The sequence below is a fragment of the Sorex fumeus genome, unplaced genomic scaffold (assembly GCF_029834395.1).
Source record: "Sorex fumeus unplaced genomic scaffold, SorFum_2.1 ptg000171l, whole genome shotgun sequence".
NCBI lineage: Eukaryota > Metazoa > Chordata > Mammalia > Eulipotyphla > Soricidae > Sorex > Sorex fumeus.
The window spans coordinates 7289761-7431270 of NW_026606228.1; the positions used below are offsets into that span (position 1 = coordinate 7289761).

Below are 141510 nucleotides of genomic sequence, written 5' to 3' on the forward strand. Positions count from 1 at the left end.
TTGCTCTCGCTCGCTCGCCTCGGTTCACGTGATCGCATGCTCGCAAGGGCTGCGATCACCTCTTCCTGAGGCAGCACCTTTGGGCTGGTAACTGGAGCCGCTTGGGTGCTGGGGGCAGGATGGGTTTCCTTCCTCCGCTTTTTCCTCCTCTGCGTGGCGTCTCGGGGCCGCTCCGGCCCGCCGCACCTCGCCGCTCCGCCGCGGGCCCTGCGCCGCTCCCCGAGAGTGCTCGCCCCGCTCCCCCTCCTCCCACGCCCCTCCTTCGGGCCTTGCTCCCGTCCCGCCTCCCACCCCCCAGCCTTTTTTTTGGGGGGGGAGGGAAGGAAGGGGCTTCGGTGCGGGGGACAGACAAAAGGCCGACTGGGGGGGCGCCCGTCTGCAGCGCCCCACCACGTGGCCCCTCCCTCCGCGGGGTTCGCGCGGCTCCTGGCTCGTCTCCCTAGCTAGGGATCTGGGGAGTTCGCTGCCTCGCACCCACCTCCTCCCCCCACCCCACCCAGGCGTCGTCCTTCCTTCCCTAGCGCTCCCGCTAGATGCGGAGCCTCCGGGCGCCTCCAATCCCAAGAATGCACGGACTGCTTGCTGCCGGGGGAGCAGAGGGAGTCCCGGGGCTGCTGTCTGGGTTCCAGGCTCCAAAACAGTCCCGGTAAGGCGGGGTTGAAAGGGAAATCTGGGAGACTTGCCTCACCCGTGTCGGAAGGGTTTAGGGCTGCTGCGGAGCTCCAGGTCTCTAACCTCTGAGAGCCGCGGTCTCCAGCTCCCTTTGTAGTACAAACTCAATTCGGAAGGAGGAAGCCGAGGGGGTTAATAAGTGCCCCGCAAACGCAGCGGGAGACCCCTCGGATTCCCAACCCCCCTCAGCGCCGCAGACTGAGCGACCCTGCCTAGCTTGCACAGCACTGGGTGACTGAAAGAGTTTCTGCTCCCCATCCTCCCGACCCCCCCCCCACCCCCACCTTCTACCAACATTTGGATTGAAAAGTGAACCGTCTCCATTCCGCAGCGGGGCACGATTGGAAAGGGGGGGGAGGGGCGTCAAAACGATCAAGTCCATCATCAAGCCAAAACGATTCAAAACTGCCAATTGACCTACTGACTAAATTGGTGGTGGGGGGCCTTGCCTGGCCCTGAGTATCATGGGTATACATTTAAGACCCCAAGAAGGGACAGTATCCCTGAGTGTCCCCCTTCCCACTCCCAACTGATTGCTTTGAGCCATTTTTTCCCATAAAAGCTCAATTCCCTCAGGATATTGACTGACCAGAGCCACACTCACCACACCTAGGGCATATCCCAGGCCAATCCAATAACAAATTACCCAAAATGCTGGGAGGGTGGGGTGCCAGAAAGCATTCCATCTCTCTAGAATGACAAATGACAGCTGAGAAATGTCCCTGGCTTGACAGGTATCGGGCACAAGAGTAACTGGTCGGCAATCAAACTTAAAAAAAAAAGTTAGCCACACTACAATTTATTGGACACTTGGAACATGTCAAATACTTACCACATTTATCCCAATAATAGTCTGGGGGTAGGTACTGTTATTATCCTCCATTTAGCAGATAAGGCAAGTATGGCTCAGAGAAGGTGACTTGAAGAGGTCACACAGCTGGTTAAGGGCCCGGTTAGGTTTGGATTCCTGGTCTGGCCAACGCCCAAGTCCAGGCCTTCAACCTCTAGACAATTCCTCCTCATTCCCACCAAGAGTGATTCTGAAAATCTTTAAGGGATAAGGACCACTATGGGCCAAGACACAATCTTGCTGGGGCTTGGCTATTTAGTAACGTGTGGAGGAGGCCATAGGAACCCCAAAAGTCATACTGCTGGCTTGGTAAATGCCACTGACTCTCCACCAAACTCCCAGACTCCTAGATTCCTAAGGGAGAATCTGAAGGACATTTCTATTGGTCCAAACTCACAGAAGACATCCCACTTCCGGTTTGTCTTGACTGGATATCAGCAAGATGTGCAGGATGCCAAGCCCTGTGTGAGTTTCTTGGAGGCAGTGCTGTGTGAGGTGGGGGTGGGCTTGATAATGGACCCCCACTGCCCTACCCCCAGTCCTCCCTGGAGGGAGGACAAATAGGCCCATTGATTCGAAACTCTCCCAGAGGGCATTAGAGTAATGACTCTGGACTGTGTGATGCCTACACCCCCTTTGACCTCCTGACTGACCCCTGCCCTGGGAGGTTCCAAAGGCCACAAATCTCTGTTGCTTGTGGGCCATGTGGTTTGTGGCTGTTTGTAGTTTGGGGAGGGAGGGGGAAATGATGGAGTTAGGGGACATTGCTGCTCACTGTGCTGGGCTTCCCAACACAACTGGGGGGGGGGGGAGTGTTCCAAGCCCTGCCAAGACACACTGCAGCTAGTGATGCAAGCTCCATCATTTTCTTTTGAAAGCAGCAAGGCTCTTGGTTCATTTGCATCAATGTTTGCACTGCCTGCTATATTTCTGTCCGAAAGACGGGCACCAGGGCATAGAACATGCACAACACATTTATTAGTGGGCAGCTTGAGCCTGCCCCTGGCTAGCTAAACTAACCAACCAAGATGACCCCTCACTTTCTTAATCTAAATCTACTTTTGAAATTCCCTGTAAGTGCAGAGTCCAGCACCAGGGACTTGTGGTGATAGAAAAAGATCTTGCCCCTAATGGGGGTACTTCTAAGCTAAGTAGGGTAGTGAATAAGGAGATTAAGTTTAAGAAGCTCTTTGACTTGAAAAGAGATCTAGACTCCAGGTTTCTATTCTTTAGTAAAGAAACGTGTGTTGGGGGCCCAGAGAAAGAGTACAGGGGGTGAAACACTGCACAGGACCCACCACCAGTGTTCGATCCTGGGACCCCAGAGCATGGCCAAGAATCATCCCAGAGTGCAGAGCCAAGAGTAAGCCCTGAGAATAGCTGGGTGTGGCCCCAAACGCCCCCCTCCAAAAAAAAGGAGAGAAACTTTTTTAAAAAAATGTAAGTTGAAAAGTTGTTAGTGATTGGGTTACAGTTATACATTATTTCAACATTCATCCCTTCACTCCCCCCACCAATGGCTCGGTTCCCTCCCCCCCAGGTGGCCCCTTCCACTATAGCAGGTGCTTTTCTTCTCCCTCACGAGAGAAATACTTATTGAGTGTCTTCTACGTGCCAGGCTCTGAGATAACACAATAAATACCAAGACCCTTTCTCTGTCATCAAGGCACTCGTGTGCCCTTACCTGGATGAGGGTACAGAATCAACCCTAGTTGGTCCTGTCACCAAAGAGACTCTGAGAAATTTGCTAAGGGAGTACTCAGCTAGTGTGGGGGTGGAAAGGTTCTGGAAAGCGTGGTAGGGGGTGTGATTGCTTAATTGAGTCTTAGGTTTGGAGTCCTCCCATCTCCAATCTGTGTTTTAACCTCTTCAGACTCAACTCCTCACGTGAGCTCAACAAATACTTCTGCTGTCTGGGCAAGCCTCCATTCCTTTCGAAACAAAATGGGGGTGAAAGTCTGCGAAGGGGCCCCTCTGTGTCCTGTGTGCCCTACTTTCCACCCTACCTGGTCCTATATCCAATATCGATGTCAGAGGAAGAGCATAATTACCTGTTTCCTCGGGATGCCGAGAAGGCTCGCGGCAGAGCCCGCAGCAGGGACTCTTGAGAGGTGGTCCATGCTGAAAGGGGGGAGATGCGGCTTTGCACTGGGGGTGGGGTGTAGCCCCAAATGAAGGTCCGGGAAGAGATGGGGTTAACTGTCGCTTTGGCGGTAACCGTCTTTCTCCATTTAGCCTGCTGTTCTCCAGTCTCTGCTCTCCACCCTCAAGAAGGGGAGTTAGGCTGCTGCACTGAGGGCGGGGGGGAGGGGGGAATGTTGGGGAGGGGTTGCCGGGGAGCAGGCGTCTCGGGAAGAACAATCAAGAGGTCCCTAATTTTACGTGCACCCCGCCTCCATGCAGAGTAGCTGCAGATCGGAGGCACGGGGCGGCGGCGGGTGTGGGGTGTGTAGGGGGAGTGACACCGACGCTGACGGCTTGTCCTTTCCGACCTGACCTCCACCCCTCAACGATCCGGGTCGCCTTCAGTTTCTCCCGGAATGGAGCGTTCGCCTGCACTTTTTCTTAAAACGTGTTTCCTTTAATCCTCAATCTGGCCCACCTCCGGTGGGGGGGAGTGGGGGGAAGTGGGGGGGGGGGGCGTTGAGTTCCGTTAAATTTTCTGCCGGGCCGAATAAAGGACTTCCTTTTACGTGTCTCCCCACGTGCCCCCTGGGGGCTACGCGGGGGGCGCGGGCGATCGCAGTCTGGGGGCGGGGATGGGGGGGTGGGCGCCCGATGCGGCCGCGCAGCCCCTCCAGGATTTCCTGCGCTCGGGCGCTGCAGCGAGGCCGACTCGAACTTCGGCCTCCGACGAAGGCAGCCCGGCCGCCCCGGGAAAGGCAGGAGCCAAAGCCGCACCCCCCCCCCCCCGCCCCCTGTGGCCGCCTCCGCCCCTTCCCCCCCTCCGCCCCGGGCCCGGCTCCTCCCAGTGCCCTCCGCGTGGGGGCCTCGCTGCCACCTGCCCGCTGCCCATCCCACATGCAAAGCGTGACCGCTGGGGAAGGAAGCCGAGCGCGCGCCCACACCGGCCCTGCGCCGCCGCGCTTGCCGGCTCCGGCCGTCTGCGCTTACCCAGCATGCACTTCCAGGCTCCGAGCTATCTCCGAGCTGCAGCCCCGGGGTCAGAGAGGCCGGAAGAAACAGGAAGTTTGGGACGGTCCTAGTCGTGAGGCCGGGAGCCCTCCACGGCAGGCCCTTCACTCGGCCCTGCCGTTCCCTTCCCCCTTCCTCCCGCTGGCCGACTTCCCTGGGGTCCCTTTCAGGGGCTGGCCTGAACTCCAAAACTCCAGATGTGTTTGGGGGTCATTCAAGGCACACTCCCAGGGTTCTCTTCGCCTTAGCATCTCTTTGCTTTATGGAACCAGGGATGGGAGAACTTACTCCCGCCCCCCCCCCCCCCCGGGGTCTGGGAGTGGGGTGTGGGGTGGGGGGGATGGGCTCAGAGGGTAGCTGGTCTTTGGCACACACCAACCCCCCCTTGTCCAGAAGGAGACTCGAGATGATGTGGAGGTGCTGGAGAAGGCAGTGGTTGACTTACCCCCCCCCCACCTCAAGTCATCTCTGAAGCAGATAGGAGGTTTGAACCTGCTGCTAGTTCGGGGTTGTCATTCTCCCTGCCTCCACTTAGCCAGGTTCTAAGCACACAGGCAGTCCCAGTATTATTCCCGGCAACCTTCTCACTAAGTCTCATTGCTCTGCAGCCACAGGAGCAAGGGAGAGGGGAAACTAAGGCACAAAAGGCCAAGGGCATATACAGTTGAACATGAGCGCCCACCCCTGTACAACTTTGGTCAAACACGAAGGACCTACGGGAGTCTCTGTTCCCTTGAGCATCCCTCTCAGCTACCCTCACGCCCAGCGGGGCAACCCAACGACAGCAACTTGATCCTCTAGCTGGCCTCTTGCTGAGAGAGGTTCAGGCCACTGGTGGAACACAGTGTGTTGTGTGGATCCTAGCATGTCACTTGGCCAACTCTTTTCTGGCGAGAGGCATACTCTCTGTGCACGACTCTGTGCGTGGAAGCGCTTCGCCTCTCTAACTCTTCGCCTGGCCTTCCGACTCCTGTCAGTGATTTCTTCCCAGCTCATTAGCGGTTTCTAAGTTCTCCTGGTTGCCCTAACATAAGGCACCTCTTCCCTGATTTCTTGGGAGGAGGAGGAGGAGGAGGAGGAGGAGGAGGAGGAGGAGGAGGAGGAGGAGGAGGAGGGTGCAGAATGAGAGGAGAAAAGATTTTAGAAGTAGGCAAGTGAAGGTAATCACTCATGGGCAGTAGACAGGACTGTGAGACTGTCACAGAGTTGCTGTCCCAGGCACCTCCAGGCAGAATTAATTGGTCTTTCCTCTATTATCACATTGGACTGTAATTATTTGTTTACATGTTCCTCCCCCCTGCTAGCCGGTGAGCTCCTGGAGGGCAGAAACTATGCCTTATTTATCTCTGTAGCTCTCTGCACAGACCCTAGCTCACAAAAAAGGGCTGTTGAACTGGAAATGGAAGGGATTCAATTAGATGACCTCCCGGATCTCCTGCCGCTCCAGTGTGCTATGATGCGATTTACACAGACTCCGAGAGCTGCACGCCTACTCATCCAAACACACGCAAGCGTGCAAATAGCCACACACCATCAGATCACAGGATCATACCACAGTCTGAGTACCCACTCCCCCCCAACTCCCCGCACACCCCCCCAAAGGAACAGATGTTACATGATGCCAAGGAACTGTCCTTTTGAAAGTTGAATCTCCAAACCCAAACATCTGAAGTGTCCACAGTCAACACCACAACCGTTTGGGCTGATTTTTTCCCCACCCTCTTCACTTTTGTAGCAGCCGCAGCACCTACTTGTGAAGACAGTGAACATTTGAGGTGCAAGGACCCTCGGAGATGTCCGGGCACAAGTTTCATTTTCTGTCTTAGTCGTTGAAGGGGGCCACTGCTCGCCCACTTTTATTTCAATGAGTTCCAGCGGGGGTGAGGGGGGGGTGGGGGTCGGCATTCTTGGTGGTGCTGGGGGCCGGTCCCTCCTGATTGAATTGGGAGGGGAAGCCAGGCTGTTCCCTGGATGGAACCCGGGACCTAAATGTCAGTTCTCCTGAAACTTGGAGCAAGCACATGCAGGATGCATGTCTGAGAGGCAGACACCTGCCTGGTCCACCCAGCACACGTGTCTGCTGACGTGCTCAGGCCCACGTGTGCCTCGCGGACCAGGCGGGTGATCGGCCCCAACTTACGCGTCCCTGCTACCCACTATCCCCAGACACAGCCTCGCCACAACCAAGGAGCGTGGCCCCTCCCCCTCCCACGGTGAGGGCAGGTCCGGGAAGGGAGGAGGGGGTGGGCAGATGGGGGGGGGGGGCGCTTGGGCAGCTTTTGTCCGCGAGTGAGGGGGATTTTAAAAAAAGGGTAAGGGGTTGCTGCTGTCATTGAACATGCTCACCCAGCTCCCCGCGGCTCTCCTCCTCCCCGCTGCAGAGGGCAAGGAGAGGAGACATTCCGGGCTCATTCCAGCGAGCCGTGTGCATGCTGCAGGCGTGGTATGTGAGTAAGCGGCGCGTTTCCAGCTGCTGCCTTACACTTCGAGGGCTGACAGGCGGTCCCCTCCCCCCCTTCCGACCAAACTCCTTACCCACCGCTGGCCTCACTTCACATGGGCATGATTAAAGCTACCCGGACCTTTGCAAACCCTTCTCCGAGGAACGAAATGATGCCTTTGCCCCCACCTCGCCTGCCCGCCTTTTCCCTAAGGGAATCACTCCTCTCTGCAGACCCAAGTGGAACTGGAAGCCCTGGCAAACTTAACGCCCCCACCGGCCTCTGGCAGCCCCACTCCGACGTGCTCCTTTGACACTCCCCTGGAGAGCTCACATCCTAGTTGTTAGAGCCCGCTCATTGTTCCCCACCAGCATTCTCTCCCCCATCCCCATGCTAGTTCGAGGCGCCTCCTAGCCTGCCGCGGAGGAACGCTTTACAGCTCTCAACGCGCTATCCCACACGTGTCTTACTTTCCCTTTACCACAACTCGTCAGGCAAGTATTAGGAACTTCCTATTACATGTTCGGGAATGAAGCTCAGAGAAGCCAAGCAAGCTGCCCAAGGTCACACAGCTAATACCTGCGGATGGGGAAAGGTCACAAGTCCATCTTGTTTTAATTTCTTTTGCTTATGGAGCCATACTCCACCACGCACGGGTTTCCCCCACCCCCGACCCCCCGCAGTAAGGAACAGGAGGTTCTGCTGCTTGGAGTCGAACCCGGACCTTCTGCAGGCAAAGCAAGAGCATTCCAGTTCTTTGGGCCCCACACTCCATCTCTGGCTACAAAACCCGCGCTTTGCGTCCTCTGCACCACTTCTCGCAACCGCCCACGCCCACCCCCATTACAAGGTGGTTGTCCGGCTTCCCGGCTTCCGGCTTCTTTTTTACCTCCCAGGGTATCTTATAGCCCACTGGCTCTGGAAACAATGGACGTGTGGAAGAGAAAGAGACAGACAGACAGACAGACAGATCTATCGGAAGCCCAGCCAGCGAATCGCACCCGCTCCAGGAAGGGAGAAAGTACTTGCGAGCTGAGCTCCGGGTGCCAGGTAGCCTCGGACACGCACTCTTGTAGCTGCCTCCACCCCTACTGTCCCAGGACCGAGGGAAGGTAGGGGTGGGGGGAGCAAAATGCAGCTGACAGCAGCCTCATACCCCAGATCCTGTGGGGTATCCTGGAGTGTACTGGCCTCCTGAATAAAGCTAATACTGAAACACGGGGCATACGAGTCAGAGGACTTTTTTAATTTTTTTTTTTTTGGGTCATGGCCAGCGGTGCTCCGGGCTTACTCCTGGCTCTGCACTCACGGGTCACTCCTGGCCATGCTCAGGGGGCATACGGGATGTCGGGGATCGAACCCGAGTCCGCTGCGTGCCAGGCAAACGTCCTACCCGCTGTCCTATGCCTCGGCTTCTGGAGAAGGACTTTTGTCAGGGTCTTTTTTTCAACGGGGACCAATTCTGCCGTAGACTGCCCCGAGATCCCAGCCTTTTCACTTCGGCGGGCTTGAACGAAGGGCGGGGCAGCCCCTCACCCCCACCCCTTTAGGAGTCTCAGCTGATTTCCAAGGAGGATGGCCCCCGCCATCGGACTCCCTCACTGTACCTGGGACCCGCCCAGACTCTCCTCAGGGGCGGAGCCAGCCCCAGGGCGAGCTGAAGCAGGAAGTGGTTGCAATTACACACTCCCGCTCCGCACTGGCTGCCACTGCCGGAGCGACAATGCTCACTCGGCCAGCCCTAAACGTCAGGGGAGAGGCTGGAAGCCGGCTGGCCAGAGGCTCCTGGGTTGCAGTGGCGCTCCTTTCCTGAAGGAAGGGGGTTTCCCAAGCTGGGCGAGGCCGGACGCCTCAACTGGCTGCTGGTCACATTCAGGGATGAAGGGAGGAGGTCGTGGGTCTCCGTCTCCAAGCCAGCCTTGCCGCCACTCGGCACCATCAGCCCTTTTTAGCTTGGTCGCTATCTAAAAGCAGCTTTTCCCTGCTGCTAGGGCCCCCTGCTCGCAACTGCCAGGACAGCCGGCCCTCACTCCTCCCTCCAGGAGAGGACAAGCTTTGATCCTCTGCTACTGCAAATCACCAGAGCACGGTGGCGTTATTCCCCCCCCCCCCAACTCCCCCCTCCCCCGCCCCATTCCTCCTGAGTTTCTGGGCCATTCTCCTCTGGGGCGGGCTCTGGGCCAGGTGGAGGGTGTGACTGGTGTGGTCACAACGCTGCGGAGAGAGGCGTGGGAGAATCAGAGCGCTGGACTAGAATGCCTTCTGAATTCTCTTGGGTGGGTTCTCGCCCAAAGCATCGCTAGCTTAGAAAATGTGGGCTAGAGAGGAGCAGAACGTTCTAGTTCTCAGTGAAGATACTAGAAGAGCGAACGAAGATATGGGTCTGCTAGAGGGTATCGGAATGAATGAAGTCGTTCATTGGGGGAGTGGGGTTGGGGGTAGTACCCTGCAGTGCTCAGGGCTTACTTCTGGCTCTCTGCTCAGGGTTTACTTCTGGAGATGTCCAGGAGACTCTATGCAGTGGCAGGGATCCAACCTAGTTCAGCCTTACTGCCCTGTACTATCTCTCTGGTCCCAAAAGTAGATAGGCTTTTTAAAAAAAGACTTCCAGGCCAGATGGGGCTGGAGAGATAGTACATGTGACTGACCTGAGTTTGATCCCCAGCATCCAATATGGTCCCCCAAGCACCACCAGGAGTTAATTCCTGAGTGCAGAGCCAGGAGTAACTCCTGAGCAACCCCGGGTGTGCCCCACCCATAAAAAAAGACCTAAGGGCCGGAGACCAAATATTGGAGAATAGAGAGAAAGCACTAGAGTTGCAGCTGAGTCAGAGAGGTCAGTTCAAAACCCTGGCACCATATATGGTCCCCTGAGCACTCCCAGGGGTCACTCCTGAGTACAGAGCCAGGAATTGCCTCTAAACGCTACTGGTTATGCCCCCCAAACCCACAAAACAAATGAACCAAAAACACCTTGAATCATGGGACCAGGGGCTGGGATGATAGTACAGCAGGAAGGGTGTTTGCCTTGCATGCAGCTGACCCGGGTTCGATCCTTGGCATTCCATATCATCCCCCGAGAACCACCAGGAGTAATTCCTGAGTACAGAGCCAGGAGTAAGCCCTGAGCATTGTTGGGTGTGACCCAAAAAGAAAAAAAAAGAAACATGGGGCTAGAGAGACAGTACAGCAGGTAGGGTGCCTGTCTTGCACGTAGCCAACCTGGGTTTAATCCTCGGCAACACATATGGTCCCCTGAAGCCCACCAGGAGATAACACTGAGTGCAGAGCCAAGAGTAGTTCCTGAGCAAAGCCATGTGTTACCCCCAAACCAAAATAAATGAACAAATGATTTAAAACAAAACTAGAAACAAACCAGTTGGAGACAGTGGGAGCTCCTCTTTGCCCTTGACCAGGCTCTTTTCCTATAAGGCCCAGCTTCCTTGTTTATGCGTGCAGCCTGAGAGCTGCACTCAGGGGGTATGTCCCCAGCTAGAGTCCCATTTCATAGCTGTTAAAAACTCCACAGCACCCTCTTTTCCCTGTTCATTGGAAATTGCCACTTTCTTCCTGAAGTGGTCTGGGCTCCTCATTGTGAAGTTGCCCAAAGAAGGGACTCTCCACTCTCCCTTCCCCACTGGAGCCAAAGGTTTTGCTGTCCAACTTGGTGGAGAGTGGCTATTGATTGGAACCTATTTTCTTTGGGGTTCTAGGTTCTCCAGAGACTATGAGACTGCATCATAAGCAACTCAGACTCCATGGGGGGTATAGTCAGGGAAATAAAGGGAAAAAACAGCAAGAAAAAGTGCAAAAAGAACAACTCTCAATGTTGGGCAGGGTGCAGGAGGGACTCTGGGCCCCACCTAAGTCTTAGTTTTGCTTCCCTCACAGCTGGAGATCACAATCAGAAGATTGTCTTTGAATATGAATGATGATGACAGGCGCCAGGATGAAATAAAGGAATAGGGCTGGAAGTATTTTGTAAACTCTGAAGCTCTATACAGATGTGAGGGATTACTATTATTATTACTATGCATTACACATTTTGATTTTGCTCCTATGGATATGGTTTATTCAATATTCTCCTTAATAGTGGAAAATGATACAGCCAGGTTAGTCCTGGGGCTTCTGATACCACGCAAATCATGTGCGTTTGGGGGGCTAGCAAGCGCTTGCAAGAGTGAGAGGAATGGTGAGAATAGGGCTCTTAATAGGGCTTCTGTAACATGGCAAAATAGGGTTACAATGGGAGCTGAAGAAATAATATAGCTGGTAGGGCACTTTCCTGGCATGCGGCTAATCCGGGTTCAATCCAGCACCCCATATGGTCCCCTGAGTCCTTCCAGGAACAATTCCCGAGTGCAGAGCCAGCAATAAGCCCTGATCACTGAGGAGTGTGGCCCCCAAACCAAAAGGACAAAAATAAAATAAGGTTACAATTAACTTGGAAAGACAACATTTAACAACCTATCACAAACCACCCCTCACAAGTTGTGTGGTCAGAGAGCTTCTGACCACAAATTTAGGTATTTTTAACACCCCAAACAATTGGGGAAAGAACTTGAGTACCCCATCCCTGCTGGATTCATGACTGATGGGATGAGTGATGGAACAGAATGAGGGAGTCTAACCCCCTCCTCCGCTGCCACGGCTACAGTGCTACATCTCAGCTCCTTTCCATTGTACTGACCCGGCCCTACCAGGCACCCTCAATTGCAGACGTGTCTCTCTACATCCATGGCAGAAAGTCACAGTGCCCTGCCTGTCTCTGCCATGACAAGAAGCCTGGTCTTCAGAAACTCAGCACCAACCCAAGGTCATTCACATCACAGAGGTCATTTCTGTTTGATGCTTCACAGCGCCCTCCAGAATCTTGCAAAACCTTGGTCCCAATTCGAAATATCCATCGACAAACAAACGAGGTCATGGATGGGAAACACTCTGTGACCTGCAAAGCCCCATACAAACGTCAGGGATTATTGGATCATGGTGCAAAAAAAGAGCATTTCCATTCTTTGAGGGTAGTGGAGATTTGGATTTGGGCAAACAGGAGTTTACTGCATTTTACAATGTGGATTTGTGTGGGAAGTGTCTACACATGTGCATATTCTGTGTTAAGACCCATAGATAGCAACCCACCTGGCCAAATGGCTTAGACAAAGCATCCTTTAGATGGAGCAGAGCCACTATTGGTACATTAACAGGAATTGGTTGGTCCTCTATCTTTTTCACTATGCTTTTTACATAGGTGCTCTCATCAGATTCTCCCAACAACACTATGCCACTGTTAAGTCCCTCGGACTTGAGTTCAGTCCAATAAAGCACACAGTGAGCTTAGAGGAATCGACTTTTTGAGACTTGCAGGCTCTGAAAACTTCGCCTGGGAGAAATTTTCAGGCAGGGAAAAAAAACATGGTCTGTGTAGGTCCTGGCAAGGCACTCCAGACCCATGCCAGCTTCTCTCCATTCTCTATCCTCACTCTACAATGCCTCCAGCCCAAGAAGAAGGCTCCTTTTCAGTCAGACATTCAATCAACAAACATAGTTGGAGTGCTTTCCCCTCCCCCACTCCTGCGCCAGACTTTATGCGGGGCCTTGGGCATGCAAATACAAAGAAGCTTTACTGCTCACATTCACTTTGCACCTCACAAAGTGACATGTTTTATGGCATCAGCCCTCTTCGAGACTTTCCTCAGTGTCCATTTTCTTCTTCTGAACAAAACCAGGGTAAATGTTTTCTCTTTCATTTTTTGTGGTGGCGGGGATTGAACCCAGGACCTTCTACTTGTAAAGCATACTGTTTACTACTGAGCTACACCCCTGACTATGCCCTGACTTTAGATCCAGCCAGGTTGTTTAATCTCTGACGAGACAACTTGGAACCCCTTGAGAGAGGGTAGAAATGGAGTTCTCAGAATTGGAATGCAGGTAGCGTGAACCTCTAGAGGAGATGCAAACCTAATTTTTTTGTCTTTTTGGGTCACACTTGATGATGCTCAGGCTCAGGTGATGCTCATCACTCAGGTGATGCTCAGTAACTCCTGGCTCTACACTCAGGAATTACTTTTGACAGTGCTCCAGGTACCATATGGGATGCTGGGGATCAAACTCAGTTTGGCCACATGCAAGGCAAACACCCTACCTGTTGCACTATCACTCTGGCTCCAAACCTAACTCTTTCTTTTTTTTGTCCACACCATTGAAGTCAGGAGAAAAATCATGCGATCTGTGTTGTGTTGGAATAGCATTCTCACCTCTCGGGTTCCGTCAGAGTAAATGCTTTGGTCTGGGAGGACTCTTAAGTAAGTTAAGCCTAGAGAGTGACCTTTCAGGAGGACAGCAAAAATACTGGTACTGGTCCCCCAGCACATGAGCCTGCACAGCCTTGGCTGGAAAACTAATTTGTGAATTGGAATATTCAAGTGAAATGTCTCCCTGGATTCTGGAATTTTCTAATGTATCTTCACTTTCAACCCTTCACTTTCAATGTTTTTCTTGTCTAGAAGCATGGTGTGGAAAATCTTCATAACATGCATGAGCCCACTTTCTAGATTGTCAGGAGAGAATACTGAGATTGGCAGAACCTCTCTTTGTTGCCTTGGTTTTTATTCTCCCCTGGGGATACCAAACTGGAATCCCTGGACTCGTAACACTCTGGAAAGGAGTCTAAGAATTACCTCTGCATTTTATAGGCTTTAGTGAGACATATTTGTTTGAGGCTAACAAGGTTAATACAATGTGAAGTAGGGTTTTTAAAAAATTTTTGGGTCACACCCGGGATGCACAGGGGTTACTCCTGGTTCGTGCACTCAGGAATTACTTCTGGCAGTGCCCGGGGGGAACATATGGGATGTTGGGAATCGAACTCAGGTCGGCCCTGTGCAAGGCAACACCCTACTCGTTGTACTATTGCTCCAGCCCCTGTCAAGTGTCTTTGAACTTTGGCTAGAGTTAAATGACTGTTGTGTGGTTATCTGGAAATGATCACAGTGTTCTGGTGCTTTTTCATATGGAACAGACATCTTTTCATCATTTTTTTGTTTGTTCTGGGGCTATACACAGCAGTACTCAGGGCTTAGGCCTGCTCTGTGCTCAGGGGTCACTCCGACGAGGCTTAGGGGACAATGTGAGGTACTGGGTATCAAACCTGGGTAAGATGCATGAAGGCCAGCACCTACCAGCTGTACTATCACTCCAGCCCTGGATTAGATGTATTTTCAAATAGTTAATTATTGCTTGAAAATATATTCTGTAGACAACCATTTTGAACACAGAAGGTTAAGAGTACAGATTTTGAAACCAGAATTCCTGGATTAACCAGATGATAAACAGATTGTGGTGTGTGTGTGTGTGTGTGTGTGTGTATACATATATATATATATATATATATATATATATATATAATGGATAGGATGGAATATTACGTGGACATTAAAAGGAATGAAGTGAACCAGGGTGACAGTACAGGGGTTAAGGAAAATGCTTTTCATATAGCAGATTCTGGCTCAATCCCCAGCAGTGCATATGGTCCCCCAAGCACTAATACATGCTGCAGTGTAAATATACCTTCAAAAATATCACCTGAAGTGAGCCACCTATTATAATTTCACTTCAAAGAAATACTGTGAATGGGTAAATCCATAGAAACAGAGTTAAGATAGGAGGTCACCAAAGGCAAGGGGAGGGAGAAAGGGGAAACAGATCCTTAACGGGTTCAGAATTTCATTTGAGGATGATAAAATCATTTTAGAATTAAAAATGGGGGCTGGAGAGATAGTACAGTGGGTAAGGAGTTTTGCCTTGCAAATGACCAACCCAGGTTTGATCCCTGGCATCTTATATGGTCCTTCAAGCATGGCCAGGAGGAATTTCTGACCACAGAGCCAGGAGTAACCCTTGAGCATCGCTGGGTGTGATCCCCCCAAGATAGAATTAGAAATGATGGTTACACCGTTGTGTTTGTATTAGATGCCATTGGATTAGTCACCGTTTAAAAATTTATTATTGTTATTGCTTTGGTTTGGGGACCAAACCCAGTGGTGGGTGCCCAGGCCTTACTCCTGGTGGTGCTCAGGGGATCATACAGGATGTTGGGGATCAAACCCCGGTCAGCCGCATACAAGGCAAATGCCCTACTGTTGTACTATCTCTCTGGTCAAAAGATTTAGTCACTTTTTTGTAAACAGTGTTATAAGGCTGGGTAGATAGTGTTGGGTGCTTGCCTTGCATGCAGCCAACCCAGGTTCGATCTGCGACATCCCGTATCATCCCCTGAACACTTCCAGGAGTGATCCCAGAGCATAGAGTCAGGAGTAAGACCTGAACACCACCGGGTATGGCCTCAAAGTCAAAAAACCCCATTATTGCCTATCATCCATCAATACAGACTTCTTTATCGATCTGTTTGTTGGGAGGGGCTGTCCACATTTGGTGATGCTCAGAAATTATTCCCAACACAGTGCTCAGAAGTTGATCCCAGTAGTACTCAGAGAACCATCTGGTGCCTGAGCCTCTTTCATGCAAATCATGTGCACTAGACCTTGGAGCTATTTCCCTTCCCCCATTAATTTTTTGTTGTTTTTTGGTTTGGGGGCCACACCTAGGTGTGCTCGGGTCTTTCTCCTGCCTCTGTGCTCAGGGGAACCCTATGTGTTGCTGGGGGTAGAACTAGGTCAGCCACGTGCCAGGCAGACTCCTTAACTTCCTTGCTGCCCTCCCTTCACATTTTTTTTTTGCTTTTTGGGTCACACCCAGCTATGCTCAGGGGTTACTCCTGGCTCTGCACTCAGGAATTACTCCTGGGAGTGCTCAGGGGACCATATGGGATGCTGGGGATTGAACCTGGGTCAGCCTCATGCAAGGCAAAGGCCCTCCTTGCTGTGCTATCGCCCCAGCCTCTCCCTTCACATTTTAAAATTTGTTAATAAATGGACGAATGAACTCCCTCACCCCCTTCTTTTAGGTATAGTTATTAATGTTCTGATGCCCAGGACTGGCACACATGCTTGGTTGTGGTACACACCAGGGGTGACACATCAGATATTGGTGCTTGCACGTACTCATCCATGGTGCTGACTTTTGCACTCCTTTAGTTGCAATGTTTGGCCATGTGCCTGCCAAGGGCTGCCCTACTGAGCCATGGAACTCACATGTCTGTCTATTTGTGGCACTCACCAGTACTCACCCTGCTTTTGGTGATGGATACATACACCTGGCTATGGTACAGCCTGAAGTCACTGGCAGAAATGCCAAAGATGGGAGACCACAGAGATGCTAGGCTCCAACAGCAGAACTTCCAGGCCAGCCCTCAAGGCACTTCAAACACTGGGGATTTAAATTTGTGTCCATATACTTGCAAGGCAGGTGCTCTAAGCCTCTGTTGTACTTAGATTCCTTGGAGCCATTGAATTGTTCACTTTAAAATGATTCCAGGGATTGGAGGAATCCAGTCATTTAGCACAGCGAGTAGTGTGCTTGCCTTGCATCAAACTGACCCCAATTCGATTCCTGGAACCCCATATGTGGTCCCAGAGTCCTCCAGGAGTAACCCCTGAATGCAGAGCCAGGACTAAGCCCCGAGTACCAGCTCCTTCCCCCGCCAAAAATAATCCCAAAATTATTCCATATGCTTTCTTGGATTTTGTTTTGTTTTGTTTGGAGGCCACACTCATTAGTTCTCAAAGATCAGGGATCACTTCTGGTTGAACTCAAGGAACATTATGGGATGCTGGGGATTGATTGAGCCCAGGTTGGCTGCATGGAAGGTGAGCATCTTATCCACAGTACCATCTCTCTGGCCCCTAAAATGATTTATTTTGAAATTTGTTTTTGTTTGTTTGTTTTAGTATCAGACCCAGTGATACTCAAGGCTTACTCCTGACTCTGTGCTCAAGGATGATTCCTGAGGGTACTTGGGTGGACTAAATGTGATACTGGGATCTGAACTAAGGTTGGCCTTCCTTGCATGTAAAGCAAGCACCTTCTTTGTACTATATCTCTGGCCCTAAAAAATTTCATTGTATGTGTTTGATCTCAAATTTTAAAAAAAAAAATGCTAGCAGGCTGTGGTGTGGCTCCGTGGTAGAGAGCATGCCTTGCATATATGAGGCCCTGAGTTTGATCCCTGATGCTGCCAAACAAAATAAAGTTAAAATGGAACAGTTACCACCTTTCTCTAGCCCTCAATTTTTTCATAAGATCCAGCCTCTGCCAAGAGCATGCTTGGGTAGGAGAGAGGTTGGTTTACACTTGTGGCAACTGTCCAAATCCTCTGAGGTCTCAGATCTGAACTTCAGTGGTCCATCCATTGTCAGTGTACCTCACTTGGACACTTCCCACCTCAGAAGCCAGTCACCATGTTACTAGGAAGCCTGGACTAGTAGAGAGACCACATCTGACTGGTCGATATAAAGACAAACTGAGGCCTTTGAAGGAGTACATCAAATCAACCATCAGACATCCAGTGAACAAGACTTTACATCAGTTTCTCAACTTTGAAACTACTGACTTTTAAAAAAACATTTAAAATTGGAGCCGGAGCGATAGTACGGTGGTTAGGGTACTTGCTTTGCAAGCAGCCAACTCGGGTTTGATCCCTGGTATCCCACATGGTTTCCTGAGCCTGCAAGGAGTTATTCCTGAGTGCAGAGCCAGGAATAACCCCTGAGCACCATCAGATGTGCTCCCCCCAATTTTTTAAAAAAATATATTTTAATTAGAAAATGTTAGGTACTGTGATTTACCATACCTTTAAAAATCAAAGATCACTGACATTTCAAGTAGGATAACTTTGGGAGGGGGGCTGGAGCGATAGCACAGCAGCGAGGGTGTTTACCTTGCACGTGGCCGACCTGGGTTTGATTCCCAGCATCCCATATGGTCCCCTGAGCACCGCCAGGAGTAATTCCTGAGTCCAGAGCCAGGAGTAACCCCTGTGCATTGAGTATTCACATATTCACATTTGGGTGTGACCCAAAAAGCAAACAAAACAAAAAAACAAAAAAAAACCCCAAAACCCAAATCAAATAGGATAACTTTTTGGTGGGTGAGGGGAGGGGCGAAGTGAGGATCCTGTGCACTGAAGAATGTTTAGCAGCATCTAGGATCTCGACCTACTAGACACCATCGAAACTTCCCTTGCACCAAGTTATGACAATCAAAAATGATTCTACAGTGTGAGAGATATCGTATAGTGGGGAAGGCACTTGCCTTATATGTGGCTGACCTGGGTTTGATCCCTGGCTCTGCATAGGGTCTGGTGAACCCCTCCAGTAGTGATCCCTGAGCACAGAGCCAGGAGAAAGCCTTGCCCTGAGCACTGTTGTGTGTAGCTCAAAAACAACAACTATTCTATTTCTTTATTTTTTGGTTTTTGGGGTCACACTCAGCAATGCTCAGGGGTGACTTGTGGCTCTGCACTCAGGAATAACTCCTGGCGGTGCTTGGGGGACCATATGGGATGCTGGGGATCGAACCCGGGTCGGCTGCGTGCAAGGCAAGCGCATTACCCCCTGTACTATCGCTCCAGCCCCACAACAACTATTCTAAAGACCAAAGAGATGGTTCAAAGGGCTGGAGAGCATGCTTAGCATTCACAAGCCCCAGGTTTGATCCTGGCTCTGCAGCGCCCCCTCCCCCTAAGCACTGCCAGGAATGACCCCTGAGAATTATTGGACGAGGTTCCCTAAAAAAAGCCTTAAACATTTTTGGGGTCACACCTGGCTATGCTCAGGGCTTACTCCTGTCTCTGCGCTTAGAAATGGTCCTTGGAATTAAACCTAGGCCAAACGTGCAAATTGAGCGTCTTAACCTCTGAACTATCTCTATGTACCCCCCCTCACACTTTTTATTGTAAAAAATTCTAAGGGGGACAGGATGTGGCTGAGCAGTAGAAAACATCCCTCACACGTGTGAGGCCCTGGAAAAGAAGTTTACAGACATTGCCAAAAGTGGGAGAGGGCAAAATCATCCCTAACTAAAGAAATAATGATTTAGGTGATGTCAGTCAGGAGTCTGAACTGCCCAGCTAACTTGAAATAGAGAAGTGATGATTTTTCCTTGCCCCGCCCAAATTGGAGATTTGTATCCAGAACATTGTTTATATTCAAAGTCAACTAAGTTTGGGATATTTTTTGTAAAACATTAAATCGTGGGAAGTAGTCCCTCCAAAAAAAGTCTTCACTGTTAAAGAGGAAAATAATATTATTTACTGGGGCTGGAGCAATAGCACAGCGGGTAGGGCCTTGCACGAAGCTGACCTGGGTTTGATTCCCAGCATCTCATATGGTCCCCTGAGCACTGCCAGGAGTAATTCCTGAGTGCATGAGCCAGGAGTAACCCCTGTGCATTGCCGAGTGTGACCCCCCAAAAATATTATTTACTGAATGGACGTGTTCTCAGTACTAAATGAGCTAATATTTACAAAATCCATAGAATAGTGTCAGCTCATAGTGAGGTGACAAAGAACTGTGTGTTAAACAGGATCCATGAAGGGAAAAAATTATCAAACCCTTGGTAGTGTAATATGTGAAGTTCTCAGGTGAAGAGGAAAATGACAAAGATCTGGGACCAGGGAGCTGGTTCAAATAGCTGGAGTGTAGGCCTCACACAACCCCCTGAACACTACCGGGACTGACACCAAGCACTTCTGGGTGTGACTCCAAGCAAAGAAATTTTAAAAAGTTTTTCAAGGTATTGTTCAAGAATTTTAAAAAGGTTTTCAAGGTATTGTTCAAGAATCCCTGGGTTCAGAATTCCTAGTTGAGATTATTAGAAACTCAGAGCGTAATACACCACCTCAAACTACACACAGTCAGCCAAGGTTGGGTGAAAAAGGGATTCTCAGATATATTAATGTTTGGAAGAATTTGGCCCAAGCATTTAGACAGAATTTGTGCAGAAGGAAGAACATTGGCTCCCTGTGTTTAAAAACAAATCTGAACCTCAGGTCTCAACTTGTTTTCTAATCATCTGGTGACTTTCTTCCCCTAATGGACAAATCTTCCTCTGGAGTCCGTTACAATTTAGCGAGCAAAAGAAGACAAACAAGAACGCACAGAAACAGCCTGCAGAAAACAGAAAAGAATGGTATCTTATAATAGGTTACCAATAGCAGCAAAACTATGTGCTAAGCTGTTCTGTTACTGTTGCAAGTACAATGCTCGGCTATATGGAAGATATAGTCAAAAAGGTGGTTCTTGACATGAAGATAGTTCCAAATCTAAGAGAAAGAGAGTTCTTTGCGGATATTTTGTGAGTGTGGGATTGCAATAGGGTGTGTGTGTGGGGGGGGGGGGGGGAAATGAAGAGTTGGGCCATGTAGGGTGGGTAGAATTTGAGTGAACCCAGACCTCCATTTCTCCTGAGCTCCTTAGCCAAGCTGTCAAACAGTCCCCAACTATTCCTGGAGAGCTGTTGCCAGCCAATGCATTTGAAACAAGTAGCCACAGATAGACAGGAGAGAGCAGCAAGGCATGTAGCACAGAAAAGCACTGGGTGCTGAGCTCTGCAGCACTGCACCTAGAGGATCAGGATTTCAGAGGCAAACAACAGCGATAGAAATCTTGAAGGATTTGGCCAGATACAAGGGGAGTTCAAAACAGGCAACTGAGAGGATCAAAATTGGTGCTTGTGGGTTCAATAGGGCACCCGAGCCCCATGGTAACATCGCAGTGGCTCCAAGAATCACCACCATACCCAGGAGAATGCAGTTGCTCTAGGAACTGGAACTGGGTAAGTATCCACAAAACTCTCTGGCACTCAGTAGTATTTAGCTTCTTCGGTGGAAGAAGTAAGGGTTTTACTGGAAGGTTGTGCTGGGCCTTCTTCCATTCTCCTTGCTAGAAATACAACTCTAGGAACTGGAGAGCTAGTACAGGGGCTACGGCACACTTGCCTTAAACATGGTTTATCAGGGTTTGATCCCCGACACTGCTTAGGATTCTCCGATTCCTATCAGGTGTGATCTCTGAGTCAGGAGTAAGTACTGACCCCAAAAATATGACCCCAAAACAAAATTTAAAAATCCTCAAGTTTGGGGTTGGAGCAATAGCACAGAGGGTAGGGCATTTGCCTTGCACGCGGCCGACCCGGGTTCGATTCCCAGCATCCCATATGGTCCCCCCAGCACTGCCAGGAGTGATTCCTGAGTGCAAAGCCAGAAGTCACCCCTGAGTATCGCTGGGTGTGACCCAAAAAGCAAAAAAAAAAAAATCCTCGAGTTAAAAAAAATCTACAAAGCATCTACTCAGAGCCTGATACTGCTTTTAGATACTACAAACAAAAACTCATTTGATCCTGGAAGCTTTTTTATTATTGGTTTTTGGGCCATACCTGGAAATGCTCAGAGGACCATATGGAATGCGGGCATTGAGCCCAGGTCAGATGCATGCAAGCAAATGCTCTATCCGCTGCACTCTTGCTCCAGCCTGAGCCCCCTTATTTTATTTATTTATTTATTTTTGCTTTTTGGGTCACACCGGCGATGCTCAGGTGTTACCTCTGGCTCTGCACTCAGGAGTTACTCCTGGCGGTGCTCGGGGACCGTATGGGATGCTGGGAATAGAACCCGGGTTGGCCGCATGCAAGTCAAACACCCTACTTGCTGTATTATCACTCCAGCCCCAGGCCCCTTATTTTAGAGTAGGGAAACTGAGGCTGAATCCTGGCTTCCTCTCTTGCTATTTAAAGACATAATTTTTAAGCATTGGTTGGTCTCTGTTTCCTGGGTCCTTTGATCATTGAATGGTTACATAGTCTCTGAAGTCAGGCAGGCTTAATTTGCCATTTCTTAAGGATAACACCTTGGGCACTTCATTTCCTCATCCCACCCTTGACTTTTCAGCTTCAATTATAAAATGGGGCCTAGGGAAGATCTGAAAAGGCTTCCACGATCTAGACCAGGAGTAAATCTTGAGTACAGAGCCAGGAGTAAGCCCTGAGCATCACCAGGTGTGACTCCAAAACAGAAACAAATTATATTAAATAAGGAGGCTGGACTTGAACATCCATCAATTCATCTAGCAAACAGTAACAGAAGGTTGACTCCATGGGGGGTGGGGGGTGGGGGGTGGAAGTGGTAAAGGCAAGAGACCAGAGATACAGTATAGCAGGTAGGGCTCCTTTTGCCTTGCATGCAGCTGACCCAAGTTCTATCCTCTGAGCCCTGCCAGGAGCGATCCCTGAGCAGAGAGTCAGGAAGTAAGTCCTGAGCACAGACAGGTGTGGGCCCCAAAATAAAAAATAGAAAGGGGAAAAGGTTGCAGTACAGAGATGAGAAATACTGGGAGCTGTCATCCAAAGAATTTAGTAAAAACCTTGTTAGAATGCTTGCCAGGCAGCATGGCTGAAGCGCTAAATAAACGGACAGGGGGGCTCTGAAAAGCAGTTAAATTCCAAGGGAAAGGGGGGGGGGTCAGAAAAAGTGGCCTGAAGAACTGGCTGAGTAATTGTTGAGTGGGATTTGGAGAAACTGAAAAGGGCCTAGAAGAAAGCTGACGGGGTCATCAAGGAAGTGAGGGGCTCATTTGGTAAGAATTGGTAAGAATAGGGAGCGTGTGAGAAATAGGGAAGAGAAGGAGGTTGGAATTAGATCAGGGGAGAGTTCTGGAAGCTAGGTGGACATGATTTTGGGACTGCAGAGGATTTCCCAGAGTCCCTTCCTCGGCTAACACTGTCTGTTTGATTAAGGACCTTGTAAAGTGCCTAACCGGCTGAAGGAAGGGGGAAAGGCTTGACCTCGAGAGAGGCCTCCGGGGGGTGATTTTAACCCCCTGCCTCATCTCCTCCACCCCCTTTGACTATAAAATCTGCAGAGTTGTTGGCTGTTTACAGAGCTAAGTTTAACCAGACACACTGTCTCCCCAGCTGGACCCCAGGCTCAGCAGGCTGGGGGACCCTGGGATGTATTGCCCGCCACCCCCCACATTGCAGTAACCTGCAGGGGTAGCTTTGTGCACAAGAGATTTTGAAATAGGGTAACATTTAGGCCCAAAGGGGGCAGTGAATTCCCTGCCCCTCCCTCAGGCTCCTGGTTGAACATAAAAAGCAACATTGGAGCAGAGAAACCAGGGAGAAAACAGCTAAGTTGCAACATTGAAATATTGTCAGGAGGTGAGCATGCACTCACTCTCATCTCAGGTCTACCTCAGCTAAGTGCTCAGCAGCACGTGTACCCAACGCTCTTTCTGTACTTCTATTGCCCCTGTGCCCTTCAACTATTGAGGATGACTTGCAAGAAGATCCCGAGTTCCAAGCCTGACCACCTTTAGCTGACTGCAGTGCGGGAGGAATTAAGAGATGACCGGAAGCTTCACCTTCTTTTCATTCTCACACTCGAAAGCTCTGAACTACTGGGACTGGAGTGTTTTCATAGGATTGGGTTGTTTTTACAAAGGAGACAAGGCCTCTGAGGCAGAACCAGAGGATTGAAGCAATTATCCTATGAATTTAGTCAAAGGGTAGTTTGGGGCCTAAATTACACAATTACACTCTCCATGCTTTTTTTTTCTTTCTGTTTGGTTTTGGGGCCAAACCCCGCGATGCTCAGAGGTTACTCCTGGTTCTGCACTCAGGAATCACTCCTGGTGGTGCTCAGGGGACCATATGGGATACTAGGGATCAAATCCAATTCATGGGCCTTGTGTAACGCAAACACCCTATCCACTGTACTATGGCTCCGGCCCCACGTATGTCTTGTTCTGTAATGCCAGAAAGTCAGGTCCCAGGCTGATGGAACTCCTCCATCTCTGCGCTACACCTCTGGTGGCTGGAGATGTCCATACTGATGGCTGGTGGGTGAGTTCAGTATTTTTTTTCCTTTTTGGGTCACACCTGGCGATGCTCAGGGGTTACTCCTGGCTCTGCACTCAGGAACCACTCCTGGCGGTGCTCAGGGGACCATATGGGATGCTGGGACTCGAACCTGGATTGGCTGCGTGCAAGGCAAACGCCCTACCTGCTGTGCTATCGCTCTAGCCCCGAGTTCAGTAATTTACAGTATACAAAACTCATGTCCCGGGCTGGAGAGATAGTATAGGGGTTAAGGCACTTACCTTGCATGTGGCTGACCCTGGTTTGACCCCTGGTGCCATATGGTTCCCCGCCCCCCCCCCCAGCACCACAGGGAATGACCTGGAGCACAGAGCTGGGAGTGGCACCTGAGCATTGTTGTGTGAATCCTATTGTCCCCATTCCCAAGTAATGATGGTTCTAAAGTTTGTTTTGGGGTCACATCCAGCGGTACTAAGGGCTTCCTCCTGGTTCTGCTCTCAAAGATCATTCCTAGTAAGGCTCAGGGGATCCTATGGGTGTCAGGAATTGAACCGAGGTCGGCTGCGTGCCTTCAGTACCACCATCCCCTGTCCTGTCTTTCAAATAAATATTTTTTAAGAAAATTCTTTCCCCTGTAAGATCTCATTTGATGTTTAAGAGCACTCTTGTGAGGAGGTAGGGCAATAATCAATGCATTGATTATTGATTTTCATATTTTGGAGGTGACGGAAGTCCTAAAACACAGGATCGGGCATCAGGCTGCAGTACTCAAATTTAAGGCTTGTGTGGGGTCCCACAGCTAATTATAGATAAGAGAGGATTAGGATTCGGTTCTTGGAACTCCCTAAACAATTCTCTTTCTGATAGTCCAGGACCTCAGCTAATGGCTCTTATAGATGGGAGGATAATTGAATGGAGGCAATACTGGGGGGTCACACCTGGCTCTTTGCTCAGCGATCACTCCTGGTGGTGTTTGGGAGACCATATGTGATGAGTGTCTATGAATTAAGGTCAGTTGCCTGCAAGGAGGATGCTTCAGCCCCTGTACTACCTCTCCGGCCCTGGACCATATTTTCCAATAACTCCAGATGTGAAGTCAGAACGACTGGTGTAATCGAGGCTCAGGAACTCCTTGATTATGTTACCTTGAGCAAGGCACTCATAGACATCCAGACTCAGTTTCCTGGAGGGTGTTAGGGATGCACAGGGGCTCAGTCTCCTCAATTACAAAACCCAGCATTGTAGAGAGAAACAAATTAACTAACACAAATGAAAGGGCTGTGTCAACACTCTGAGGCTGTTAAAAGGCAAGCCATTGTGGTTCTGTTGGGCTTTAGCATCAAATAAAACAATCCTATTTACCTCTATTCTTCATAAGGCTCCTCACAGTTCTTCCCACTCTGCTCCTTGGTTTCCCATCATCTCCTGTAGGACAGGAAGTGTGGCCCCCAACAGGAAAAGGGCTCAGAGAAGCTAGAGCTGCAGCCAGGAAATAGCCATCTTGCCCCAACCTTCATTTCACCAGATAAATGATGCAGCCAAATGGTGAAACACAGGACACTGGAGACAAGGTGCCCAGAACCCAGTCTAGCCTCACACCAAAGAACAGAGCTGCCCTAAGGCCCTTTTTGAAAAGTCCTAAGGATCTTAAGGGCAGTGGAGATTTAACAGTTAGCAAATAAATTAAGATCAATATCCTCAGCCAGGTTAAATCAAAGCCCAATCATGGGGCCTGCATTTTCAGGCCCATCATAGAAGCGAGGATTCGGGTCACCGCCCTTCATTTGGTGTTCATATGTTGCTTAGTTTAAGCAAATCACTCCCAAATCTCCACTTTCCCTTTTAGTGGAACTTAGGCTAAGCACACATTTAAAAATATTTGGAGATGTTTGTGTGGGGAGGGGGGGTGGGGATGGCTATACATGACTACTAGTGAAAAGGTTCCCAAAGCAAAGCACAATGGTCCACGGTGCTGCCAATAGATTTTGAGGTTGCTGAAGAAGGAAAGACGGGTTACCAGGCCTCAGGTGACTGCAAATCCACTTGCAGCCATAGTGCTTGCCCTTCTCCCCACAACTCACACACATCCTTCAAATCAGGTGAGGGACACATACCAGGCAAGTCTCAACTGCCATCTCTAAAGTCCTTTCAAGGGAGAGAAGACACCTCATAGCTTAGAGATGGTCCCTCTGGGCCCAGGACAAAAGTGGAGGATGGGAAAGGAGGAGGAAGACATTAATTCTTCCTTCTATTTCGAATGTCTCTTTGGCTTTCTCAGGATACACATATATCTCAACAAACTTTATCAATGTGTTCACACATCGGGCCCCCTCCTCACCTCCAAATTCCTGCTATTCATTTCACATTCCGTTCAAAAAGCCCCGAACACTCCCGAAACTGCTGGGTACGTCCCCTAATACCCTCTAGGCTGGAGCGCTGTCTTTGAAGTCCCTACCACCGGTTCAGGGTTGGAGCTGCGAAGACGAAGACACCCTGGGACCTGAGCAAGCCTGCCGTCAGTTTGAGCTCGCATGGCAAATTGCTTTCCTCCTTGCCTTTAAGATAAAGGCTTCGGAGTTCTACTGCGGACCGCGGGCTGCTCAGCCTTCAGTCTAGGGGATGGTCTGGGATGTAAACACGTACAAGGATTTATGCCTATGGCCAGGCGGGGAGTCGTTAGGGAAAGGGTTAAGGGTCAAGGGGCTTGGTTTGGTGACCGAGGAGCCTGGGCCAAGCACGCAGAAGCCAAGTCCTCTTCGAGCCAAGTTTGCGGGCCCCACTAAAGCAGGCTTCCCCCTTTACAGTCCCCTTCCTCCTCCTTCCTCCCTCCGGCCTCTCCCTCCCGCCCCCCCCACCCCCACCCCCGTTCAGACGTCTCCCTGCCCAGGCCAGGGATTGCCCTTTCAGGGCGGCCCTCGGGGCTTGCAGCCCCCGATGGGTGCCACGAAGGTTGGGCCGTGTGGAGACGCGAGGCGGAGCCCCGAGCCCCGGCATTTTTCCTTCCCCAGCACCTGTCCCACTTCGCTGGGGTTGCGCCCGCGGGCGGCCTCGGTGCCTGAACGCCAGTGCCGCGCACCGAGGTCGCCCCGCGTAGGGAAGTGGGGGGCCGGCGGAGGGGCGGGGCGTCCGCCGGGGACGCCCCCTCGCGTGCGCAAGCCCCTACGCCCCCCGATCCCATACACTAAGGCTCAACGCCCAGAGAGTCACACAGAAAGCACGAGCGAAAACGCTCTCCGACCCCGAGCGGCGTTGCAAGAGGCCCCCCCCGCGGCCCCCCCTCCCGCTTCCTGGAGCCGGGGACTGGCCCTGGAAGGTGGGTCCGTTCTTCCCCCGTGGCCAGTGCGGGGTCTGCGGCTGCCCGGCGAGGTTCCGGCTTCCCCGGGGCTGGCAGGGGGAGCCCCGAGAACTGCAGGCCCGCCCCCCCTTCCTCCTCCTCCTCCCTCCCCTCCTCCCCCACGTGTCCTCCGGGAGCCCAGCGGCCTGATCCCAGCACCCCCCCCCCCCCCCCGCCACCTCCCTCCTCCTCCCGCTCTGCCCGCTTCCCCGGCTGCTTGGAGAAGAGCAAAGTTGCGACAGCGGCCGGGGGGCTCTGCCCAGGTAAAGGGGGACGCCGGGTATGTGGTGGTGGCGGAGGGGGTGGGGGGGGGGGAGGACGGCGCGGCCCTGCGGCGGGGGCGGAGGGAAGATAAAGAAACTTGCTTGCCGCGGCCCCCACCCCGCACGGGTTCGGATCTTGCGTGGACCGAGCCCTCGTGGCGAGACGCGCCAACGCCGCCGGGACCGAGGCCGGCACCGAGACCCGGACCCGGACCGCGCGCCTGGGCCGGCTGGGCGGACACAGGCAGCGGGCCAGGCCGGCACCCAGGCAAGGGCGGGGTGGGTGGCGGTACACCGGACCGAACCGGGGACTCCGGTGGCCTGGGCGCGGGCCGAACCCGGACCGGGCCGAGTTGGGTGGCGAAGTAGGACGTGGATTCGGGGGCGGGGCGGGGCGAGAGGGGGAGCAGGCCCGGCCGGACTGGCCTGGGCGTGGGGGCGGGGGGCGAGTTCGGGGCACTTGCTCGGCTCGGGACCGAGCGGTAGGGCGGGGCGGCGCTAGGGGCTGGGCCGGACCCGCGGGGAGAGGGCGAGGGGAGGGGGAGCCGGGGGTGGAGTAGGGGCGTGGAGTTGCGAGCGGGGTCTGGCCTCGGCCGGGGGCGAAGGTAGATCAGCGGGGCCGCCAGCGGAGGGAGAGAGGCCCGCGGCCGCGCGGCGGCGGCGACGGAGGCCAGCTTCCGCGGAGTTTGTGCCCGCCCGGGCTGCCCGAATGCGGCGAGGGGACCGAGACTGGTGAGCAACTCGGAGTGTTAGACGGGGTTCGGCAGCGATTCCGGGAAAAACGGGCAAAGACACCGTTGGCGGTTCTGCCGCACCCCCTGCCCACCTCTGGAGCATCTGGATTGGGCTTGGGGGGCGGGGGGCGCGGACCCTCCCAGCTTCTGCCCTTTCGCTCGCCAGCTCTCCCACCGCTGCTCCCCCGCGCCTCCCTCGGCTCGCAAACTCTCCTAGGGGGTCTGTGTTTGGGGGTGGACGACTGCAGCGGGGTGTGTGTGGGGGGGAGGTTGGACTTTCTCTCGCGCAGCGGCAGCCTACTTCGGATCTTATTCCTACATGGGGCTTCGTTGCGTGTAGCGTAGACGTTGGGGGTTAGATGATCGTCGCCCCCGCCCCTGTTCGGCCCCCAGCAGTTTGCATGGCTTTGGAGACTAGGGGCGAATCCCTGGATTTCCACGTCTGGGGTGAGGTTTGAGGATTGGGACTCACCCTTGAAGCTCACTTCCACGACTGAGCCCTCCGCTCTTTTTTCCTGTGTAACATTTCCAGGGGGTCTGAACTTGGGTTGGTTGTGTGTGTGTGTGTGTGTGTGTGTGTAAAGAACAGAGTATTCATGCGCTCCTCTCTCTTTTCACAGGGTCGTCGTGGTCGAGGGCGGCTAGTCTCGGAGGGAAAGTCGCCAGCAGTCCGACTCGGGTCGCACCCCCCCCCCCCACTATTACTTAGGTGAGGAGGCAACGCTGAACAAGGGGGTCCTGGTGGACAGGGCCCAGTCCGGGAAGGGGCTGGGGAATCGCTCCAGGAGCGAGTCCGTTTCTTGGCTGGGAGAGAGACAGGAGCCCCGCTTCAGGGGAGGGGTTCCGGGGAGGGAGATGGGGGGGTGGTGAAGACTGGGGGGGCAGGAAGAAGGGGGAGTCACGCCCTGCCAGCTAAGGGGAGCCTCCCTCAGGCCCCTGGGAGAAGGGGGCTGAGTGCATTTGTTCTGTGCCTCCCTGCAGGGGAGATCTGGGGTCTCGGGCTTTGCTCACTGGGACCGGGCACCAGTGGCCGGAGAAAGTCAGGTCGGGGCATTACGGGAGAGCGCTGGAAGAAAGAGCCGCGGCGCACCGATCTGCTCCTTTCCTCAACCTCCCTCTTCTAGGGGCGTCGAGGTGGGGGGCGTGGGGCTCTCGAAACCCCTCGGATCCAGCGCCTCCGCCTCTCCCGGGAGTCTAGCTTTTTGCCCGGCTTGCTGCAGCCACCGCTGCCTCCCTCCCCGGAATCCGCTCGGTCCTTGCAGCGATCCCCTCCTCCTCCCCTACCCTCCCAGTGTCACCGGGGCTGCTTGGCTCTGCCCCCTTCGCCGCCGCTTGCTTGCTCCCTGCTTTCGTCCCTCCCTCTCTCGCTCGCTCCCCCCCCTTTGCCGCCTCCTCCCCATTCCTCCCCCCGGACGGGCAGCACTCTGGGAGTTGTAGTCTTGCGGCGTGGGGGCTGGCGCCGCCCGCGGACGCGGCCGGACTCCACTTCCCGTCGAGCCCTGCGACCGGCACCCACTCTACCAGGCTTCGCTCGCACACACAGACACACACACACCGCTCTCCCCCTCACTCTTTCGCTCGCCGCGGCTGCTGCCAGTGTGTGGCTCTGTCTCTCCTCCGCTTTGCTGAGCCCTCCCTTCTTCCTCTCAGTTCCTAGAGTCCGACCGCCGCCGCCGCGGAGAGAGAGAGGAGAAGGAGGTCGGTGGCGAGAAGGGGTGGAGGGGGGCGTCGGATCGGGGCAATATTCAGCGGGTGGCGCTTCGGTGGGGCTAGGAGGGAGCCGGGGTGGCGGCCTGAGCCTCCCCGCGGAGCCGACCCGGGAACAGGTGCGTCTTTTTTCTCTCTCCCCCAGCCCTCCACCCCTTTAGACTCCCCGGCTTTCTCGTATCCCCCCACCCGCTTCTTTCTGTCTTAAACCTTTGCTCAGCCCTGTCCCTTCTGCGCCCGGCGTCTGTTCGGCTTGCCCCCCGGGGGCGCCGTCCTCAGCGTCCCCGGACGTCGCGCTCCCTGGAGCTCGCTCCGTCCTCGCCCCTCCCTTCGGGACAGCTCCCCTCCACTTCCCACCTTCGTACCCCATCCCTGCCCTACCCTACCCCCTCGATGCCCCCTTCTCCTGCAGCCAGGTGAGACTTGTTCACCGCGATCTCAGAGACTTGTCGGCTGGGCGGGGGTCTCCATGGAAACTGGGGGTCGGGTTGATTCGGAGGTGGGGGGTAACCATTGGTATTACCCCACTTCTGGAAAAGGGAGGTGGAGGCTAGGTTCTTGTTAACTACCTGCTCCCCCCACCCCTTTCCAGCCAGCCAAGGATCCGACGATCCGAACGGAGACTGGCCAGCAGGGCAGGGCGAGAAGAAGGGGCTTGTTTTTTTCTTTTTTTTTTTTTAATTTGGGGGGGGGGTTACTGTCCGCGAGGAAGTCTTGAAGAGACCGGGAGAAAATATCACCCAACCTCCGAGGGGAGGTGCAGCGGGTGCTCTTCAGGGCTGTTTTCTCCCCGGTGTTGGGGTGCGGGAACCGTAGGGTAAGGGGTACCCCTAGGTGGCGACGGGGCCTGGGTTCGGGAGTGGGAGTGCTGTGATGGGGGCAGGGGCAATTATCCGAGTCCCTGGAAAAAAGGCGGGGGACGACTTCGGAGCGCCCTGGCTCCGCTGCCCTCGCTGTTGGGGCGGGGGCTGCCGGGCCGGGCACGGCGGGGAGGGGAGGGGGCTTAAATTGCCGGAGGATGAGATGGGGGCAATTCTCACTCGCCCCGGCAAGCCGAGCGGGGTGGGGTGGAGGGGGGGGAGATCCGGCTAGCAAGCTCTCCACCCGCTTCGCGCCAGGCCTGGAGGCAAGGGGTCTGAGAGCGAAGCCGAGGGCTGGAAGGAGGGAAGCTCCGGTTACGGGGCCGGGTTTCGGGATCAGGGGCAATCCCCCCAGCCCCGGGAGGAGGAGGGCGAGGGATGGCCGCGAACCCCAGGGCGCCCCCACCCCGGGTCCTTAAGGGGCGTGCGGAACGGACAGCAGGCCCGGCGGAGCTGGATTCGAGCGGATCGCGGCTGGGGTATGCGGAGGGGGGGCTCCGCGGTGGGCTTCTGGGGGAGTAGTCCGGCGGCGGGGCGGGCCGGCGGGGCGTGGGGCTCCGGCGGGCGGCGGGGCGGGGCCGGGGCGGCGCTGCCGCCGCCGCCGCCGCTGCCGCCGCCGCTGCTGCTCCTGCTGGGGCCGGCGCAGCCGTTGCCGCCGCCGCCGCCGCTTCTGGGCGGGGAACGGAGGCCAAAGGGAGTCCCGTGCCGGGGCAGAGGGCGCGGGCGGCGCACTGTGGGGAGGGGGCCGTCCTGGGGGCGGGGGCAGGCGGGGGGTGGAGCCCCGACGGGGGCGGTGCGAACCGGGACGACGACGACGACGAGCCCCGGGGGCCGGGTGCATGGAGGACGAGGTGCTGGGAGAAGGAAGGGGTGGGGGGGGTCCCACGACGAGCCTCGTGGGCTCATCTCCTCGAGGTTCTGCTTCGGGACAGAGCCGCGCAGGAGCGCCCGAAGGGTCGGAGCAGGAACTGGGAGGCGAACCGGACTCTGGCGGGGGCGCCCTTTGCCGGGGTCCCGCTGAGAGGAAGGCTGGGCCGGAGGGACGTCCGGGGCAAGACTGGGAGGAGTCGGCCGCACCTAGGCTGGGGTTCTGGGGTTACGGAGGGTGCAGGAGATCGTTGCAAGGAAAAGATGTGAAGTCCCGGGCAAAAGCGGGAGGGGAGCACGGATCACGCCCGGGAGGCCAGCGGCTCAGGTGGGGGTGCCCTGCTTTTCCGCCCGCACCTCCCCCCCCCCAGTAAAAGCGCTGTTTTTGTTACATTGTTCAGAAATGTCCGGTGTTGACTGGTGAGAGCTGTCGGATATGATACTTCTTCATTCTTGGTGTCTTCCCAGAGTAGACAGTGAGGACCAGCGTCCTTTGGCGAGGACACGTCGAACCCAGAGTTGAAGGTTTCTTTCCCTGCGAGTGGGAAGGGGGCCCCGTAACTTCTTGCCACCCATCTCATGTCCAGCAAGGCAGTTTGGAGGCAGTTCTCCGTGGTACAGAGGTCGGAGTGCTATGTCCAGAATCTTTGCTGGGATTTCTGGGGGTGCGACTGTGAGCAGGAGCATTACCCATTTAACCCCGTGGTTCTTTTTAACTTCAAAAGCTGTTTTTCACACTCGTGCTTCGGAAACTGGGAAATTGAATGGAGGATGTGTTTGGTGTGGGTAGTGAGTTTAGGTTGCTAATAAAGTTCCAAGGTTGGAAGAGACCTTAAAGGTCATCTGGTTCTCAGTTTATCTGACCTGTTCTTGCATGCTGGACTAATAGGAGCTTTATTATGGGGACAATGGTAAGCAGCACAGTAGGAGCAGAGTTTAGGGTGACTTGGGTCAGATAGGGATAGCACCACCCAGTGCTCAAGTGGACTGTCGGTTGGCAGAAAGTTTGGGGCATTCTGCTGAGGGTACATGGGGTCACCTAGTTCAAAGAATCACCCATGGTCTCCGGATAGAAGCAAAATATTGGGGTCAACCTGTAAAATTTGCATGAATATGCAAGGTTAGGGAATTGGAGAGAGTACAGGGCACTTGATTTGCACACTGCCAACCCAGGTTCGGTCTTAGGCACCCCAGATGGTCCCTGGAGTCCTGCTAGCAGTGATTCCTCAGTGGAGAACCAGGAGCAAGCCCTGGGCAATGCTGGGTGTGGCTCAAAAAAACAAAACAAAGCAAAGTTAGTAGGCTAGTCTGGGGGTGGTGGAGGGGGCTAGGAGAAGTTATGTTCTAGGTGATGGGAGGATTCAAAGGTAGGTGGACTTGCAGGGCATGACCCTTTTGACTAAGCATTTGTGGCCGGTGGTTGGCACACTCACCTTCTGTTTTGAGGCTGCAGCCCTGGGTTGGATGGGAAGAGGAGACTCGGGCCTTAGATTACAGAGCCATGCTCAAAGTGACTTGTAAGAGGTCAGCTGACTCTGCTACCAGATTGTCAGTGAGGGTAGGTAGGTTTCTTTCCCTTCTGTTTCTAAGAAGTCAGTAGAGAAGGAGGAAGATGTGCAGGACTCTGGTATCTTTGGTTAAGGGGGTAGTTGTTTAGAGTGGACTGATAAGGAAAGGGTGGTTAGGGTAGGACAGAGGGAAAGCTAAGTCCATGGCAGACTCTGTTGTCAGTCTGGATTGGAGCAGGGGAGAAGGGAGTTCAGAAGAAATGGTGGCTGTACCAAGAGCACTCCTACAGATCTAGCTGTTTTGTACTGGAGAGGAGGGAGAGAGACAAGAACCCTTTCTTAATGGTTCAGACTTTCTTGGGAGGTGACGGGGCTTCCTCCAAGGTTCTCTATGTTTGGTGGATGATGCAGTTCACTACCGAGGGGGGAAATGCGGTACAGATGACAGAGGGCTCAGGATGTAATTAATCGGATTACGGGTTCTAAAGTGGGGCTTCTTTTAGAGGAACAGGAGGATGAGAGGAAATCCTGAATTTGAATGCCAGGAAGAAGAAAGGCAAGAAGAAAAGTTGGCAAGAGGGTTGGTTGAGCAGTGAAGGGGTCAGGAAGGTTCCGTCTTAGAACCTAGGCAATCTCTAGAATGTTTTCCAAAGTGAAGTTTCAGGAATCTTTCAGATTTTTTTTCAACTTTTTGCTTTGTTTTGTTTTGGGGGCCCACAGCTGGAGATCCGTGGGTTACCCCAGGCTCAGGAATCATTCCTGGCGGAGCTCAGGGATGCCTGGGATGAAACCCGGGTTGGCTGCATACAAGGCATGTGCCTTACCACTGTACTATTGCCCCGCCCCACTTTTCTCGACTTTAATGCTAAAATCCCTAAGTTTGAGGCCGTAAGGTAAGAGACCAGTGATCTTGGGGTGATCTTAAGTTGAAGAGAAAGTGGTATTTAGGCAGACATACAAATATTTGTGCCAGTAAAGGAAATAGAGAACAGAGATGTAGTAGACAGGTGGAAAATGCAGAATGTAAAAAGAGGGAAGGGGAAATAATGAGCCAAAAGAGGAAGACGGTCTGTCTGGAGCTGGTGTAGGAAAGGTTAAAAATTGCCTTTGATTGATAGCCTTTAGCCAGGGAGAGTCCAGGAAGTGGGAGGTTAGTTTGGATGTGGGTCTGACAAGTCCAAGCATTAATGAGAAAATCTTGATGAAAGTGAGGATTCTGGGTGGAGGAAGAAATTCAGGGTCCTAGGTAGAAGGGCCTTGAAAGGAGGAAGTGGATACACACGAGTTTTCTGTCTGCAGTTGGTAGGGCCGCCTAGGTAGGGGGAAGTAAGGGATAGAAATTGTGGAATGATAGGATAAAGAACAGTAGCTGAGAGTCTTGGGCCAAAATTGAAAGAAGGAGCTGGGAACTATGGAGAGTTTTTTTTTTGTGGAGAGGTTCTTAAGTGGGGTTTGGGGATGTTTCATTGATTCTAGGCTGAGCTGAGTTTGGGGTGACATAGAGCATCTGATGCAGTGAGCTAGGAGAGCTGTTTTCCAGCTCAACCAGCACCTGGAGTTGAGAGAGCAGTTTGTGGCTGAATTGGGTGGGAAAGCAAACAATAGAGTGGCACAGAGGAGTGCTGGGGAAAAAGTAGAAATTTGGGGGAATAAAATAGACAGGAAAGGAGAGAAGCTACTGATGATTGAGGGGAGGAGACCGGGGCCTTTTTGGGTTTTCAAAAACCCAAGGACATTTCTCAAAGTTCCAATTAGGTGTGAGTGTATGCTTGCCAGAATGTTCAGCATCAGGATAGCTAAAAGAGGGAGGTAATAAGAGGTAATCTGCCTCTCAGCCACTAGGATGCTAGTACAGTATTTTATATAATCTCACATGCAAGCTAGGCTTTATTAATGTCAGGTTTTTGAATGGTCATCCTTAAAATGATGTAGAAACTGTTCTTTTTCTAAATTGCACCCTTTCTCACTATCCATAACTTAAAAGCGGTCTTTTATGATGAAAATTTGCTTTGGTGAGGTGAAGTTGAATTCTGGTCAAGAGTAAAATTTAACTCTGCTTCTATCATGATTCAAATAAGCTGTTCTATGTCCTTTTATTTTCTCCCAAAGCAGAAAACGCCCTTTACCCCTAAAACATTCAAAATAGATAATTGCTTAAAACATGGCTGCCGGGCCAGAGCGGTAGTACAGCGGGTAGGGCACTTGCCTTGCATGCCACTGACCCTGGTTCGAACCCCGACATCCCATATGGTTCCCCAAGTACCGCCAGGATTGATCCCAGAGCACAGAGCAGCGAGGCGTAAGTCCTGAGCACTGCCGAGTCTGACCCCAAAACGAAAACCAAAAAAAGTGCCATCTGTCAAGGGCACATTTTCCCTCCTGGGTGAATTCTGATGAATTGGAAGAGAGTTGATTTATTATTTGTAAAATGTGGCAATTTTCAGTGAGTGTATATGTGGCAGGACCTGTCTGCGTTTCGATTTCAAAAAGACTTTAAGCTAAGCATCCATGAAGAATTGAGAGGATCATGGGACAGGTGAAACAGCTTTATATTTGGGGCTTTTTCAGAACAAAATGTGGTGACCTCGCTGCGAAGCTATGCCTAGAAATGTTACTGTTTGTGCCATTTAAGGGTCCAGTTGGGTTTCATTAGATTGGTGGCGAACAAACTCATTTTCATTCTCCCAAGTTCTGTAGGGAAATGTATAGGAGTGGCGATTCTGATGCCCAAGCTGAATCACTGTGCTCTGTCCTTGGGCCCTGGAGATGAATAGGGACCTTTATGCCATGTAACTTTGTGGCATCATGAACTTAGGTGAGTGTCCTGGTGGGTCTCAGACTGCAACATGCGTCTCAGTTAACTGGAAGGCTTTGGAGGCCTAGAGCCTTGGGTTAGAGTTCTTTCTCTTGTACTTCCTGTGTGGCAGGTAGCAAGTCACTTAAAAATCATAAGTCAGAGGGCAGGAGAGATTGTATAGCGGGTCGGACATTTGCCTTGCACACGCCTAAACTGAGATTGATCCCCGACACCATATAGGGTCCCCTGAATCCCACCAGGGGTGATTCCTGAGTAGAGAACCAGGAGTAAACCCTGAGCACTTCCAGGTGCCCCCCCAAAAACAATGCTGAAAAAAAGGCAGAGATGTAGTACAGCAGGTAATAAAGGTACTTGTAAGAGTTCAATCTCTGGCACTGCAGGACTCTCAAGCACTGAGTCAGGAGTATCACCTGAACACTTTCGGGTATGACCCATTCCCCAAAACAAACCTTCTTGAATCTCACTTTTCTCAGCTATTAGATGGAGGTGACAGCCAAAGTCTCACAGGGCTGTGATAATTATTATGAGAGGAGTTATATATATATATATATATATATAGAGAGAGAGAGAGAGAGAGTGTATCTAAATTCAAGGTATATCTATCACTGTATCTTGTTTTTATTAGTTGTATACTAGGACTTTATTTTTGGCAGGGAGGGTGGGTGTATCTGTTGAAACTCAGGGACTAGTCTAATTCTCTGTCTATCACTGTATCTTGTTTTTATTAGTTGTATACTAGGACTTTATTTTTGGCAGGGAGGGTGGCTGTATCTGTTGAAACTCAGGGACTAGTCTAATTCTCTGTCTAGCAGTTGGGATGGAGAAGGGACCACTAAGTCAGTGGTGGTTGGAGGGATATCTCAGGATGGGAGATGTGTGCTGAAAGTAGACTAAGGACCAAATATAATGACCCCAATATCTGTATTGAAAACCATGATGCCCAAAAGTAGAGAGAGTGTAAGAAGGAAATTTTCTACCATAGAGGCAAGGAGGGGGAGTTGGTGAGATGCGGTGGGGATGGCAGGAGAGATACTGGGGACATTGGTGGTGGAAAATGTACACTGGTGGAGGGTGTTTGATCATTGTGTGACTGAAACTCAATCATGAAAGCTTTGTAACTATCTTACAGTGATTATATTGAAAAATTAAAAGAAATTAAAAAATAATTCTGTGCCCAGGGATCACTCCTAGAGAAGCTCAGGAAACCATATATGGTGATGAAGATTGAACTAGGGTTAGTCACATGGAAGGTAAGTGCCTTAATCCCTGTAATATCTCTCTGGTCGTCAACATCATATTTTGTATTATACTGTGGCAACTATGGTGGCAGGAGAACTGTGGCTCCCCTCGCCTCTTCTCGGTGCTCTTTCTTCATGTTTCTGTTGATATTAGTACATATTTAGCATTTACAAGGTAGTTGGAAGAAATAACTTGGCTCATCACTGCACTGTCGCATCCAACTTTTTTAACTTCATTTTTTAAAACTTTTTAACAGATCTTAAATTTTATTTATTTTGGTTTGGAGGCCACACCCACCTTTGCTAAGGTCTTACTCCTGGGTTTGCCTTCAGGACTCACTCTACCATATGGGATGCTAGGCATCGGACCTGGGTCAGCATGTGCAAGGCAAATACCCTACCTGCTGTACTATCTGGTCTCACTTAAATTTTTTTTATTAAATCACTGTAAATTGCAAAGTTGCAAAGATAGTCATGATTGAGTTTCAGGTGTATAATGTTCCAACACCCGTCCTTTCACCAGTTGTCCACTACTTTCCACCAGTGTTCCCAGTTTCCCACCTCCCCCCCACACACACATCCTGCCTCTGTTGCAGGTACTTTTTCCCCTCCCCAATTGTCCTAGTGTTGATTCTCTGTGCTTCCGTGACTTATATACCCTTTCCTTCCCTGACTTAAACCCTGGTTCCCCACCTCTGCAGCTGTTCTGTAACATCACTCAGTATTTCAGGGCAGAAACTTTAAGGGACATTAAGAAAAAAGTTCTTTTTTTTTCTTTTTGGGTCACACCTGGCGATGCACAGGCCTTACTCCTGGCTTTGCACTCAGGAATTCCTCCTGGTGGTGCTCAGGGGACCATATGGGATACTGGGAATCGAACCCGGGTTGGCCACATGCAAGGCAAACACCCTACCCGCTGTACTATCACTGCAGCCCCAGAAAAAAATTCATTTTATTTTATTTTTAGTTTTGGTGCTCAGGGCTTACTCATGGCAGTGCTCAGGGGTGCTGGGGATAGAGAACCCTGGTTGGCTGGGTGCAAGGTAAACGTCTGATCAGCTGTACTATCTTTCTGGACCCTCGGGACATTTGGTGCCATGCTTAGAGCACAACTGAAGCCTAATTCACCAGGGTGACATTAAAAAAAAAAACTACTGCTTTCTGGACAGAGCTGCTGGGTCTGATTATGACTAGTTGGGCTTTCCAGTGCTCTCTGACTTTTGGAAGATCTATGAAAGTGGGTTAGATAGACCTGGGGTCTGGTATGGTTCCATCAGACTGTTTGTTGCGTATGGGAGAGAATGAAGTCTCAAAGAACTCAAATTTGAGGCTCAGCCAAACTTCTGAGCGGCGGGGAAAAACGGGCTATAACATATTGTCCCTCTTTGCAACAAGAGTGAACTTTGATGCCAGCAGTCAGCTATGCCCAATACAGGGAGAGTGTGCTAGCAGGGCCAGTTTCAAACAGTTGATACGTTGACAAATTAATTTCAGTTTGACTTTTGGAATGCATTATTCTTCTCTGCCTGCCCCCCTCCCCAGCAGATTTGCCTTCTTATTTATATTCTATTTAGACAAATATTAAAGTGAGTTGTTCCCCAAGCACACATCAACGGTAAGTGGCAAAGGGCCATCCGTAAATCAGCTGGGTTTAAAAATTAGCTGTGGCTCAAGTGCACACAGATAATTGGAACTTGATTTGGGGGGTTTTGTTGTTTTGCCCTGGCCCAATTTCATTTCATTTCTGTGATTGTCTGTATTGTGTCAGTAAGAATAAAAGAAAAGAATTATGAGAGCGAGGGAAGTCAAAGGGAATCCATCGACACAATGCTTTTGACCAGTGTTTCTTGGTTTCTGTATGATGTAGAAAGGATTTCAGCTTCCACCAGTAGTTTAGCAATTCTTTATTGAGTGCATATTGTGTGCTTTGTAGCCTATTAGATGTTACCAGGAAGGGACTCTTTAAGAGAAAGAAAAAAAAATGAGAGAAGGAATATGAGACCGAGCGAGCGGGACAGAAGGGACTGGAGAGGGAAAGGGACATAACAAATAGCAAAGCTAACCCATCAATGGGCTCTCTAATTTTGGAGGTTCTGAAGACTTAGAGAAAAAGTATGGTGGCTAGAGAGATAGTACAGTGTGTAGGGCACTTGCCTTGCATGCAGCCAACCTGGGTTTGATCTCCAGTATCCCATATGTCCCCTGAGCACCAGCAGGAACAATTCCTGAGCATAGAGCCAGGAGTAACCCCAAGCATGCTGGATGTTCCCCTCACCCCCCCCCCAAAAAAAAACAAGGGTACAAGTTAGATGAGGAGATATCCTTGTTGGATGGAAAAGCCCATCTCATGAGTTGAGTATATGGAACTGGAGACACCTAGGGGCCAATGTCAAGGGCCATGGCAGGCATCACAGCAAGGATTCACCAGGTATTTATGTAGTCCCCTGAAGATCAATGTTTAGGAAAGCCAATTCTTGTTTATGTTCCCGTAGGAAGGAGCAGTGCTCCCAAAATGGTCCTAGGTGACTAGGGTGGTATTTTGAGGTAGCTTTGTATTTTGGAAAGGACGGATTCATTTCCTGATGATCACTTAGGATTTCTAGGTATCTGTGACCTTTAGAAGTTGTACAGAATCTTGTAGTTAGAGTCTGGGTGTAGTATAAAGCAATGATGAGGTCTTTTTTCCTGAATTGAAATAAAATAATTTCCTTCCTGCAGAAAATGGAAGTGAACATAGCATTTGAATAACGGGGAAAGAGTATGATGACAGTGCATAGAGGAGTGCAGACAAGCTGGTGGTATGAAAATGGGAGGGGGTCAACTCCTATTTTTCCCCTCCTTCGTTACTGGAATACAGTAGATTTTTGTCTTGTAGACTTTAATTTTTTCCCCATTTCGCACACAAATCTGTGATGTAGGAAATGGGCATAGTGAGATGGTCAGGATGGCCAATGGGGACAAAGCGATTGCACAGTGGGTAGGGCACTTGCCTTGTACTCAGCCAACTTGGGTTCGATCCCCAGCATCCCATATGGTCCCCCAGCACTACTAGGACTGATCCTTGAGCACAGCGCCAGGAATATCCTCTGAGTATTGCCAGGTGTGCCCCCACCATAAAAAAGATAGCTGAGACCTGGGGGGCTGAAATTGCTGTCCCAGTCCTCCACACACCTTAAATATATGGATACTAGACTACCACTCTTCAAAGGTGCTGCTGCTGTTTAATTAGATAGATTTAGAATGATTTAAATAGGTTTTGGGGATACCATACCCTGCTGTGCTCAGTGGCTACTCCTGGCTTTGTGCTCTAGGGTCTGTCTTGGCGGTGCTAAGTGGGGTGGGTCATAATGTAGTGCAGGGAATCAGATTAGGGTCTTAACCCTTGTGCTATCTTTTTGCTTCTGATTTGGACAACTTTTAATCATCACAAGGATGGGGATTTAGCACCGGCGAGGGGGTGGCTAAGGAGGTGGTTTGGATGGAAAAAGATGGCCATGCCATTGCAATGAATGTCTAGCCTCTCGAGATGACTACTTTGGAAGTGACCCTGTTCATTCTGGTGGGGGAGGGAGGCAGAGTTGGGCCAGGCCTGACTGTGCTCAGGGCATATCTCTGGTTCTGTGCTCAGGGATTCCCTCCTGGTGTGGCTCAGGGGATCCTGTGTGGTGACAAGTATCAAGTGAGAGTCGGCGACATGCGGGGCAAGTGCCTTTACCCTCTTTACTATATCGCCAGCCCCTATTCTTTTTCACGAGTAAGCTCTTATGGGTTTAACAGATAGCTAACATTCCTTTGTATTCAGTCTCATAAATGTTTATAGACTAGGTTTTTAAACACGAATGGAGCCAAGAGTGTATGGAGGTGTTTGTGCTAGAGCCACATGCAGGCAACTATTACAATCTTTTGGGTAAAGCTAAGAATGAATATATCTAATGTATCTGAGGACAGGACGCTTTGCCTCTCATAACACTGACACTTCATGTCAGACCCACGGAAACATTTTAATAGTAAACCAAACCAAACAACAAGCCTTGGCCTGAGAGAGAATATAGCAGATAAGGCACTTCCCTTGCACCTGACCTACTCAGGTTCAATTCCCATATGGTCCAAAAAAAAAAAAAACCAGCAACAACAAAAAAAGAAGAAATCTTGAGGAACTAGAAAGGGTTAGAATACATTTAGTCAGGCAGAAGGATTGGGGTAAATGGCACAATGGGCCTTCCTTCTTTGATTTGCTTGGCAGAGTATTTCCAGTTGATTGCGTGTGTATATGTAGTGGTAGATGTACTTTTTTCGCATGAAGGGGAGCAAAGTAAAGCAGTTGAGGCATGTCTATGAGACTCTTGGGTATCAAGGAATGATATTTGGTTAATGATAAGAAAAGGTGAGGGAATCATACATATTGGCGGGGGGAGCCTGAGGAGAATATTAGGATCCCCTTATAAAAGAAATCATTCAATTAGGACAAGCCTAGTTAGGCAGTAAGGTTTGGAGGTGGGGGTATAATTAGGTAAGGGAAATCAGAATCTTAGTCTCCTGTTGAGTCCATATGAAAGAAGAAAGATGCATGTTAGGGGTTGGATAGCCTGAGCCAGGTCAAGCTCTCGTTCAGTATGAATCTAGTTTTCCTATCAAAACTATGGGATTTTTGAGACATTTTGACCTCTAAAGGTGGCGATCCAGTAACAGGTTGGAAATCATGGACTTTGCACTTTAAGCCATAGAATCTCAGTGTCACTGGTCTCTTGGATCTCCTGGGGATGTCCTAGATCTTGTTTTTTTTTTCCTAATGTGGAGGAGAGTAGGGGTGGGGTGGTCTCCCACTGACTTCTGTGATATTCAAACAGGAATGCTTCTGTCTCACGGGAGCTTTACCCAGAGCTCAGGGTTTCTATTGGAGAAATAGGTCCCTAAGTCGGTTTCCCTGACTCACTAGTCATCACTGACCCAACCCTCCTCCTTGTCTACTAGCCACGCCTGTCCTCTTGAGTCCAGATTGAGGGCTAGACTTCAAGATGAATATTTTCTGGCACTTTCATTTTTCTTTTCCAAGCTGTAATTGCTTCCAGGTCACCCAGCAGTGTGAACCCAAAGAAGCCTGCCAGAGTACTACCAGATTGAGGTTTCTCACAGAATCTCTTGAACCTTGAGTTTCTAACATCCTGTTGTCCCTCTGCAGCTTTGGCACTGTCCCTGTGGAGCGGTGCAAAAGATAAGCTGTGGCAGGCCCTTGACCCTGGAGTTACATATCTGGGCCCTCGAACTCACTTTAAAAAGTTTTTGGGTCACACCTGGTGATGCTCGGGGCTTACTTCTAGCTCTGCATTCAGGAATTAGCCCTTGAGGTGTACGGGGGATTATATGGGATGCCATATAATGCCATTATATGGGATGCTGAAGACTGAACGCTGGTGAGCTTTGTGCAAAGCAAGCACCCTACCTGCTGTCCTATCTCTCAAGCCCTCAGATGGATTGTCTTGTTGTCACAAATAAACAGGCAGGTTGGATGCTCTCGGTGGAGGGCCAAGTTGTGTTCTATATGTGCTAAAGGTTTTGCGCATAAAGGATCATCAGCTGCAAAGAGAACTACATGATCCCAGGGATTGCTGGGCTAGATGAGCACCCTCCCCTATCCGGCTCTTATCAAGGTTAAAAAGTGGAGTAGTCTGCGGCCGTAGCTCATTGAGCCATAACACATTACTCTGTATGCAGATGCCCCAGGTTTGGACTCTGGAACCCCACAGTCTTGTGAGCACCGCCAAGAGTGACCCCTGAGCACTGTGAGTAACCCCCAAGTAACTCCACATGTGTCGCCCCCCCAAAACCAGGCAGACAAAGCAAGCAAGCCACCCCACACTCCAGAACCTAGTGTCTCAAGTCATGCTTAACCTTGGTCAAAACAAATGTGTCAGAGCAAAGACTCTGGTATCTCCTCTGATGGTCTTCTCTTCCTCAAACGCTTGACGGCTAGGCTTTGGCCTCTGTTGTGAAATCTGCTGGTTCGGGTCCCTTCATTTCAAACCGGAAAGTCTCCTCAACCTGCAAAACCTCATTTGGAGATTTTACTGCTAGTCTGACTACCAGCTCCCCCTGACCCCTCTGAGGACTCTCATGTGCTGTTCTTCCCCCATTTGATGCCCTGTTCTCTCTCAGCTTTTCTAAGATGTCTGTGTTCTCTGCTTCCCCACAGCGTTGCAGTTGGGCTCAGGATGGTGAAATACTTCAGGTTCCCCTATTTCATATTTTCCTTTTTGGTCGCTGTACTTCGCGAGCTTCTCTTTTATGCCTTTCACACCTGCCCTTCTCTTGTAGCATGTGCTGTGGCTTTTCTTTTCCCTTTGGCATATTTTTTTTTTTGCTTTTTGAGTCACACCCGGCCATGATCAGGGGTCACTCCTGGCCCTGCACTCAGGAATAACTCCTGGCAGTGCTCGGGGGACCATATGGGATGCTGGGAATTGAACCCAGGTTGCCCGCATGCAAGGCAAACACCCTACCCACTGTGCTATCACTCCAGCCCCATCCCTTTGGCATTTTTTGAGCGGGATGTGGGAGGGATATCTGTTTCCATTTGGTTTCTCTCCTTGCTTACTACCCTCAGTGTAGCTGCGATTTTGAAAATTACTGCTTTGCTGTTATTTCATTTTCTTTCATTTTTTTAAAAATAGTTTTTGGGCCATGCCCGGCGATGTGTGGGCCACTCCTAGTTCTACGCTCAGAAAGTACTTTCAGGGGGGGCCATATGAGACTCTGGGGATCAAACCCAACTCTAGTGTGTGCAAGGCAAGCACCCTCCCTGCTGGACTATTGCTCTGGGATCCTTAGTTCATATTTGCTTTCTGACTGCCCCTATTTTGTGATGTGGTGATGGCTAGCTCCCTACTCCCCATCACCAGTTTACTGGATTCATTCCTTTCAGTCCTTTTTGGTTTGGTTTGGTTTGGTTTGGTTTGGTTTGGTTTGGTTTGAGGCCACACCAGGTGATACTCAGAGGCTACTCCTAGTTTTTTGCTCCAGGGACCATGAGGGTCTCATACCCGGGCCTCCTGCATGCAAAGCATGCACCCCGCCTATTAAGCTCTCTCTCTCTCTGTTCTCTTTTTTTTTATTTTTAATTCCCTCCAGTGTTGGTCTATTCTTCTACTTAGGTGTATGTGTGCCTTTTTAATCCGAAAGTTTCCTTCACTTTTTTAGCCCCACTCAGACCATTCTGGGCCTGTGAAATGTGCTTTTCTTTGTTCTCCCCATGGGCTGGATTTGTCTCTTGAGTGCTTAACCCCACCCCCAAAGTGGGGCTAGCTCACAGTGGTCCCATTGCCTTCCAGGCAGTGATTAGCACTTGATTCTGGGGCCATGCAGCTGTTCATTTCTTAACAATTACATGCTCGTGACATCTGGGGAAAATCCTTTGAGGTATATCATATCCTTGTGCCTGTGTTTCCTGGGTCACGTGGGATTACCACGTTTCTTCCAAAGTTCCTTTTGGGGACTTGGCCTGTTGCCTGTGATGTGATGGCTCCCATCAGAGAGAATGAAAGACTGAGAAAGCACACCCCACCCTTGAGTGCAGGCACTGCAAGCAAAAAGCAAGTGGGCACGCAGTGACTCCACCTCCAAGTGTGTGAAGGAGTTTTCATTTTGCTTACCTTTTCCTGAGAAGCTGTTTACAGTTTGCATGATCACAGATTTGGTTTGCCAGGATATCAGTGGAACGAAAACCCAAAATCCCTAGGTCTGCTGGATCAGAATCTCCAGAGTGGGACCTATCAATCTTGGTTGTTTTTTTTTGTGCTTTTATTTGGGGGTGGGTGGGAGGATTTAAGCCATGCCTGGCAGTACTTAAGGAGCTACTCTCAGATCTGCACTTAGGAATTCCCCGCCCCCCCTCCCCCAGTGCTTGAGCTCCTGGTGTCAGGAATTCAACCGGGATGGACTCTAGGCAAGGCAGTCTTAGCCCCTTACTAGCTTAACCCTTTACTACCTTAACCTTAACCCCTGTACTAGCTCTGGGGTCCCTGGAATTTAACCATCTAGAATCCAGATAAGCTCCATTTGTGCTTGGGACGTGTTGATATATGTCCTGTAGGCACTGATGCCACCACAGGTGGCCCCTTTGAAGTTCGCTTTCAGACTTGGGAGGACCCATCTGGCCCTCTTAGGTAGACCCACTAGCTGGGTCCTCCTGGTCTGTGCTATCTACGTCTACCTGCTTTTGTTGGAGCTACTGCTAACAAGCAGTGGATTTAAGACCCGGAGGCTGCTGCTCTCACCAAGTGGTGATTGTGTGTGTGTGTGTGTGTGGGTGGGTGGGGGGTGCAAGATCTAAGTGGGTGCTACGTTTTCTAGTCAAGTGAAAAGCAGGGGAGACCCTCAACATTTTTGCTTTCTAGGAAGTCATAAACAGTGTATTGTTCAATTATTGTTCTAGTTTCTATTTCATTCAAGTTTTTACTTGGTTATCTTTCCATTGTCATTATTTTGTGAGTGGTTTTTTTTTTGGTGGGGGGTGGGGGAGCTCAAAAGTCCCTTGATTTGGGTGTATTTTATGTTTCTCTATTTTGTAATGTTAGAACACCTCTCTCCAGTCACTGTACTAGACCCTACGGACTAATTTCTTGTCAGCAGTACTAGAGTTAACATAGTGACAAAGCCATGAGGACTGGCTTATATCTTCTGTCTCTGTTGTTCATGTAGCAAACTAAAACTACTGTGCTTTCCTCTTTTGCTACTGGCAAGAATGACCATTTTCTCTTGCTGGATCTTCCATCGCTTCATCAGGAGAAAAGATTGAAAGAGAAAAAAAAAACCCTAGTCTATGCACCAATAAAGCAAGCTATTATTTTTCTTTTTATTTAATTTTTGTTTTGGGACCATACCTGGTGATACTCAGGGCTTACTCCTGGCAAGGCTCAGGGAACCATATGTGGTGCTGGGAATTCAACCCAGGTTGGCCATGTACAAGGCAAGTGCACTACCCACTGTACAACCTCTCTGGCCCTGAGCTGTCGTCTTCAATGGGGATATCATGAGATAGCACTGTAGCACTGTCCTCTCATTGTTCATTGATTTGCTCGAGCAGGCACCAGTAATGTCGCTATTGTGAGACTTGTTGTTACTGTTTTTGGCATATTGAATATGCCACAGGGAGCTTGTCAGGCTCTGCCATGTGGGCGGGATACTCTCGGTAGCTTGCTGGACTCTCTCAGAGGGATGGAGGAATCGAACCCAGGTCGGCCTCATGTAAGGCATACGCCCTACCTGCTGTGCTATCGCTCCAGCCCATCATAAGATCACTGTATTACTGTATCACTGTCATCCCGTTGTTCATCAGTTTGCTTGAGTGGGTGCCAGTAACGTCTCCATTCGTCCCTGTCACGTGCTAGTGTAGCCTGATGGCACTCTGGGGACTCATAATAAGGTACTCTCAGAAAAAGTCAAAACTGGAGTAGCCAAGATTTCAGGGATTGGGGTGTCCTGAATGGAGGTGAAGGTCAATCTAGTTGTCTTACCCTATGTTGAAACCTGTCGAAAATTATGTTTATCCTCATCGCTGTCCTAGTACTACTGACAAGTAATTTTCAGGGAAAAGCAAACTCACGAATCTCATGCAGATAGAAAAATGAGCATGTGTTAGAGCTTTTATTTTACATGTTAAGTAACAAGGGAATGAGACCAATGAAAATAGAAGTAGAGCTGGCTTTTTCCACAGGGGTGGTGGGGGATTCAGTTCAAACTCTCAGGGACGAGGAAGGTCGCAACATCGCTCCATCACTTACAACTTACAGAGGTGCAGAATAGCTTAAAGATAACAAATTGGGCTAGAATCAGGTTGTCCTCATAATATGTGTCACAGGGATTACATGGTTTACTTTTTGTTGCTGAACTACAGCAGTTATTTCTCTGGTAAGCATGGTGGAGGCATACTTACTTTGTTTTTGGGGCCACACGCAACAGTGCCTGGGACACCATGCAGTGCAGGTGTTCAAACCTGGGGCTCCCAGGGCTGGAGTGATAGCACAGCAGGTAGGGCATTTGCCTTGCATGCAGCCACCTGGGTTCGATTCCCAGCATCCCATATGGTCCCCTGAGCACTGCCAGGGGTAATTCTTGAGTGCAGAGCCAGGAATGACCCCTGTGCATCACCGGGTGTGACCCAAAAAGCAAAAAAAAAAAAAAAAAAAACAGCAACCAAAAAACCCGGGGCTCCCAGTTGCTAAGCATCCACTTCAGTCCTTTGAGCCAGTCATTTCTTTGATCCTATTTTTTCATTTTTATTTTTCTGTTTTTTTTTTTGAGGGGAGCACACCTGGTGATGCTCAGAGCCTTTTTTTGGCTCTGTGCTCAGGGATCACTCCGGACAGGGCTCAAGTCATTATGGGATGCTGGGGATTGAATCTGAGTTGGCCACGTGGAAGGGCAAGTGCCATACCCACTATACTATGTCTCCATCCCCACTTTTTTGTTTCTTTGGCCACACCCACTGATATTCAGGGCTTACTCCTGTCTCATGTGCTAAGATATCACTCTCGGTAGGTTCCAGGGACCCTATGCGATGCCAGGGATCAAGCTTGGATGAGCCACATGCAAGACAGTCCCCTTAACCCCTGTACTATCTCTTTGGTCCCCGAATTTTTTTCAAGTTGATTTTGTTGCTTTTTCTTGGGTCACACTCGGCAATGCTCAGGGGTTACTTCTGGCTCTGCACTCAGGAATTGCCCCTGGCGGTGCTCAGGGTACCATATGGGATGCTGGGAATTGAACCTGGGTCAGCTGTGTGCAAGGCAAATGCCCTACCCACTGTGCTATCACTCCAGCCCCTGATTTTGCTGCTTTTTAATTTCTGTGGGTCATCCTCTCAGTTCTCTTCAGACATGCAGTTCCCTACAACATGCATGTAATTACTGAGTACATTATGTAAGTCATTGTAGAGGACTCGCAAGGAAAAATGACATTTCTTTTTCATGGGTATCTCCCTGGCAGTGCTTGGGAACTTCAGGGTTCTTTCCAGTGATATTCAACCTGGCCTTACAATTAGGTGTTGGGGTCTACTAAGGCTGCCTTGCTGGTGCTCAGAGCCATATCTTAAGCTCAGTCGCCAATTGATGGGGAAGACAGCCATGCTGCACGCCTAGACAGTCCTAGAGAACCAGGCTTGGCGCTGTGGTAGAGGCAGGGATGAACTGTTGGGGGGAAACCAGAGAGGCTGGAGAGAAGTCCTGCAGACATTTCAGCTCTGAAAAGTCATTGAGTAAGGAAGAGGGGAGACAGAAGGGCCCCTTTGGGACAGGGAAACAGCCAAATCCAGAAACTGGCTGATCTGTTGAGGGAAGGGTCAGGAGCCGGTTTGGCGAGGGGTGGCAGGTCAGTGGCATGAGCTGGCAGGAGAGGACCTCAGAGAGGTCATTCAAGCCTGTTCCTGGAGGGCCTGGGTTGTGCTACTAAGAAATGTGGGCTTGATTCTGAAGCCGGAGGCAAGCTATTGAAGGCGGTTGAGGGGAAAAAGGAGGGGTGGGCTTGACATGATCGAACCAGTGCTTTAGAAGAGGAATTGATTGTGGAATCAAGAGATGGGAGGCAGAGGGACCAGTTAAGAGGCTATTGTAATATTCTGGGAGAGAGATGATGAGGGCCTGCATCAGATCCTGGCAAAGGGGGGTGGGTGGGAGAAGAGAGGACGGAGATGGCATTATTAAGGCGCAGCTCCTGATTGGATGTGGGTGGTAGGGGGAGAGAAGGAGTTGAAGACACTGAAATTTCCAGGCTTGGGGATATGGTGCTGTTCAGTAAGATTGGAAACCCCGCTGGTGGAGGGGAGTGGGGTGGGAATGGAGCATCGGTTTATGGGAACAGATAATGAGTTCGGTTTGAGACAGGGAATTTGAGGGGCTTGGTGGACATCCAATTAACGGCAAGTCGCTGGCAGCTGGAAAATTCAGGTCCGGGTCGAAGGAGAGAGGTCAGGGCTAGAGATAACAGTTCGGGGAGACACCAGAGGTGGAGTGTTGAAGCTGGGATCTCAGAGCTGAACGGAGGGTGGGGGAGGGGGTGGTATTTACACAGGGGGAGAAGTGGGGGTGCAAGAGAGCTAGACTGCACTCGACAGAGAAGGGGGGCATGGACAGAAAGACAGGAGAAGGGAGCCTGAAGATAGAAGCTTGGATGAAGCGGAAGGGCACAGAGGGGAGGGGCAACAAGGAAGGGGGGAGAAGGGAAGGCGAGGGACTCAGAAGGTGTGAGAAAGGGAGGCAGTGGAGGAAGCTAGCACTGTGCAGATGCAAAGGTGGGATGGAAGGAAGAGGGGAAGAGAGTGACAAGAGTTGGGGTGAAGGGGGAGGTGATAGGAATTGAAGTTGGGAGGGTAGGAAGGGAAAGGGAGAGTGATGGTAGGAAGGGAAAGAAGGAGATGGAGAGAAGGAGATGAGATGGCAGAAGGGTGGCAGCGGGGAAGAGATACTGAGTAAAGGGGGGGCAGGTTTCCTGCAGGAAGGGTGTAGGGAGAGACCCTCCAAGTGACTTATGGGCAGTGTGGCAGGAAAGGCAGTAGGTACAAATGGGCTGGGTCAGCAGCAGTATCTAGAAAGATAATAGTCTGCAGAGAGGGGACTAAGACTGCACCCCTCTCACTGCTTTACCCCTTTACTTATGCTGGACCAGTCTTGAGCTTTTGTGTGTGTGTGTGTGTGTGTGTGTGTGTGTGTGTGTGTGTGTGTTTGGTGGAGGTGTGTTTGCAGCACTCCTGGCAGGGCTTGGTGAACCATAAGCAGGGACCACTGTGCATGTGCTCTCTGTCTCTCTGTCTCTGTCTCTCTATCTGACTGTCTATCTATCTATCTATCTATCTATCTATCTATCTATCTATCTAAGTGAGCACACCCAGCAATGCTCAGGGCTTACTCCTGGTTCTGCAGACAGGAATTAACTCCTAGTGGTGCCTCGGGGACCATATGGCAAGCTGGGGATTGAACCCGGGTCAGTCACACGTAAAGGCAAATGCCCTGCCTGCTGTACTAGCTCCCCAGCCCCTCTCTTCTTTGTTTTTGGTGTTTTTTTTTTAATTTTTTTGGTTTCTGGGCCAAACCCAGCGATACGCCAGTGCTCAGGGATCATATGGGATGCCAAGGCTCAAACCCCAGCCAGCCCTGTGCAAGGTGCATGCCTTGCCCACTGTACTAGTTCCCTAGCCCCACCCTGTATTTTTGTTTGTTTGTTTTTTGGGCCATACCCAGTGATTCACAGGAGTCACTCTTGGCTCCGCATTCAGAAATCACTCCTGGGGGCTGAAGCGATAGCACAGCGGGTAGGGCATTTGCCTTGCATGTGGCCGACCCGGGTTTGAGTCCCCCAAGCACCGCCAGGAGTAATTCCTGAGTGCAAAGCCAGTAGTAACCCCTGTACATTGCCAAGTGTCACCCAAAAACCAAAAAAAAAAAGAAGAAGAAAAGAAAAGAAATCACTCATGATGGGGCTCAGAAAACCATTTAGGATGTTGGGGATCAAACCCAGGCCAGCCATATGCAAAATAAGCCCCCCAATCTATTTTACTAACTCAGCCCCCCTCCCTTTCTCCCTCTTCTCTCTCCCTCCCTTCCTCTCTTTCTCTCTCCCATCTCTCCCTGGCCCTCCTCTCCCTCTCCTTCTCTCTCCCTCTCTCACCCTCTTCCCCCCCCCCCCGGCCCTTTCTCGTGACTCCTTGATCTTATTAGGAAGCTTCCAGCCTTAGGTCCATTGCATCAGTTTTTCCTTCCTCCTGGCATGCTCACCCCAGCCACCAAGCTAACCCCTTTTCTTTCTACGGGTGGTAGCTCCTCTCTAACTAGATCAGTCTCAAATTTGAGCCCATTCCACTTTATGTGCCTTCAGCAGCCTGTGCTATATCTGTGTTATACCACCTAACACATTAGAACATTGAAAACTGGGGGGGGGGGGATTAGGGAATACCTGGTGGTGCTCAGGACTCCGCCCGGCTCTGTGCCTAGGAATCAGTTCTGCCTGGGCTAGGAGGATCACATGTGGTTCTGGGGATTGAACCCGGGTTGGCTGCAGGCAAGGAAAGTGCCCTAGCCTCTGTATTACTCTCTGGTCCAACGTTGAATTTTTCACATATTTATTATCTGTCTTATACCATTAGAATATAAGGTCAGTGAAGGCAGGGATTTGGGGCGGACCTTGTTAGTTATTAAATTCTCAGTACCTAGGGTCGTAATATAATTGGAGCTCAAGATATATTGGTTTAACTTTTCTGGGGGCGAGGGAGGTGTAAGGATTCAATCAAGCCCATAGCCTTATTACAGGCATGCACTTTACCATTGAGGTACGTTTTGGACTCAATATATATTTGTTGAGTGAGTAAGTGACCCTGTGTTGACTGTAGACAGTTTCTGAAAATTGCGTAAAGGATAACTAAAACAAATCCCTCATGTGACAACCTCTCACGGTGATTTACTTTGGGAAGTTGATCACCGTACGGTTCTGTTAGTTGAGCTTTGAGGGGAATTTTCACTTTTTTTATTTTCTGGTTTGGGGGCCATTACCCAGCTGAGCTCAGAGCCCTTCTCCTGGCTCTGTGCTCAGAGATCACTCCTTGCAGGGCTCGGAGAACCATATTCAGTGCCAGGGTCCAACCGGGGTCAGTCATGTACAAGGCAAGCACCTGAACCCCTGTGCTATACCTCTATGGCTCTTTTCACTATTTATTCTTTTAAATTGGGGAATATTCCTGCTTGGTGGTGCTCCACCAGCAGGATTTTAGCTAATAAATTAACCCAAGCCTATTGAATAAGCCACTGGGTGTGTGTGTCTCTCTGTGTGTGTATTTGGGCCACTCTCAGCTGTGCTCAGGTCTTACTTCTAGCTTTGCTCTCATGGATCACTCCTGTGGGCTCGGGACTATATGGGGTCCTGGAGATAATAGAATCCACATCAGCCACATGCAAGGCAGGTGCCCTACCTGACATAGTATCGCTTTGGCTCCTAAACCTCTTTTTCTTTTCTTTCTTTTCTTTCTTTCTTTCTTTCTTTCTTTCTTTCTTTCTTTCTTTCTTTCTTTCTTTCTTTTTCTTTTTGGGTCACACCCAGCGATGCTCAGGGGCTATTCCTGGCTCTGCACTCAGGAATTACTCCTGACGGTGCTGGGGGACCATATGGGATGCTGGGAATCAAACCCGGGTCGGCCATGTGTGAGGCAAACGCCCTACCTGCTGTGTTATAGCTCCAGCCCCCAAAACCTCTTTTTTGTGATGCCTCCTTTGTTCTAGAAAGTGGATCTTTTGTGCGTTGGTTGGCAATTGTGAGAACTGAATGCTGGATGGAGACAGGGGTAGTGGATCACGGGGATGACAGACTGATTGGAAGGGACAAAGACAGAGATGAGGTTCTTGATGGAACATGACTTGATGTCTGTGTGCGTGTGGCCAGGGCACTCGGAGTATTGCATCTGACTTAGACGGAGCTTTAAACCAGTTTAGATGCACGTGTGATAAGCAGTATCTCCCAATTTGAAATGGGAACGAGAGTGTTTTTTTTTTCCCCCGACGGCCTATAAAGCATGTGCTTCCTCTGGAGAGCTTCAGTTGGCTGTGTCACTCAAAGACTTCCATATGAGCAGAAGATCCCCTGCCGTCTTTCACTGCGCTGTTCATTCAGGGGATCAACCGTCTCATTGCAGTTGCTTAAGCTAATGTGGGGAGCAAAATATACTGTCATCTCATTTGTCTGAAATAGATGGAATTCCCTCAAACGTGCAAGCCCATCTGTCTTTAAGATCTTTTTCAAAATCACGCTAGGTGATTAACAGCATCTTCCTTATCATCCAGAAACCTGTGGATTCCTGGAAAGCTGGTGCTCTCCCATCCCCATTTGGACCTTAATTTTCCCCAGCAGGCCGACTTGTGAAAGAGACTGCTAGGTACCTATAGGCACCCTAATTCCCTTGATTGAAATGTTTCTGGGCCCAAAGGTGACTCGAGCAGATGTCCCTGTTATGAGTTCTGATTTTTGGTTTTTGTTTTTGCGGGGGGGTTCTTTTTCCTCAGGGGGAGTGGCCACAGCAGATCCTATCAGGTGCTGAGTGGCTGTCATGATCTCTACAGCCCCGCTCTACGGCAGCGGCGTGCACAACTGGACCAGCTCTGACCGGATTCGCATGTGTGGCATCAACGAGGAGAGGTAAGGCAGTGGCACCCACTAAGCAGGAGTATCCCAGTAGCGCCTGGGGGGTGGGTGGAGAGACTCATGGTGGCTTGTCGCTTTTCAGGGGGCTAGGGTGGGGTGACAGGAAACCAGGTGAATGGTCCACTCAGCTACAGTGTCCCTGTTCAAATGGTCCAACTAAGATTTGTCCTGTCATTCATAGGGAGTCACGATGGGCTCAGGCATTTGCAGTTGGTATTTGTTGCCTGCAAGTTGGTTATTCAGGAGCCTGGATAAGAGAAGTTTGGTTATCATTCGTTCAGCTTTGTGGGAATAGTTAGTGGGTATTCCGGTGATCAGTGCTTTACTGCCTCATGAGGCTAATGATGTGCAGCGAATTCTCTTAAGAAGTACCGAAGAGGGGCCAGCGCGAGTCAGGTGCTTGCCTTGCACGTGGCCAACCGGGTTCAATCCCTGACATCCCATATGGTCCTCCAAGCATTGCCAGGAGTAATTCCTGAGTGCAGAGCCAAGAGTAACCCCTGAGCACTGCCAGGTGTTCAGTACCAAAGTACTGAGGATAAAAGGAAAAAAAACCCACACACATACCAAAGTGAGATCCACACTGCTTCATGCTGTCATTATCAGGACAGTTGGTGAGACCTGTATGTTCTGTTCTTAATTTTCTGCTTTCTGAAGCATGTGGCTTCTCAAGCTTAGACCCTTTCTTGATCATACCCTATCCTAAGGGCACACAAAGTGTCCTTCAGATTTTATATTTGCCGCTCATAACCCTTGGCAAAAGAGCTATGTGTTTAAATGTTGCAAAACCGCTTCAATTTTGAGGGAAGGTCTGAGTCCCCCCTACTTGCTGGGTGGGGGTAGCTGCTTTTCAGTCCATGGACTGTTTAAATCCAGACATATCTGATCAATCCCCTACAACACAGAACAGTGGGGTTTTCCCTTGGACTTGGGATCTGGTGTTTCCTTGGGTAAATTTTGCAAGGGACGGGCAGATACGCAGGTTGAGTTGAATTGGTAATTGTGATTATTTTGAAAGGGAGATGAATAGGATAGCTGTTTATCTGCTTTGTCTCTCGCTGGAGAACTCTGTTGGCCTAAGTTCCTTTCATGGTGTTAGAACAGACCTTTTTATTTTTTTTTTTAAACCATTAGGGTAATAGCTTAATGTTCTCTATGCTGGGGAATGAGTTGAAGAAGGACTTAAAAGGAATTTAATTTCGGAATATAAAAGTCAGGACCAAGGAAAATAAAGTTCCATTCAGAAGCTGCTGAAGAAAGGTGTCTCCCTTTGCATTTGTGCTATTAGGTAATTATTGAGCAATGAGCTGGAGAAGGCAGGCTGGTGGTATTGATCGATGTAAGAAGAATTCACTAGCAACTAGTTATAAGTAGTTGAGGCTTTCATAGAGGTGGGTTAGAGCCCCCCCCCCCCCCCACCTAAAAATCAATGGTTGAAGTTATCTTGGTTCACTGTCCATTGTAAATGCCTGCTGAGAAAGGAACAGGAAATGGGTCTGGAACATGATTTTCCCTCTTTATGGGCCTTTCTTGGGATGTTAAATTACCAAATATGCCGAGCGGTCAGGATGACCTTTTAAGCACTGTCACTTCGGATCTGATCTGTTCTTTATTGTTGCCTTTCTTCTATACTCTGTGCTACTGTTGATTTCCAAAAAGTAATCTCACCTTATTTAAAACCATCTTCTTGGCTCTTTTGTAATTGGTAGAATTTAGAAATTGTGGATCAAAAGCTGCACAAACCAGGCAGGAATCTAACTCTTAAAGTTAACTTTTTTTTAGTTTTGGGGCTACACCTGGCTACTCCTGGCTCTGCACTCAGGAATTATTCCTAGCGGTTCTTGGAGGACTATATGGGATGCTGGGGATCTAACCCAGGTCAGCTGCAAGTAAGGCAAGAACCCTACCTGCTGTTCTATTGCTCTGGCCCCTCTGAAGTTACTTTTGAGCAGCCAACTTGAATTATCAGTTTATTGAGGATAGTAGGAGAAGGGGCAAAAGCTTTCTGCTGGCCCCAAGAGGCTTTCTTTCACCCATTCATTCATTTATTCATTCAGAATAAATTTAATAGGGGACTTGGGAATTTTGAAGAGAGTCGCATTCACACGTCTTTGGGAATTAACTGCGAAGAACAAACTTTCCCAAAGAAGACTTCCCAAAGGTAGTGACATTTTGGCTGGGACTTTGAGGGATTTGTAGGAGTTTGAGGTGGGAGTTGAAATTTCCCCTATGGTGTTTGGGGAAGACAGTCTTAGATTAGAGTGGGAATCAAAGCAGGGCAAGTCTTATAAGGAGCCTGGGGCATGTCATACAGTCAGGACCCAGTAAGATCTGAAAAAGCTCCCTTTTCAAGTTCTTACTTACTTATGCCTCTGCATTCAGGGATCATTTCTGGTGGTCTTTGGGGGCCTTATGGGATGCAGGAGGCATCAATTCTGGCTGACCGTGTTTAAGGCAAGCACCTAAACCCCTGTCCTGTGTCTCCAGTCCTTAGCCCTTGCCTTCTTTAGCCATTATTTGCCATTTCTAAGACTGGAACACTCACACTTCTGCTTTGGGGAACCCCGTATTGCTGGGCTAGAACCCAGGGCTCCCACATGCAGATCATGTATTCCTTTCAGCCATCTTCCCCTGTCACCACCCCAGCTCTCGTTCATAGGCTATCAGCCTTTCCGTCTCAGTGAAGCTCCTTCCAGAGCCCTGAGAACATGGACAGAAACCCATGATACTCTCCTTGATCTTATTTTTGGCTTCTCTTGACTCCCATACAGTTGCTTGTCCACCGAGAGGAGGGAGATAGTAGGGCCTTTCCCTGCTTGTGTTGGGACACAGCTCCAGGTCCTCTGATCGCTCTTTGGTTGCGATGATTGCTGAGGGAGGAGCAGGCTGTTTCTAGGGCTCTCACTGTGCTCAGGGCGATGCTGCAGAGCAGGGGAGCAAACCTGAAGGTGGTCCACCTCCCCTAATTATACAGACCATGGTATGGCTCTGCTTTGTCTTGACACCACCACCCCCCATAAAAAACCCTGTATGACTGTTCTGCTTTATTTTATTTTTGGTGGGTGCATACCTGACTATGCTCAGCGCTTATTCCTGGCTCTGTACTCAGGTATTACTCCTGACAGTGCTTGGGGGAATCCTAGGGGATACTGGAGATCAGTCCCAGGTTGACCGCATGCAAGGCAAGCACCTTATGCACTATACTATTGCTATACTATTGCTTCAGCCCCTGAAGCTTATGTGCTTATTTATTTTGGGGTTGGGGCCGCACCTGATGGTACTAAGGGCTTACTCTGTGCTCAAGGAACCTATGCAATGCTGGGTTGAATTGCAAACACCCTAACTCCTATGTTTTATCTCCAGCCCAAGTTCTGATGGGTTTGTCTTCTTGGAACTTCACTCTCCTGGTCTGACTTATTTTGACTGGGAGTGGGGGGAGGTGGTCAGGATATATTATTTTTTGTTTGTTTCGTGGCTACACCCAGCAGTATTCAGGGCTTGCTTCCTGCTCTGAGCTCAGGGATCACTCCTGGTGGGACCCTTGGGGGACCCTAGGTGAGTCGGGGGGTACATGCACGGCAAATGCCTGACCCGCTGTACTATTACTGTGATCCCAAGATAAGTCTATTTTTTTCTTTGCTTTTTGGGTCACACTCAGCAATGCAGAGGTTACTCCTGGCTCATGCACTCAGAAATTATCCTGGCAGGGCTTGGGAGACCATATGGGATGCCCGGGTCGGCCGCGTGCAAGGCAAACGCCCTACCCACTGTGCTATTGCTCCAGCCCCGATAAGTCCGTTTTAAAATTTGCTCTCCCCAAATCTCCAGACAATTTTTCAAGCAAGTGGCAGGGGTGCTGTAAGTTGAGTTTTCTTTTGAGTATACCCAGGTCTCTCACCTTGAGCCCGCCTCTCTGTAAATCTATGTAACTTGAATTTACTTCTGACTTCAGGGGTCGCCCCCTTGGGAATGTGGTGCTGGCAGGTCCATGGGGAGAGTGGGGACCTTCCAATGGTGGAGTGCACAGATGAATGTGAAAAGGAGAGAGATGCTGGCTGGGGCACACTGGAACTTAGGAATGGGGGAAAGATAATCTAGTGGCATTCAATCTTTGCAAATGCTAAGAGGCATGGACTGTTCTAGGTAAGCCCATCCAGTGTATGGGGCGGGGGCGGGGGGGTTCAGAGTTAGAGCACAGTGCAGGTTGCTATTTATTTTTATAAAGGATTGTCTTTGGAGTCCCTGCAGCCAGCTTTCATTAGTGACTGAAAATCAGATGGCCTGTCAGAGGAAAATAGTTGGCATGCCTTTTGAGGTCTCCAGTGATTTACTTCTCCCCTTCTGGCCACGCCTGGCACCTCTGTTGGGTCACCTTGAAACACTGGGGTGTATCAGCCTATGTGCCCGAGGAAAAGAATATAGGACTCAGAGTGGGGAGTCTAGTCTGCACTGTCTTCTTTGCAGAGATTTGCAAAGGTGGCCGTACAGGCTTCAGCTTGCAGCCTGACCTCCCTCCTCCCTTCTGCTGTGCTGCCCAGCCTATGTAGATTTGCCCGCCCAAGCCAAGCAAGACAGGAAGGTTTTATGGGTAACCAGGCAGGCAGAAGGCCCTCTCGGGGGGGGAGGGGATGTGCTGGTGGTCCCAAGACTAGGCCTCACGTCCCTTTCTGGTCCTGTCATCCCATGGCAGAAGAGCGCCTCTTTCTGATGAGGAGTCCACGACAGGTGACTGCCAGCACTTTGGATCTCAGGAGTTTTGTGTCAGCAACAGTTTTTCCAAGGTAAGGGGCCAGGGCCCACATACTATACCCTCCCCGCAACCCCACTCTGCCGAAGGTGGAGCTGAGCCATACTGTCTGACACCCCACGGGCAGGGGTATAGCTGTTGCTGTTCTTTGTTATTGCTGATCCCCCCCCCACCTCCGCTTCCCTCCCCCAGTTGTGGCACACTGCTCTGTCGTTGCAGGTGGAGCTCACAGCCGTTGGGAGTGGCAGCAATGCCCGGGGGGCGGACCCAGATGGCAGTGCGACGGAAAAACTTGGGCCCAAGCCTGAAGACAAGCCTGCCGACCCCCAGCCCCAAATGGACTATGCTGGGAATACAGGGGAGGCTGAGGGCCTCATGGTGCCGCTGAGCAGCCTGGACGACGGGCTCACGCTTCCCTCGCCTAACGGGGCGGACGGCTCCTGGACTCCGCACAGCAGCCAAATGAGCACGCAGGCGGATGGCTCGGCAGCCGGGGTAAAGGCCTTGGACCCGCGGCACAGTGTGGGGGAGAAGAATACTTTCATTTTGGCAACTCTGGGAACTGGAGTGCCTGTGGAAGGCACTCTGCCTCTGGTTACCACTAACTTCAGTTCGCTGCCGCCTCCCATCTGCCCCCCTACTCCCGGCTCGGCCTCTGCTCCCCCGTCTGCTCCGGAACCATTCCAAGTCCCCCTTTCTGTCCCTGGCCCCGTGCCGCATTCGGGGCTCGTTCCTGTCCAGGTTGCCCCTTCCGTCACGGCTCCTTCCCCACCTTCGGCGCCCGTGCCGGCTCTGGCTTCGGCACCACCCTCAGTGCCCACTCTCATCTCTGACTCGACCCCCCTCTCTGTGTCGGCCTCGGTCCTGGTGTCTGTGCCAGCTTCAGCCTCGCCCTCAGGCCCAGTCACCCTGTCAGCTCCTGCCCCGACACCCCTCTCCGTCCCTGTTTCAGCTCCGCCCTTGGCTGTGATCCAAGCTCCAGTGCCTCCTTCAGCTCCGACCCTGGTCCTTGCGCCTGTCCCCACTCCAGTTCTGGCTCCCATTGCCGCGTCCACACCACCGGCAGCTCCTGCTCCGCCTCCGTCTGTGCCGATGGCCACCCCAGCCCCGTCCTCTGGCCCCCCCTCTACCCCCACCCTCATCCCAGCCTTCGCTCCTACGCCTGTTCCGGCCCCGACTCCAGCTCCAATCTTTACTCCTGCACCTACGCCCATGCCGGCTGCCACCCCGACGGCCATTGCCACCTCTGCACCTATCCCGGCCTCCTTTAGTTTGAGTCGAGTGTGTTTTCCTGCAGCTCAGACACCAGCTATGCAAAAAGTCCCCCTGTCCTTTCAGCCCGGGACGGTCCTGACCCCAAGCCAGCCGCTGGTCTATATCCCACCTCCGAGCTGTGGACAGCCGCTTAGTGTGGCCACACTGCCAACCACCTTGGAGGTCTCGTCCACTCTTACACTCCCTGTCCTGCCATCCTACCTGCAGGACAGGTGTCTTCCTGGCGTGCTGGCCTCCCCGGAGCTACGGTCTTACCCATATGCATTTTCTGTGGCCCGGCCTCTGACTTCCGATTCTAAGCTGGTCTCTCTGGAGGTGAACAGGCTTCCTTGTGCATCTCCGTCCAGCAGTACCAGCACCCAGCCTGCCCCTGATGGGGTCCCCGGGCCTTTGGCAAACACAGCCCTCACCACTGCTTCCGCCAAGGTGCTTCCAACTCCACAGCCATTGCTGCCCGCGCCCAGCGTGACCTCGGCCCCGTCGCATCCCACCAAGATGCCAGGCGCAACCGAGCAGCAGACAGAAGTGACCTCCGTCACCTTTTCTCCCCTCAAGTCGCCCCCGCAGCTGGAGCGCGAGATGGCCTCCCCACTGGAGTGCAACGAGCTGCCCCTCGACCTCTCCTCCAAGTCTAACCGGCAGAAGCTGCCGTTGCCCAACCAGCGCAAGACGCCCCCCATGCCCGTGCTGACCCCTGTGCACACCAGCAGCAAGGCCCTCCTCTCCACCGTTCTGTCCAGGTCTCAGCGCACGGCCCAGGCTGCCGGCAGCAACGTCACCTCTTGCCTGGGGCCCACCTCCTCGCCCTTCGTCATCTTCCCTGAGATTGTAAGAAATGGGGACCCAAGCACCTGGGTGAAGAACTCCACGGCACTCATCAGCACCATTCCGGGCACCTATGTGGGAGTGGCCAACCCAGTGCCTGCGTCCTTGCTGCTGAACAAAGATCCCAACTTGGGCCTCCCCCGAGATCCCCGCCATCTCCCCAAGCAGGAGCCCATCTCCATCATCGATCAAGGTGAGCCGAAGAACCCGGGGACGCCATGTGGCAAGAAGGGCGGCCAGGCTGGGACTGAGGGACAGCCAAGCACAGTCAAACGTTACACCCCAGCCCGCATTGCCCCGGTGCTGCCAGGCTGCCAAACCAAGGACGTTTCCCCGTGGAAGCCCCCGGGGCCAGCGAATATTTACCCACGGTGTTCAGTCAATGGCAAAGCCACCAGCAGCCAGGTCCTACCCGTTGGCTGGTCCCCGTACCATCAGGCATCTCTGCTTTCCATTGGCATCTCCAGTTCTGGGCAGCTGACCCCCACCCAGGGGGTGCCCATCAGGCCCACGGGCATTGTCTCTGAGCTGTCAGGTGTGGCGGCTCTTGGCCCCAATGAAACTGTGCATGGACTTCCCGATGGGCAGCCACGACCCGGAGGCCCCTTTGCTCCAGAGCAGGATGCTGGCACGAAGAACAAAACTTGCCGGATTGCTGCCAAGCCTTACGAAGAACAAGTGAACCCTGTCCTCCTGACTCTCAGCCCTCAGACAGGCACACTGGCGCTGTCCGTCCAGCCTAGCAGTGGGGACAGGCGAGTCAATCCAGGGCCCGAGGAACCCAACAGCAGTCCAAAAGCGGACGGCCCCCAGGGTTCCTGTGGCGCAAAGCTGGCTGGAGACACAAAACCTAAGAACCAAGTGCTGGCCACCTACATGTCCCATGAACTGGTCCTGGCCACCCCTCAAAACCTCCGCGCCATGCCCGAGCTGCCTTTGCTACCTCACGACGGCCGCCCCAAGGAGCTCCTCTTGGACGTGGTCCCCGGCAGCAGGAGGGCCTCCAGCACAGAGCTGCCACCACTGGGAGGCCAGGTGGACCTGGGACGGGTGAAAATGGAGAAGGTGGATGGTGACGTTGTCTTCAACTTAACCACCTGCTGCCGGGCTGACGGGCTCCCAGCAGCTGCCCAGCGGGGTCCGTCTGAAGTTCGGAGTAAGCCCGGACAGGCGCGAGTGAAGCAGGAAAGTGTCAACACCTTTGCTTGCAAGACCAAGTGGCAGCCAGATTCGGTGGTGTCCGAGGGGGGAGCCGAATCTCTGCCTCCCAAGAAACTGAAGTCTGGGAAAGAGAAGGATGGCGAGGAGCAGCAGCAGCGGCCGCTGCAGATCAAGGTGGTTGGCCGGTCTTCCCTGGCAGCCAAGGTGAGTTGCTGGGCTTCGGTTGAGGGGGGTGGCCGAGTGCCTTGCCCTGCAGGCAGTAACACCATTTTTCCCTTTGCTATGCGGCTCCCAAGTTGCTTCATGCCAGAAACTGCCATTTTCTGATGAGACCCTTTGGGAATCGTATGCTTAGGTCATTCCCTGCAGAGCCCCTCTGCCTTCTCCACTGTTCTCAGGGGAACCTAGGAACCTGGGAGAGGGTTCTGAGGAAACCGAGGAACCTGTTCGAGGTTTGCACATAGTTGTCTCGTGCCTGAGCTGGTTTTGGGAGTGTCCTGCAAGGGTTCGGATAGTAACTTGGGTGTCAGTCTATTGGAGACGTTGGTGTACAGGGCCGCTCAGATGTCTGAGTCTAGGCTAGTGGTGCATGTTCTAGGCTAAAAGGGTCACCCCACACACACCAATGACTTGAAAGGATGCCTTCCAGAAGGGAATCTAAGGCCATGGACAGTCCAAGGAAATTTGTGAAGTTGAAGGGTAAGGCTTATTCTGAAGGCTGGATGATTGGCAGTTAAATTCACAAACCTTGGGGCTGGAGTGATAGTAGAGTGGGTAGGTTGTTTATGTTGCACACGGGCAATCTGGGTTTGATTGCTGGCATCCCATATGGTCCCCTGGCCATCGCCAGGAGTAATTCTGGAGTGCAGAGCCTAGAGTAACCCCTGAGCATCACTGGGTGTGACCCAAAAAGCAAAAACAAAAAAATTCACAAGCCTTGACATTGGGTCTTGGGTGTGTGTGTGTGTGTGTGTGTGTGTGTGTGTGTGTATACACACACACACATCCGTACACATATATAGTATATGTATATACTATATACATATATATACACTCTAAGAAACCGAGTTTTCTAGCCAGAGTAATGTGGATTTTTTGAGGGGGCCAGAAACTCTTCAGCTCTTTTGGATCCTAGTGTGATTTGAGAAATGCATGAGGGCTATAGACCTGAGCTCTGGAATCTGACGTCAGAAGTGTTCCTGTCATTTTATGCCGGTTATGGCCACCCCCGCACTCCCCTCCCCAAAGCTCACCCCTGCGCTCTGGGTCAAAAATCCTGAGCTAGGGCTGGGGTGGTCATGCATGGGGTAGAGTGTAGGATTGTTGCTGTGAACCCTGGGTTTGATTCCGGAACTGCCCCCCCACCCCACCCCCAGCAGTACTGGATGTGGCCCCCCATAACAATGAAAACAAAGCAAAGAACCCCAGGGATAGAGTTTCTGGTGGGTTTTCTCCGTGACCTCAGCACTACCTCTGGATGGCAGGCATGCCAAGTTGGAACAAAGGTAGAGCCTGGTAAAGCCCAAACAGCGCCTGCTCACAGAACTGCCAGCCGGCCCTGGCTGGTAATAATGAACGTTCTCACCAGCCGTTTCATCCCAGTGACTGCCCATAGTCGTCAGTCCCCTACCAAGTGATTTTAAAATGCATTACCCAGTCCAGGTCCTCCCATTGCCCTCCAAGGTGAATACTGCACCTTGAGTTTTTATTTATTTATTTATTTATTTATTTATTTTGCTTTTTGGGTCACACCCTGTGATAAACAGGGGCTACTCCTGGCTCTGCACTCAGGAATTACTCCTGGCGGTGCTCGGGGGACCATATGGGATGCTGGGGATCCAACCCAGGTCGGCCGCGTGCAAAGTAAATGCCCTACCTGCTGTACTATGGCTCCAGACCGAGTTTTATTTTTTTGAACAAAGGCACTGAGTAACACGCCCACAGGCACCGGAGCTGGTAAATAGAGCCTGGTCCCCTTAGCACCACGGTCTATGTTCTTCAGCTGTGCCCCACTGATTTCCCATGCTGATGTGGAGCTGTTTCACCACACACATTCAGCAAATGTTTGCCGCTGAGCTGCCACTGCTGGGCCAGCCCTGCCCCAGCAGTGGGGAAAACATCTGCAGGAGGGCGTGTGCAGTGGTGGTAATGGTGGTGGCGTGGCCCTGAGGCCTCTGCTCCCTGGAGCCAGGCTTGGGGGTCTGGGTTTGCCTTCTGGCCCCTACCTGCAGCTGTGTGGTGTTGTCACGGGACTCTAGTCCTCTGGCCCTCCGTTTCCTCCTTTGGATGGTGAGATAGTAAGAGGACCTACTTTTGGGCTTGTCGTCAAGATTCAGTGAGATAATGCTGGGACATGTCCAGAACGGGCAAACTGAAAATGTAGCTGAGTCGTTGCTAAAGCTTGCTGAGGGTGGGGGGTGGGGGAGGTAGTGGAGGGGAGTAGAGGGGGAGACACTGCTTCATGGCTGTACAACACTTGGGGTATTGCAAAAGTTCAGGAACTAGATGGTGTGGTGATGCTTTTCATAGCTTGGTGACTATTACTATATATATATATATATATATATATATATATATATATATATCTTTGCTTTTTGGGTCACACCCGGCGGTGCCTAGGGGTTACTCCTGGCTTTGCATATGGTATTTGCATGTGGCTTTGCATAATATGGGATGCTGGGAATAGAACCCGGGTTGGCTGCTTGCAAGGCAAACGCCCTACCTGTTGTATTATCGCTCCAGCCCTAAACATACTTTCATTGCGGGGGTGGGAGATAGTGTAGCAGGTTCCATCCCTGGAATCAGATGGTCCCCTGAGCCTGCCAAGAGTGTTCGCTGAGCACAAAACTAGGAGTAAGGCCTGAGCACCACCAGGTGTGGCCCCCAAACCAAGAAAAGGTTTTTATTGAGATTCTCTGGTTTCCAATATTATTGATAATGGTTCTCTCTCTCTATTTTGAAGACTATACTTGATGGTGCTCAGGCTTTACTCCTGGCTCTGTGCTCAGAGATCACTCCTAGTGGTGCTCAGGGGACCACATGCATTGCCTGAGGGAAGATCAAACCTGAGTTAGCTGGGTGCAAGGCTTTATTCGCTGTGCTATGTCTCCAGTCTCAATCATGGTTTTTGATAACATAATTCCACACCACACCATCACCAGTGTGCCCCCTCCCTGTCCCAGGACCCCCCTCTTCAATGTGACTGTTCTAAAAGCAAGGGAGCATTGAAAGAAGGATATTGCATAGTTGATCTCAGTAAAGAGACATAAACAGGGCTGTTTTTTTTAAGCAAGCAGGTAATATCCGTAGATGTTTAAAACAGTGCCCTGGCATACATAAGTGCTCAGTATTAATTATTTGTGTCATTGTTTCTTTTTCTTTTTTGGGGGGGGTCACACCCAGCAATGTGACAGGGCTTACTCCTGGCTCATGCACTCAGGAATTACTCCTGGTGGTGCTCAGGGGACCATATGGGATGCTGGGAATCGAACCCTGGTCTGCTGCATTCAAGGCAAACACCCTACCCGCTGTGCTGTCGCTTCAGCCCCTATTTGTGTCATTGTAACCAACAAAATGCACTTAGTCCCTGCCCCCCTACAGCTTATGTCATACAGAGGACTTAGTCGCAGGCAGGCACTACTTCTTCCTATATGACATGAAGAGTTTTCTGGATTTCCTAATAGAGAGTAAAGTTCCAGGATCAGGGGCCTTGAAGGAACCTGTAGTGACTGGCCATAAGGATTGAGGCAATGTCTATTTTAAGGGTGGTGAGGAGGATAGAGTTAATAACTTAGATAATTTTTTTCCTTTTTTGGGTCACACCAGGCGATGCACAGGGGTTACTCCTGGCTCTGCACTCAGGAATTACTCCTGGTGGTGCTCAGGGGACCATATGGGATGCTGGGAATCAAACCTGGGTTGGCCGCGTGCAGGGCAAACACCCTACCCGCTGTGCTATTGCTCCAGCCCCTTGCATGATTTTTTAAAAAGTACCACTTTTCCTGGGAAAGAAATCATTAATAAGGGACCAGAGCAATAGTACAGTGGGGAGGGCATTTGCACACAGCCGACATGGGTTTGATTCCCAGCATCCCATATGGTCCCCCGAGCACTGTTGAGTTAATTCCTGAGTGCAGAGCCAGGAGCAATCCCTGAGCATCGCTGGGTGTAACCCCCCTCCTCAAAAAAAAAAGAAATAATTTAATAAGCAGACTTCAATCAGGGATTGATTCCAAACAGCCCCCTGGAATTTCTGTTGGCGAGGCAAAGCAAGGCAAGGTGAACCAACAGGCACATCTGCAGACTTGGCCTGTTTCACAACTGAACTAAAAAAACTCTAGGCCGCTCTCCTGCTCCAGCTCAGAGGCTGCTCCAAATACAAAAACCTAAACCCCCACAAAAACAAAGCCTGTCATGACCACAAATCAGGATCATCTCATGTCTCCACCACCAATCAGAGAGAGTGTGAGCAAGAGATCCATCATTGTCTTTTCAACCTTTGATATATTATTTGGAAAACCTTTCAACCCCCTGGTAACTAGAACTCTCATCTTACGTGGTGCCCCGATGTGTCCCAACATTTTGCTTACGTGGAACTGTGCAAATATAATCTAACTTTCAGTGCTGCCCTTGCAGGAGATACAGGCAGAAATCCCCTGAATATTTTTTCTTTTGTTTTGGGGTCACAGTAGTTGGTGCTCAGGGTACTCCTGGCTCTGTACTCGGGAATTTTTCCTGGTGGGCTCGGGGGACCATATGGGATGCTAGGGATTGGACTAGGTTGGCTACAATGCCAATAGTACCCTGCCTGCTGTACTATCTCTGTGGCCCCAGAAATTCTCTGTGTTTTGATCGTTGTTAGGAAGTAAAATTAATTATCTGTACTGGAAAACCCCAACTAAAATGATGTTATGGGGGCTTGGGAGATGGTCCAGTGGGTAAATTGGTTGCCCTACACGCAGCTGCTCTGGGTTGGATCCCTGGCACTTCATAGTCGCTCAAGCCCTGCCAGGAGTGACCCCTGAGTGCAGAACCAGGAGTAAGCTCTGACCACAGCTGGATGTGGCCCAAAAACCAAAAAAAAAGAATGATAATTAAAATAAATCGTATTTGACTTGATGTGCTTTTTTACTTTATCTACCCTCCACGCCCCCCCCCCCCCATACACACTTAAAATAGTTTTCCCATGGCCAGACTTGAAGGTCAGATTTTTGTTGTTTGTTTTGGGGCCACGCCTAGTAGTTCAGGGCTTACTCCTGGCTCTACGCTCAGGATTTACTCCCAGTGGAGCTCAGAGCATCATATGGGATGCTGGGGGTCCAACCAGGGTTGGGGTCAGCTGCATGCAAGGCAAGTAAACCTGCTGTACTATTGCTCCAGCCCCTGCTTTAAAGCTATGGTTTTTCATCTTCCTCCCACAAGTCTTTTCTTTCTTCAAACACTTTGCTTTGTGGGACTTGGTAGCAGCCAAGTGGGAGAACAGGACCATGTGGGGTGCTGGAGATTGAACCCAGGTTGAACACATGCAAGACAAACCCCCTACCCACTGTACTATCACTGAAGCCCCAGATGTTTTCCATACTTTTAGCTGGAGCTAAAGTGGTGAGAACTTTCTAGAAGGTGGTATATGGGGAGGGTGGGGAGAATCCTTCCTTCTTTGCTTCATGAGGCCTGATTTCATTATGACTGTGTTTTGGTTAGTTTGTATTTCTGGATCCTAGAACACTGCAAATTCCTACGTGACCCTTTTTTGTTTGGGTGCAGGAGACCTCATAACTTAAAAAGATGTGACCCATAGACTGAGGGGTGTCCTTGTCATAGGTAAGCACAGCCGTTTGGCTCTTCCGATGCCCTGGGCATCAGCGATGTGAGTGGAGCAGAGCCAACACAGTGGAAGATCCAAGTAGAGAAAGAGAAAGGATGTAAGGGTGGTGGGGAGTAGCCTGGGTTGGCCCCCTGGGGCTTAGTCAGCCCTGCTTCTTCCTTCCTATAGGCCCAAAGAAACTGAGGTATAGGATTGTCCTGAGAAATAGTGGTCTGTGAGGTGAGTGGCTGCCTTGGGCTGCGTGTGTGCCCTGGACAAATCATGGAACCTCTTAGGGCCAGTTCGGTGATGAGGATGGCAGCGCCCCATTGGATATTGGAGGAGAAAAATCCAGTAAGCGAGTGGAGAGCATTTTGCAAAAGGCTGCAAATGCTGCCGAGTGTAAAGTGGCATTATTAATAAGGCCTGGGCCTTCCCCGCGTCTTCCCCATGTAGGGGGAGATTGGAATGGCGCCCGCCGTGCTGCTGCTTCTCTCGCTTAGTGGAATCTATTTTCCAGGATTAATTTACACAGGAAAAGAGACAGTTTTTCTTGATTTGGCCTCTGTGCAAACATATTTTCAGTGGTCGGTGTCAAATGGAATGATTCACAGTGAAGTGATTGAAACCATGTCGTCTCCCACATTGCAGAAGAGACTTTTTTTTTTAAATCTCAGTTTCATCTCATCAGGTGTTTGGCCAAGAGTGGATGGGGTCTGGCTTAGCACCTTTTGAAATGACTGGGTATGGGGGCCGGAGAGATAGTACAGTGGGTAGGGCATTTGCCTTGCACATGGCTGACCTGGCACCAGCATGGCGCCAGGAGTAATTCTGAGCACAGAGCCAGGAGTAACCCCTGAGCACTGCTGGGTGTGACCCCCCCCCCAAACAAAATGGAACAAAAAAGACTGGGTGCTCCTTGGTTTGGGAGTGCTGTCTGAGCCTGTTAGAAATGATGGGGGTGTAGCTCTCTCTGGAGGGTTAGCTGAGGGCACTGAATTTAGCCCCACCCCGCCTAAGTCCTCTAGCCTGCTGTGGAAGGCAACAGGCAAACTCCCTTCTCACCACCAGTGATGGTAGCATCAGAATCGGGGGACCTGCCTGTCCATCTGGACAGATATCCTTTCCAACAGCCCTCACCATCTGATCCTCTCTGCCTCTCCACAGTGCCGGAAGTCACCTAGTGACCCGAAGGAACCCATCAAGAAAAGCCTCAGGGGGGCTGCGGAGTCAGGAAAAGAGCACAATGGAGGCAGGGTAAAGCACAAGCACCGGAAGCCAGCCAAGCCAGAGTCCCAGTCTCTGGGAAAGCGAGCTGATGGCCACGAGGAAGGTAGGCCCCCTGAATCCTCAAAGGGATGGGTAGAGGACTCTTCAGGGGTGAAGGACTCTCTCTGAGACTGACCCGAAAGGTGAGACTTCACCGTGGGAGGACACTCTCCCTGACACCCTGGGGAAATCAAGGCAAAGAAGAGAGGGGGTCTGGGCCTTAATCTGCTCCCTCTGGCCCACTGGAACATGGTGGATTTCCCACAAACTCAAGTCGGTCCTCCAACAGACCAGCCAACTCATTACCCTCCAGCAGGGCTAAGCTTGGAAAAGAAGCGGGTTTAATGAGTGCGGAGACAAAAACTGCAGCCTGGGAGTTCATTACCCTGATTTCCCTTTCTTTGGGTATCTGAAAGAAAAGAAAAAAAAAACCTCTCCACTAGATGGTCTTGCATGTGGCTCAGTGGTAAAGTGCATGTCTGGCATTCATGAGGCCTGGGTTCAAGCCTCGGTAGTACAAAAAGGAAAAAGTTCCATTCCAAAAGATTCCAAATACATGGCTAGCTAGAAGCCGACACCCAGATGATTATTTAGGGATCCACAGGCTGTTGGAGTTGAGCGTGCTGGGGAATGTGTGTCCTTAACCTGGATGCTCTGTCACAGAGAATTCCTTGGGTGCCCTCCAGGAAGAATTTGCTCCTGTACAAGGTCTCAGTGTTCATGACCTCCCCAGTTCAATCTGGTGTGCCTTTTTCTAGTCTCTTCTCACAGACCGTCTCACTGTTCTCTGCTCCTGCCTCACTCCATCCTCTGGGGCTCATTGAGGCTGTCCTTCTCTGGGACCTGTGACAGCTCAGCTGTCACTAGTCAACTGCAGGCAGCAGGGCCTTCTCCTTGCCTCCCCATTACCCTGGTAAACAACTCTCATTCTTAAGAGAGATGGGCAGAGGACAGCAGCATATAACAGGCGCTAATTGCTGTTAACCCAGAGAAAACACCAAGCCTGCCCTGATTTTATTACTCTCCCTTGCACCGGAGCTGCCCCGGGAGGGCTTTCCCTGTCCTTTGACTCTGATTGTATTTTTCTGCCTTCTGCCCGACGCCGCCCATCACTGCAGGTTCCTTGGAAAAGAAAGCAAAGAGCAGTTTCCGTGACTTCATCCCCGTGGTTTTGAGCACCAGGACGCGCAGCCAGTCTGGTAAGTGAGGCTGAGGCCACAGCCCTCTTGGACCCTTCTCTGCAGAAAGGGGTAGAAATCTGGTTGCATGATTGATTTTGCCATTGTCTCAGGTGAGAACTTGATAACTCTGGGTTAAGATGCCCAATTCCAGGGTGGGAGAGATAGTACAGTGGGTTTGGGCACTTGCCTGCATGTAGCCAACCCAGGTTCAATTCCTGGCACCCCATCTGGTCCTCTGAGCCTGCCAGGAGTGATCCCTGAACGCAGAGCTAGGAGGAAGCCCAGAGCACTGCCGGGTGTGGCTCCAAAGCAAAACAAAAGTGATGCCTGGCTCCTTGCCACACATGAGAGTCCAGAGTGGAGAGGCAGTGCCTGTGATCTTCAGACTGTGGCATTAGCCTTTCATAACAGGGACATGACATTTCTAGTTGGGAGCCGATGGTGAAAAGTGGAAAGGCCTCTCTGGCACTCAGGAAAACCGGTTAATGCTCCAGGCTCTGGCTTTTCTTGATTATTGGGGCCGGTTTCAGGAAAAGACAATTAACCTTTAGGCCTTTGTCTTAAGTGACACATGTCGTCAAGATTGGAAATGACCATTCAGCCACCAGGGCCAGCAGAATCACATTTGGTCCCCTAAAATAGAATAGCCCTTTCCAACCACTGCTGTCATCTGCGAGCTGCTATATTGGTTGGTTCTTTGTCCTGTAAGTGGTTGACCAGGCTCACCCAAATTCTCTTGCAAAGTAGGTATCGGCATCAAGACACATGGCACAGTTCACTGACATTCTACTGACTCCTTAGCACACAGAGGACACAGTGGGAATGGGGGCTTGTAATGCTGACCAGCAGGTGTCCAAAAATTCTACAGTGAGTAGGGTACTTGTCTTGCACACAGTTGACCTGGGTTCGATCCCTGGCATCTCATATAGTACCCCCACCTCGCCAAGAGTAATTCCTGTGAGCACTGTTGAATGTAGTCCCAAACCAATTTTTTTTTAAAAAGAGGATCTGGCTAAGGCATCTGTGAGCAGGATTAACCTAGGCCATGTCACAGGAAGGGACAACTTCTTGCTGGGCTTTTCCAGAGAGTTCTTTGGTGACTGTTGGGCTTATTCAGGGTAATTAGACAGCTCATATGGTGCCCTGAGTCCACTAGAAATGATTCCTGAGCACAGAGCCAGGAGTAAGCCCTGAGCATCATTCAAGTGGGGCCCCAAAATGAACAGAAAGTTCTAAAGTATTCCCTGAATCATCAAAGAGTGACTACATTACAACTGGTCCCATGTTATTGTTAATTACATTATACTATATTCGGTACTTTGGAAGTTGGTGATCCCATTGTTATCTCTATGGCAATGCTGTTTTTATTGCATTTTTTTGTTTGCTTGTTTTTTGGGTCACATTGGGCTGTGCTCAGGGTTTGTACTTGCCTATCTTCTCAGGGATCACTCCTGGTAGGGCTTAGGAGAATCCATGGGATGCCAGAGGTGGAACCTGGGTCTGTTGCATGCAAGGCAAGCCCCCTACCTGCTGTACTGTTTCTCCAGCCACTGATGACTCAATTAACCAGACTATTAGATTAATTTGAGCACTAGGTCCACCACCTGATTTGTAGAACAGAAAGTTTGAAGGGTACTTAGTATCTTGTTTATTTTGGGTCCACTCCGGCTATGCTTAGGGCTTACTCCTGCCTCTACACTCAGGGATCACTCCTGGCAGGGTCCAGGGACTACATAGGGTGCCAGAGATCTACTCCAGGTTGATTACATACGTGACAAGTGCCCTACCCACTGTGCCATTGCTCCAGTCCTTGTGTGTTGTCTTTAAATAGTCTAACTGACTTGAAGCTGTGGTTAAAGACTGCTCTGCCTTGAACCATTTCTTTCCTCTTCTGTCCTTGCTTAGGTTTGGGGATTACTGAGTTTATAGACAAGCCTAGGGGGAAAGATGTTGGAGTCTTGAGGGAGGGTCAGATCTTGCTGTGGTTGTCAAACTTTACCAGTAGAAGACCATACTTTCACTATTTGCAAGGAGAGAGGAGGGAAGTGTCCTCTTGGCATGGTAGCTAAGGAGGGCAGGAAAGGTACTGTTCATCACCATGGAGTCGCGGAGGGTGCAGGGGATGAACTGGCTCTATGGTGAAGAATAACTTCGGTGGGGGCAGGTGCCGGGGAGAAATTCTGCTCCATTACTGGACTCTCAGCCACTCACTGGGAAGTGGAGGTCTACATAAGGAAAGAGGATCCAGGGTCCAGACTACAGCGGTTCGGGCACTTGCCTTGCATGTGGTCGACCCGGGTTCAATCCCTGGCATCTCATATAGTACCCCAACCTCGCCAAGAGTAATTCCTGTGAGCACTGTTGAATGTGGTCCCAAACCAAAAAAAATTTTTAAAGAGGATCTGGCTAAGGAATCTGTGAGCAGGATTAACCTAGGCCATGTCACAGGAAGGGACAACTTCTTGCTGGGCTTTTCCAGACACTTCTGTAGTGACCATTGGGCTTATTCAGGATAACTGTTTTTGTTTTAGGGCCACATTCAGTGAAGCTCAGGACTTACTCCTGGCTTTGTGTTCAGGGATCATGCCTGGCAGGCTCAGGATTACCATATGAGGTGCTAAGGTTTGAACTTGGGTTGATTGCATGTAAGACAAATGCCCTAGTCATTGTACTATCTTCTCTGGGCCTCCATTATTCAGGGTAACTTCTTTTTGGGGGGATGGGGTAAAGCTCAATGGTTACTCCTGGTTTTGTGCTCAGTAATTACTTCTGGTGGTGCTCTGGGGACCATATGGGGGGTTGGGGATCAAACCAGGGTCTGCCATGTGCAAGGCAAGAAACCTGCCTTCTGTACTATTACTGCATGCCCCATTCAGGGTAACTCTTTTTTTTAATTAGTGAATCACCGTGAGGTATAGTTACAGACTTACAAACTTCCGTACTTACATTTCAGTCATACAATGGTCGAGTACCCATCCTCCGCCAGTGCCCATTTTCCACCACCAATGGTCCCAGCATCCCTCCCACCACTCCACCCTGTCCCCTGCTCAGGATAACTCTTATGACAAGATTGATTTTGCCACACGGTGAGCAGAGGTGGGAGTGTGCCATGCCAGTCCACCCTCCCTTGCCAAGCTCTATCAAATCCAATTTCCTCAAGAGTAATAGACTATGGCCCTCTCTTTGCCCCTCCTACAATACTTGATACCTCATAAGCACTAAAAGTCTATGGGATGAATTCCTGTGACAAGAAAACGGGGATGAATTAGGACATGAGGCTTTGTTTTGGTTTGGTTTTGGTTTAAGGCCCACACCCAGTGATGCTCAAGGCTCTGCACTTAGGAATCACTCCTGGTGGTAATCGGGGTAGGAGGGTGCATAGGGTATGCCAGGGATTGAACTCTGGTTGGCCATGTGCAAGGCAAGAACTGTACCCACTGTACTATCACTCCAGCTCCTGGGCATGAGATTTTGATATGTGGTAGTTATGTGATCTCTATTAGACACTGTCACATCCAGGGTGAAAGATCCTGTTTGAGTCCTAGAACATCTTGTGAGGTCAGGAAGACATAAAGCAATGCTCCAATTCAGCAGTCAAGGAAATAGAAGCGAAGGAATAGTCCCAGAGCTTACAGCTGGCCCAGGCTGTCCTTGAATCCAGACCTTCAAACTTCTATGGCAGGGCTCTTGCTTCTATCCCATACTTGGTCTTTCTATGAGATACCTGACCATCCTCTGTCCGCTTATCCACAGGAAGCGTCTGTAGCTCCTTTGCTGGTGTAGCAGATGGTGACGTGGGAAACCAGGAAGTCTTCCCCACTGAAGAGGATGAGTCAGTGACTGCCTCTCCGGCTAAGCGCCGAAAGGTGAGGAAGGCCCAGCGGGATACCCAGTATCGCAGTCACCACGCTCAGGACAAGAATCTCCTGAACCAAGGCCGCAGACACCTGTGGCGAACCCGAGAAATGCCCTGGAGAACAGAGTCTGCCCGGCAGGTGTGGGACACCAATGAGGAGGAGGAGGAAGAGGAGGAGGATGGCCTGGTGAAGAGGAAGAAACGAAGGCGGCAGAAGAGCCGGAAGTATCAGACTGGGGAGTACCTGACCGAGCAAGAAGAGCAGCGGAAGAAAGGAAGAGCAGGTAAGGCCAGCCAGGATGGGCATTGCGGCCTCTGGGAGGTGCCGACACTCATCCCCAGACCACCATGACTTGGGTTTTCGGGGATGCGCAGTCATCTGGTGTTCTCCGTGCCAGCCTCTGCACCCACAGAAACTTGGCGCTGTCTCCCTCTGCTGCAGTCCTGAGGTCTGTGTTTGGGATTGTGATGGAAGGGGTTTGCACTGACCTCTGGGTATGAGCTGAGGGCATGAAAGCCTGAGCAAACCCCTCCAGCCCCAGTTTCTTAGGAAAGTCTGGAAACTTGAAACCAAGGTGAGTTTCCGGTTGTCTAGAGGGAGCTTAGTCTTTGGTGAAATTGGTTTCTTGTAGAATCCCGGGTTCAAGGATCAAGAATAGGGCATTGGCGGCCATTCCTGGAATACCTCCAGCATCTAAACTAAAAAGAAATTCAATGGCTTCCTCAGAGCAACTGACAAGTTTCAGGTCTAAGTGGGTATAACTTTGGGTTTTTTTTCCTAGTTAAAACCTTCAGGTTCTTTGGAGGTGCTATGAAGCTTTGAGGGGTTCCAAGGAGGCATCAGAGTTTTCAACCTGAGGCAAAAAAATCCCAGACACGCCAAAGAAGAAATGGGACTTTTCTTTGCATTGTCAGGTGCTACACTCTAATCAGAGATACAGGCTACAATAGAAGCCAATAACTGTCACTTCCAACACGTGTTGTTCAGGCTTACTCCAATTGTAGATTTCTAGATGAGCAAAAAGCACATCTCGGGGTTCTGGAAGAATACCTATGTCTCCCAGTCTCTCTAACCCTTGGAGCAACAATTGTCTCCAGTATTACATACATATTTGTAGTCTCCTTATTGAATGAAAACTGGACGTATATTGAGTCAGTGTAGATTCTGTTTTCTGTAATACACAGAAAGGTAAACCTTATTCCTGACACTGTTGAAATGTTTTTTTATTATTTTTTTGCCTTTTTGGGTCACAGCTATAGCTGTTCAGGGGTTACTCCTGGCTCTGTATACTCAGGAATTACTACTGGCTATGGTCAGGGGACTGTATGGAATGCCCAGGATCAAACCCAGGTCGACTGTGTGCAAGGCAAACACCATCCGCACTGTACTATCATTCCGGCCCCATTTTTTGTTTTGCTTTTTTTAAAATTTTGCTTTTTGGGTCACACCTGGCGATGCTCAGGGATTACTCCTGGCTCTGCACTCAGGAATCACAGTGCTCAGGGGACCTTATGGGATGCCAGGGATCGAACGAAGGTCGGCCGCATGCAAGGCAAACATCCTTCCTGCTGTACTATCGCTCCAGCTCCTGTTGAAATGTTCAGATAGATTTATGATACCTATCCCACTATGTAACTGAGCTAATTTTTATCAGCTACGTAAGAAAGAGGAGCCGATTTTCCTTTTTTCTGCCAGAGCCACAATGGATGGGTCATAAATTAGTTGGCCTCAGCCACTGGTGTTCAGTCGAAGAGAAGCTTTGGATCTCCTCATCTTCTCTAATAACTTTGGTTTTCTAGAAACTTGGAAATTTCCTGTAAATCTTACAGGCTTTATGAACCCAATGGACCTTCATGCTTGCTTGGTTCAGTTTTTTGCCCTGGGCAGAGATCCCTGCAGGCTCTCGTCAGATCGAAAGCTTAGCTAGCCTTTATGGAAACACCTTCAGAAGCCTAGACAAGAGTGCCGAGCAAGGTACTCTGATGATGTAGGAACAGCTCCAGTGATTGGAAAGCCCACTGTTGTTTGTATCTGTCAGTTCCTCTTGTTGCAATCTGTCTTTCAGGTGGCCAGGGTCTGGAGCCATAGTACAGGGGTTAGGGCACTCTTCATGTGGCTGACCCAAGTTGGATCTCCGAACATCCCATCCAGAGCCTAGCTAGGAGTGATCCTTGAGCACAGAGCCAGGAGTAACCCCTGAGCATCAACTGGGTATGGCCCAACCCACCTCCTGCCAAAAAAGTCAGAGGCCAAAATAGATCACAGCGTTCCTCATAGAGACTCAAAATCTTGCGGCTTCTTCATTTTTAATCTCTTTTTTGAGGTACTGTGTTTCACCATACTGTTAATGATGGTTTCATACCTATATCATTCCAATGCAACTGTAGCCATCAGAGTGTCCACTTCCTTCCACCAAGTTCCAAAGGCCCCTCCCTTTCACCCCCCCCCCCCCGCCATCCCCTCAAACCTGCAAACTTAGTTCTGTGGAGCAATTCTCCAGTTCTGTTGGCATTGGCACTTGATTGTTCCCTTATCGTGTATCTTTATATCCCACATGAGAGTGAACTCCTTCTGTGTCTGTCCCTTTCCTTCTAACTCACTTCACTCAGCGTGATACCCTCTCCATGGCTGTGACCTTTTTTTTTTATCCTGGACTTGGGGGAAAAAATCCCTTCTGGAGCATTTTCTTGGAGGTTCTAGTTGGGGAGTGCATCTGTTCCCCTAGCCTGGACTACAGAATGCTCGGGGTGGGTCCATCTCTATTCTGGAAGGCTGCCACTTCAGGAGGGACACACAGCCGTGAGGGAGGATGGGGACATCCACCTGGCCAGCCAGATGAGCCGAATCAAGATGAGCCAAGGCACCCTCACATCCACGGCTTCTCCCATCTTGACCTAGAAGAACTCCTTCTGCTCCTAAATCTCCTTCCAGTCTGTTGCTTTCTATGAAAGGTCAAGCCCTTGGCCTTTGTCAGTTGAATCCATTCTACTGAGAGCCTGCCCAGCTCTGGAGCATTCTTGCTTTTTTTGTGGCATTGGAAGCAATCATATGGCTTTCCCCCTGATTCTCACGTTCCTCAAAGGCATGGGTCTCATCCTTCTGTTTGATTGCAGCCCAAGGAAGTTGTATTAAAGGGTCTGGGTTTACACTCTTCTTTTTCTGAGGGTGTGGGGGGCACACCTAGTGGTGCTCAGGATTTAATTCTGGCTCTTTTGTACTCAGAGATCACTCCTGGCAGTGTTCAGGAGGCCATATGGAATGCCGGGGACTGAACCTGGGTCAGCTATGTGCAAGACAAATGCCCCATGTGTTGCGGGCTCATGACTGGAAGCACCATTCAAAGCCATCCAGTGCAGCAGTTCTTGGGCTACTGTGGGGACTTGCTCAGAGGTGGGGGCTTGTTGGGAGGAAGGCGTGATATGATAGTACATACCCTACAGCCAAGTACTTCATACTAGATTGGTAGATCTCACTTCTGGGTGTACTGTGCCCATGTCCCATGTGAGAGCACCTGTCAAGGTGGGAAGGGGTCATGCTGAGAACTCAGGGATCTGGCTCAAACCCCTGATTTAACAAATGGAAGAAGCAGAGATGTCACTCGCTTCCCAGATATCCTGATTTTTTTCTCTTCTTTTTTGCTATTTAGGGACATGCCTGGCAGTGCTCAGGAGGCTACTTCTTATTCCATGCTCCTTGGGTCCTGTGGGTCCTCCCTAGGGACCACGTGATGCCAGGGATTAACCCCAAGCCTCTTACTTGCAAAGTGTGTGCTCCAGCCCTTTCCATTCTGTCTGGTCTGACGGTTGGGTTTTTTACCACCCACCAGGCCTCATGGTCAATCCTGTGGTATGTGTGTGTCTGGGAGAAGGGGCTGCGGGGAGATAAAGTAATATGTGGATATGTTCCTACCTAAAAAGCTTGCATTGAAATAATGGAAATCATTTTTGTTTCTTTGTTTGTTTGTCTTGGGCCATACCCAGCAATGCTCAGGGATTACTCCTGGTGATGCTTGGGGGACCATATGGGATGCCCAGGATCAAACCTGGGTTGACCATGTGCAAGGCAAACGCCCTACCTGCTGTACTACTGGTCCGGTCTCAATAATGGCAATCATTCCTTACTCTTTTCATTCTTTTGGATTTGGGGCCACACCTGGCAATGCCCAGGGCGTACTCCTGGCTCTGCTCTCAGGAATTAGTCCCGGTGGTGCTCGGGGGACCATATGGGATGCGGTACTTCTGCTCAGGTCCCTCATTCTTTACTCTTTTATCATACTGTATCGAAGGGCTTTGCATATATTGCCTCGTGTAGTTCTCACTACCAGTGTGGCGATGGGGATTATATTCTCCCTCTTTCACAAACACAGAAACTGGGACTGAGGGAGATTATGACTTTCTTCTAGCCACTCGCATAGCCAGTGACCTCAGGAGACATGGCTAAAAAGGCCTATGCTCCCCTGTCTCCAGGACTGACCCGGTGGGCTTAGATGGAGTTCTCAGTAGGGCTTGGAATTAGAATGCACTTTGGTTTTTGTTTTTGAGCAATATACAGCAGTTCTCAGGGGTTATTCCTGGCTCCTCACTCAGGGATCATTCCTGGAGATGCTCGGGGAACCATGTGAGATGCCAGGCCAGCCGCATGCAAAGCAAACAACCTGCCCACTGTTCTATCACTCCAACCCCCAGAACATACTTTGTTCATGATCTTTGGCTAGAATGCGAGACATTGCCCAATGTGTCACAATGACAGCAGACCAGGGACTTGATTTCCAGCCAGAGATGGCAGCGGGCTTCTACCATTGCCCACCAGCTCAGAAGGCCCAGGGCACCTTTTGGGTTCAGGGAGTGTTTGGGAAACTTGATATTGTGTGTCCTTGGATCATGACCAATCTTGCAGTTAGTGATCAGACTTTGAAGGACACCTTCAGCCATCCCATCTCATCTATTGCGGGCTTCAGTTTCAGCAGAGCTGTGAAATTCCTTTTCAGATGGGAGGGAAGAGAGACATAGGGGGTCTGGAAAAGTTGCAAAGAAAGTTTCTGAGCTTCCTTTTATAGGAAACCCTTAAAAGACCCCTATCTCTGGTTGCCACAATAATACAGCAGGTAGGGCATTTGCCTTGCACATGGCCCATCGGGGTTTGATCCTCAGCACCGTATATGATCCAGCAAGCCTTCTCAGAAGTGATCCCTAAGCACTGGGTCCCTCAGAGCCAGGAGTAACCCCTGAGCACCACTCACAAACCAAAACAAACAGAACAAAAACAAACAAAAGTACCCCCACATACTGGACAGCTAGGTGAGCTGCCCTCTGCTGGCAGGGATGGGATTTGTGTCCCTCTTCAAGGATTTTGATGCTGATGTATAGTGCTGATGTACAGTCTCGAACATTCGGTGACGTTGTTACCACCACAGTAGATATTGGCAACCGGTCATCCCACTCCTCCACCAATAATAGAAGTACGTTTACTGGGCTGGGGAGATGGTCCAAAAGTTAAGATATTTGCCTAGCATGACACTCTGGTGCCCCCCCTCTTTGAATCCTCGTGCCTCCTATGGAATCCTGAGCCCAGCCAGGAGCAAGCCCGCAAGTGTGACCTGGTGTGGTCCAGAAACCAACACAGCAACAACAAAAGTCACGGTGGGCCAGAGTGATAGTACAGCATAGTGATCACTTGCCTTGCATAATGCTGGCCTGACACCCCATATGATCCCTTGGGCCCCAGCAGGAGTGATTCTTGAGCACAGAGCCAGGAGGAAGCCCTGAGCACCACTGGATGTATAACCCCAGAACAATCCAAAGAAAATGCAGTGACTGAGATTCGAGTCCTCGAAGTCCTGTGAGTGATCTTAGAGGAAGGCAGCACTTGTCTTGTGTTCCATTCCCCTGCCATCCATTCTTTTCCACTTTCTTGCCTTCAGAGTCAAAGATTCGGAAGCCGAAACCTCCCCCACAAAATTTGACAGAACCTCGCCTCAGGAGCAGAAGCCTTCCTCTGCCCAACAAAACCCAGGGCGTCTTGGAGTCACCCAATGGTATTCTCCCCAATAACCTGGAGGAGCCAGCCTGCCTTGAAAACTCAGAAAAGCCATCAGGAAAACGGAAGTGCAAGACCAAGCACATAGTGCCCGTCTCTGAAGAGACAAAGGTATGTTTGCTGGGAAGGACACTTGTGGCAGAGGGAGTGGATGGGGCTGGCAGGCTTTCCACAGGCTCAGGAGACCACAGTTCAGTGATTAAGGGATGGGGTAGATCCGAACGGAAAGACCCCATGTTTATTAATGTTTTTTCTAGAAGGTGTGGGTTGGGTTTGAAGAATGGAAACTGTTACCAACATTAGCATTTGCAAGATCTGTAGGATTTGATCCCTGCAGTATTTTCTTTGACAAGCCATGCCCTTGGGTCAAAGAAGTATCACATTCTATGGCAGGATGTCAGCCTGAATAGCTTATTAATATGCCATCAAGAAGCTTTTGTCTGGGCCCAACTCGCTGGAAACCAATGGAAGTTAGCTGAGTCGGTCTAGGTGAAGAAACAACTTGTAGAAGCAAGTTGTCTGTTGGTGTCCAGACACAGGTAAAGCCAGTTGGGTTCAGTGACAGTCACTCTTCCCATCTCACTCTCTGGCTCCTCCAGTTTCTGGGGAGTCACAGACCGGATAAGTAGCATTCACCACTCAGTAGCCAGGCAAGCAGTCTCAACTCCCCAGTTCAAAACAAAATCATCGACGTCTCTCTCTCTCTCTCTTGGGTCTGGTGTTCATGATGCTGACATTGGAATCTATACACTCAACTCTACTCATTACACACACACATATACACACACTATATTTGTCACTATCCTCCCGTTGTTCATCGATTTGCTCGAGCGGGCCCAGTAATGTCTCCATTGTGAGACTTGTTGCTGCGTTTGGCATATCGAATATGTCACGGGTAGCTTGCCAGGCTTTGCCATGTGGGCGAGATACTCTCGGTAGGTTGCCAGGCTCTCTGAAGGGGCGGAGGAATTGAACCTGGGTCAGCCGGGTCGGCCGTGTGCAAGGCAAATGCCCTACGCACTGTGCTACCGCTCCAGCCCACACACACACACACACACACACACACACACACACACACTATATATATATATACACACACACACACATATACGCACATATATATGCACACACATATATACATATATGTATATACATATATGTATATCAATATCACTGTTACTGTCACTGTCCTCCCGTTTTTCATTGATTTTTCTCGAGCGGGCCCAGTAACGTCTCCATTGTGAGACTTTGTTGTTACTGTATTTGGCATATCGAATACATCATACATATATATTTACATATATATACATACATATATATATATATATATATATACACACACACACAGAGACACACACTCTCTAATGTAAAGGTAAAGGTAAAGGCCCCCCGTTGATCATCGATTTGCTCGAGCGGGCCCAGTAACGTCTCCATTGGAGACTTTGTTGTTACTGTGTCTGGCATATCGAATACTCTCGGTAGCTTGCCGGGCTCTCCGAGAGGGGCGGAGGAATCGAACTCGGGTGGGCCATGTTGGCCGCTTGTAAGGCGAACGCCCTACATGCTATATATTCTATACAGCTATGTACTCCATTTGGAGACTCACACTATCCTTTTCTTCCAGTGGCAGGGATGATTTTTTTTGTGAGTTAAGCAGATTGTATGCACATAAAATGTATCTGATCATTGGCAACCAAAACAGACCAAAAAAAAAAGAGTTATACTGGACTTCTTAGGGTGGGTGTGATTTTATTTTGTACGGACCTTTCCAGCTTCTGAGCAAGGAGTGGCAGTGACAAAACGGAGCCCTCTCTCTTTGGGCCCCCTCCTTTCCTGTCCGCCACCCCCTCTCCGGCCTGGAAAATAGTTCTAGTTCAAACAAGACACGCAAGCCATTTTCCTCATCTTTAAAATCAGAGACGACGCTTCATGTCCTTTTCATCTCACAAGAGTACTTGGGGAACAAAAGACACCCAGGATGTGAAAGGCTTTGATAGCTGGAGAGGGTTCTCTGAGGTTGCTGTCCACCCATGAGCATCGGGCCAAGGCTCTAGGTATTGTGTGGCCAGACAGAGGCCACTGTGCCCCGTCTCTCCGCTGCCACAGCAGATGGCCAGAGGGCCACACCGGTTTTCCTTGTTTCATGGTGTGGAATCCAAGGCTCTGAGAAGTGAAGCGGGGGACCTCTTAAGGTCAGGAAACCACCCCATGGTCACAAACAGCACTTAGGTCAAGGAGCAGCCCTGGAGCCGCAGCTCGTTCTGTTTGCTGCCACCCAGAAAATGTGTTTCTCTCTGTGTCCGAGAGCGGGGAGGAGCTGGGCAAAGACTCTTCAGTGGCGTCCCTGAGTGTGTCCGGCAAAGGTGGGTTCTGCACCCCCCTCCCTGCCGCCAGTTCTTTCCCAGACGCTCAGATGGCCTCATCCCACGCAGAGATGACCAGCCGCCTGACACCGAGCAGCACATGCTGATGCCTCTGGCAGTGCGCCCACTGCAACATTTCCTCCAGAGGGGTTTTGTCCCTTTACAGGGCCTCTCTTTCTCCCCACCGCACCCCGCCTTTCTTTCTGTCCCAGTCACCGCCACCTGCTCTGGTTGCCCCCCATGGCACGGAGCTTTGTGGTGAGAAGTGATGGGAGGGGGGAGAGTGAGGGGGACGCGCCTGCAGCTCTAAAGCTGGGGCAGTGGCCAAAGGCTTCTTCCCACAGGGGCGCTGAGCCAGGGACAACTGGGAGAGGGAGGGCCCCCCCGTTTGCTCTCCCTCCCTCCCCTCTCAGACAGCCTCCCTTGTCTGGCAGCTCTCGCCCCCCAGAAGGAGAGTCACCCTTTGGCTGCTGGTTTGACTTAGCTCAAACCCGGGCATTTCACCCCACATCCCCGAGTCCTGCCAGGCTTCCCTTCTAACCCTTGTGGCGGAAGAAACATCGTTCTGTATTAGCCAGGCCTCCCTGCCAGAGCTGGTACCCCTCTCCCTTTCAGGGCGGAGATGGGGTTGCAGCTCTCATTGTCTCGAGATTCGCCTAGAGAAACAAACTCTCCCGGGCTCTGGTGTTTTCTCTGCTGCCCCATTCCCGTCCTGGCTCCTACCGTTTGTTCTAGGCCACTTTCCTGGCTGCCACAGCTCTAAACACGGCTGGCTCGAATCAAGTTCATGAATACTAGTTAGGCTGGTGTACCAAGGCCTCAAAGAAGGGGTGTCAGGAAGAAAAGAGAAGACTATAATAGAAAGGGGTCCGAGAGATAAAACAGTGGGTAGGCTGCTTGACTTGCATATGGCAAGGTTCAATCCCCAACACCCTCTGTGGTCTCCCAAGTCTGCTGGGAGTGATCTCTGAGCGTAGAGTCAGGAGTGAGCCCTGAGTATCACTGGATGTGGCCCCTAAACAAACAAAACTGTAATTGGAGCCGTTCACCCCCCCCCCCAATACATTTCACAGGGGAGATCAGATTTGCCTGTGAAACAATAGGAAGATGGGATTCAGATGATGGGATTCAGACACTGTGATCTGACTGTAGAGAGAGGGGCAGAGAGAAGCAGTCTTGTAGAGCACCTTTCGTCAACCTTTTGATACCCAAGTGGGTCAGCTTCTGTCTTGCATGAGCGGTCCATGGACCGGAAGTTAGAACCAAGGCTTCAGGCCAGTGGTTCAGAGCCTTTCTACGGGGAATGCTTGTCAAAATTGTGGGATTTCAGTGACACCTTGATGCCCTGAGGAATTTAAACAAGGGGTGTATTTGACACCTTTTTTGAGGTAACTGATGACCCCAAATCCTAGCCACTTCGCACCATAATAGGTGTTTAGTACCTAGGTCACACAAGTTCAGGGGTCTGGAATTCAGGAGTGGCTGAGCTGGGTGTGGCATGGCTCTCCCATGAATGACAAGGTTTCAGCCAGGTCTACCCAAGACTTGAGCTCGAGACTCTGTCTGCATGGTAGCTCCCTCCGCTGGCCGACAGGATGGTAGCAGTTGTTGGCTGGAGGCTTCTCCTTTTAATCCCTTGGGCCTCTCTTCCGCCTGTGGCTGCTGGCTTCCCCCAGAAGGAGTGATTCCCAAAGAAATCCAGGTAGAACCCACATGGCCTTTTTCCTACCTAGCCTTGGAAGTCCCACATAGTCATCTCTGCCAGCATCTCGGTGATAGAGTCCAGCTCTCTCCAGGGCCAGAGTGGGACTGCACCAGACTATGACTGTCAGGCGGATGTGGGGTGGGGGGACTTTGGGGGGGATTTTTGGAGCCTTGATAAGGACAGATAATCTTTTCTCTGGGATCTAAATTTATGTCCCTTCCATAAGCTGAGGTCTAAGACTCATCCCTGTTGAGGGCTTCCAAAGTCTCCATCAAGGGGCCAGAGCGATAGCACAGAGGGTAGGGCATTTGCCTTATATGTGGCCAACCTGGGTTCGATCCCTGGTACCCCATTTGATCCCCTGAACCCTACCAGAAATGATTCCTGACATAGAATCAGGAATAAATCCTGCGCACTACTGGGTATACCTCCCCCCCCAAAAAAAATAGTTTCCATTCAGTGATAAGTATCAGCTCCAAGTTTAGAATCTCTTTGTCTAGGTTTAGGTTCAAGTTCCTTGAGTTCAGGTCCTCATTATCTGTAGACCCCCCCTGGAATAAAAGAAATGAGAAACTCCAATATGCTGTGGAGATCCCAAGAGACTCCAATATGCTATGGTGAGGCAGGCATAAGAACGTATTCTAGACACTATGATGCAAATGGGAGAGAGAGGGTCATGTACAGGAGTTATTGATTAGGCAAGAACTCTTAAGGTTGGGAGGGCTGGTGGGATAGCGTAGTGGATAAGGTGTTTTCCTTGCATGCATTTGACCCTGATTCAATCCTTGTTACCCCTGTATGACCCCTGAACCCCACCAGGCATGATCCCTGTGGGCAGAGTCAGGAGTAAGCCTTGAGTACAGAGTACTGTGGGTGTGACCCAAAACAAAAAAAAAATAGAACTCAAAGGTTAGGGCCAGAGAAGCAACTGGGTGAGAAGCTTATCTTGCATGTAGCTGACTCCGATCAGATCCTCGGAAACCCATGTGATCCCTCCCGAACACTGCCAGAAAGTGATCCCTAGTGCAGAACCAGGATTATGCTCTGAACACTGCTGGATGTGGCCCAACCTAAAGGGGGAAGAAGAACCCTTATGGTTTTATGAACACTCTCTGTATTGCTTTAGAGCCTCTTTAGGGTACAGGAGTTCAAAGACCCTGCCAGGAATAAAGAGGGGCTCTGGCATGCGGGGCCTTGCCTTCAGTCTTGGAGGTATAGTGAGCTGCAAAGGCTAGAGCAAAACCCAGGTCTGTGATTCCCAATTTGGGATTGCTGTCCCCAACCCCACATGAGTGTGGGCCTGATCTGGGGCCACAATGACAAAGGCCTGGTGAGGTTTGGAAGTCGGGGAAGGTTCATTCATCTTGTGTCTCTGTTAGTTTGATTTTGTTTGGGGACCCTACTCACAGGTTGTCAGAGGCTGTTCTGCAGCCCAAGGTTCAGCCCAAGGTTTTGTGCGACGAGTGACGGCTTCTGTGGCAGTGTCTCCTCAGTAGATGACTGTCCCTGCTTCTCTTTCCCCTCCTACTTGTTTATAGCGGTGACTTGTTCAAGCCTCCGTCAGTGGGGATTGAGGCATTGAGAGGAATTAAGAAGCACGGGGCTGTCACCCTCAATGTCTATAAATTCCAGCCCCTTCCCTGGGCTTGTGTGGTTGAGGATTTGAGCCCGTGGGTGTCTTGACACTGGGTGGAGACGGACAGGCACCCTCGCCGATCTGTGACTTCCTCTCTGCTTTTCAGGGCAAAGGGCGCTGGAACCAGCAGAAGCCACGAGCACCTAAACCCGCCACCCAAGCGAAACCCACGGAGCCAGGCGTGCACTCAAGGTCTAGAAGCGCCGGCCCAGAAGATGTTTCAGAATCACCGACCGCCCGGCAGATCCCACCAGAGGCACGGCGACTCATAGTGAACAAAAATGCTGGGGAGACGCTCCTGCAGCGGGCAGCTCGTCTCGGCTATAAGGTGATTTGCTTTCCCCCACCCCGGCCCCTCCTCCCTACAATGAAGCAGGATGTCATTGTGAGTTTTGGTAGAGATGCGATGCTTCTCTGTTGGCTCCTCTGTGACCCAGGTGGCACTGGTTTGGGGCTCTCAGAGGCCCAGACTGGCCTTCCCCTTCTCTCCGAATCACCTGTGGGGTCTCTAGGACCCTGGTGTGGTGGGTGGGATGAATGTAATGAAAATGGTAATCAGTTTATCCCATCCTATTTCTTGGCAAGAAACAGGATTCAGGTGTTTCTCTTATATTGTCTTGGATTTCCCTGAGTGGTGACTCTCCCACTCAAGAGAAGAACAAGTGATAATCATTGGTCACTCTTCATATCCTCCTCCAACTTTCCCTTATTTCCGCATCCTCTTCTGGTAGTAGGGAGTGGCCAGGATATGTTAAGAGAGAATGCTATGCTTAACCCGGAGCTGCTTCCCTGTGGAGCTGATAGGAAGCTGAAGTGGATGGAGCAAGTCTTTGACCAGGTTAAGAATTCAGATCAAGGGGCTGAAGTGATAGCACAGCAGGTAGGGCATTTGCCTTGCATGCGGCCAACCCGAGTTCAATTCCCAACATCCCATGTGGTCCCCTGTGCAATTCCCAACATCCCATGTGGTCCCCTGTGCACTGCCAGGAGTAATTCCTGAGTGCAGAGCCAGGAGTGACCCCTGAGCATCGCCAGGTGTCACCCAAAAAGCAAAAAAAAAAAAAAAAAAGAATTTAGATCAGGCAGTGGCTGAATAAATAGCAGTACTACTACATCAAAATAAATAAATCTTTATATAAAAATAAGAATTCAGATCAGGGGCTGGAGTGATAGCACATCAGGTAGGGTGTTTGCCTTGCATGCAGCCAACCCGGGTTCGATTCCCAGCATCCCATATGGTCCCCCGAGCACCGCCAGGAGTAATTCTTGAGTGCATAGCCAGGAGTAACCCCTGAGCATTGCCGAGTGTGACTCCCCCAAAAGCAAAAAGAATTCAGATCAGGGGGCAGAGTAATAGTAAAGTGAGTAGGACACTTTCCTTGCACGTGGCCAATCTGGCTTTGATCCCTGGCATCCCATAGGGTTCCCAAAGCACCAACAGGAGTAATTCCTGAGTCCAGAGCCAGGAGCCCTGAGCATTGCCTGGTGTGACCCAAAAAGGCAAACGAATAAGAACTCAGAATATTTCTGGAGCAGAGAGACAGTTAAAGCACTTGCCTTGCATGCAGACACAGCTGCAGCCCTGGTATGAATCCTGGAACCACCAGGAATCACCCAGAACAAGGTGTGGCCCCTGAACACCACTGGATGTGCCCCTAAAACCAAAACAAAATGGAATTCTAATTTTCCTTCCACTCACTTAATCTTCAATCATAAAACCTCCATAAGATCGGGGAGGTTTTAGTACCACCATTAATTTTTATTTTACTTTTAATTGATGTTCTGTGGTTTACAATACCCTTGCTTTGGTACTGGTGCTCAGGGCTTATTCCTGCTTTTGTGCTCAGGGACCATTTCCAGCATGCTCAGGGACCATATAGGGTGCTGGGGATTAAACCAGGGTTGGCCATGTGCAAGGCAAGTACTTTATGTGCTGTACTGTCACTCTAGCCTAGTTTACAATATTGTTAGAGATGGTTTCTCAGGCCCCTAATTCCAGCACCACACCCATCACCAGTGTACCCGCCTCCCTCCCCCAAGGACCCCAGTGCTCCTTCCTCTCAACCCCTCCACCAGCTCAGTTGTATGAATAAGGTCTCCACTTCACCATTTTTTTTGCTTTTGGGGATCACACCCAGCTATGCTCGGGGGTTACTCCTGGCTCTGCCCTCAGGAATTACTCCTGGCGGTGCTTGGGGGACCACATGGGATGTCGGGGATTGAACCCGGGTCTGCTGCGTGCTCTACTATAGGTCCGGCCTCTCCACACCACCGTTTTACAAATAAAAAAACTAAGGCATAGCAATGGGTCCAAGTTCACTCAACTGTGTGTGTGTGTGTGTGTAAATTCTAAGTAATTTTCAATCACAAAATTATAGTGTTGAACATTTTGGGTGTTTCCTGATGCTATTTTTTCGGGGTGGGGGCACCCAAGCAGTGTTTAGGGGACTCAGAGCCACTCTTAGCAGTACTGTGACAACTAGGCCAGATGGTTTGATGCTTGGGCTCAGCCATTTGGTTCTGGGGCCCCGCAGGGCTCACCCAACTGCTGCTCAGGTGCCATTTGGCTCCAGAGATTGAACTTTGGTCCCTGTGTATGTGAGATTGTGAGCTATGTCCCTGGCCCCTGTTTTGGACTTTATAGGTTTTTTTTTTGTAATTTTCAGGGTTTTTTTTAATTAGGGGACATTCCCCCAGCAGTGCTCAGGAGTGGTGTGACTCAGACCTGCATTGCTGGGAACCACCAGTACCACATGACTGGTACTCACAGGGAGAAGGCATGTGGTTGCTAAGGATAGAACTTGAGGTCTTGCATATGCAAGGCTTGTTTCTCAGCCCTTTGAGCTATATCTCTTATTCCCAGTCCCTCCCTCTATTTTTTTAGGTGGGGGTGGGTTGGAGTCATATCAATTGGTGATTATTAGGAGATACTTCTGTCTCTGTGCTCAGAAATGACCCCAGTGGTGCTTAAGGGACCACACATGATGACAGGGGTTGAACTCAGGTTGGCCACATGGCAAGGCTTTACCCTCTCAATGCTCACTCTCTGACTGGCCCCTCTTTTTTTTTTTTAAAAAAAAAAGGCTTTTGATATCTGTAACTGATTCCACTCCCACCCCCACCCCCACCCCGGGTTTATAGGAACCACATCAGGCAATGCTTTGAAAGACATATGGTATTAGGAATCAAACTGATTTATTTTTTAGTTGCCTACAAGGGTGGGACGGTTGGGTAATAGATGAGGCCCTTTTTCGGGGACTCCAGTGCTGCTTACAGGACTGGAGGCCACTCCTGGTGATACTTAACCTAGTTGTGACAGTCTGACAGTTTAGTGCTTGATCCCAGTGGTGCTACTCAGGCCTGGCAATGAAGGGGGTCTGAGGGCCACCCCAGCATAAGGGACCAGATAGTGCCAGAAATTGAACTGGGGGCTACAGGGATAAGGGTGTAAGGCATGTACTCCAGTCCCCTAGGCCCTCTTTTCTATGTAGATGCTTTATTTAAACATCATGGTTTACAAAGTTGTTCGTAATACAGTTGTTATGGGCTTTCGAGGTTCCAGTAACAATCCCACCACCTCAGAGACCTTCCCGCCACTATGGTTCCTATTTTTCCAACTGCCCCCCAAGTCTGACAACTTGTTTATTGTTTCATATTTTTAAATAATTTGTTTAATATTGCTTGTTACAAGTAAATGGTTAAGGGAATTATCAGAGCTAAAAGGAAATTTGTGAAAGGTTGCATCTCACCACAGGGTTGTTAAGTTCTTATCTGAGGGTTTACTAAGCTGTTTGTTGCTAATTGAGCCTTCTGTGTTACTCGTTTTGTTTTATTTATTTATTTTTTTTTCACTTTTTAAAAATTTTCATTTTTACTTTTTTTTTTTTTTTGCTTTTTGGGTCACACCTGGCAATGCACAGGGGTTACTCCTGGTTCTGCACTCAAGAGTTACTCCTGGCGGTGCTCAGGGGACCATATGGGAGGCTGAGAATTGAACCCGGGTCGGCCGCGTGCAAGGCAAACGCCCTATCCGCTGTGCTATCTCTCCAGCCCCTTGTTTTGTTTTTGATGTTTAGTTGGCTTCTAGTTTACTTGGCTTATAGTCTAGCCAATGATGTACCTAAAGCAGCATACATGTGTTTGGTTTTAACATACTTGCTTGTATTCTCTTATATATATTCTCCATCCCTCTTGGAGAGCCCGGCAAGCTACCGAGAGTATCCCACCCACACAGCAGAGTCTGACAAGCTCCCCGTGGCATATTCTATATGCCGAAAACAGTAACAATAACAGGTCTCATTGCCCTGACCCTCAAAGAGCCTCCAATAAGGCACCATTGGGAGTAAGAAGAGGCTGCTAAAATTTCAGGGCTGGGATGAATGAAGACGTTACTGGAGCCCGCTCGAGCAAATCGATGAACAACAGATGACAGTGACAGTGACAGTTGGCTTCTAGTTTCCTTTCCCATCTAATTTGGTGGGCTCTTACTAGATTTTCAGTATTGTGAAATTTGAGGGTGTCGTGCAGCCACATACACAGCTGTACAGTCCAGAAAGTACAGTATTTGTAGAATTGGGTAAATGGATTGACATGTCTGTGGGAAGTGGGCATGGCTGTTGGGGCTTACAGAAGCATGGGGATTGGGTGGGGGAAGGCTGTCTCCCCCACTCTGAGAAGACCCCCCCCCAGTTCTCAGCCTGACACTGGGGTATCTGAACTGTTTGCAGTTTGGTGTCTCTGCAGAAATTTTTTTTTGCTTTTTGGGTCACACATGGCAACGCACAGGGGTTACTCCTGGCTCTGCACTCAGGAACTACTCCTAGAGGTGCTCGGGGGACCATATGGGATGCTGGGAATCGAACCTGGGTCGGCCGCATGCAAGGCAAACCCCCTACCTGCTGTGCTATTGCTCTAGCCCTCTGCAGAAAATTTTTAAGTGAAGCCATAGAGTTGAGCCTTTGGCATGGTGGCAGCACTGGGGTATGGGTGTGGCTGCCCAGGCTTTAGCAGGGCTAGGACTCAGCCCGCCATCTCCTAAGTACGCCCCAGAAGTTTACAGCTGGGAGACGTTGTGTCCATGAATTTTAACAGTTTGGCTTACATTTCATCTGAGACTCAGTTCTTGAATCCGAAGAGCAGGGCCATGGGTGAGTTGACATGGCAGCAGCAGTGAGAGATCGACCTTCTTTTTTTTTGCCTTTTGGGTTACACCCAGCAATACACAGGGGTTACTCCTGGCTTTGCACTCAGGAATTACTCCTGATGGTGCTTGGGGGACCATATTGGATGCTGGGAATCGAACCCAGGTTGGCCTCATGCAAGGGAAATGCCCTACCCGCTGTACTGTCACTCCAGACCCTCTTTTGTTTTTGTAAGGCTTTCAGTAGCTATGGCTTTTTAATTTAAAGTGGCCACATCCAGCAGTCTTGGGAGATGGTGTGGGCTTATGCCCCGCCAGTTGACCTCTCTTCCTGGTTCCTATGAGTGCCTTCTTGAAAACAGCTGCACCTCCAGCCAAGCTAGGGAGTATCAAAGAGCTGCCATGGACGAGCACTCACCCAAGCTGCCATCTTTCTCGAGGACCTAGAATAGAGGTAGAGAGCTGTCAAGATCTAAGGAGATAAAACCAACAACTATGAACGAACACCACCCTTGCTCCATCCTAGAGGTCAATTTTCTTCGGTTTTAGTGTTTTTTTTGGGGGGAGGGGCATCACAATGCTCAGGGGTTGCTCTTGGTGGTGCACTCAGGAATTACTCCTGATGGACCATATGGGGTGCTGGGGATTGAACCCAGGTCAGGGGCTTGTAAGGTAAGTGCCTTACCCAACTGTACTCTCTCCAGCTCCCAAGGTTAATTTTCTTTTACCTGGAGTCAAACCAGTGAAGGATAAAACTTAGGAAAACCAGTGAGGAAAGGAAAGAGAGTTTGGGAAGTCTTTGTGGGAGCGGATGGTTCAAGGCAGGGGAGGGGAGAGACAAACATTTGCATGGGAGAGGAGGCTTGGCCCTCATCTCTCCTGGTTCTAGGCATTGGGACAGGTCCTGTGTCCTGGAAGCCCCCCCCCCCCCCCGCGTGCGTGCACAAACACGCACACACACACACACACACACACACACACACACACACACACACACCAAGCATGCACACCTGCTCACCCTTGGCTTTTGTTAGCATACTCACTTGCTCTAACTAACCATCCATAAGCTAGCTATGGGTCAGGAAAGCCAAGTAAACCATCGATCAGGGCCTGGGACAGGGTTGATGAGATATCTGCGAGTTCTTTCTTTCTTTCTTTCTTTCTTTCTTTCTTTCTTTCTTTTTGCTTTTTTTGTGTCACACTCAGTTGATTCACAGGGGTTACTCCTGACTCTGCATTCAGAAATTACTCTTGGCGGTGCTCAGGAGACCATGTGGGATGCTGAGACTCGAACCCGGGTCGGCCACATGCAAGGCAAACGGCCTACCCACTGTGCTATCACTCCAGCTCCACCCCTGCAAGTTCTTACTGCCAGCTTCTCTTCCTCTTTCCAGGGTCTGCCTCTAACGTTCCCCCTCTGTTTACATTTAACCTCAGCCTAGACTACCTAAGCAAGGCGGTGTCCAGGCCTGAGTCCCTCCTGTGGTTCTGTTGTCTCAGTGAATAACCAGGCTAAATTATCCTCGAGCTGAAACTGACTGCCCTTGGATAAGCACCAAGAGATTGGAGATCCCACTTAAAATAGCAAAAGGCAGTGGCCAGGGAGAGATAGTACAGCGGATAGGGCTTTTGCCTTGCACGTGGCTGACCCAGGTTTAATCTTTAGCACCCCTCATGGTCCCCTGAGCCCACTTGGAGTGATCCTCGAATGCAGAGTCAGGGGTAAGCCCTGAATACCACTGGCTGTGGCTCCCACACAAACAAACAGCAAAAGCCAGTGTCCAGGCATCCTACAAAAAATGCTTCTTCCCTGCTCTCGACCTAGCCACAGAGGCTGTACTTGCCCCTGCATGTTCCATTCCCTTAACAATGCCCCAGACTGAGCCCCTGGTGTTCAGGGCATTGGGCCCAGTATAATCAAGCCTTGAGGGGCACGTGAGCAACTCTGAGGACTTCACCCCAACAGCCCACACACAGATGAGTGTTCTTGGTCCTAGAAAATGGCTCCCCGTGGAGTTTCTCTAAAATGAAAAACAGAAATGCTCTATGACCCTGAAAATTCCACTCCTAACCACCTAATCCAAGAATACCTAAACAGAGCCAGAGACATAGTACAGTCTTAGGGCATTGGCCTTGTACATGGCTGACCCGGGTTCAATCCTTGGCATGGCATAGGGTCTCCTGAGTCCCGCCAGGAGTGACCTCTGAGCACTGCTGGGTATGGCCCAAAAACCAAAACTTTAAGAAAAAAACTAATGCTAATATGAAAAAGGTTTATGCACACCTGTGTTCATTCACTGCTGCTCTGTTTGTAATAGCCAAGATCTAGAAATGACCCAAGTGCCCAGTGGGAGATGAGTGAGTAAAAGTAGTTGTAAGATACACACACGCCCACACACACAATTGAGTACTCCTCAGTGGTAGGAAAAGATGAAGTCTTGCTTTTGACCTTACCATGCATGGTGGTGAGGTTACATGAAAGAAAGTCAAAAGCACAAAGACAAATACTGGGTAAGCTCAATCATAAGCAGCATCTCCAGAAACAAAGCAAGGGACTAGCTGGTGTCCAGTGAAAATGAATGGGGTGCTTTCTTCAGCAGCACATGCACTAAAATGGGAATGATACTGAGAGGATCTTGCCCCTGCTCAACAATGGCACAGAAATTCATGAAGCATTCCATGTTTGTAGTGGGGGAACAGGGGTCAGGGCTTTGGTTATCGCGGTGATGCGGGAAAAGTGGGATAGCATTAAATACCCAAAACACAGACCCAACAACACTGAAAAGACGAGATCTAAGCTGTAACCACCAGAACTCTTTAATGCGTCAGGGTGGCAGGCGGTGGGGGCGGGGGGAACGACAGAGAGGGGGACGCGGTGAGGGTGTTGTATGGGGAAGGGAGTGTGTAACACTGGTGGAAGGAAGTTGACACTGATGGTGGGATTGGTGTTGAAATAGTATATGCCTGAACACTGTAGCACTGTCTTCCCATTGTTCATCGATTTGCTCGAGCGGGCCCAGTAATGTCTTCGTTGTGAGACTTGTTGTTACTGTGTTTGGCATATCAAATACGTCATGGGGAGCTTGCTAGGCTTTGCTGTGTGGGGGAGATACTCTCGGTAGTTTGCCGGGCTCTCTGAGAGGGGCGGAGGAATCGAACTTGGATCACTGGGTTGGCTGCGTGCAAGGCAGACACCCTACTTGCTGTGCTATCACTCCAGCCTGAACCCTAACTATCAATAACTTTGTAGATCGTGGTTCTTTAAGTAAAAAATAATACAATTCAAAATTTCCCAAAAGGAAAAAAATAAAGAAAGCTAACACGTAGATTCTGACAAGAACTGAGGTGGTCCCAGGGAGAGGAGGGGAATGGAACAGAAGGGCCCTGTAGACTGTGGTGAAGGTTTACTGGCACTTCGGTGGTAGGAGAGTGGAGGAACATCGGACCCCTATACTCTATAAGGGTTTTATACTCCTTGTAAGCCGATTTTCACTCAGTAAATTCCTAATTCCGAAGAGTAACCCAAAGGCTTTCCACTGCTGAGGCCCGAGTCAGGGCTGCTGCTGCTGCTGACGAGTGCTCAGACTCGCCAGTCTCCAGGGTCCCAGGCAAGCCCTGTGGCACTTTTAACATTTGAAAGCGCGTCCAGGCGAACTGGGCAGGGGTTCGGGGATTCTGCTGCTCTCAGCTCACGGCTTCCCTCTCGCCCCGCAGGATGTCGTCCTCTACTGCCTCCAGAAAGACAGCGCGGATGTGAATCACCGCGACAATGCCGGCTACACGGCCCTGCATGAGGCCAGCTCCCGGGGCTGGACCGAAATCCTCAATATCCTACTGGAGCATGGGGCCAACGTGAACTGCAGCGCGCAGGATGGCACAAGGCAAGCACGCTGCTCCCCCCGCGCCGCTCCCCCTCCCCCAGAGCATTCAGAGACCCTGGAGGGGGTGGGGAGAGGTGTTTCTGGATCACCAGCTCAGGGGAAGCGAAGGGCTCTAGAGATCATTCCATCAGGCAACTACAGCTTGATCAGAAAGGTCACCGGAACCCCCCCCACCCCTCCCCCCCCCCCCCCGCGCCTTCAACTGTTCTGAAGGGTGCAAGGACACTTGATCTGTGGCTTTGACTCCTGGTTTGGGCCCACACCTGGTGGTGCTTAGCGCATCTTCCAGACTCCGTGCTCAAGGCTCACATCTGGCAGGGCTTGGTGGCAGATGTTGATGGTGGGGGGAACCCTGTGGGCTGTTGAAGATCGAACTGGGGTCCAGGGCAAAGCAAGCTGCCTTGACCCCTGGACTATCTATTCCGTCCACATGCCGTGTCTTTAAAAAAAAAAGTGAGTCCCTCTACTATCAGAGGGTCTGCTTCCTGGACAGGAGAGACACACACTGCTTAGCAAATAAGGATTTGGGTCAAAGGATGCAGGCTCTCCTTGGCTTGCCACCTGGCATGGAGAGCCTCCGCTCCTCATCCGTCCTTGCTCCCAGGGCATTTATCTGCATTCCCTCCCCCCACCTTCACAACAGCTGCTTTCAGTTTTTCCTCAGCTGCATGGTGTCCATGGGACTGGCCCCAAGGTTCGGGAGAGGGGGAGATTAAAATAAAGGGGAAAGAAGTACAGTGCAAAGGAAGATGACAGTTGTCCTACCCCAAGTCTTACCCACTTCACACGGAGTCGCCTCATTTCACTTCATCTTGACAAAGCCACCGGGGGGGGGGGGGGGGGGGGCGGGGCTAGACACGCAGGCATTGTTCTCACACTGGGTCGGTTTTGCAGGCCAGTTCACGATGCGGTCGTCAATGACAACCTGGAGACTATGTGGCTCTTGCTGTCCTATGGGGCTGACCCCACCCTGGCTACCTACTCGGGGCAGACGGCCATGAAGCTTGCAAGCAGTGATGCAATGAAGCGCTTCCTTACGGGTAAGCAGGGCCCAGGGTTGAAGTCCCCATGCGCAGGGCTATAGGGATTCCTTCAGAGAGTCCCAGCATTGGCGATAGGCTTGAAAGTACCCAAAAGGTTCTACTTTCTCTTATTTCCTCTCATGAGTGTCCACATCTCATGCCTCTCCTTCTGGTTCTGGGTCTGGGTGGCACCTGGCAACCTATGTTCTGGTGAGGTGTGTGAGGTTGGCCTTCTTTTTAGGGTGTCACCCTCACACCCCCCCCCACCGTGTGTTGACCTTCTCTTTGGGTGGAACATCAGTTACAAATAAGTGGCACTTGGCATTTTGGCTTTTGGTCTGGGGCACTTTTTCCTCATTGGAGAGTCAAGTGGGACCACTGTCCTCTTTTCTGCTGGATTTTTCTCACAGCCTGTGCCTGTGGGACCTGCTGCCCCTCTGGCCCCAGGTCCCCTCATCTTCCCCTTCTTGCTTCTTCTCTTCTACCTGCCCCTCTGAAAAAGTGTCTGGTTTCGAGACCCCTGGCAAGGGCCACAAGCCAGCATGCTTTTGTTTTCTCATTAGTGCATAGCAGCTGTTGGTTTGCCACTGTTGGAGAGCTCAGTGGGGCTGGGAGGAGGGAAGGCTAGTTGGGGCATGCTCAGTAGGCCTCTCCTCAGACCTGACCTCCCAGAAGGGAACCCCGACTCCTTGGTGACGTCACAGCTTGTTGGCCCTTGCTCTCAGAGTTATTTCTTTGGGCTGCCTGAGCAGGCTAAGAGCCTCTGGGAGTCAGATCACTGAGCCATCTTGAGGCGTCAGGCTTTGTAGTAGACCCCATCTGAGGTGTGAAACCACCAGAGTGAGGGTTTGCCCGAGGCCCCTCCTTATCACCTCAGGTTCGGACCTAGTTAAGTTTTTTGGGGGGCCACACCAGCGATGCACAGGGGTCACTCCTGGCTCTACACTCAGTAATTACTCCTGGCTGTGCTTGAGGGAACATATGGGATGCTGGGGATTGAATCTGGGTCACTCGTGTGCAAGGCAAATGCCCTACCCACTGTACTATCGCTCCAGCCCCCCTAGTTAACTTTTGAATCCTTCTCCCCTCACCACATAAAGTTCTGAGGATGCCAACCAAGTAGGGTGCTGTTGTTGATGGAACACAGACTAATTATGTAGCTGATGATTGAAGATGATAATGGAGGAACAAAGGAACGTGAACTAAAGGTCCCTGTGGAAGGAGGGGGTGGGTCGGTAGCCCTATCTTTCAGCTGATACACACTGGTCTTGACTTCTGCCCACCCAACTTCAAATGGACTCACTGAAGGCCCAAAGGCTTCAGTTCTGACAGCTCTGCATAGGCTGGCTGGGGAAGGAAGATACCGCATTCCCTCCCAGCTTTGGGGTCTCTGGCCTCTTGTCCCCTAGGAGCAGAGTAGCTTGAGGATATTCACTCTGTTGTTTCTCCAAAGAAGTGCACCTCTTGTTCTCTTTTGTTGGAATCAGCATTGGGGATGATGGAAGGGCTTGGGGCAAGCCACCCTCTGCGGCTTCCTGTCACATGGCCTCGACTCTCTTTCACACTTGCCCTGTCTCTTTCACACTCACTATTAAATGCAGTGCCCTGACTGGCAGCCGGAGCGCTGAGAGCCTCACATGACAAAAGCACCCCCTTGAACACCGTCTCACCTCAGCATGGCTCATCTGGGGACCTCACTAGGCAAGAGGCAACCTTCTTGAGAGATGGGAGGCCCTCTGGGTCCAAATAAAACTGTCTCTGACCACAGCAGTCAGGAGTCCTTTGCCAAAAATTCCAGAGGAATTTGAATTCGTCAAGAGTTTTAAGTAGTGGGGCTGGTACGGCATTTGCCTTGCACACGGCCGACCTGGGTTCGAGCCCCATAATCCTATGTGGTCCCCTGAGCACTGCCAGGAATAATTCCTGAGGGCAGAACCAGGAGTAACTCCTGTGTACTGCCGGGTGTGACCCAAAAAGAAAGAAAAAAAGAGTTTTAAGTAGTTAAAATGTTAGAAATCAGCACTTTCTTCCCTCCGCACTCCTTTCTGTGAACTTGCCCCAACCACCAGCTGGCCTTTTGCTAACTTGAATGCTGGTCCATAGCGTTAAAGCTGAGACTTGACTGAATTTTGTAATTGCCTCGCTTGTCCAGGATGAACATCTTCTCATATCCTGACATATCTTAATTGTTTATTTGGGGTGGGGGGTCAAATGAACCACACCTGGCTATTCCCAATACAGTACTTAGGGTACCATAAGGTACCCAGAATCCCACATGCAAAATTTATCCTCCAGCCCTTGTGCTATCTCCCTAGCCCCTGATAAATTGAGGGGTGGGGGGGGGGGCTTTTGGGCGATGTCAAGCATGGCTGAGGGACTGCTCATGGCTCTCAGCTGGACGGGATGTGCAAGATCACTCCCAGTGGTACTAGGAATCTAACCGGGGTCAGCTGTATGCATGGCAAAGCCTTTAAACCTCTGTTCTCTTTCTAGACCCATGTCCCATTTTTTTTCATTTTCTTAGCATAGAACTAGAGCTTCAAAATAGAGACGAGTAAGGGATGATACTAGAGCAGGGAAAGTGCTTGCCTTGCATGCAGCCAACCCAGGTTCAATCTCCAGCATCCCATATGGGCCCCTGAGCCTGCCAGTAGAGATTCCTGAGTGCAGAGCCAGGAGTAACCCCTGAGCATCGCTGGGTGTGGCCAGAAAACAAAAAAAAAGAGTGGGGCGGGGCTGGAGCAATAGCACAGCGGGTAGGGCGTCTGCCTTGCACGCGGCCGACCCGGGTTCGATTCCCAGCATCCCATATGGTCCCCTGAGCACTGCCAGGAGTGATTCCTGAGTGCAGAGCCAGGAGTAACCCCTGTGCATCGCCGGGTGTGACCCAAAAAGCAAAAAAAAAAAAAAGTGGGGCATCAGGAGGTGAAAGGAGGGGCCAACTCTTTTCCATGCAAATGCCAAATGGTGACTTAAAGCTACCAGGAGGTCTACACCTGAACAGGCCTCATGGGCCCTTGTAGCAGCAGGGCTCACACTGGGGGCTCCACGCTTTGCCACTTGTGCCCTGTCTCTTGGCTCCTGATGTTTGTGCCTGTTCGGCCCCATTGTCCTCCCTTGAAAATCACAAAGATTATAGGGTCATAGGGTTCTGCTCTAAGGTGCGAAGTCGGTGCCAGAAATGCCATGAGGTTGGAGGGTGGGGTAAAGAGGTATTACCTTGTACCGTTGCCCCGCCTTTCCGACCCTCACTCGGGTGTGCTTGTATGCATGTCTTACTTGTTTTTTCAGGGGACCACACCTGGCAATGCACAGAGGTAACTCCGGGCTTTGCACTCAGGAATGACTCCTGGTGGTGCTCGGGGGACCATATTGGGGGATGCCGGGGATTGAACCTGGGTCTTCCATGTGCAAGGCAAATAGCGTCCTGCCTTCTGTACTATCGCTTCAGTGCCTGTATGCACACCTTACCAGGCATTTTGCTTTTAGAGGGCTGGAGAGAGAGTACAGGAATTAAGGTGCTTGCATTGCTTGCAACCGAGCCTTATTTCATGCTCAACACTACCTAGAGCCCCTGAGCCCCATCATGAATGGTGGCTGAGAACCACCAGGTGTGACCCCCCCAAAACCAAAAAAATATTTTTTTTGTTTTGCTTTTCATCCCTGTGCATTTCCCTGATCAGTTTCAGTAGATTGTCTTCTTTTTCCTCTAGCAGAGATTTGACAGGGCTGAAAATGCAGGGGAATCCTGAGAGGGTACAAAGGGCCCCATTTTCTGCACAGTTGTGCCTGTCCCTTGCACCGCTTCCTCACTTTGTGGAAGGCCTTTGTTTGGGTGGCCTGAGCCTTAAATCCTCTTCAGCGCACGAAGGGCCGCTTCTGTTGACAGGTTTCCTGTAGTGAATCTTTTAGTAGAGGGGACGCTGGGTTGTGAACACGAATTTACCTATAACGTGGGTTGGCTTAAAGCAGGACACACTTCTTGCTTCCTCCCTTTTTCCTTTCCTCTCTCCATCCCTCCACACTGCTTATCCCCTCCCTCCATATCCATGCTTTTTTTTGGCTTTTTGGGTCATACCCAGTGATGCTCAGGGGTTACTCCTGCTCCTGCGCTTAGGAATTACTCCTAGTGGTGCTCAGGGGACCATATGGGATGCCGGGGATGGAACCTGGGTAGACCACGTGCAAGGCACCTGCTAAACTACTTCTCTGGCCCTTCCATGTGTTTTTTACCCTTGTTACTTTCCGGTTCATTGGTGGGTATTAGAAGCCAGACAGGGAAGGAGGGGCTGACCCTGGGCTAGGAGAAACCAAGCCACACAAAATCCAAGAGGCCTTTATAGGCAGGCATATGGATTTTGGCCCTGTGACGAGAGGAGCAGTCTCCCTGCTAGCCCAGGGAGAACAGGTTCAGTCTCCCTCCTCTGTTGGGAAGAATATGGCAGTCTGTGGGGAGACTTGTCACAGGCTGGTTCAGGCCACCAGAGGAAGTATCAGGACGGCTTTTGCTTCCACTGATAAAAGGGTTCGCAGTTTACCACTTGAGATCACTGGATCACAGCTTTCTGTTTTTCCTGCCAGAGACCCCTGCCATATGACCCCGGGTCAAAGAAGGCTTGTTTTTATGTTTTCCTCTCCTTTCATGTCCCACAGCCGGTGGTTGGGTTGGAACAGACGGAGAAGGGTAGGTTAGGACCCTGAGAAATAGAGAAACTGAATGCAAGGGTCACCGTTCACATATAGTACTTGAAAAAAAAAAAGAATTAGGGGCCAAAGAGATGGTACAGCGGTTCCCTAATACCGCATATCATCCCCTGAGCTCCACCGGGAGGGATCCCTGAGCACAGAGCCTAGAGTAAGCCGTGAGCACAGCTGGGTGTGCCCCCCACCCCCAAACAAGATAATTGAAATGCACTTAACAACCATTTAATAGTGAACGCTAGGGCTGGAGCGATAGCATGATGGGTAGGGCGTTTGCCTAGCACGTGACCAACCCGGGTTAAATTCCCAGCATCCCTAAGCACCGCCAGGAGTAATTCCTGAGTGCAGAGCCAGGAGTAACCCCTGTGCATCGCCAGTGTGACACAAAAATTAAATAAATAAATAAATAAATAAATAAATAAATAAAAGTGAACGCCTTGGGGCTGGGAGACAGTATCAGTTATGCTTAGCAAGCACCCGAACCAGGTTTGATTACTGGCACCTCATGATCCTCCTAGCGTTGCTGAGTGGTGCTGGAGGCCCCTGCCATCGACAGGGTGGCTGGGGTGTACCTGGCACCACAGGGCCCAAGCAGCAACGCATCTTTGGCTCTTGCGTTGAACCTAACAGCTTGGTTTGGGCCTCCTGAGCACTGCTGGAGAAGCTGCCCCGCCCCCTGCCAAAGTGAACCATCCAGAAGCTGGGGAAAGAATGCTTAGCGGTCAGGGGTGGATACATGTCTTGTATGTGCAAATTTCTGCACTTGGTCCTGTGGCACCCCCAGGGTGGGTCTAGATACCCCCCCCCCCAGCACTCCTGGGACCAGGCAACACTACCTTGCCAGGCCATAGCATGAAACTATCTGGCATAGTTGGCTGAGTATTTTTTTTTACTTTTTGGATTACACCTGGCAATGCACAGGGGTTATTCCTGTCTCTGCACTCAGGAACTACTCCTGGCGGTGCTCAGGGGACCATATGGGATACTGGGAATCGAACCCTGATCGGCCATGTGCAAGGCAAATGCCCTACCCGCTGTGCTATCTATCTATCCAGCCCCCAGTTGGCTGAGTATTGCCCAGCTTACCCTCTCGAGCTTTCTGAGCAGCGCCTGACAGGCCCTGCCCCAGAATAATAGAAATGAAATTGGCCAATTCCGTGGTATGTAGTGCACGTGCAAGGTTGCACAGTTGCTGCCTTTGTCTGGGGAGAAGAAACTCTTCATCACTCACAAATGAAACCGCTGCTCACAGCACTTGTTTCCCCATGACCACCCGCTGCCCCCAGCCTCTGGCATCATCCCCACCCCTGCACCATTTGCTTTCTGTCCCTCTAACCCTGACTGCTGTGGGTGCTTCAACAACAGGGGCACTTCATGCATGCATTCTTTTTTTGCTTTTTTTGGTCACACCTGGCAATGCACAGGGGTCACTCCTGGCTCTGCACTTAGGAGTTACTCCTGGTGGTGCTCAGGGGACCATATGGGATGCTGGGAATCGAACCTGGGTCTGCCGCATGCAAGGCAAACGCCCTACCCGCTGTGCTATCTCTCCAGCCCCCATGCATGCATTCTTTCACACAGATTCAGGTTTTCAAGAATCACCTATGTCTTTTTTTTTTTAATTTTTGCATGATTTTTTTGGGATCCTTCCAAGTTATGCTCAGAAACCCTGGCCCCCCCTGCTGATGATTCTTGGCCAACCAACCAGAAATCCCTTGTGAGGACCTGAGGGGAAAGTACTCAGGAGCCTCCGGGCCTGCCCCAGTGATGCTTGGGGGAGACCATGTGATGCGGAGGTATTGAACCAGGGTCAGCCACATGCAAGGCATGTGCCTTAGCCTCTGTCCTATCTTCCCCACATTTGTAAAGAGACAGGCAGGTTTCTTCTGATAATCTGAGCCTGAAGCGCACCTATGAAACCTTACCGAGGTGGAAATGGTGAAGCAGCAGTTAGCGTGAATGAGTATGTGAAAATTTTTTGAGCATTGCCCCTACCAAAAGAACCCAACCGGCCACAACCTATCACATTAGAACAAATAATGCCTCCCCCCTAAAATAACAGAGTCCCAGCAGGAGGGATATGAGAAATGCAGAAATGCGCAGGTGTGTGGAGTTTCCTGTAAGACTGCTTCCTCTCTTGGGGATGGAGTGATAGCACAGCGGGTAGAGCATTTACTTTGCACGCTGCCGACCCAGGTTCAATCCCTGGCAGCCTGTGTGGTCCCCCGAGTACCACCAGCAGTGATTCCTGAGTGCAGAACCAGAACTAACACCTGGGCATCGCTGGGTGTGACCCCCCCAAAAGCAAAACAAAAACAAACCAACAAATAAATAAATAAATGACTGTTTCCTTTCAATATCTCCTGCTCACTGAACTCGGAAGTGGGGACCACATTGGCTTTTCTCGTGCAAGGAGACATCCTCTTTGAGATTTCCTTCCTTTAGCTAAAACCAGCAATCATTCCTTGGTTCCTTGGTATCTTCAAGGGACTGGTACCAGGACCGACCCCTCCCCCCCCCAAAAAAAGGTACCAAATCCCAAGAATGTTCTAGTCATGTATATAAAAATGCTATGTTTGTATATGAATTGTGCATGTTCTTGCATCTTTTGACAAAGTAGTGCTATGTTTGGTTGTTTGCCCCCCACCCCGCACCTGGCAGTGTGGGTGCCTACTCTTGGCTCAGGGCTGGGGGTTGGCAGCCATTGATGCTGGAAGAAGGATATGATGCAGATCAACTTTAGGACTCCTTGGGGCCAGAGTGCTCGGACAGCCAGAGTGCTAGTGCAGAGTGCCCCTTTAGGAGAGACTCCTGATAACAGAACCAGGAGTAAACCCTGGGCACCGCCGGGTGTGGCCCCCAAACAACTGAGAACAGAAATGAGGATCCTGGCTGCAACGTAGGCACTCCAGTCCTCCGGGCCCCTTCCACGTGCTTCACGTCACTCATTTTCACCCCTTTTCACACTTGCAGCTTCACGCTACTCTGCAGATGGGAGGTTGGAAGCCATGGTTCCAAGTCCTTTCTAGATGACTTGGCAATACCAAATAGAGTGTCAGTGCTGTGTATGTGGTGGTGATAATTGCACTGCCTAGGGGAAAGTGATGAGGAAAGAACAGCCTTACATGTTGGGTGCAGACAGCATTGCAGACCTCAGTGCATGATTGGTACCTATCTCCACTCTAATTTGCTGAATTCTTGGCTGCAGGAACTTTGCAGAAGCAGGGAGCTCTGTGTGGTCACACTTCCTTCTCTTTTCCCTTTGTTTGGGCTGGGTACTACACACAGCAGTGCTTGGGTGACCACTCTTGGCTAAATGCTGGGGCGACCATGTGGTACTAGGGAACAAACCAGTGTCAAAGCATACATTCAGCCCATTGGGCTATCTCCCCACCTTTGTTTTGGTTTTGGCTTTTCTAATTCATTTTAGGTTTGGGGCCACACCTGGAGGTGCTCAAGGCTTCTGACTTTGCACCCAGAGATGGTTCCTGGTAGGGATTAGGAGACACTATATACATAGGTGTTAGGGGTGGGACCTGGGTCAGCCAGGTGCAACTCAAACTGACCCAGGTCCCACCCCTAACACCTATGTATATAGCATCTCCTAATCCCTACCAGGAACCATCTCTGGGTGCACCTTATAGGTAGATCTCTCCATCCCGACTTCTTGACCCTTCTGGCAGAACTCACCAAGAATGAGCAACTAGGCAGAGTCACAACAACAAGGGAAGGTAGCTGTTTCATTGTATAAAATAATCAAGTTGCCTTCAGCTGTGTAAATAAGTACATCGGGTAGGGCGTTTTGCCACACACATAGCTGACCGGGGTTCAATCCTTGGCATCCCATAAGGTCTTCTGAGCACCACCAGGAGTGATCCCCAATTGCAGAGTCAGGAGTAAGCCCTGAGCCTCATTGGGTATGGTCCCCCCAAAACAAACAAACAGAAAACCTTATCCAAAAACCCTGTGAGTTTTGTCCATGTGGGGCTGATCAATGAAACAGTTCTGCTAACTGGTGGTCAGCTAGGAGAGAAAAGCCGAGAGGGCACTTACCTTGTCTGTGGCTGACTCCCCACCCCGTGCAGTCTCCCACCCCACCAGCTCAGAGCTAGGAATAGCCCCTGAACACTGCTGGGTGTGGCCCCAATACCCAAATGATAAGTAAAAGCCAGCGCCTTAGACCTGCGTGCCTCCAAAGCTGATCAGGTAAGTGTACAGACAGACTGGGGTGGGAGGGGATCACTAGTGGGGGAGACATACATGTCGTCTCTCTTCTCTGACCAACTGTTGACATGTTGGAATGTGGCCATGGACTTGGCAGATCCACTGATTGTTTTTTCCCCTGAGAGAAATTGAAAATCCAGATTTTTCACTGTCAGATCACGCTATGTTTAAATTGGTTGAAGTTAGTTCAATTTTTAAAAACTTAAAACACTGGGCCTGATGAACCACAGGGGACAAAGTGGCCTAGATTTGACTCCCAGCAACTGACTGGCCACCTTCTGGCCAATGGCGGACACATTCCTTCCTTTGTTCCCTGTATAGATGGGTGCTGTGCTCCTCGGTTCTTCCCCCTGTGCCCCCTTTTCTCACTGTTCTCTCTTCTCCCTTCCAGATCACCTCTCAGATCTTCAGGGCCGGGCGGAGGGTGATCCTGGTGTATCCTGGGACTTTTATAGCAGTTCTGTGCTGGGTAAGTTGGAAATGGATTTCTTCATACCTTTGTCTTTGACTCAAAACTGTGAGATTTCGGAGCTGGAACAATAGCACAGAGGGTAGGGTGTTTACCTTGCACGCGGCCGACCCAGGTTCGATTCCCAGCATCCCATATGCTCCTCCAATCACCGCCAGGAGTGCAGAATCAGGAGTGCAGAATCAGGAGTAAACACTGAGCATTGCAGGATGTGACCCAAAAAGAACAACAACAACAAAGTGAGATTTGTTTAGAGTTCACTGAGTCTTCTCAAAGAGACTACTGGACCTGGGGACATAACCTTTCACCTGTTGGCAGCTAGGTTGGGCAGACTATGTTGGGGAGGAGGGTATTTGGGGGCCATACCTTGCAGTGCTCAGGACACTGTGCTCAGGAGTGACCTGTGGTAGTGCTCAGCAGAATATATGTGGCACTGGGGATTCAAACTCCATGCACCACAAGTGGATTAACCCCTATATTGTCTTTATGGCCCATAAGAGATCCTTTTAGCCTTATTCCTGGCTCAGCTTGTCCTCACACTCAACTCGCTGGCCGAGAATGGAAGATGCCGCTGATTCAGACAGAACCATCCGTCACCAGCCCCTTCTCACCCCCATCTTTGTTACATAGTGTGGGGCTATGAACCTACGCTTCACACTGGCAAGGCGAGTGCTCTGCTGCTGTAGAACCACGTCTCTGGCCTTCCCACCCTGTTAAATCCTCACTTTCTTTGGGGACCAGATTGAGAGGATGAGGGTTAAGGTTAAGGCTGCATTTGCCTTGAATGCAGCTGACTCCAGCTCCAGCCTCAGCACCCCAGGCAGATGCTGCCGTGAGCACTGCCCGGTGTGGCCCACCCTCCCCCTGAAGAAAATTAGGGAAACTCTTCAGTTTTCCATTTCTCCTCCTTTGTTCTCTTCTAAGTTGGCCAGATGCTCCTGTGCCCGTGTCACCTCTCATGGCATTCACACTCAGGAGGGGAGTTCGCCCCTTGCCCTGGCAGCTGTCACTCCATCTCTACCCAGCCCCCATCCATCCAGAAGTGGCGGCTAACGTGTACCCATGGAACAGGGGCCGCAGATGCCCACCCCAAAGAGGGAGATGCGCACCCCAATGTGGGGGCACTGCAGCTTGGGATGCTGTGATGAGACGGAACAGACTCTCGCCAGCAGGCAGCTGAGGCATGATTCAGCGGGACCCCTTCAGAGTCCTTGAGGAGCCTGGAGGAGAGGCAGTTGCAGCAGTTTGGGGAAAGCTGGTTTTCCCCCGGCCCTTCATTGCTAGTATCGTCTGAATTCCCTCTCCCAAAATCCTTCCCACCACCCCGCCTTGTGCCCTTTGAAAGGTGGAGAAGGGCTGGAGCAATAGTATAGTGGGAAGGGCGCTGGCCTTCCACACCGCCACCCCAGCTTCAATTCCTTTCACCCCAGGGCCACCAGAAGTGATCCCTGAGTGTAGAGCCAGGAGTAAGCTCTGAACACTGCTGGTGTGCCCCAAAACTAAAAAAAAAGAAGAAGAAAACAGGAGTCTAAGGAATCTCTGGCCACCGAACACTTCCTTCCAGAGGCTAGAACTTTCTGGACTCCTTAGGCATCAGTAGCCTTAGGCCTCCAGCTCTTTTTCTGATCTGTTGTTGATCTTGGCCCCTTTCTCTCTTTTTTTTTTTTGCCTTTTTGGGTTACCTACCCTCTGTACCCCCAGCGATGCTCATGGGTTACTCCTGGCTCTGCACTCAGGAATTACTCCTGGTGGTGCTCATGGGGCCACATGGGATGCCAGGGATCAAACCCAGGTCGGCCTCATACAAGGCAAATGCTGTGTCCCCTTTCCCAGCATTTCTGGTTTTTTTCTGGTCCTATACATGTCACTCCATCCTAATTCCCACCCGTGGACTCTCCTGGCAGAGGATAAAGAGGGATTCGCCTGTGACCTCCTTCAAAATCCTCCTGGGAGCTCGGACCATGAAGGGGATAACGGAGAAGACGACGATTTTATGTTCGAGCTCTCTGACAAGCCTCTTCTCCCTTGCTACAACCTCCAAGTGTCGGTGTCCCGTGGGTAAGTGTCGGAGGCCTAGGGGACCCAGCGCCAGGATCCTGGCAACCCTCTGCCCGCCTCTCCACAAGGGGCGGGGCTCTCCATTTGGCAGCCATTTGGGGGAGAGAAAGCCTTGGGCGGGCACGACCCAGGTGCAGCTTTGTCATTGGCTGAAGAGAGGCTGTCAGTTCACTTCCATGTGTTTCCTGAACCACAAGATTCAGATTCTCGCTCTGCAGGGTTCTGGTGCAGTTTCCGGGGGTGGGTGCTTATAAGAGATAATCAGGGCAATAGCGGGTTGATGATCTTTAGAAGCTTGGAAGCATTTATTTGTGTGTGTGCGCCTGTGTGATTTTTGGGACAGCCAGACAGAATATTTGAAATGGAGATTCTTGAAAAAGCCAGGACATATGGTTGCCATAGCTGTGGGCCACCGGGGTCTTTAAGTAATCCACAGCCTGGTTTCTCAGAGCCTTAATGTTCGCAAGATGACGGCAGCAGCCCTCTTAGCTCATATTACCGTGCATATTATAATGGGATCATGCGTTTGCAGAGGCCAGAATCTACCTGACACTTAACATTTGCCTGAACCCAATCTAATCTTTATTGGGGGCTTCAGGAGAGAGTTGGGCAGCCTGCAAGGTTGGGAGTGCAGGGGTTTCTTGTCTGGCTTCAGCAGAAGGAGGAGAGTGACAGGCAGCATGAAGCGCCAGTGGGTAGGAAGAGACTGAGGTGGGTGTTATCCTTCATTTCTTCATTTTGGTTTCTGGGCTATACCTGGCTATGCTCAGGGTTTATTCCTGGCTCTGTGCTCAGGGATTAGTGCTTCTTAGGGGCCCCTACAATGCTGAGATCAAACCCCTCCAGTTGGCTGCATGCAAGGCAAGAGCCCTATCCCCTGAACTGTCTCTCTGGTCCATTGTCCTTTGTTTACCTTAATCATCCATTCCATTCTCTGGGCATCCTCATTTCTGGGCAACCATTTTATTTATTTATTTTTTTATTGGTGAGACACCATGAGGTACAGTTGTAGACTTACAAATTTTGTGCTTGGGTTTCAATTATACAATGATCAAATACCCATCCCTCCACCAGTGCCCATTTCCCACCACCACGGATCCCAGTATCCCTCCCACCGCCCATCCCCCCATCCCACCCTGCCTCTGTGGCAGGGCATTCCCCTCTGTTCTCTCTCTCCTTTTGGGTGTTGTGGTGGGCAACCAATTTTAAGGAGACTTTTCCTTCACAACCCGTTTGAAAAGGGGGAAAACATAGATCTTAAAGGTTTGAAGAAGGAAAGCGAGCAGCACACAAGAGAGAAGAGGGGCTGGTTAGTTGCTTAGGGCCTTATAGGCAAGACCCTTAGTGGTAAGATTCACAGCCGAGACCTTCCCCCCCCCCCCCATACACACACACACTGGCCAGATAAGAGTAAAAATAGCTGATACGATGACATTAGGCAGGATCGAGTTTCAGGGGTTTTCGGGGTCCTTATTCTTCTGGGCAGAAGCTGATCCCCAAGGGCGGGGCAAGGCCTCTGGGATATAGTATTGCATGCTTAATTAATTCCTCCCCAACATTCAGCACCTCCTCCTCTGAAACAGGATCTTGGGCAGTTAAGGACCCAGAGCAGAGAGCTTTAGGTGCGGAGAACTGCTGGGCAACCCCGGGGCCCTGTGCCACTTTGCAAGCCAGGCAGGAGGCAGGTTCTCTGCTGAGTGCCCCATGCTGGCAGAACTGGCATCCCTGACTCCTCCAGGCTGGGCACCGCTCCTGCATCAGCTCTTCCCTGGAGCTGTAATCCTGATGTGCAAATGCATGTGCTTCCAAACGTAAGGAGAGAGTGCATGACAACTCCAGAGACCCAGTGGGGTTCCAAAAGTGCCTTCTGGCCCAAGCGATAATACAGTGGGTAGGGCACTTGCTTTGCATGCTGCCGACCCCAGGTTCAATACCCACCATCTCACACGGTCCCCCAGGCACCGCCTGGAGTGACTTATGATTACAGAGCCAAGAGTAACCCCTGAGCATCGCCTGTTTGTGACACCCTCACCCCCCAAACCAAAACCCAAATAGTGCCTTCTTCAGCACGGCCAGCTCGGATCCAGCTCTGCAGTGCTGATCTTCGAAAGGGTTGGGTTCTGTTCTTGGGAAGCGATGACCTGTGTGCCTGTAGTGCCTCTTTTCTCTGACCCTGCCACTCACTAGCCCCTGAGTGGCTGGGATGACCACGGTTGCTGTCTTCTCAGAGAAACCTGGCACTGGGCACGCTGAGAGTGGTGGGTCTGACTGGAAGTTTCAGGTACAGAACATTGAATTCCATCAGCAGGTCTTCAGCACTCAGAGAGGCCGTTACAAGGTCCTAGCTGCCAGTCTTTCCAGTCTCAGAGACTGACAAACAGATGTACCCTGAGAGCAGATGGTCTTCGAAGTAAATGAGGCTGGAGAGAGTGCAGTGGGTAGGGTGCCTGTCTTATACCTGGTCAACACAGGTTCGATCCCCAGCATCCCATATGGTCCCCTGAGCACTGCCAGAACTAATCCATGAGCACCGCCGGGTGTGACCCCAAAGCCAAAAACTAGAAAATGATAAAGTGGGGGAGGGGGCATGAGCTAGGTGCCTTGAGACACAAAACATGGGGCTGATGGGCGGCTCAGCAGGGCAAGACAGTGGAGGTGTCTGGGGTGATCTGGTATTGGAGATGGACTCAAGAGCAGTGGGAACACAGTGTGAGCAGAGACATCGAGACATACATTCATAAAACAGGGGCCCTTGTGGGCTGGCGTTGTGTGCGCGCATGTGTGTGCTAGAGATGGGGGAAGAGTAGGTTGAAGAGTCCTGAGTGGTGTCCAGTATTGGGCAAAGGTCTTGAATACCATTCTGCTTCAAGAACTTGGGGGCTTGGGGGTGGGAAGTAGCAGGGCTCCATAGAACACTCTGGAGGGAAGGGGTGTCAGAGCCAGGTTGGGTGTTTAGAAAACAGAGGGCAGGACCGGTGTACAGGAGAGCAACTCCTGCAGAGAGAAACACCGTTCGGAGGCAAATGCCATCGAGTTTGGTCGGGCCCAGAGGGGAACACAGCTGGCAAGTGGGAGCATGGGACAGTGAGCCGGGCAAGCTCAGGAAAGAGGGGCCACAGCCGTGCAAGTCAGAGGTGGTGGGCTCTTGCCTGGCCCCGGCCACCACCCTCCCAGCTGTCCCCAGGGCTGCAGCCGTCGGGTGGGTGTGCTGGGCTGTCAGACAGGGCTGTAATGTGAGCTTGGGGCCTGCCAAAGAGCCCTGCTGGGCGCGGGGAGAAGCAACTCTGCCTAATGCATTCCAGAGCCGGAGCAAAATGCCTTTCTGATTACCCACAGTGCGGGCCTCTCTGCCCGGCAGCCCCTCTGCTGGGGAAACTCCTGAGAAGGAGAATGAGGAAGACTGGGGGAGCTGGAGGGAGAACAGGAAAAGGAAACCAGCTGGGCTTGGCATGGGGTCCTGCCAGTGTGTGTGCGCGCAGGGGAGACCTGCATCCCAGCAGATGGTGGTTCCAGGTCACAGGGTGCCTGCTGAACCCTCAGGGCAGGGGCAGGGGGGCTTCTGCTAAGATGTGCTAAGAACTTTATATTCTGGAAAACCCATTTCTCTCCTGTTTTCCCCTTTGGGGGAGAGGCCCCGGCAGGTTGGCTGCAAAGTGGGGAGGGTGGAGAGACAATACATACAGGCTGGAATGCGTTTCATCTTGCACACGGGTTCAGTCCCTGGCACAGCATAGGGTCTCCCAGTGTCCCAAACTGCCTCCCCGCAAAAGACGATGTTGGCAGGGTCCTGGAAGTAAAAAGCTGAGCCCACCAGGATGGGACGATCAGAGAAAAAAAAAAGCTGCCACCTCAGACCCACCCGACATATCCTGTAGCTTAGTGGACCTTAGCTGGGTCAGGAGCCTTCAGACCTAGGCTGGTGGGTATGCAGGGAGCCGGCTCCTGCTTCCTGTTTCCCCCTGACGTCCACCCCGTTCTCGCCCTTTCCAGGCCCTGCAACTGGTTTCTCTTCGCCGACGTCCTGAAGCGGCTGAAGTTATCCTCGCGGATCTTCCAGGCTCGCTTCCCGCACTTTGAAATCACCACCCTGCCCAAGTCGGAGTTCTTCCGCCAGGTGTCGGCCAGTCAGCTGCTGACCCCCGCCGAGTGGCCAGGGGTCCTGGACACCCGCGCCGCCTGCCCGTCGGAGTCCGTGGAGCTGGTGCGCTATGAGCCTGAGCTCCTGCGCCTCCTGGGCTCCGAGGTGGAGTTCCAGTCTTCCAACAGCTGACGGGACCCAGCCCGCCTGCGGCTTCCGGCTCCACCCAAGCGCCCCCATTCCCCCCCCCCAACCGAGCACCAGACCGCAGAATGAGGCAATAATCTGGACCAACAAGAAGCCGCCTTATCAATGCCAGCATTAGCTAATGACTGGATTTGGGGGAGGGGAGGGAGGGGAGTTTCCAGTTCCTTCTCATATCCCCTTTATCGTTATTGTTGTGTTGGGTGATGGGGGTGGAAAGTGGGACTCGACGCCCGAGGACGCGAGTTCCTGGGAGGGGGGGGTGGCGGCGTCAGGGTGTGGATGTGGCCCAGCCCGGGCCCAGGGCCCCACACTGGCCACAACCTGGCCAGACGAGAGCCAAGAAAAGCCCAAATCTCCGAGTGCCCCACCCCCTCCCTGTTCCCCTGTGTTCTTCTGTCTTCCATAGTATTTATTTTATTAGTATTTAATTTGTATTGTTTCATTGGTTTCTGAGAAGTCTGTATCACTGTGACAATTTTGAGACAACCTGTTGTCTGGAGGGGTTCTCGGCCCCTTCCTTCCTTCCTTCCTTCCTTCCTTCCTTCCTTCCTTCCTTCCTTCTCTCTCTCTATTTCTCCTTCCTTCCTTCCTTCCTTCCTTCCTTCATACGCCCCGCCCATGGAGCTGCTCCCTCACCACCCCAAAGCGACTCCTAGGGGTGTTTTTTCTTTCCTTCTGTTGGGGACTGGGTAGGAAAGGCGGGTGGGGCCCAACTTAGGACTCGTACAGCTGGTTGGTGCTGGCACAGGGCTGGGGAGTGAGGGAAGATCCTCAGGCTTTGGTGCTCGCCCACCCCCAGGTCCCCTCACCCCTTTCCTGCACAGCAGACTTGCTGGGTAGGGGAGGGGCGGAGGGACAGGACGGTCCTCTTCAGAGAGGCGAACTGAGGCTGGCCCTGCACACCATTGTTGTCCCCCAAAGACCTCGTTCTCCCCCCCTGCCCCCCACAGAGTGCACAGGACGGCTTCGTGCCTGCAATCCCCTCTCTCACACACACACCCTCCCCTTGTGCCTAGCCACCTTGCCCTGATCTGGCCTCATCCTTGCCGGAGACCAAACTGTCCACTCAACAGCCTTTGGCCGCGGCCTTTGCCAGGTCCCAGCACCCCTTTCCCTTCTCTCTATCCTCCCTTTGCCCCCCCACCGCCCACATACACTTGCCTTCAGCATCTGCTGAGGGCCCATGGATAAACGGCCAGGCTGCTTCTGCTTCCTAGGAGACTTGGGGGGGTCTCTGCCCAGGGAGCAGGGAGCTGAGTGAATGAGGGGTGCCGGCCGCCCTTCCTTCTGGCCTGCCTGGTTGGTTCAGGGAGAGGGGTGGGGGGACTGGGCCGCCCCTCGTCCCTGCTCCCCTGTGGCATTGTCTTTCCCGTTCTTGCTCTTATTTTTCTACCAATGGCTATTTTTCCGAACAATCCTTTAGAGAGTCAGTGCCATCCAAAGGCAGGTGGGCCTCCATTTGGGTCCAGCTCTGGTTGGAGATGGTACAGTTTTATTGTACAGGTGCTAAAATAACAACAACAAAAGAAGAAAATGGAAAACAAAAAAAAAACACCAAAAAAGGCAAAAAATAAAAAAAAAAACAAAAAACAAAAAAAAAGCAACCAGTTTGAGGATGGGACAATCTGTTCTCTGGCGACTCCTGACCCATGTGAGCATTGGGGGTTCTTTTCTTTGTATTGTGTTTGTTCTTTGTTCCTGGAGGGGGGCAAGTGCCAGTCCTCCTGCTGTAGGACAGCTCCCAGCCCACCATACTGCCCAGTTGGTTTTGAACAGTTGTTCTTTTTTTTAATTTTTACAACTTTATATATAAAGTTTGAGGGATTTGGGGTGTTCAGTTGTGGGTTTTGTTGGGGTTCCTGGTACTGTGTGGTTTATTTCATGTCTGCCTTTACTATTGCATTTGGGCGTGTATCCTGGCTGCCCTTGATGTCTCAGTTTAAGCGCCTGGCTGTGGAGTCAAAAACACTTGCATACTGAAAAAACCGTGTCGGGGCTTCTGTCTCCCGTCTCTCTTTCCGCTTTTGCCCACTGGGGCTTTTCAGGGCTTGAACATAGGCACCCCGGTGAGGGCAGTGGGGACTGCCTCCTTCCCACAGTCTGCTCTGCAGTGTGGACTTAGGAGGGATGCAATGAATGAAGATACGATGGGGTGACTCAGGAAAGAACCTGGAAAGACCAGACCGGAGCAAAGCCTGGGGAAGGACCGGCGGGGCTCAACCATTGTTTGCATGAGAGCATCTCCTGTCTGGAAGGGTAGCCGGAAGGGAGGAACCCTGTTTTAGGTGGCTATGAGGAAGGAACCTTTTTTTTTGAGGGGGGAGGTTGGGGCCACACCTGGAGGGGTGCTCAGGGCTTTCTCTGGGGGACTCTGTGTGGTGCTGGGGGTAGAACTGGGGGCCAGCAGTATGCAAGGCAAGTGCCTGATGCTCTTGGAGTATCTCCAGCTCCAGAACACTACCTTGGTGCCAGCCCCCTGTCCTCTGGTCCAGCCAGGTGGGGCAGCTGGCTGCAGGGGCTTCACACACCCCCTTTTGTGCCAGTGTACCCCTTGTCTCCCACCCACAGAGTGAAGGTCTCTAGGGTTCTGGCTTCTAGAGACCCAGGCACTAGGGCCTCATGATGCCCATCTTGGATTTGACCTTCCCACTTGGAAGAAATGCTGGGAACCATGAGAAGGCGCCCACGACTGCTGGTGGGAAGGGGATACTCAGCAGGCCTAGGACGACCTTCTTTTATTTTTATTTTATTATTTTTTTTGCATTTTAGGTCATACCCGGCAATGCACAGGGGTTACTCCTGGCTCTGCACTCAGGAATTACCCCTGGCGGTGCTCAGGGAACCATATGGGATGCCAGGGATCAAACTCGGGTCGGCCATGTGCAAGGCAAACGCCCTACCCGCTGTGCTATCGCTCCAGCCCCCATAGGGTGACCCTCTGAAGCTCCATTTGTCAGGTCCCTCTCGGGTTTGATCTCTAGAGCCCTGCTCCAAGAACAGAGAAGGGGCTTTGTGGGTCTGAAGCCCCCACATCCACCTTCACACGCCTCACTGCCTGCTGCATCACATGGTCATCTAGGTCCTTCATTTTCTCTGGCTTCCAAACCAGTACCGATTGTGGGTATATTGAACTGACTGTTAAGAATTCAAATGTGGGGGCCAGACAGTACAACCGGGAGGATGCTTTACTAGCCTGCAGCTGACCCAGGTGCAATCCCCGATACCGCATGTGGTTCCCCCCAAATCCTGCCACGAGTGATCTCTGAACACAGAGCCAGAAGGATGCCCAGAGCACTGCCAGGTGTGGCCCAAACCAAACAAGAATCCAAACATGGGGGTAGGGTGGGAGCCAATCTGGGCAGTCTGGCTCAGCAGTAGGGATATGCCTGCAATGCTGGCAGCTTGGGTTCTATCCCCCAAATCACATGCCCCACTCCCGACCCCCACACTGCCGGGAGCAACCCTTGAACACTGAGCCCAAGGGTGGCCCCAGAGCACTGCTGGGTGTGGCTTCCCCAAACACACAAAACAAATATCAACAGATGATGACGTCAACCTCAACCACAGGGTAAGGTCCCGGAGCTGTGGGTGGAGGCTGTGCGCATCAAGGATGGAAAAGGCAGCTGTGCTTTCCAAAAGGCTCCCCAGTGAGAAGTCTCACTGGTGCTTTACTAAAGAGAAAACTACAGGAACAGAGACTACAGTGAATCGGTGCCAACCTTGCACACTGCAGATGGCGTTTGATTGTCACCCTTCCTAAGGTCCCTGAGCCCTGCCAGGAGAGTGATCCCTGAACGCAGAGTGAGGTGTAAGCTCTGAGCACTGGCAAATGTGCCCCGTCCCAGAGAGAGATGGAGGGAATTAGGGTAGCAGCAAAGAATTCTCCAACGGAGGGAAGATCTGAATAAAGGCTTGGAGATATGAACAGCCAAGTCTTTGCAGGAGAATCATGAACCTTGAAGGTGAGGGTGAGGAATTCTTTTTTTTTCCTTTTGGGTCACACCCAGCAATGCACAGGGGTTGCTCCTGCCTTGTGCACTCAGGAATTCAGGAATTACTCCCGGCAGTGCTCAGGGGACCATATGGGATGCTGGGAATCAAATGTGGTAGGCTGCATGCAAGGCAGATGCCCTACCTGCTGTGCTATCGCTCCAGCCCTGAGGGTGAGGAATTCTTGCTTTAGGAATTGCCATGTGTCCATCAGGACACAGGAATCTGGTAGGTTATTTTGTGTTTGTTTTGGGCCACTACAGGCAGTGCTCAGGATTCCCTTCTGGCTCTGCCCTCAGGATCACTCCTGGCAGGCTCAGGAGCATACAGGTTTGCAAGGCAAGTGTCCTACCTACTGTACTATTGCTCCGGCCCAAACCTGGTAGTTTTTATTGGTTCTGTTGCCATCAGAGGGCTGTGCCTGGCATGCAGGAGGCCAAGATTTGATGCTCAGCACTGAAAACAACAAAGGCATTGTGAGGATCAGATGCGCAGAGAGAAATGAAGGTGATTGAAAATGAAAGGGTATTGGGTGAGTGGTGGGGCACTCTCAGGCTGGGTGTTCAAGCGTGAGGAGATATTGTAGTCAAAGTTCCAAGGACCTCCCAAGGCACCGGGCTAGTCCTCGGGAGGGGTGGATCGCTTCTGGGGAGAAAGGTCAGGGCAGCGAGTTATCTTGCTTTGAGGTTCCTTTCCCTGTACCTTGACTCCATGGCTGTGACAGTAAATCTGCATCCCTGCTCTGGAGAGCAGTGGACAAGCGACCTCTCCTACAGTAATCCCCTGGTCCATCCCGTCTGGCCAAGGGGCAGAGCCAGCTCCACCACGGACCAACCTGAGCTGACCTTAAGGGAGCCCAGTTTGATATGTCAAACTGGGGTTCCACTTACCCATCACTGAAAAAAATATCATCCCGAATAAGCACCGTCCATGCTGAAATCACAGTTCTAGGACTAATGATGGGCTGGAGTGATACCACAGCAGGTAGGGCATTTGCCTTGCACGCAGCCGACCCGGGTTCGATTCCTCTATCCTCTCGGAGAGCCCAGCAAGCTACCGAGAGTATCCCACCCGCGCGGCAGAGCCTGGCAAAGCTCTGCATCGCATATTCAATATGCCAAAAAAACAGTAACAACGAGTCTCACCATGGAGACGTTATTGGTGGCCGCTCGAGCAAATCAATGAACAACGGGAGGACAGTGCTACAGTGCTACCATGCAGGACTACTGATGCTCCTAAAAGAATGTACCTTTTTTTTTCAGGGGTGGGGGTGGAGGGTTGAAACAGAAGCCCAGTTGGAGTTTCATATTTACAGAGAAAGGACGATCTGATCGCCGCTTATCTCTCTGGCCGGGCTCGAGGTGCGATCTGGCAGTAAACTGCCTATTCCGTAGTCTACCCTCGACCGGGGAAGCTAGCTGGCGTTTTATTGTTGCACGGCAAGGGCGGCCTGCGAGGTTGCAGTGACCTTCTGGACCCTTGAGCGGAGCCGGCTGGGCCTCCACGTGTCCCCACCCTTCTCCCCTGCCCCAGACAGTAGGTGCCCATCACGAGAGGGGCCGGCCAGTCACAGCTTCGGGGCCTTCCGACGCGGACCCCTCCCCAGCTCAGCTCCGCGCCGGCCCTCTGGGAGGGAAGTCACTAACGCGGGCTGTGGCGGGCGCCTCGATCGCTCTCACATTTCAAAGGTGGAGATCGACGTGGAGATGTAGCCAAAGGCAGGCCGCGGCGGCAGAGGATGAGCCAGGCTGATGCTGCTGCCCCACGGCCACGCAGAACCCCGCAACGGGCCGCGAGCTCACCTGGGGGGCCCCGAGGCTGGGGGAGGGGCCACCGGGGGCGGGGCCACGGGGGCGGGGCCAATCGCGGAGCGGGCGCTCGGTGACTGCTAAATTCCCCTTGGAAAGTGCAGAGGCCGGCAGCGCCGCGAAAGTTCACTGCTCCGGAGCAACGGGAGACGTTAGAGGGGCCCGGAGCTGTGCAGGGATAACTAGGTGTGCAAAGTCAGATGCTGAGGGACCGCGGGACCAGGTCGGCAGCGGCCGCCTCTGCTCGGAGCGACGAGCCCCGCCCGCCCTACCGCCCCTCCCTTCCCAGCTCCCCAGAGCCGCCCGTTCACCGTCGATGGCTCGGCAGCGCCACCTACTGGACGCCCGCTGCTACGTCCAGCCTGACAGGACTCAGGATCCCGGAGGCAGCTTGCTTTGCCCTTGGCGTCCCCAGTCTGGAATGCAGGGGAATGACCACTCTCATTAAATCAGACACCCAACTCTTTTAAAAAATTTTATTTGGAGGAAGGGTGCTCACATCCATAGTTGTTCAGGCCTTTGTCCTGGGTCTATACTGAGGGATCACTCGGACTGTGCTATCTTGTGTGGCACCTGGGCTGCCACGTGCAGGGCGAGGGCTCTACCTCCTGTACTATCTATCCGGGCCACCCCAGCTCTTAAAATTTCGTGATGGCTGGGGCTGGAGCGATAGCACAGCGGGTAGGGTGTTTGCCTTGCACGCAGCTGACCCGAATTCGATCCCAAGCATCCCATATGATCCCCAGAGCCCCTCCAGGAGTAATTCCTGAGTGCTTGAACCAGGAGAAATCCCTTGCAATACCGGGTGTGACCCAAAAAGCAAAAAAAAAAAATTCGTGATGGAGGGCCAGAGCGACAAGTACAGTGGGTAGGACTCTTACTTTGCACACAGCGAAACCAGGTTCAATCCCAGCATCCCATATGGTCTGAGCATTTCCAGGAGTGATCCTTGAGTGCAGAGTCAGGAGTAAGTCCTGAGCACCACCGGAAGTGGCTCAAAAACAATTCTGGGTTGTTTTTTTAGACCACACCCAGCAGTGCTCAGGGGTTACTCCTGGCTCTGCACTCAGGAATTACTCCTGGTAGTGCTTGGGGGACCATATAGGAGGTCCGGGATAGAACCTGGATTGGCCACGTGCAAGACAAACGCATTATCTGCTGTTCTAGCACTCTGACCCAACAACAAAAAAATTGTGATGGAGTCATATAAGACTGAACATGAGAAAAAAGTTTCCCTGCCCTTCCCACGATGCCTGACACTTTACCTGATACTTAGCCCCACCCCGGGGTGACAACATAGAAAGATGAAGTTTGGGATATTGAGGTATGACTCTGGTTATATCCTGGGCTCCTGCCCTCCCTCTCGGGGTGCAGCCCTGAAGGATGCCAGCACAGCAGGTGTGACCCTGGTGGTCCATCAAGGCACCACAACCTCAGGCCCTTGCATTAAACGGTTTGTAGGAGTGGTCCTCATACCCTGACCCTGAGTACCACGTTGGAGGCGCCCTCCCCCCCCAAAAAAAATTGAAAAGCTATTGCTCCTAGTGAGAGCAAGATCGCAAAAAGCAGCCCTGGGCTCCTGCAAAGGAAGCAATTGCCTGCATTATTTTAAGAGGGGTTTCAAGTTCTACAGCCCCCCAACTTCTTTACCTCCCCCCACAGAGATGTCCAGGAGCTACTCCCAGCTCAGTACTAGAGTCACTCCCTGTAGTGCCCAGGGGACCATGCAGGGCTGGGGGTCGAACCAGCCTGCAAAGCCTGTGCACCGGCCTTTGAATTCACTCTGCAGTCTGCCACCATAGAGGGCTGAAATCCCTGTGAATCAAAACAGGACTCACTCATTATTTAATAAACATTTATTGAGCACCGACTGTGTGCCAGGCGCCGGAGCAACATCAGTGACTAACACACAGTCCCTGTCCTTGAGGAGCTCACAGTCTACTGGAGGGGAAGCAAACAGGCAGCTCAGGGGCTACCGTGTGCTAAGTGCTACAGTCAGAGGTATATGCAAAGTGCTGTGGCAGCCAGAGGAAGGAGCAATGAATTGATTGCTGGCGGGCGGAGGACGAGTCCTCTTGACTCCATCAAACCACGGCCAAGGAAGGGATGTTGCTGCCCATCTCCCCGGTTACACTGAACCTGTCTCCCGAGGTTCTTCTAGCCCTCGGGGCTCACCATCTCAGCGCGGTTTATCGGACTCGCCAGTTTAACACTTTGAGTAGGAAAGAAACTGGACAGGGAAGTTTCTTTAGGGGTAAAGGATGCTTGAAGTAACAAATCATGGATGCTAAAACCAGGGGTGAGGGTACCATGAGGGCACCCAGGCCAGGATGGACAGATTGTGAGTAGTGGGGCACCTGGTGGTGAGCGCCAGTGCAGAAAGAGGTTCAGAGTTGTCAAGTCCCTCCACTTTTTTTGGTCTCTGTGTTCCACCAGCTCCAGTAGTAACCATGTAACCGTTAGCTGATGCTCACTATTTTGTAGTGTGCCCCATCTGTGGAAAAACACAGTCCACTACCCTGCTCCCCTAGAAGGGAACTATTTGTCTCCCCATTTTTAAGCTATATTAAGTAACAGTTTTTTAAATTAAATGGAGGAGATGTCACAGGCTTTTGTTCACTTGTTACCAAACAGTAGCTAATGTTGCTGCTGAACACAACTCAACAGAGGCTGGTGTAGGTGTGCAGAGTCCAGAAGGGAGATGAAGGATGGATACAACGTGTGGGTCCCCTCAAACAAAAGCGCAGATGACTAGAGACTGGCGGAAAGAGAAGGGAACAGAAAGATAGGGCTGCCAAGTACAAAATCCTTGGGGGCAGGGAGCAAAGTGAGGGGGGAAAAGAACCTTCTTCAATGATTGCTGTGAGCCCCGAAGTGCCATAGCCCCCTCCTTCTGCAGGACTCCTGCAATGTCTCAAGACTCCACAAAGAAAAATCTCCATGCTCAGCATCCAGACCAGAACAAAGCAGAGGGTTCGAGTTCGGAGAATCACCAATCTACAGGCAATGAGGAACCCCCTATGGGCACTGCAGTAGAGGGAGAAGTGGTGTCCTGACTGGTGCAGGCAGGGGAAGGGCAAAGGGAAGCAGGTCGCATATAGGGACTGCGTGCAGGGTGAGGCGGGAGAGGTGGGCTGGAGAATTGATGAACAGCAGGGAAAGGTCTGGAGTGTATGAAACTTTGCATACTGTGATGGGCTTCAGAAGGGGATGGGCCAGTGGTCAGTGACTCCCTAAGTTCACGCTTGGAAGGTCCAGGAGATGGTGGCCCAGTTCATGGACATCCATTTTTGGTGCAAAAGCTCTTTGGGTGTGACTGCTCTGCCAATACGAGGGGGGAAAGCTACAGACGAGTCTGAGGAATAGGTGAGAAGGGGTGGGCAGAGAGTCGTGGTGTTGGCTTGGGTGGCAGAGGAAAGTAGTGTCTCACTCCATGAGGCGGAGGACATTCAGTATCACTAGGAAGAAGTGAGGGACCTCCAGGTGCTGAGCTCTAGGGAATAGGGGTGAGAGGGGTCAGGACTGTCCTTCACCAAGCCAGGACATGCCTCAGTGCCTGATATTTGACAGGTGACCCTCTCCCCAGAAGTTACTGGGTTCCCTCTTAATGAGGGAATTGGGGTCGACACGCTCCTGGATGGACCCACCCTGGGCTGATTGACCCACCATCAGGAATTGGTCATGGTGAATGGCTTTTCATTAGAAAAAAAGGCACCTTCGGCCCAAGTGCTGGAGATGGCTGACTGTGCGTCCTCAGACGGGCGAACAGTCAGAGAAGGTTCCGTTCCGGGTTGGGCGCTGACTGGGTGTGAACAAGGCGGGATGGGGGGGGGTGGAGGATGAGGATGGCAAGGGTGGTAACTAGGAGAAATAAAGAAGAGCAACTTGGCGAAGTATTTGAGCCAAGTGGCTAGGCAGGAAGCGGATACACCGGAGGAAGTTGGCTTAGGGGCACAGGCCGCAGAAAGGGTTGCAGGCCTGCTGCAACCTGCTGCAGGCCTTGAGAGAGTGGGTGGGTTGGCCAAAGCTATGAAACTAATCAAGAGCGGGGGGGGGGGGGCGAGGATGTGGGGGGAAAAAGGCAGAGTGCCATGAAGGCTGATGCCTAAGCTGATCCACAAACAAGCAAGCCCCCCTCGATCTGGGCCCTGTGGCTGGTGCCAGCCAAGGTTCCAAGGTGCTCGCTTCCTTCTCTCTGCATTTTGGTCCCACCCAGCCTTCTCCTGGCCCCTTAGAGCTGTGTGTCCTCCACCAAACACGCAGCCCCAAAGCTCTTCTACCTACCCTGAGCTGGCTCTAACTCTGTGACATTTCTCCAACTTGGGGGGACGCAGTTTCAGTCTGTCCCTCAGCGTCTCCGAGAAACCAAATCTTGGGTCATACAAAAGGAACTAGAAGAACAATATCCCTAAAACAACAATCTCTTCGATGGGCTCAACAACACACCCCTCCCTCCCCCCCCCCCGCCCAAGACTCCCAGCAACCCCCGTCCCTGTCCTCCTCAAGAAACAGAAAACAGAAAACACAAGTCCACACACACAAACACAGATTCACATATGGGATAGTAAGTTCCCTGTGGAGGGAACGGAGGTGGTGAAGCCATTCAGGCCAGAGGCCGCTTCCCACCGAATGCCTGCACTAACCGCAAACTTCACAAACTCTTTCTCCCTCCATTGCGAGGGGAAGCCTCACAAGAACGCATCAACTCCGGCTCTCAAAGGCCGGGCTCAGATTCCAGGAATACTCAAACTAGGGGGCATGGCAGGACGTGGCTCTGATGATGAACAGAGATCTGAGATATCAATAACCCACTGAAATGCAAGGTTTAGCTTAGAGGAACCAAGATCTGAGATAGCAATAACTGACTCAAGTGCTAGGTTAGACTAGAGGAACCAAAATCTGAGATATCAATAACTCACTGAAACGCAAAGTTAAGCTAGTAGAACCCAGATCCAAGATATCAATAACTGACTGAAGTAAAAGGCTAGACTAGTAGAACCAAGATCCGAGTTGGCGATAACAGACTGAAATGCAAGGCCAGACAAGTAGAACCAAGATCTGAGACAGCCATAACTGAATGAAATGCAAAGTTAAGGGAGAGGAACCAGGATCTGAGATAGCAATAACCAAGCGAAGTGTAAGTCTAGGCTAGGCTGCTACAAAAGTCAGGCTGTATGAGTCTTCACCATCTGAAAACGCTGCTCAATCTTGTCCTGGTGCTTTTCATCAGCGACCCCACCACTTACAGGCTGTGGGGATCCCTCTTAATGAGGGAAGTGGGGTTGAATGGAGAGTGGGGAGCTGGGGTTGCTGCTTGGGTCAGCAGGCTCCCAGGTGGGACCACACTGGGCTCAGTCATTAACAGCGACCCAGAGCCAGAAGCCAGCTCAAGTTCAGCCACCGGGGTCAACCCAACCGTGGGGTGGTTGGGAGGAGAGAGATTTGGGGTGCCCACCAGGCTCGGAGTGTGGGAAGCCCTGGCAATCACAGGGGCAGACGCTGGCTGGAAGTGAACCTGCTCTCTGAGGAGCTCTCTCAGGGTTTCTTCTGGAACCAGGAGACCCTCCACCGGGGTCCCAGTCACCATGCCCTGCACGTAGGAGGTAGGCCCCTCCTTGACCCTAGGGACCGTCGCTGGGGTGCCACAAGTCCTGATGAAGGCCGCAATGACAGTCCCAGGGGACTGAGCGTTGGGCCTGGTGGGGGTGACCCCCACAGACGAGGTGTTGGCCACGGTGGTCGGGTGGTTGGTCAGAATTTGAGGGAGGCCACTGAGAATCAGTGGGGCCCCCCGTGCTGCCACCTGGCTCTCTTGGAAGGTGGCATTCACGGGAAAAGACGCCTGCAAAGTGAAAGTGTCCTTGAACGTGGCGCAGGTTGGCACAGTCTGCAGCACCAGTTGTGGGGCTGTGGAGGTGACGACAGGGGGCGCCCTGGTCAGCACTGTGGTCAGCGGGATGGTCTGCAGGGTCAGGCCCGGGCCCGAGCTCACGGGGGCCACGCCCAGGTGGATGTTGCTGGGCACTGAGGTGCTGTAGAGAACAGAGAAGGGGGACCGGAGTTGGTTAAGACCAGAGGAGGGAGTTTCCTTTCTGGGGTTGGTTTCAGGGGCGGGGGTGGGGGTGGCATGCCAATGACCGGTAGTATGCCATGACTGGCACAGTGACTGATCAGTGGTATGCCAATCATGGGCTGACCACTCATCATCTGGTTTTCCAGCTTGAGAAAATGGGGATTCCAGAGAGCTGGGATCACCCATCTGGTTTGTTTTGTTCGTGGACCACACAGGTGGTGCTCAGGATTTTCTGCTGGCTCTTGCACTCAGGGATCACTCCTGGAGGGTCCTTCGAGGACCTCATGGGATGTCAGGGATCGAACCCGGGTAGCTGTGTGTAAGGCAAGGACCCTACCCACTGTGCTATGCTCTGGCTCTTGTTGGCATCCGGGTGCCATGCCGTTGCACTTGCTGCCTGCCCTCGTGGCCTGCGCCAGCAGGGTGAGTGACAGGCCCACACATGGAACCCAGACCAAACCCCACCTTTCCCAGGAAAATCAGAGGCACCTTCGTGTGGATGAGATGTAGGGAGAACTTTCCGGGTGCACCTGGAGGTCCTGAGAGAGGCAGCTGGCGTCTTGGTAACATGTTTCTGGTGCTCTTTTCTGGAGTTGGGGAGTCTTGGGGGTGGGCCCAGGTATGGAGCCCCTGGTATCTACTTGGGGAGCACTATAGGGTAATCACAAGAGCCCCTGTTGGTGACAGAAACCGGCCCCACTCCAACCCCCCAGCCCAGATCAAACGACGCCTTCACCCTTCCTTTGGGGTATGGCCTTAAGCAAGTCACTTTGCCAACAAGTGACCCTCTGACAACCCAGGGCACAGGAAACACAGCAGAGTTGGGCCAGAAGTGGGGAAGTGCCCCCTCCCCAACCACCAACCCAAGGGAGTGCAGGGATAGAGCAACCTGGGGTCTCTTTACCTCATGGCTCTGGTGAAGGTGGCCTGGGTGTTGGCTGCAGTGACGAGCGTGGTGGAGGTAGTGGGGATCTCACTGTCTGGAGAAAGTTCCAATTCCAGACTCGCAGATGGCCGGAGACCAACCTGCTGATCTGACACCTTTTCCCAACAGGGGCTCCTCTTGGCCGCCGGGGAGCTGCCTTTGGCCTTAGAGCCCCGCCGGGCTGAGCTGGTGGAGGCAGTGGTCACGGCTGGGGAGGCTCCCGGGACCACACTTCCTTCCTCTTCATCCTCGATCACCACAAGATCCTTGGGCATCTCCTTAAACTGGTACACCAGCCTCTGCCCTTCCACCTTGGTCAGAATGCCTCTTTGGTAGTAATATCTGGTGAGACAGGAGTGGGAGCAGTGTGTTAGCCAAGGCTGACTAGGAAAAGTCATGTGGGCGCTGGAGGCAAGGGAGGGCGGGACCCAGCCAATAAAGGAAATTGAGAGATTTTAAGGTTTTTTCTTTTCTTTTTTTGGTTTTTGGGTCATACCGGGCAGGGCTCAAAGGCTTCTCCTGGTTCCGCACTTAGGGATCACGTCTGGCTGTCTTGGGGTACCACATGGGATGTCAAGGGTTGAATCTGGTTTGGCCAAGTCAGGCAAATACCCTACCTGCTTCATATTGCTCCGGCCCCCATTAAGGACATTTCTGAAATCTTCCCTGCAGAGGACTCAAAACAGTCCCCCAGATGTCAGTCTCCCAATGCTAGCCTTTATCCTGGATCGTGGAAGAGGATAGGCCATGAGTGGGGTGTGTGTTGGCGGGTGGACAATGATGGGGCTCAGCAATACCCCTCTGCCTAGACTGGCTCTGAGCTACAGAATGTGCAAGAGACCCTAAACATTTTCACTCCAGGGGCCAGGGAGTTTAAGGCTGGTGGTGGCTGACCTTGCAGGTGACTGACCCCAGTTCAATTCCCGGCACCACATGGCCCCTTGGCTATCACCAGGTGTAGCCTTGGAGGCTGCCAGAACTGCCTGGGTGGCCTAGGAAACTCCAACACTACAGGATCCAAGCAGCACCACATGCCTGAGCACTCCCCAAGAATCACCCAGGGCCCCCCCTCTGAGCCTCCTAAGCACCACTTGGGAAGCCATCATCCCCAAAGTTCTTTCTCTATAAAAAGAGAAAGGCTGGAATTGAAACACAAAGTGGGGGTGTGTTTCTCCTTCCTAAGGGAGTGGGCAGTGAACTTAGGGGCAAGTACTGCACAGGACTCTTCCTTGAGGGAGGAGCTGAAGTGGGGCCTTGGGGGAGCTCAATGGTGTGGGACAAACCTCTCGTGCAGGAGACCCTGGCTTCCATCCCTGGCACCACGGGGACTGGCAGGGAAGGTGTACAGGGATCTCCATTAAAATGAGAGGGACCGAGGAGGCAATTATGGAGATGAGGAAGGGAAATATGGAAGGAACGAGGGTCAAGGGCTGTGGGTCCATCAGTCTTGCAGGGAAGCGCTCTAGCTCTATGTCCAGACTACAGAATCAACAACACTGAAAATACGAAATGGAAACGACAGCCACCACCCTTTATAATGTGCCTGTCAAGGATGCACACTGGGGGCACCTCAAGGGAAAACCTAGGAACACCTGTGGAGGGAAGTTGACACTGGTGATGGGATCAGTGGTAGAATATGACATGTCTAAAATCTAACTATCGGTAACTTTGTACATGACAGTCCTTTGACAAAAACGCAATAACAGCTTGCTCCTCCAGCCCGTGTTCTCCCTCGAACACGTATCTCACTTGTGTGTCTGTTTCTTGGCTTGCCTGCTGCCACGCTGGAGAAGCCTGTGTTCTCTTTTATTTTTTTCCTTTTTGGGTCACACCCAGCGATGCTCAGGGGTTACTCCTGGCTCTGCACTCAGGAATCACTCCTGCTGGCAATGCTCAGGGGTTCCTCCTGGCTCTGCACTCAGAAATCACTCCTGGCGTGCTCCAGGGACCATATGGGATGCTGGGAATCGAACCCGGGTCAGTCACGTGCAAGGCAAAGGCTGTATCCACTGTGCCATTGCTCCAGCCCCGCCTGTGTTCTCTCTTGAGCGTGCATTCCATTCCTCTCTCAGCCCTGCCATGTCTAAGTAAGCTCCATTCAATAAAAATGTTCCTGCTTCACAAAACAAATAAAATCATGCCATTGTGAAGCAAAAAGTCAGACCTTGCTTTTTTGGGTCTTGGGTTTTGGTTTTTGAGCCACAGACCCGGCGATGCTCAGAGGTTACTCCTGGCTCTACACTCGGGAATCATTCCTGGCAGTGTCGCGGTGGGGGGGACTATATGGGATTTCAGGCATCAAATCCAGGCTGGCCGCATGCGTGGCCCGCACCCTGCCTGCTGCACTATCGAGAGAGGGAAATCTTCCCAAAGCTCGGACGCCTCCCTACTCCTCTGGAGTTCCTACCTCAGTGCACGCCCCATGGTCTCGTAATTCATGTCTGGTTTATTCTTCTGTTTCCCCCACAGCTTGGATACGGCCTTGGAGTCCACAAGCTTGAAGATGCCTTTCTCGCGCTGAGTCCACTTGATGTACTTAGGACAGGTGTTCCGGTCTTGCAGCAGTGCCAGGAGGAATTCCCACAGATAGATGGTGCTGCCTGCAGTGGGGGCAGGCAGTGAGGGTTCTCCTCCCACAGCAGCCCAGCCGCCCCCCCCCCCCCCACGGCACTCAGCCATACCTTTGCCATCCTTGGTCTTCTTGCGGATGGGGATGCTGGGGTCAGTGACCGGTGAGGTGCTACGGCTGCTTCTGGTCTTCCGGACTGTGGGGGGGGGGGAGAGAGCAGGAGGAATAGAGCCCAGTGAGGGCCAGAGGGTAGCCACTCACGAGGCAGTCCCCCAAGTTGCTTGCAAAAAGGTAGACCAGGAAAGAGTCAGGTCGCCATCCACTGTGGCTGCCCTCAGCGTGCCCTTACTAGTCCACTCCCAACGGCCTGTCTTAGTTTTCAGGAAGAGCTGAGAGCTGCTGTTTACAAACGAGCCCCCAGGTGAGACCAGACCTCGGGTAGTTTTTTTTCGATTTGGTTTTATTGGGTTTTTTTTTTTTTTTTTTTGCTGAGAGCTTTCACACAGGGCTTACTCCTGACTCTGTGCTCAGGGAACATTCCTGGTGGAGCTTGGAGGACCCCGGGGCTGTTGGGGATTGGGCCCCGGTTGGCTGCTTGCAGGCAAGTGCCCTACTGGCTGTGCGCTCTCTCCAGCCTGAGGCCTCTGTGTGGAGAGGCCAAAGGCACCATTAAGCTGCGTCAGTGGCGTGCAGGTACGCTTGGGCTGCCACGCTGACGAGGCATTATCGACCAGCCATGGCCTGAGTAAATCAATAACAACAGGGCTTGGGAAAGCCCAAAGTCCTCTTCCATATACAGCCGCAGCTCCATAAACTACGCAGAGAGAAGATAAGTGCATGGTCTGAAGGCACCCCCACCCCACCCCCAGCACACAGGGGTCCCAGCCCTGTCGGCGAACACCCAGCCTAGGCTTCAAGCCGCTGGTGTCATGGGCAGCTCTGGAAGAGCTGGCACAGATGCAGGGCTGACAAGCTAACCGATGAGGCCAGGTTTAAAAGCGGGGGCCGGAGCTGGAGTGATAGCACAGCGAGTAGGGCGTTCGTTTGCCTTGCGTGCAGCTGACCTGGGTTCGATTCCCAGCATCCCATATGGTCCCCTGAGCACCGCCAGGAGTGATTCCTGAGTGAAGAGCCAGGGGTAACCCCTGAGCATCGCCGGGTGTGACCCAAAAAGCAACACTAAATAAAAATATAGCGGATCTCTGTCCATCCCCCACGGCACAAAGTCGCACATCGTCCTGTTCATCAGATTGAACTTCCCCCCACCACCCCTAGGGTCTCCTGTGCCAGTCAGTGGACACACACACATTCTCTCACTCCCTTGCTCTCCCTCTCTCGATGCCTTCTCTCTCTCTCTCACTCAGTACTTTCTCACTCTTTCTTTTTTTTGGGGGGGGGTGGGGAGCCACACCAGGCTCTGCTCAGGGGACCCTATGCGGTGTTAGGGATTGAACCCAGGTGAGCTGTGTGCAAGGCAATCACTCCGCCCCACTGTTTCTGTCTCTCCAGCCTCTTTCGTGTTCTTTCTCCCTGTCCCCCTCCCCTGTGATCTCTTGCTCTATCATTCTCTCGCTTTCTCGCTCACTCGTCGTTCTGCATTCATCCTCTCGCGCTTACTTCTTTTCTTGGATTTGAGATTGGTCTTGGCGCTCTGGTCGGTGATGTTCTCTTGCGCAGAGTGCTCCACCTGGCTACCAGCACTGGGCTCAGAGGCAGGAAAGAGGCAGCTGGGCAGACTGACCGTGTCAGGAGGGTCTGCATCTGGCAGCATTTCGGTGGTGCTGACTGTGGGAACAGAGGTCTGATGTGGCTGGGACCCCATAAGGAGCAGGGGGCCTGGGGGGAGGGGATGCTGGGGGGTGGAGGAGGGTGTGTCCCCAGCACTGGTTAGAGAACAGGAGGGTCTCAGGGAGGCCAGAGGCCTTCACTCTGCACACCATGCGCAGGTCTATGGCAAGAGAGCCCCCGCCCCCCAATCCCAGCAGCCACATTTCCAGACACCACCACCCTTGCCAGCGGGGAGTGAGTACCAGGCAACAGCCAGGGTAGAGAGCCACCTTGATTTTGTTATTGTCTCACTTTCAATTCAAAAGCGGGCATAGATGGCATGGAGTCCACATTCCTGTGCTTTGACGCTGAGCAAAGCAGCCAGGCGTGGCTGGCCTGGTGCCCACAGCGACTCGGCCGGTCCCTGCACTCGGGTTGATTCTTGAATGACTATTAATCACTGAGCTGGGATGAGAAATGCCAAGTCTCTCCATCTGCAGTTTTAGAATGTACTCGATCCCTGTTATTTCCCTATACCCCCCTCGAGAAGAGGCTCTTAACTCCCACAGGTTTGGAGGCTGGGGGAGCATTCTGGAGAGGGAGGGGCTGGCCTCCAAGAACTGGAGGGTGCAAGGTGGATGTTCCAAGCCTGGAACCAGGCTAAATTAGCCCCACTCCAGAGTCTTGTTGCGGAACCAAGCCGGAAAGCAGGTAGTCTGGAAAGTGCCCACTCCCCTGCTGACTCCCCAACAGAGGAAGGCAAGCTCGACCCAGGCCCCAGTGCGGACACACCTTGAGAGGACCATGCTAAGTGGCATGGGTCTCACTCTATGGGTCCCGTTACCCCGAGGGCACCAAGAGTCATAATCCGAGACATAAAAGAGAAGAAAAAATGAGTAGAACTGAGTAACAGTACATTTGCCTTGCAAGCGGGAGACCTGGGTTGAATCCTGAGAGAGAAGAGGGGAGGAGGGCACGAAGGGAAGTAAGGGGAGAGGAGAGAGGAGAAGAGAGGAGACAAGAGGAAAGGAGAGGAGAGGAGAGGAGAGGAGAGGAGAGGAGAGGAGAGGAGAGGAGAGGAGAGGAGAGGGGAAGGGAGGGGAGGGTAGAGGAGGGGAGGGTAGAGGAGGGGAGGGGAGGGGAGGAGAGGAGAGGAGAGGAGAGAGGAGAGGGAGGGGAGAGGCTAGGAAAGGGGAAGGGAGAGGTGGAGAGGGGTTAGGAGAGTTGAGAAAGGGAGGAAAGAGCTGGGGAGCGAAGGTGGAGGAGAGAAGAGGGGAGGGGATAGAGAAGAGTGGAGAGGAGGGGTGGGAGGGGAGAAAAGGGGAGTGGAGGGGTGGGAGGGGAGAAGAGGGGAGTGGAGGGGTGGGAGGGGAGAAGAGGGGAGGGGAGAGAGAAGAGCGGAGAGGAGGGGTGGGAGGGGAGAAGAGTGGAGTGGAGGGGTGGTAGGGGAGAAGAGTGGAGTGGAGGGGTGGGAGGGGAGAAGAGGGGAGGGGAGAGAGAAGAGTGGAGAGGAGGGGTGGGAGGGGAGAAGAGTGGAGTGGAGGGGTGGGAGGGGAGAAGAGGGGAGAGGAAGGGTGGGAGGGGAAAAGAGGGGAGGGGAGAGAGAAGAGTGGAGAGGAGGGGTGGGAGGGGAGAAGAATGGAGTGGAGGGGTGGGAGGGGAGAAGAGTAGAGTAGAGGGGTGGGAGGGGAGAAGAGGGGAGGGGAGAGAGAAGAGCAGAGGAGGGGTGGGAGGGGAGAAGAGTGGAGTGGAGGCGTGGGAGGGGAGAAGAGTGGAGTGGAGGGGTGGGAGGGGAGAAAAGGGGAGTTGAGGGGTGGGAGGGGAGAAGAGTGGAGTGGAGGGGTGGGAGGGGAGAAGAGGGGAGGGAAGAGAGAAGAGTGGAGAGGAGGGGTGGGAGGGGAGAAGAGTGGAGTGGAGGGGTGGGAGGGGAGAAAAGGGGAGTTGAGGGGTGGGAGGGGAGAAAAGTGGAGTGGAGGGGTGGGAGGGGAGAAGAGGGGAGGGAAGAGAGAAGAGTGGAGAGGAGGGGTGGGAGGGGAGAAGAGTGGAGTGGAGGGGTGGGAGGGGAGAAAAGGGGAGTGGAGGGGTGGGAGGGGAGAAGAGTGGAGTGGAGGGGTGGGAGGGGAGAAGAGGGGAGGGGAGAGAGAAGAGCGGAGAGGAGGGGTGGGAGGGGAGAAGAGTGGAGTGGAGGGGTGGTAGGGGAGAAGAGTGGAGTGTAGGGGTGGGAGGGGAGAAGAGGGGAGGGGAGAGAGAAGAGTGGAGAGGAGGGGTGGGAGGGGAGAAGAGTGGAGTGGAGGGGTGGGAGGGGAGAAGAGGGGAGAGGAAGGGTGGGAGGGGAAAAGAGGGGAGGGGAGAGAGAAGAGTGGAGAGGAGGGGTGGGAGGGGAGAAGAATGGAGTGGAGGGGTGGGAGGGGAGAAGAGTAGAGTAGAGGGGTGGGAGGGGAGAAGAGGGGAGGGGAGAGAGAAGAGCAGAGAGGAGGGGTGGGAGGGGAGAAGAGTGGAGTGGAGGCGTGGGAGGGGAGAAGAGTGGAGTGGAGGGGTGGGAGGGGAGAAAAGGGGAGTTGAGGGGTGGGAGGGGAGAAGAGTGGAGTGGAGGGGTGGGAGGGGAGAAGAGGGGAGGGAAGAGAGAAGAGTGGAGAGGAGGGGTGGGAGGGGAGAAGAGTGGAGTGGAGGGGTGGGAGGGGAGAAGAGTAGAGTAGAGGGGTGGGAGGGGAGAAGAGGGGAGGGGAGAGAGAAGAGCAGAGAGGAGGGGTGGGAGGGGAGAAGAGTGGAGTGGAGGCGTGGGAGGGGAGAAGAGTGGAGTGGAGGGGTGGGAGGGGAGAAAAGGGGAGTTGAGGGGTGGGAGGGGAGAAGAGTGGAGTGGAGGGGTGGGAGGGGAGAAGAGGGGAGGGAAGAGAGAAGAGTGGAGAGGAGGGGTGGGAGGGGAGAAGAGTGGAGTGGAGGGGTGGGAGGGGAGAAAAGGGGAGTTGAGGGGTGGGAGGGGAGAAAAGTGGAGTGGAGGGGTGGGAGGGGAGAAGAGGGGAGGGAAGAGAGAAGAGTGGAGAGGAGGGGTGGGAGGGGAGAAGAGTGGAGTGGAGGGGTGGGAGGGGAGAAAAGGGGAGTGGAGGGGTGGGAGGGGAGAAGAGTGGAGTGGAGGGGTGGGAGGGGAGAAGAGGGGAGGGGAGAGAGAAGAGCGGAGAGGAGGGGTGGGAGGGGAGAAGAGTGGAGTGGAGGGGTGGTAGGGGAGAAGAGTGGAGTGTAGGGGTGGGAGGGGAGAAGAGGGGAGGGGAGAGAGAAGAGTGGAGAGGAGGGGTGGGAGGGGAGAAGAGTGGAGTGGAGGGGTGGGAGGGGAGAAGAGGGGAGAGGAAGGGTGGGAGGGGAAAAGAGGGGAGGGGAGAGAGAAGAGTGGAGAGGAGGGGTGGGAGGGGAGAAGAATGGAGTGGAGGGGTGGGAGGGGAGAAGAGTAGAGTAGAGGGGTGGGAGGGGAGAAGAGGGGAGGGGAGAGAGAAGAGCAGAGAGGAGGGGTGGGAGGGGAGAAGAGTGGAGTGGAGGCGTGGGAGGGGAGAAGAGTGGAGTGGAGGGGTGGGAGGGGAGAAAAGGGGAGTTGAGGGGTGGGAGGGGAGAAGAGTGGAGTGGAGGGGTGGGAGGGGAGAAGAGGGGAGGGAAGAGAGAAGAGTGGAGAGGAGGGGTGGGAGGGGAGAAGAGTGGAGTGGAGGGGTGGGAGGGGAGAAAAGGGGAGTGGAGGGGTGGGAGGGGAGAAGAGTGGAGTGGAGGGGTGGGAGGGGAGAAGAGGGGAGGGAAGAGAGAAGAGTGGAGAGGAGGGGTGGGAGGGGAGAAGAGTGGAGTGGAGGGGTGGGAGGGGAGAAAGGGGAGTTGAGGAGTGGGAGGGGAGAAGAGTGGAGTGGAGGGGTGGGAGGGGAGAAGAGGGGAGGGAAGAGAGAAGAGTGGAGAGGAGGGGTGGGAGGGGAGAAGAGTGGAGTGGAGGGGTGGGAGGGGAGAAAAGGGGAGTGGAGGGGTGGGAGGGGAGAAGAGGGGAGGGGAGAGAGAAGAGTGGAGAGGAGGGTTGGGAGGGGAGAAGAGTAGAGAGGAGGGGTGGGAGGGGAGAAGAGGGGAAGGGAGAGGAAAGAGAGAGAGGAGAGGAGGGCGGGGGACTAAAAATGTCTCCCAGGGGCTAAGGTAGTGAAGAATTCATATTTAATGGAGACAAAGTTTTAGATGAGAATGACGAAAAGAGTTCACAAGATAGTGACAATAGATTTATGAGTGTACTTCATATGGCCGATCTGCATCGTGAAAGGAGGCCTATTTGCAACCCCAGCACATTTTACCTTCATTTTCGAATTGGGGGGCGGGGCCGGAAGTCACAGGGGCATCTTTTTCTAGTTTGAACTTCTCACCTGCGCCCTCCCAGTCCAGGACCAAGAACTTCTTGATCTAAATGAGTCAGATGAGCGGGCCCTGAGGCCCACATGTCCGGGCACCTCAGGGCCCCTGTACGGATGGGACTTTTTTTAATGGAACTTTTGGGGATGTGACTGTAGGCCCCAGGGTCCGAGCTTACATATCTGCTTCTCATCCAGGAGGTTGCTGGGAGAGTCGTCACTGAGCAGGACTTCACTGGCTGGCGGGCCATGTGTAATGGTCTCATTTTCATCTGGTTTCAGGTTCCAGAATGGAGGGGTGACAGGGAAAGAAGAAAAGTTATCTTATAGCCTAGGACAAGGGGGTAAAACCACCACCCAGGTCAGCTAAGAGGCTGGTTCTAGGAGTCCCTGACTGCACTGTCTCTCCCCCACCCATCACCTAAGCTGGTCTTTTCTCCTCATTGTTCCAGTCCATCCCTGAAGATCCTGAACCCATTTCACCCATTCCCTCCTGTGGTGTGAAGTGGCACTTCCTTTGGCTTGTCCTAAGCACCCTACCTACTTTTTAACTGTAGTTGGGTCCGCTTCATGCTGTATGAGGGTCACAAGAAGCCATGGGGGGGTGACCACTCTTCCCTGATGACAGTACCCACTTCCTTGCCTGCTTTTCCTACCCGGAAGGGAACAGACCTGTCAGCAAAATACTGCCCTCCAGGATCTGATCCTGCGTCATGCAAAAGGTCCCATCTGTGAGGATGCTATTGTGACTGTCTTCCAGATCCAGGCCCGAGTACAGATGCAGTAACTCAGGGTAGGGGACCTGCTCCACGATCACTGCAGGGAACACCGAGGGGTCTTCCAGCTATGGAGAAGACAGGGATTGGCTTCAGTCCTCTACTCCGCCCGCCACCTCCCGTTCAAACACCCGCCAACCCCTCGTTCCCCATCAGAATCTGGCTCTTCTGGCAATTCCTTACGCTTGCAGCCTTTAAGGGACTGGGCTGACAGTGCTGTGGCCCAACCTCACTAGAGGAAGCCCTGAATGGGCTGTTGATGAAGGGCGCTGGCACTGAACTGAGCTCCCACGGCCAGTCTTGATTGGCAGCAGTTACAGGTCAACTGGCGGCTGATTTGGGGCTTTGTCTAGACTCTGGCAAGCTCATTAGGCCAAATGAGAAAGGAACAGTCAATGGCAAAAGCTGCTGGATAGCCAGGTGAGGGACTCCGTGTACCAGCTTAAATAAACGATTGCTATCTGGGGACTCAGCCTGTGTCCAGTGAAGACAGAAAAATAGTTATAAACTAGAGAGGTGGATGGGGCCTGAGCGATAGTGAAAGGGCACATGCCTTTCACTGGCCAACCGGGATTCAATCCCCAGCACTGCGTATGATCCTCTGAGCCTGCCAGTAGTGATCCTTGAGTGCAGAGCCAGGAGTAAGCCCTGAACACTGCCAGGTATGGCCCCCAAACCCCCCCAAAAAAAAACAACAAAGAGAGAGGTGGAAAGGTAAGAGCCTGGGCCCCACCTGAAGAGGGGGAGAGGAATTTTAGCTTGACTCTATGGCTACATGGGGACACTGTTCATGCTAAAGAGGAAGGAGGGAACCCACGAGGGCAAAGATCAAGGTTTGGAGGAAAGAGAAGAGGGATGTTGCTAGGTAACGTGAGTTTGAGGTACCTTGGACATATCTGAAATGGAGATGTCGATCAGGGATTCAGAACTATGTGTCCAAGAGCTAAAAGGGCGGTCGCTAAATCCCTTGGCGTGGATAAGAACAGGAGGAGAACTCTACCCCTAGAGAACACAGTTGTTGCAAAAGCAAAGAAAGTTAAATTTATAAAAGAGCATGATTGCAAATAGTTGAAAAAAACACATTAGGCCACAGAGATAGAACCAGAGTAAGGTGTTGGCCTTGTATGCAGCTGACCCTGGTTCAATCTCTGGTCGCACCACATGGCCCCCAAGCACAATACGGAGTGACTCTTGAGCACAGAGCTGGAAGTAAGCTCCAGAGCATTGCTTGGGGTAGCCCCAAACTCTCCTCAAAATAAAAGGAATTTATAGAAGGAAATATACCAAGATTTTGTTACTATGTTTTTTCTTTTCCTTTGGTCCTGGGACATCTGATGTTTTTCTCCTTTTTTACACTTTGCAAATGTTCTTTCTTTAAAACTTTGACACAGTCTCTCCTTTCTGGAGGATCAAAAAAACCCACCCCTTGAGTTTGGTCCCCTGAATGGAGAAGTTTGGGAGGCCGTTGGGGTCCCAGGCCTTATATTACAAATGATGTCAGTGTTGAAGATCAGAGGCATAACAGCAATCAGATTCATTAGATGTCTAATACAATAGTCAGTAACTTACTTATGTAACCGAATTAAATGTAAATAACATTATTTTAAATTAATTTATCTTTGGATGGGGTCTGGGGCCAGACCCAGCAGTGCTCAGAGCTCACTCCTGGTAGTACATGGCACCAGAGTCAGCTGCATGCAATGCAAGTGTCTTACTCCTGCCCCGTTTCTCCAGCCCTCCTACATTATGTTTTTTAAAGATGAAAAATTCTAGGGGCTGGAGCAGAGGTACAGTGGCTAGGACACTTGTCTTGCATGTAGCCAACCTGAGTTTGATCCTTGGCACTCTATATGGTCCCCCGAGCCTCGCCAAGGAGCCATCTCTGAGCACAGATCCAGGATTAAATCCTGATCTATGCCCCCATGTGTCCCCCAACCTCCAACAAAAGAAATTATAGCTGCCCTACCCATAGTTCAGGTGTTCCAGAGCCACATGTAACTGGTAACCCCAGACTGAACAGCATTCCCCAGAATTCTTGCATCTTACCAATTTCTACTGGACTGCATTAATCTAGTGCCAGACTGCCTGGTTTGAGACCAAGCTTGGCTACTCATTAGCAATATCATCTTGGGCAAGGGACTGATGCTTTCTGTGCATTGGTTCCCTCATTTATGAAGTTGAGTCAATCAGGGGAAAGGGGTGATGATGACCACACAAGGGGTGACATAAAGACCGTGGTGGAGAACCATGGGCACTTTGGGTGGCAGGGTACAGTACATCAATACCATAGACTTTAGAGGGCCGGAGAGATAGTACAGTGGGTAGGGTGCTTGCCTTGCACACGGCCAATCTGGGTTCAATCCTTGGCATCCCATGTAGTCTCCCAACCTCGCTATAAGTGATTCCTGAGTGCAGAGCTAGGAGTAACCTCTGAGCATCCCTGGTTGTGACTCCCACCCAAAAATAGACTTTAACTCTATCACAACCAATTAATTATAAAGGAAAATAGCTGACAATATTTGTTGCTAAAAAGACAATCTGAGATTTCAATCCCCCCAATTCAAAACAATCATGTTATTGATCCCATGGGCACTTTCTTTTTTTTTTTTTTTTTTGCTTTTTGGGTCACACCCAGCAATGTTCAGGGGTTACTCCTGGCTCATGCACTCAGGAATCACCCCTGGCGGTGCTCAGGGGACCATATGGGATGCTGGGAATTGAACCAGGGTCAGCCATGTTGGCTGCGTGGAAGGCAAATGCCCTACTCACTGTGCTATTACTCCAGCCCCCCATGGGCACTTTCAATAGAGTTTTCTCTATGCAGTGCCAAGGATAGAGCCAGGGCCTCACTTGTGCAAGGCATGTGCTCTAGCTCTCAACTATACCCCCTGAGGATATAGGCAAAATCCTCCTACGGGATTTTCTTTCTTTCTTGGTTTTTGGGCCACACCCAGCTATGCTCAGGGTTTACTTCTGACTCTGTACTCAGGGATCACTCCTGGTGAGCTCAGGGGCCATATGGGGGTTCGGGGAATCTAACCTGGGTCAGCTGCATGCAAGACAAATGTCTTACCTGCAGTATTATCTCTCCAGCATCCACAGGATTTCTTTAAAAGATTAATATGCATATGGTGTTTGGAACAGAGCCTGGCATAGAGTAGGTTCTCCTCAAGTCTTTCAGGTATCAGAGGCATCCAGAGATTGGTGGTCTTATTTTGTTCTTTGTTTTAGGGCACATCTGGCAGTGCTCAAGACTTACTCCTGCCTCTGTACTTAAGAATCACCTCTGGCGGGGATCGGGGATATGGGCTACTAAAGATAGAACCTGGGTTGGCTGTGTACAAGGCAAGCATCCTACCTGCTGTACTATCTCTCCAGTGCCCTGATATTTATTTTTTTTGCTTTTTTTTTGGGTCACACCTGGCGATGCACAGGGGTTACTCCTGGCTCTGCGCTCAGGAATTACTCCTGGCGATGCTCAGGGGACCATAGGGGATGCTGGGAGTTGTACCTGGGTCGGCTGCGTGCAAGGCAAACGCCCTACCTGCTGTGCTATCTATCTCTCCAGCCCCAGTGCCCTGATATCTTATTTCTTATGCTGAGTGGTGAGTTTACAGTGCTCATTTTATAGTTATTAATAAACAAATATAAAATAAGTCCTCATTTAACATCCTCTATAATTTCTTAAGAGCTGGAACTTTTCCTGGTTTTTTTTGGGGGGGGCACACTGGGCCGTGTTCAGGTCTTCCTCCTGGCTCTCTGCTCAGAGATCACTTCTGATGGGCTCAGGGGACCACATGGGATACCCCTGTTGGCCATGTGCAAGGCAAGTGCCCTATCCACTGTACTATCACTCTGGCTCGGAAACAGTAACTTTAAAAGAAGCAACATTTAACAAAAGTAGGTCAACATCATTTTGTTCAACACCAACAGAATTATTTTCTCCTCGATATTACATACACACACGATTTATCTACTCTTGTATTCATGATGCACTTTGCAATGAAATAATTTCTTAAAATATCAGATATATGAGGTGAGAAAGTAAACACAGGTGGAGCCTGTGCTGGAGAGAAGGAGTTCAGGAGATGGGAGGAAAGGGAAGAAGTTATTCTTCTTTCCTTTTCTTTATTGGACCATTCCTGGCTCTGCACTCAGCGATCACTCCTGGCAGGCTTGGGGAATTATATGTGGTACCAGGGGTTGAACTTGGGTGTGCAAGGAATGTGCCCTACCCACTGTACTATCTCTCTGACCTGAAAAGCTTTTCATTTAGAGTTGGGGAAGTCAAGTCAGAGAGATAGCTCAATGAGCTGAAGGCATGCTTTGTATACAGGAGACCTGGGTTCACCCTCCAGCACTGCATGATTCCCCCAGCACGATCCCCAGCACAGAACTGAGAGTAATCCCTGAGCACAGATATAGCTCCAAAGTAAAACAAAAATGTAGGGACCAGGGGCTGGAGCGATAGTACAGTGGGTAGGACGTTTGCCTTGCACGCGACCGACCCAGGTTTGATTCTCAGCATCCCATATGGTACTCTGAGCACCACCAGGAGTAATTCCTGAGTGTAAAGCCAGGAGTAACCCCTGTGCGTTGCCGGGTGTGACCCAAAAAACCAAAAAAATGTAGGGGCCAGAGAGAAAGATAGTACAGGAGACAGAGCATTTACTTTGCACACAACTGACCATGGTTCGAGCCCCAGCTCTTAATATCATTTCTAGGAGTAAGCCCTGAGCACCTCTAGATGTGGCTCCAAAATCCCTCAACAATGTAGAATTGCAGAGGCCTGAAGAGGCTCTACAGACTCTACAGAGGCCTGAGGAGCCAGGAGATCTGATGTAAGAGCAGTATGGGTATCAGATGGTGCAGGGTGTTAAAGGAGGCAGACAAGAAGAGATTAAGTATGGGGTAGGGGTGACCCTGGCAAAGAAGAGGCACACTTCTTTCTCCAAGGCCAGTATGACAGAAAAAAAGAATGGGTGGTATTATCCATAAAAAGGAGAAGGGAAGGGAATTGAAGGAGGCCTTGAGCTTCTCTTTAGATGGGAGTGCTGCTCAGATGTGGATAGGGAGGTAAGATTAGCCTCTAGGGAGCTAGAGCAATAGCACAGTGGGTAAGGTATTTGCCTTGCATTCAACCAACCCAAGTTTGATCCCCGGCCATCACGTATGATCCCCTGAGATCGCCAGGAGTAATTCCTGAGCGCAGAGCCAGGAGTAACCCCTGAGCACTGCCAGGTGTGACCTCAAACCCCAAAACAACAGCAACAAAAAGAATAGTTTTTATTGGGACTAGGGAAATAGGTCAAATGGTCAGAGTGCATATTTTGCATGCGGGAAGACCGTGTTTGATCCTTGGCACTCCACAGTCTCCCTAACACTCAGCTAGGAGTAGTAGCATATTTTGCATGCGGGAAGACCGTGTTTGATCCTTGGCACTCCACAGTCTCCCTAACCACTCAGCTAGGAGTAGTCCCAGAGGACCTGGGTGTGTCCCCCAAACAAAACGTTAGCTTCTCTGAGGCCCAGAGAGGTAGCTTGGAATAAAGTACTTGCCTGGCACATGTGAGACTGTGGATCTGATCTCCAACAGGAAAAATACCTACACATATACATATATAGTGTGTCTATAAAGAACATAAACAGGACCAGAGTGGTAGTATAGTGGGTAGGGCACTTGCCTTGCATGCAGCTGACCCAGGTTCCATTCCCAGCATCCCATATGGTTCTCCATGCACTGCCAGGAATAATTCCAGAGTGCAAAGCCAGAGTAATCCCTGAGCATTGCCGGTGTTGCCCCCAAACAGACCAAAAAGTATGAAGAATAAATATTAATGGTTGCTTGGGGTTGGAATGATAGCACAGCAGGTAGGGCATTTGCCTTGCATGCACCCGACCCGTGTTTGATTCTCAGCATCCCATATGGTCCCCCGAACACCGCCAGGAGTAATTCCTGAGTGCATGAGCCAGGAGTAACCCCTGTGTATCGCCAGGTGTGACCCAAAAAAGCAAATAAATAAACAAATATTAATGGTTGCGGAAAGGATTAAAAAGACGTGAGGAGGGGCTGGAGAGATAGCACAGTGGGTAGGGCATTTGCCTTGCATGCGGCCTACCCGGGTTCGATTCCCAGCATCCCATATGGTCCCCTGAGCACCGCCAGGGGTAACTCCTGAGTGCAGAGCCAGGAGTAACCCCTGTGCATTGCCAAGTGTGACCCCCCAAAAAAAAGCAGTAAAAAGAAGTGAGGAATGATCATCAGACTGAGAAACAGGAAAGGTTGGATTTTCCTCCCTTCTGCTCCCCTGCTATTTAGAGGCCAGCAAGAGGGAGCTGTATAGAATGCGCTGTGTGCTCACATCCCGCTAGGGGGCAGCCTCTGGTAGGTACTAAGATTTGGACCAAAATTTCTGGCCTCACAAGGAACTGAAGATTTGGGCTGGAGTGACAGCACAGGGAGGGGGGTAGGGTGTTTGCCTTGCAAGCAGCCGACCTGGGATCCATCCCCGCCATCCATATGAATTCCAAACAAAAGCGGAGTAATTCCTGAGTACAGAGCCAGGGATTAATCCCTGAGCATCTCTGGGTGTGACCCAAAAAGACAAAAAATAAAGGACTGAGGATAGAGATCTTGCCAATTAGGCTGTAGTACCCTTAAAGAAAAATCAACAGGTTGTTCTTTTGATAAAAAGAGAGAAGTGGCAGACAGTCGAGAGCAGGACTGGCCCAGAAGATACTGGAGCCAAAGTGCGATTAGAATTCAGGAGTCGTAGCTTCTACTACCCTATTAAATCCATCCTCTGGACCTGGGAGCCACTTCTCCAGTTTGGAGAAAGAGAGGAGGGGAGCAATCAGTGTACCCTGTGGGTACATCTGAATGTCCCTGTGCAGGAGAAGGTCTGGCACAGCAGAGACCTGGGATTTGTCCTTTTCAGTACTTTTATTTGTTTTTGTTTGGGGGGTCACATCCAGCAGGGCTCAGGACTTACTCTGGGCTCCTTATGGTACTCAGGGGACCATATACGGTGCTGGGGATCAAACGTGGGTCAGCTGCATGCAAGGCAAACACCCTACCTGCTGTACATTCTCTCTGGCCCCGGGGTGCCAACTCCCTCCAATCGGAAGACCCGTTTCCATTTTATCCCTCATGCTCAGATGGAGGCCAAAAGGACAAGTCCAGAAGACCCAACAACTGGGCCAGACACACAGGTATGCAGGTGCCAGGAGTTGGACTTTGCCCTGTGGTCTCAGAGGGTGGTGCTCACTCCTTTGTGTGTGCTCGTGCCAACAGGTTTCTCACTGACACTGGGGAGGTGGATGAAGTGAGCAAGAAGGTTGATTTGAAATGAGAACAAGGGTTGGCGTCTGTCTAGCTGTGTACTCAGCTATCCCTCCCCACTTCCCCTGCCGTCCCCTGCTGGCTGATATGCTAAGCAGCTGCTCTCTGCTAGTGGGCCATGAAAGTGAGTGAATCAGTGCACAGTTCTGTCTGGCATGCTGATTGTGTCTATTAGGCCATTTTTCATGGGCTGGCCAGGCTCTGCATCTAGGATCCTACCTGGCAGATATCATCCATCCCGTTGCTTGCAAACTCAAAGACCATGTCGTTGGGCTTCAGGGTAACAGCCATGCTGGGTCTCAGAGCTGACAGCGGGGTCTGTAGGGCCCTCTGGGGCTTCGGGGAATCTTCCAACAAAGAGCTGCTATGTGCCACCGGAACGGGACCACAGCGAAACCAGGGGAGGTGAGACCAGGAGGAGGAGGTGGTCTAAGCTAGGTACAAGGATGCATGATAGGCTGGGCCAACTGCAGGATGGACCTAGGGAGAGAAGGGGAAGTGTACGGTAAGTTATCTTCCTTCACCTCTGTTCCCAGGATAGTTGTTGAACCAGGATAATAGCCACAGGGAAAGCAAGACACGCAGAGACAGGTAAGGAAGGGAAAAGAGGAAGTGAACGGAGCACTTTCGATGTCAAGAGACCCTGTCTGGGTGACCAGTATCTGCATCTGACCTGACCGCAGACACTCTCAGCCTCCCTCCCGCTTCTGCCCCCGTCTAGGAAAGAGACATTGGGCTCTCCCTACCCTCTGCTCCAGGATCTCATGGATGGGGGTACAGCACCAGGTATTCCTACAATTAATTCCCTTGGGCTGGGAAGAATTCCAGAGCTCAGGGACATGGAGATATACAGGATGTTTCTCCAGATGCTGCCTGCCTTGGTTTACCTCGGGTGCA

At 51.5% G+C, this 141510-nt stretch overlaps 2 protein-coding genes and 1 non-coding gene across 4 annotated transcripts; 2 read left to right on the forward strand and 1 right to left on the reverse strand.

Annotated features, from left to right (window-relative positions):
• The first annotated feature begins 29966 nt into the window (after positions 1–29966).
• BCORL1 (BCL6 corepressor like 1) lies at positions 29967–111537 on the forward strand. Of its 2 annotated transcripts, XM_056107759.1 has the most exons (15): positions 29967–30025; positions 53229–53361; positions 58058–58148; positions 58334–61579; positions 68346–68511; positions 69566–69646; positions 73382–73494; positions 73624–73768; positions 79406–79632; positions 85332–85553; positions 94080–94246; positions 95141–95286; positions 104585–104662; positions 106567–106720; positions 110711–111537. In XM_056107759.1, exons 2-15 carry the CDS (start codon positions 53273–53275, stop codon positions 110988–110990), a joined length of 5205 nt encoding a protein of 1734 aa, XP_055963734.1. In that variant the 5' UTR covers positions 29967–30025; positions 53229–53272; the 3' UTR covers positions 110991–111537. The 2 variants fall into 2 exon arrangements, with proteins under 2 accessions (XP_055963734.1, XP_055963733.1); XM_056107758.1 differs by having other exon boundaries at positions 73382–73768.
• LOC130017063 (U6 spliceosomal RNA) lies at positions 92950–93052 on the forward strand. The gene has a single exon (XR_008791321.1). It is a non-coding gene; the product is annotated as a U6 spliceosomal RNA (small nuclear RNA).
• Positions 111538–122045: 10508 nt separating the features above from the next.
• On the reverse strand, positions 122046–140904 carry ELF4 (E74 like ETS transcription factor 4). Its single transcript, XM_056107762.1, has 8 exons — positions 140833–140904; positions 133168–133339; positions 132675–132767; positions 127988–128155; positions 126483–126566; positions 126209–126401; positions 123781–124143; positions 122046–122835 (listed from the first exon to the last, which is right to left on the reverse strand). The coding sequence occupies exons 1-8, from the start codon at positions 140902–140904 to the stop codon at positions 122046–122048; spliced, it is 1935 nt and encodes a 644-aa protein (XP_055963737.1).
• Between the last annotated feature and the right edge of the window lie 606 nt (positions 140905–141510).

Excerpts from the sequence above, each read along its gene's own strand:
- BCORL1 (XM_056107758.1), top strand. The coding sequence starts at position 53,273 with ATGATCTCTACAGCCCCGCTCTACGGCAGCGGCGTGCACAACTGGACC. Across the intron at positions 53,362-58,057 it reads TGTGGCATCAACGAGGAGAG|AAGAGCGCCTCTTTCTGATG; the intron begins GTAAGGCAGTGG and ends ATCCCATGGCAG. Across the intron at positions 106,721-110,710 it reads CAAGTGTCGGTGTCCCGTGG|GCCCTGCAACTGGTTTCTCT; the intron begins GTAAGTGTCGGA and ends CGCCCTTTCCAG.
- ELF4 (XM_056107762.1), bottom strand. The coding sequence starts at position 140,904 with ATGGCTGTTACCCTGAAGCCCAACGACATGGTCTTTGAGTTTGCAAGC. Across the intron at positions 124,144-126,208 it reads ACCATGGGGCGTGCACTGAG|ATATTACTACCAAAGAGGCA; the intron begins GTAGGAACTCCA and ends CTGTCTCACCAG. Across the intron at positions 122,836-123,780 it reads ACCTTCACCAGAGCCATGAG|CACCTCAGTGCCCAGCAACA; the intron begins GTAAAGAGACCC and ends TGTTCTCTACAG.